This window comes from Fomitopsis serialis, assembly GCF_022376445.1.
Source record: "Fomitopsis serialis strain Sig1Antser10 chromosome Unknown B0H18scaffold_108, whole genome shotgun sequence".
Classification (NCBI taxonomy): domain Eukaryota; kingdom Fungi; phylum Basidiomycota; class Agaricomycetes; order Polyporales; family Fomitopsidaceae; genus Fomitopsis; species Fomitopsis serialis.
Genome location: NW_025955068.1, coordinates 1 through 126,330, shown reverse-complemented (window position 1 = coordinate 126,330; position 126,330 = coordinate 1). Strand labels below are relative to the sequence as shown.

Below are 126,330 nucleotides of genomic sequence, written 5' to 3'. Positions count from 1 at the left end.
TATTGTGACCTTCTACCACCTTCATCCCCCGCACCTCTGGACCCCTCTACGGACAATGAAATGCGTAAATGTGTCTAAAAATGAACCTGACCCGATTTGAACGGATGACCTTGAGGACGCAATAACCTATCAGAGCGCTGGAATCTCACGCGCTAGCCACTGCGCCACAGGTCCATGAGTACGTAATTTCTTTGTGCATAGAGTAGAGTCATGGAGACTCAGTGTAACATGATCAGTCAGTGTACCACTTCCTCAAACGGATGACCTTGAGGACGCGATAACCAATCGGACGTCCCTCGCGTGCGGGAGGGGCGGGTAGGGACCGCTTTTTTTGCATGGATTCTGATGCAGCACAAGACCTCTCCAACTACTGATTGTGCCCTATTTTAAGGAGAGTCACAGATTATGAGCGAGGGAGGTGCAAATATGCTTTAGGCGTCTAGGGGAGTGACACCCACTGCAATACTCATTTTTCGGGTGTATCGAGCTCCTCACTTGAGTTTCTATGTTACTGTCAATTTTAAATACGGAGCCAGTTGGCACCAATGGTTTGAGTACACAAACTCGAGAAACAGCTTAAACTCGAAATGAGTGTTACAGTGACGCGTCTGTGACAGCAGTTACTCGGTCCTAGATTAACACGTGCGACAAGTTACTGCCCAATAACAACCGTGCATACCGAAGTGTGAAGCCATGCAATCTGGCAAACATGATTTGGACGTCGGTGATAAATGTGTATACGCGAAGTGGTGGTGAGTTGCCCGATGGTAGCAGTGTGTAACATAACAGTTTGAGTACACGGCGTAGTCATGAGAACAGGTTGAGCGGGGTTGAACTCCCAACAAGTGAGTCGCTGTTGAAGCCCAGTGAGAACCTGCAATTTCTCCAGCGATTTGGAGCCGTTTGCGTCTGACTCCTGTCAGCGACCTGTCAGAGAATCCGTTCAGAACGATCTGTGTCAGTTACTTACTTGAATCTATGTTAAGGCTGTCTTAAATGCTATCGTTTGGCGGCTTAAATCACCTTAAGCCCATACAAGGTGCCTAACACGTTAAGCTGTGGCCGAGTTCGTCGAGAGTCGCGCGAGTCGGAGCGCTTGAAGGGAGAATGCGTAGAGTCATTAGATATTAGGAGCGGATCCTGCATGTCCATGTCATAGTTGTGCACAATATACGAGGCGGGTTCCGTCTAAGGCCTGTGTTCCGCGGGTTCGCCATCGTTGCTGATCATTTGCCATAGCTCGGGCCCGTCGCGGACGAGGCACTAACGAGACAGATCAGCCACTTTTCCTGAATAAGTAACACTGCACTTACAATGACCACCTCGACTGCGATGAGCGCAATGATGATGAGCTCCATCCTGTGCGCCGAAGTCTGTAGGGTGGGTGAGCTGCCGCTCATCTCGCAGCGATAGGTTCATTCAAAATTACTCACCTCTGTGAGGAGTTCCCGAAGTACGGATTGCATCTTTACTTGCGGTGAGCGCGGTTGCGGGGTACAACGGGGTATTGGCAGCCACTCACCTCAGCGGCGTATGTGATCTTTTCGTTAACCGATTGCGTACGCAACTTCATCTCCAGTGCTGCACTGAGAGAATGGAAGTAGTCTAACCGCGCCCGTCAGACTGTACGCGTTGAGCGAGATGATTGATGTGCTCACTCTCTAGGACTGGTTCAGCCCAATAGAAGTCCGGAGTATCGGAGAAGTTTTCCCTGTTCAAGTTGAGTCCTTGCCTGAACTTCAGCAACTCCCCTAGCTTCATGACCAGTTGCTGCCGGGTCAATCCCGGTTTGCCCGTGCGCTGCAACGTGTCCGGAAGTAAAGCCATCGAGGATAGGTATCTTTCCAGCGATACTTCGAGCGCAGAGAGCGCCGTGGAGCGGGACAGAGCCTGGGAGTATGCATAACGAGCAAGGACGGTCTCTTGAGGAAGACATGACTCGGGCAAATCCTTCGGTACTGCATCGTCCGTGTCTAATTTAGGTGTGCGGCCAAGAATGATGAGATCGCCTTGTAGTCGTGTGTCTCTACAAGCTGCTTGTGAGGGACTTGAACCCAGTATAATGCGCGTACTCACTCTTCGGGATCAGTCACGAACTCGAGATCCTCCGTCTCCGGTTCACGCAGTGGTGCAACCTCTACGACGGGCTTGCGCAAGAACTCCGAAGCAAATTTTCTTGCCTGCGCTTCTTCGAGCCCCCAGCAAACAAAGCTCCCGTTACCGAAAATGAATACCTCGCCCTGCTTCCCATCCTCTCCCCATTTCGGGATCCACCATGACTCGTGTAGGAGCTTGGCTGAAGGTGGAAGGCGTCCAGCGATGCCATGAAGGTTGTAGCGCTCGGCAGTTGCGAGAGTAATGATGGGTTGAATGTCACTACGGGTTGGTGTCCGATTCGAACGAATGGGCAAGGAGGCAGCAGCGGTTCTACGCAGGGATGTTGAAGCTTTTGGTTTAGGTTTCGGTGAATCTTGAGCTGCGTCTTGTTTCGCTGCTTGAGCAACGCCTCTACATTGGAAAAATAGGACGGACGGAGGCGGGGTTCGCCAGCACTGTGACCGACCCAACGGGCTACGCCGCAATTGAGCGCGAGCAATACCTAGGCTACTCATCTGACCAGCTTTAGCTTGAAGACGCATTTGATATGTGAACACTCACCATCGAAAATCGTCTGCAAAGACCTGGGGAGACCGTCAGAGCAAGTGAGGGCAGTTACGGACCTGGGTACAGAAGCGCCCAGGATAATTCTCAGCCACACCCAAGCCACACCCGCGTAACGCGCGTTCACTCGGCCGAGTGAACCGGGCAGTGCCGTTCCCCGAAGCCCTACCGTGACGGCGCTCTCGACTTGCTCGAGACTACTAAATGTCATCCCCTCCTCCTCCTGGCCTGAAGGCCGCATCGTACTTAACTTAGGACTGTGACACGTTTGCAGCAGCGTAATCAAGCAGATAGATATCCTTGCAGTGTTTGTAAGTTACTTTTGTCCACTGTACGAGAGCGAGCTAGTAGCACGTAGGGACGATGAGTTAGAGATCCGAGTGACAAACACAATAATCCGTCATGACTGTTATGACATCTCCACGTCTTCGTCGCTGTCTTCAGCCCCCTCTACATCCTGCCAGCCATCCGCATCGCCATCGTCTCCATCATCATCTGACAACGGTTGTACGCCCAACGCCTCCAATTTGCCAATCAGCTCGCGTACATGCTGCAAGAGTGGTTTGTCTGGGTGTTCTTGGTTTACATGCCACTGCATCATAGACATGGATCGTGAGTACGACAACAACAGACTGGGACATCGTGCACGTACCATCTGGCAAGTCTCCAGGCAGTCACGCGAATCCCTTGCCAGTTCTTCCCAGGTGAGTTCATCGAGCTTCCCTCCGCTCTCTTGTGCTTGCTCAGCCATGAGGAAGAAGCACCAGCCTTCGAGGTACCATGCCTCTACTTCCTGATCGTCGACGGTCATGATGCCTTGCAACACGAGAAGGGCTGGAGTAAAGAGCGATAGTTCCAGGAATAGTCTTACGAGCGAGAGACGCGAAGGGACTGGCGGCAGGCGCACGTCATCTAGGCAGCATGAGAAGTCTGAGGTGTGTGCACATTGATCCGCAACGGTTGGCAAACGCACCTGGCTCCAGGTTCTTCCACTGTGTCCAAGCTTCCTCCAGGCATGCTTTTGCATCGTCTGGTCTCTGCTGGGACAGTCGCACAGATGCCAACATCTGCAACGCTTCTGTGTTGCCGGGATCAGTTTGCAACGCCAGGTTAAGGAGGTCTTCGCAGTTCTTCTCGGCTGCAGGATCGAAGCTACTCCAAAAATGAGAAGATGAGACTAATTGCCAAACTCAAGACGTACCAGAGATCATATGAGGGATCCATCCATATCTCCACCATGCCAATCAGTGCTCGCACGATATTCTGCTTGAGCTCCTTCTCGTCGTCATTCGTTCCGAGGGGATCCGTGGCACGTTCCTTCCCCTTTAGTTGGCCATTCAGGATGTCGACTGCTGCCTGGTAATGTTCCAGTGCTGCGTGTGGATCGTCGCCCAATTGGGCCAAGTAGAGATGCGCGGATGGCGGTGGTGTTGACGGCGCGCCTGCTCGCGGAGGCAGTAATGATTCGAAAGTCTGCGATCAGTCATAGAGTTCGTGATCCCAGCTCGATCCACAGTGAAGTAGAAATGTACCGTTTTGGCGGCATCCAGGTCTCCCGTCTCGAGCTGAACCACACCAAGCAGCTCCTTGCCCTGCACGCTGTTTGGTTCTCGATCTAATATCCGTCGTGCGAAGCGACCTGCAAGATCGTAGTCGCATTCGACGACTAGAGCCTGGGCCTTCTCGAGCAGAGAGGCAATAGACGGTTCACTTGTACTTTCCTCAGCGGTTGAGGCTTTCGTAGACACGGCAATCGCCTTCTTAGATTTTGTACGCGTACGGCCCATGGTGAAAAGAAGTCCCTGGAGATATTGGTGCCGGAAGGATAGAACAGAAAGCCGCGTGAAGACGAAGTACTTGCCTTTCCGCGCGGCTCGGAGGGAAATTGACACAGATCTTGATCTCGGGGATGCCCGATTGGATCTCCTTTCGGCCACCTCAATGAATGCTTTGTTAATTGTCGGTGCGGCTACGAGCTAGGTGACGTCCCCGTGGTAGCTCATTCGGCACACATCCTCAGTCGTGTTCCAGCTATTGTGATATGCACTCCGAGACTAGCATTGATACGAAGGGGAAAGGCATAGACATGCAAGGCGATTACGACTCACAGCTCTTCCTCGAGAGGCTACAGACATTGTTCGACAAGAGCTTAGCGGACCTTCGCGCCTTTGCCGAACGCGAGTCACGTCCATTTGAAGAGGTTGGTTTCAACCGTTGCCGTAGCTCTAGTTGGTGCATACTTGTTTGTGAGCAGATCAGAGACCAGGTGGCGAAATGGCACTGCAAGGAGCTCTTCAGTCCAAGCACAGTACCGCAAGGTAGCCTGGCCGAACAGGGTGAGTCGCCCGATTACACGTCTTGACTGTACGAGGCTTAATATCAGGCAGTGTCATCTATCTTACGAACGACATCCCGGACCCTTGAATCCCTTGAAGAGATCGCGGGTCTACAATCCTTCTTCCTTGTGGTCAATCCCAATGACCCATCGGACGAGGGCTTTCTCGGAGGCACCGTCTTGGGCCGCGAGTTCTGGAGGTGCCATAGAGGCTGTGGCGCAGCTGGGGCAAGGCTCTCTCAAGAGCAATGCACGAAAGTCAAACAAGCGAATACGTCCGGAGAGCCGGCTCTCTCGGATGCTCCGCTCGTGAATGCGCCACCGAGACGGAAGGGCCCTGCAAGCTCTCTCAAGTCGGACGTCTATTCCTCTGTGCGGGATGCTGTCAGGTACGCTTTTCGTTTGAATTTGGTGACCGCTAGCGTTCATTGATCTTATGTGTGCACCACCCAGGGCGGCGTCTGGCATCCGCAACGCCGAGATGAAGTGGACAGACCACTCCAAGCTTGACACGTACGGCATCCGAATCGTAGGATGGCCTTCCTCCGTACCTCTTCAGAACCCTTCGACCCTCTCCGTCGCACAAAATAAGGCGGTGCTCGAGGCATTACGCAACGGGATGTTGTACTTTGAACGCTTAGGGGCACCATCGGAAACACATCCTGGCACTTCGACTGAGAAGCCGCAGAACGATCCTTCCAGGGTAGCAACCGACCAAGCTATGGATATCTCCTGGGCATACCAAGATCCAGACGAGCCGGTCCCCACGGTGAGTGTCGATCGCAGTGACTGCCTGATGTCTGCGCGAGCGCAGTCGATGATCAGTCATGGTAACGAACAATTTGTTGTCTGCCTATGACCCCAATAGGAGCCGTGTTCTGCGAGTACAAGCCGTTCAAGTCGGGAAATGGACGTGATCGAGGAGCGGCATTACTTTGCACCCACTCAAGTAGACCCGTCTGCCATATCCGACACCAGAACCGCGGCAGATCACGAATTGCCCCGGAAAAGGCCGCGGTCGAGGTAGTTATTCTAATAAATACCCTTGTAGCGACCGATCACATATAGCAAGTCACGAACTTGGGACTATTCGATGGGGCTAGTATTTGTGAATGTAATGGCACGCGTATAGAATGATAGTTGGCGCAGTAAAACGGGTGGTTAGAGTACCTATGTGGCCGAAGTTAGCGCCATCCGGTCGGCTACAAGAGGCTACAAGTTACCACTGAGACCTACTCAGAACCCATTGGCATCAGTTCCAACGACCACGAAACGCAGAAGCCCTCTTCTCCACACGGCGACCATCCGCGTGCTAACCCGCGAGATTTGAGACCTGTCCATAGGTTGTTTCTGGAAGTCGATTTCGAATATGACGCGCTCCAGGCCGCCATAGCGTACATGAGAGAGTACGACGTCAAGGCCTTCCATGTTCAGTGCGCACAGATCAGATGCGCTGATAGAGATCGTCAGCTCTTTGAGCAGTGACGAGTTCGCGGTGGCGAGTAAGATTACGATCCATGACAGAGAGGGTCGGTATGAAGACTGTAGTAGTGTGGAACTGGCGGTAGAGCATTGGATACGGAGGCTACGCAATCCGGTCGAATGGGTCAGTTCCAGCGCGCTCTTTCGCAGGACGTCTGGGAGTTCCTTGTCAATAATGGGAATCTGGACGGACGAATGTATACCCACCTGCACCATCGCCCGTCTCGCGGAATCCTACCACGAAGCGTCGCAGCGTAGGACCCAAAGCCTTTAGTAGCTGACTGATGGCTGATGCGCATTTCTGCCCGGATACGGAGCAATTGAGCGACGTGACCTCGCTGTGCGCCTCTTCGTCGATCAACCACGAGACAAATGGTGCCGCATCCACTTTGTGAGACAGTTCTAGAGAGCGCATTCGAGGGAGGGACTTGGCACACTCTTCACTCTGATGGCTCCTTCCAGGCAGCCACTGTATAGCGAGTAGATGAAGCGACTCGAGATGAGGGAACGCGCGAAGGAACGTAATAAAGTCGCCGAACGCAAGGGCCTTGCATCCGTCGACGGACAGCACCTTGACGTTCTCGAAATGAGGTTGCAGAGCGACGGTAAGGGTTCCGCCCAAGGGCAAAGCCGAAATTCGCAGCGATTTGACTTTCGCCAGAAGATGTGTGTCCTCGGGGAGAATACGTCGGAGCCAGGTATCCGCCTCTGTCAGATCGGTCTCTGTGTGTCCACGGGTAGGCGGACCGAGAGTGGGCCAGGGGAACATGCCCTTGCGGTGGTCGGTGGTCCACCAGTTGGATTGACTCTGACTACCATTGATCTCGACGTCCTGGATGTGAGTGGATATGGTGGGCGACGATCGTAGTAGGTGTGCAAACGCGTCCCCGGTGCGGCCTCTATCTATGGAAATGGTGCGGAAGAGGTGGTAGCGTGCGCGTGGGAGCCATGCCCGACATGTCAAGCTGCAGGCTTTCAAAGATCCATGGTCTGTATGCAGTAGGTCTATGACCGTGTCTCGTAGTTCGCAGGGTAGGTTGCAGACTGGTGAAGGCGGGACCCTGTGCTCACGGAGGAGTCTCTGAGAGACCGGTAGACGTGTCAGTCCGCGATGTTCCCATGAGCTAACTCTGCGCTCTACTCACTCTCTCAGAGAGTCTCTCGTGACCGTCGGACATCCGTTTAGACATCGGTCTGTGGGGGAAGTGAGATTGTGCGAAATAAGCACTCCACAGACAGCGAGCACACAGCGGTGAATGTGAGTGACTCTATGGCGGCTGTGAGTAAACCTTCAGTCTGCGCGTTCGGCGTACTGCGACTCACGTCTTCACCGGGCTTAGGCAAGCTCCGTTATATACTGACGGGTCAGTGAGACCTCGGGTTCGACGGAGACAAACGATCACTTGCGGTGAGCGTCATGTTCACGAGTCAATTGCCAACTCGGCACGGATTCTATACATTTGTAAGTTACATCTTCGAAGGCGCGATGATAGCAGCTGGCGGTTGGCTTGCGGTCATGAGCACTCTGACGGACGTAAGCATATGCATGTGCCGGGTGGACGCAAGGCGGGCGTCGCCTGCCACGGTCTCCGAGACTCCAGAGCACCACTTATGGACGACGCTGGGAGGTCCCCGCCGGGCCGGTATCTTTCCTGAAAAGGCGCCTTGCGGGACCAGCCGAATGCATGCTCCTCACTCGAGTGTGTACCGGCGTCCGGCTTGGTGCACTCCCTCGACGCACCCATCATGTTCTCCTCGTTCTTCTCGTAAGTGCGATATGTCTCATACAATTCGATTGTGCTGAGGTGCTTGTCTGCACAGCACATCCGCACCAGTCGACCCGAAGGCGCCCAATTTCCACCCTGTCAGTACAGGGAAGAGCGCATCGGAGCTCTTCGGTGAACTTGAGCCAAAGGACACGGAGTGGACGTGCCCGGGAGGCTTTTCTGTCGAGACGCAAATATGGTACCAGATCCTGGATGATGGGTCGCACTTGATGTGTCAAATTATTCACTCTGCGGTTGGGTGAGTCTCCATGGCGCCAGGCTTTCGCGCGAACGTTGACGCCATGCCAGCGTGTGGTACCCTACTGTCCAGTTCACCTGCAAGCTGTACAATCCGAAGACGAAGCAGCGCATCTGGAAGTCCATAAATGTCGGCAACTTCGTCACCCCACCGCCGGGGCTCGACAAACGCTCAAGCAAAGCCGATCAATTCAGCATTACGCACAAAGACCACCCAGGAGACGAATTCGCAGAGTCCTATGCCGTTCGGGTCAACCTCTCAGACGACCTACAGATCTCCCTCGACGTTCGTCGTCCTGCGTCTGCTCCAGGCTGGAAGGTTGGCAAGGGCCCCAAGGGCGGCTTCTCGTACTTCGGGCATGACGTCGCGAATCCTGAGGGATACGTTATCCATAAGATCTGGCCGCTGACCGCCACCACGGGGACCATCATCCGCAGCGGGCGCGCAGAATCTGTGAAAGGCCCCGGTATGTTCGTGCACGCGATCCAGGGCATGCGTCCCAACCTCGTAGCCGCGCGCTGGAACTTCGGCCACTTCGTCAGCGAGGCGCACGGCGGGTGCAGCGCCATCCAAATGGAGTTCACCACCATCGACACGTACGGGCGCCAGGGGGCGGGCTCCGGCTTCGTCGCGGTCAACGTCGGCTCGCTCGTGCTCGGAGGCAAGCTTGTAGCCGTCACGGCGGAGACCAAATACCCCGACGAGCCTCTGTCAGAGACAGCGGAGGTAAAGTCGCGTGCAGTCCATACGAAGACGGCGCACGATGCGGACACTGGCTACAACGCACCGACGGAGCTGACCTTCCGATGGGCAGCGCCATCCATCCTGCCCGATGTACAGGGCAACATCGACGCTACGCTCGTCCTCGATGTCGGCCAACCCAGTGCATACAATGGCCTCGTGGAGAAGGTGGACGTGCTGGCGGAGATCCCAGCCGTAATCAAGACGATGATTGCCTACGCCGCGGGCACCAAGCCATACATTTACCAGGTCGGTGCCGCGATCTACTTGCTCTGTCTCGCTTGTGCTGATCCGTTGCCACAGTGGTTCAACCCTGGCAAGCTCTCTGTTACTGTCCCTAGTGGACTGATCCCAGACGTGTCTGGCGCGGTAGAGATCGAAGGTGTTTTCTACGCTGAGGCGACCTTCATCTCTTAGACACGACGAAAGGCTACGATTGCATGTATTGGCGGCCGTGAACGACAGTATCTCACCAGACGTAGATTGTGACACCCATGTATCATATCCGTTATAACGAAGTACTCAAGGAATGGATCGTCTGAATCAAGATTCTGTATTATACAGTCTACTGATGAGCCTGCGATTAGTGTTACATATGTCCTCCCGCAAAGCAGAACTCGATGAATTTCCAGTGGGCGACTGTCCTTTGCTTGCCTTCCGACTCCAACAAATTCGGAAGGAAATGCTTCACTCATGGGCGGAGCTTTACAAGCATCCGGATCATGTACAGCGAGCCAACGTGGCGGGCATTCCAGACCCGTCCATTGTTGCGCGACCTAATGCCTATTTAGGCAAGAAATTTTGGTGGCACAAGGAATTGACGCCCACCAATGTTCGCAACCCTACCTTTATTTTCAAAAAGGGGTTGTCCGAATGGGGAAACAACGCAGACGCTGCTCGCTTTTGTCGTGTTATCACCAATCATTTCCCTTGCGGGGAGTTCAGAGAGCGATTCAATCTCCTCGGAGATGGGAACGCATATTGCATATGCGGTCAGGGTGGACATAAGGAAACCCGTGACCATATGCTCTTCGAGTGTCCTCTTTGGCTTCGCGTCAAAAAGCACTCCCATAGTCCCTTCATTGGTCCCTTCAGGTGGCACCAAACAAAGAAGGACACTTATTACTCACGGTTCCAACGCACTTGGAAGCCGTCTGATGTTCTCGACTTCTTGAAGTTGAACCCATGGGTCGGGTCCTTCGAATGGACCGAAATTCTTGCGAAATGCAAGGACGACCATGCTGCCGGATCCAAGCGCACCATGGCTTGGGCCAGGCTTAATGCACACACCGTTTGGAAACAACGGAAGTGGAAAGAAGTGCTGAACCGTATGGGTAAACCCCCGCAATACGTCAGCGTATCAGACAAAGAGGTTGAAAAGTTCATTGAGACCATCGATGCCAAATGCGAGTGCTTTGCGCTCGAGCTATTCAACACGTGGGAGGCCTTCAACGCTGAGGGTGGTCTCTTGCGTGAAGATTCGGAAGAGCTTGAGCTCTCCCTTGCCGGTGATGTTCCCGGTGACCGACACGGGATGCGTGCCCTGCCACGCATCCCCACGCCGGACTTAGACGCGCTGCTAGACCCCGAGCTTGTATTAGTTGCAGACTCGGCGAGTCAGTTGTTAGACGCGTCACAAGATACGTTGGAACGGCAAGTGGCACGCGATCGCATTACTGTGATTGGTGCCCGACCCGACGCCCGACGTAACCCGCTGTACCTCACTCCGTCGCCACAGGGCGGGTGAACAAGTATGGCTCAGACTATATATGGCTCCACATGTACGTAGCGTACGGAGGGTAAACATGGAGAATTAAAAAAAAAAAAAAAGACTGTCCTTTGCTTGCCCAGGTCCTTGCCGACAGTGACACGCCCCCGATAGGCGCTGACTTCGCGCGGGCTGAACAAAATGCGAAACTCGGTTGTATGAGGTCGTTCTAACGCATACTGTAATGTCGGCTGGGGTTAGTACAATCAGACAATCCCCTCGCCTTTTACTAGGGGATTCCGTGTACTGACCCTGCTCAAAGCCGCACTACGAATTTTTCAGATGTATGCTTCGTTCGAAGCCTCCCTTGTCATTTCCTTTTTGCTCCTCAAGTATTCCGAGCACATTGTGGGCGCAATACGCTTACTGCGTAGCCATCGTCTGGACAATACCGGTCGCGCCTCTGGTGTTGGGATTCAGAGTGGAGTTGTTAGGATTACTACCACAAGGGTACTTTACAGTGAGGGTGTACAGCAAGCAGCCCCATAGCAATGTTCGCTCGAATACGACTACAAATACACTGACGGACCCGGTGAGTGAACTGTCTACTGAAGACCTACACGAACCATGACACAGGAGAGATGAGCCAAGCAACGATAACACCGACCAATAAATACTCGTAGCAATGTGTCGTATCACTCTGCCGCAGCGCTAGCATCCGCAGCCTTCCCCCTCTCCTTCTCGCGCTTCTCTCTCGCGGCGAACCTCGCCTTCTCCCAGCGGTCGAGCTCGTCCCTGAGCCTCTGCACACGGACAAGGTTGATCGGGTGCGACGAGCCGATCCACCGGCGGGGGAGGTAGAGCAGCGACGTCTCCTCCGCCCGCTGCATCTCCTCCGCGAGCCCGGGCGTGCACTCTGCCGTCTTGGGCGTCTCGTTGCGGCCCTCCCAGAAGTGGATGGCGTGCCGCGGGTCGAAGCCGGCGTGTGCAAGGAGTCTGGGAGCAGTTGGTTAGGAGTTGTTGTTAAGACCGCGAGGGAAGGCATACCTTGCGGAGACGATGTCGGCCTCGACCTCTTGTGACTGCGAGGTGCAGTACTCGGTGATGCGAGAGATCTCGCCCGAGCTTGCTTTGCCGACGCTGGCGAGGGCATCGTTGATGAACGGCCCAACTACACGTATCCTGGTTAGCTGAATGTGCTGGCGAATGGCGCGAGGGACGTACAGAGCATAGTAACGGGAAATAGCAAGGAGCGGACGATGTCAGTGAAGATGGTGATGACCCCGGGCCAGATGATGGTGCCCGTGGAGAGCGTCTCGATGTGATGTGTGAGAACGAGATGTGCGAGCTCGTGCGCGAGGAGAATCGCAAGTTCCGAGGTCTGCTCCTCGGTGGGTACGGGGTGCGCAGGCGGGCGCGGGCTGAGCCCGAAGAAGTTGCCGAAGATGTACGACCACCAGGACGTCGGCTGCGGCTCTTCGACGAACGCGTGCGGGTACTTGCGCAGGACGTCCTCGAGGAAGCCGGAGAACACGACGACCCCGCCCCCACCATCCGGGCCAAAGCCATACGAGAACGCGTTGGACGAGTCCGGGTCGTCAACTACCAGCAAAGAGTAAGGTGGGCCGGGTATGGAGTGCGCTGGGGTCTGCGCGGTCCGATGTCGTGCGGCCTCTGCGAATCGACGGAAGTAGTCGGACGCACGCGGGCGAGGACGCAAAGGATACTGCGCTGGCGGAGGCTGGGGAATATCATTTGGCCCGCCGTCCATCCAGTCTGGCCGGAGCCCTTCCTCGTACTGCAGCACGGGGATCACGCTCTCGAGGCGGCGGAGGGTGCTGAGGACCCACTGGTAGCGCCAGTCGCCCGGATCGACGAGTCGAGTAGTGCCGTTTTGCGTGAGGATCTCGCCGATGGCGCGGTACCAGCCCGGCCCCGCGAGCTGAGCGGCGATGTCCTCTTCTTCGTCGGGAGATAGGAGGATGAGTCGCAAGCGACCGGTGAGCGGCGTCCTTTCGAGGCTGGCGACGATGGTGAGCCAGAAGAGGACGATGGGGGTGAAGAGGACAAGTTGGAAGAGTCGTGTACTGTTGCGCAACCGCTCGGTGACCGTCTCCCGTCGCTTCTGCAGTTCGTCCGAGTCGCTGGCCTTGCCGTCCTTGATCCTCGCGTCAATCCTCTGAAGCTTCCTGCGGCTCTTGAGCCTGTTGAGGAGGGCAATGGGCATGAACGTCAGAGCGATTCGAGAGACGGTGCTCGCTAGTTGAATAGCACTGGAAGTCTGCGGATAACATGGTTATCCCGATGGGAACTATCGTCAGTCGGTCTGGTCGACTCGAATGTCTGCGTTATGAATACCTTGAGGAACGAGAGAAACAACGGTATCACTGGCAAGCCATTCCTCGGAGGCGTTGAGTGGAACGCTCGAGCACGTCTCGGTACATTCATCAAAACGGACGGGGGAAGTTGCTGCACCCCGGCCTCAACCCTCGGGACGAGATGGAACATACACTCTCTTCCTCCTCTCCACGCGAGTCCTCCGCGAGCTGGGACATGTCGAAACGTGAAAGCTTGGAGAGGCGGCGCACTGCGGCCAAGCAGTGGGCGCAACATAGCACATTGTTGAGATGGACGGAGTCGGGATGCTAGTAATATCACTCATGCACACGCAGTCGATCCCTGACTCCAGCGCCGGCCCCGCCACTTGCGTTCGTCGGCGCTCGCATCTACATCAATCCTCGCAAGACTCGGCCGAATCATTTTTATGTATCTCTTCGTGGTCTCTCATTAGAAGGCTGTCTGTCACGGCCAGAGTTGAAGGACCTATAACCCTCACATCTCGAACTGGCTCGGGGCGTAAATTCACAGCTGGCGACTATTACCGTAACAGGAAACCAACCTCCTGAACCGTGGGAGACTCGATCGCATACACGAAAACTCGGAGCTCGGAATGAGTGGCTGAAGTGAACATCCCCTTCAGAACATAACTTAACACCATGATGCGTAATAATCGATCCCTCTGTGGGTGTCCCCTCTCCTCCATCACTCGGAATAAGTACGATACATTGTGCCCAGTTTCGTCCTTAGTCCCTGTCTCGAAAGCGTTGTCACGGTCAATGTATGACAGGAAAGCGTGATCGCTTGATACAGTCCTGATGGCGATCTGGGTCCAGAGTGCGGAGCAGTGCAGCGGCGGAGCCTCCTCAAGTAGACGCCCGTAGCGACTCCCCGCAGTATGCGCCAATCTCAGGGTCTCCTCCTCCTTCCGCTTATGACGGTCCACGATGATGGCTTCAGTCCTGGGTAGCTCTTCTTCCACATTTCTAGGAGTCAGCCGCTGGTCGGGCTATGCCATTCGCTCTCTACCCTCACGCAGCTGGTCGGCAAATGGCAGACCTCTTCATGTCCTTGCGTCACCCGCCCTTCACCAGTCTCGGTCCCGCTTGCCCCCGAAAAGCCCTACGACGGTTCCCTCGAAGAGACATTTCCATGCTTCAAGTCCCCGGCAGTTGATGTTCATCCCCCTTGGATCTGGTGTTTCAAGGTATGAGGCATCTACATGTGCCGAAGTGGATTGATAGGCCCCTAGAATGAGTACAGAGCATGCATCGAGCAGAGGCAGCGCACAATGCCATCACCATCACCGTTCGAAAACAAGAAGTGCACTCTATGTCCTCTGCTGGGTTCATGTATGACATTTCGTCTTGCCGTGCTCAGTTTGAAGGGCCTATTGTCCCCCACGGCGAAGACGCCGTGTAGCTGATATATAACCATGCTTGCTTACAGACATCCACCGCACTTACTGTCGCAGAGACTGTCTTCCGCGTCGCTCTGACCTTCATCCCTCTCGCATCCCTTTCGAAATTCCGCTCACGCAAAGTGCTGGAAAAGATCGAGAAGATGCGACAAGCTGGTCGCGGCAAAGATATGGACCTCGATGGCAAAGCACGCAGGGCCATCACATATTTGAAGAGAGCTCGGAAGATCACCCGAATACTGCTCCTTATCCCAGGCGTGGTTGTAGCATTTACTCTCCTCGCAGGTATTGAACGAACGCCGTTGACTGGCAGGTATGTCTCTGGCTCTACTATGGTGCTTCTGATATAGCTCGGCGCTGTCTCGGCGCTGGAGCCATTTGATATTGATCGCGGTGACTGCGTGAGACATGACACGGAACGCAATCGTCCACGTACAGCGGTCTTACCTATGCCTTGCACCTGAAAGCAGATGTTGACATTCCTTCTGTCACCTGCGACACCAGTGGCTTCCCCCCTCTTCTCATTATTGCACAATCAGCCGGTAGTCTCCTTACACTATTTCGTAGCACTGCTCATCATTTCAGAGCTGCGTCAGAGCTATATCCGAAGCACACAACTGATCGGTTTGTAAGTCACACTCTAACGACTGACCTTTCAGATGGAGATTCATTCTACTCTCCCCTTGGGAAGAGGATGACATAGCCTTCCAACTGGCCGGCACTGGGTGGTATGCCGCCGTCGGCGAGATTCTCGCCTCTGGCGGGGACACGCCCAAGCTCATCGACCCCTCCGACTGGCGTTACCGCTGGGTCCAACAGACGCTACGCCGCCTCGAGGGTGTCATCCCCGTCCTCCAGGCCGAGAAAGAGCTCCGGCCAGACTGGATCGAAGGCGCGACTGAGGTGCCCCTTCCGCCGCCGTCCGACTATCCACTCCGGCCGCGCCTCCGAGAGTCAGACTATATTGGAAGGATGGCGGAGGCGACAAATTTGCGTTCGGCTGAGGAGGTTGTGCTGGGGCCGCCGTATTCGCTGCTGGTCGTCGACAGGCCCGAGTCGTCCAACGCGTTTTCGTATGGGTTCGGCCCCGACGGCGCCGCGGGCATCGTGGTGTACTCTGGCTTCCTCGACGACATCATGGCGAAGTGTCCTGCGGAGAGCGTTGTCTCCCCGGAATTAACATCTACGGAAGAGGTTTCTTGGTGGTCTGCCATTTTTGGCGGCCTCCTCAATGCCCAACCTTTACCATCACGGCCTACTCCTTCGGAGGAACAGACGTCCGAGCTCGCCATCCTCCTCGCGCACGAGGTTGCACACCTGCTGCTCTCACACCACATCGAGACACTTTCGATCGGGTCCATCGTCGGGCCGAGCCTCGTGACTATCACTACGGACGTCATCAGGACGTTCATGTTCCCTTTCACCATGCTCTGTATGTCCCCCACCGACTCTAGCATTTGATCGCGGCGCTCATTTACTCACAGTCGGTCCTTTTATCAATGACGCCATCTCCGGCGTATGGAAAACAAGCAGCGTCGAGTTCGCCAAATTCTCTGGGATATGCACAAGCCACGAGCAAGAGATCGAGGCGGACATCGTCTCCGCCCGGTAAGCACGCCGCCCGCCCTCACCCCAATGCTGTCACCGCTAACCTCCCCCCGCACAGACTGCTCGCACACGCGGGCTTCGACCCGCGGCACGCCGTGCGCTTCTGGGAGAACCGCTCGGAGAGCGCACACAACGCCGAGTGCGCGCACGCGCCGAAGGACGAGGTGGTCGAGGAACGCACGGGCATCGGCAAGGTCCTCCCGCACCGCTGGGCGGGGTCGGCGCACCCGCTCAACGTCGAGCGCGTGCGGAAGCTGAAGCAGGAGCTGGAGCGGTGGGAGGAGGAGCGGCGCCGCGCGCGGGAGGCAAGCGCTGCACCCGCGCCGGGGTGGCGGAGGCCGTGGGCGTTGCTGCTGTAGATGGGTTGCGTGCCGGTTGCGTGTGTGCTTGCGTGTTTCGTTCTGTGGGTGGATAGTTACGGTTGGGTCTGTTCTGGCCCTGGGTCTGTTATATATTGTCACGGTCGTTCGCTTTAACTTGTACGTAGGTAGTCCGCTCGCTCTGCTAGTATTTTATCCGTCTACATGTATACAGCTATATGGTATATTCTGCTATTCGTCTTGGGGCGACACGACGCTCCCTGGCGCGTACCCCTCTCCCGCTAGCTGCCCAGCGCTCCAAATCGGACTGACTCGCGCTTTTGTATAATGTGCAGTCTATTACTGTAAGGCACCGGCCCCCAAACAGTACTCCTTCGGATGTTTTTGCGACCTACTCGGTGCACACAGGTTCGTTGAACTGAGCTTTTTTTTCGAGCGAAGTAGAGATTCGCCCCCTGATGCAGTTACTTCATTGGAGGGACAGGGATCAACAGTCCGATCGTTTAGGCAGCGAGCTTGAGTGAGGTCTGCGCAGGGAGACAAACACTCGTTGTTCACTCCACTGACCGCGAACTGTGCTCAGCGGGGGTCAACACTGATACCAGATGAGGAGACATCTGTCGACATCTGAAGTCGTCTGGTAATCCGTCTATGGCGGAGGAGTCAAGTACATCGATGGGGCACACACAGTACGCACATACTCTATTAGAGGCCTCGAGCTCGCGCTCGCGACTCACCTGCGCCTGGACGTCCGCCTTCTCGCTCAAGTCGCGACTTGGCTGCTGCTGAAACGAGCGACTGCATCCCGCGAACATGTACATATATGACCACACACGAGATAAGTGAGAGGGAACGAACGGCAACCATTAAGTCGGGCCCGGCCAGGTCTATCCCGCGAGCGAGTATAATTAATACAACAGCACGGCCGCGCAGCCTCCCATAAATCCGCGAAAGTCCCTCAGGTGCCCGCGCGCGGCCGCGCCGCGGCGTCGATCTAAGTCCCCCGGACGCCCCATCTCAGCCCGCGGTACGGCCCACGATCATACCGGGAGGATGCTGCCCTGGCTGGAGTAGTCCGCCTTCTTCATGCCGCCAAAGTCGTCCTCCTGGTTGACGACGCGGGTGATGTTCACCGCGAGCGGGCGCATCGCGAAGCCCTGTTCCGCGGTGGACGCGTACGAGCGTGCCTGCGAGACGGCGGTCACGCGCGGGACGCCGGACGACGCGGACTGGTGCGCCTTCTGCGCCCAGCCGAGCGCGACGCGCAGGTTGATCAGCGTGAGCGAGATCCCGCAGATCGGCGCCCAGAGGTCGCACGTCGTGAACTGGATGTTGCTCTTCGCTTGGTAGGTCACGAAGAAGATAAGGTTCCAGCTCCTGTGTGCGGGGAATCAGGGGGGCGGGGAAGTGAGGTCAGTGCGCGGGCGCTCCGGGCGAGATTGCGGCACGCACGATTGGAGGGCGGCGGACTCGATGATGATCGCGAGTGCACCCATGATGTTTGCGCCGCCATAGGCCTGAGAGGTGATTCGCGTACGCCAGACGCGGTATGCGATCAGCACTAGCAAGAGGTGGGGTGATCAGCGGAGTGTGCCATGATACGGAGCAGGATCTATGCCTCACAGGAGCAGTAGACGTTCGTGCTATTTGTTCGCATCAGGACGGACATCGCGTCATTAACGTTTCGAACCAGGTTAGCACATGGGAGATACGCACGTGAAGGTGAAGACGCAGTCGCTTGTGATCCACCGGCCAGCTGATGTCTCAAAAACGTCCTCCCCCAGGGTATACACTGCGAATTGCCAACATACACCAGTGCCGCAGGCTGCAGGGCGGGCGGGATGTCAGCGCAATGGTCGATGAATCGCGTGGTGCGACGCGAAGCGGAACTTACCAATCAACCCGCACCATGTCATCAGAGGGAAGATGATGATAAACTTGTTGTAGCTCCAGACAATGTACAACCGGTAAATCTAAGAATCGTCAGTCGGAGCTTCCAGGATGATCGTGGAAGGGGCTCACGATCATCGCGTCGGAAACGAGAATGGTCATGACCAGGAAGGCAGTTTTGACGACCTCCGACATCCTCGAAAGGTCCGCAAAAGCAATGAGCGGCTCTGTGCCGCCCAGATAGTTGACGAACGCGTCAAAGACGCGCACAACGGTCAATATCCAGTGCTTGCGAAGCGAACGCATTAGACTTGTTGACATGCGTGGAAAGGCCGCGGGCCACTCACACCTGTGACTGTTACAGCTATCAAACACCCAGCTATAAACATGGGTGTCCGCCACATTGGCCGGTGGCTCACGCCTGCACTCATCTGGCTTTGCTCATGTCCACGGCGGAGAAGGAGGTAGGTGGAGGTGCCGGAGAGGATGCAGAAGATGCCATAGAGGAAGCTCTCCATGCACGCAGTGGCCAGGTTGACGGAGATGACACTCAGTTCTGCAACCATGGTGGAGGGGAAGTCGACGGTAGCCCAGGAGAGCGGGGGGGTTACGCATGGCGGGTGTGTGTGCGATGTCGACCATATAAAGTTATGGAGAGGGTAACCGTGCGCCTGGGAATCTGCAGATGCCCTGGTCTCCTCAAGATTGACGAGATCCGCGAATGTGCAGGATCAGAGAGGGAGACGCGGTTCTGTCAGGGCATATCGCCCAAAACGGCGCCGCAAAGAAACTGCGGCACGAGAAGGCGTTGACGCGGCTAAGCGCAACGGGTAATCAGATAGACTCGGCCGGTGCGCGCATTTTCACGCACTTGGGCCATCAATAATAGCAGACCAGAAGCGGCCCCTGCCGTTCGACAGACGGCCAGTATGAAGGCAGGTTTTCCTGGGCACCATACACCTAACGGTGAGACACTGTAGATGCATGATGGTAATAGATGAGACTTGCCACTGCACCGCCACCTGGTGTAAAGAGCAGACTGGCTCGAATAGGACAAGGTGCAGCACGCTGATAGAGCACACGATCGCTGCAGCGCGTCATGCGCGCCAAGTCCGAGCCCGCCACTGCCAGATCTCGACCGATCGCTCGTGCGACCGCCCGCGCTGTCTCCTGCCAGCCGTCTCTCCTCCGCGAGGCCACTCTTTGGCGGTGCGACACATGCAGTCACCCGTATGGCGGCGTGGACGCTGCTGCAGTTAAGTCTCTTGCGAACCGTGCGAACTGGCTGGACGGCACCTTGTGGAACGCAGTCAGTCCGGTCCACAGGCGAGGATGAACCGGAGTGCCGGAGCCGTTGACGACGTCCAGGTCACAGAGGGTGCGCGGCATGCGCCCCGTCCACCCCAGAATCAGTATGGGTCTACCGCTCTGCCAGAATGGGCGGTGGTAACCGTCTCCAATCCTCAAAGGGCCGCACAAGGGCCGCATGGGAACGATAGCACCGGGGACCTCAGCAGAAGGGCATCGCTGTCTTGACACTGGCAGGACCTTCAATTCGGACTGACCTTCAACTCTGACTTGACTTGAACGCGCCACAGCCAACTCGCACTGGCAGGACATTGTTGGACCACAGTCCCGGCTCGAAGACACCCGTACGCGGAGTCCGCAGCGCTGCAGGCCCAGGCCCAGTGTGCGCCGCAGACGTAACAAAGCTCAAATGGCGAGCGCCGCCGCCAGCAGAGCGTGTGCGGGTGGAATCATCGATCATGCGGTCCGGGACGGTTTAGCCAGACGTTCGTCGCACGAGCCGTGCGCAGGAGCAACCATACTGCTGGTGGCGCAGTGCCGCAAAGGTCAGCATTCCTCCTGTCTACACGGTGTTGTTGTAAGGGGCGAGCGTTGCAAGCCGCAACGACTCCACTAAGATCGGACTTGCCGAAAGAAAGGGAGAAAGGCTTGCCCTGGCAGGAGCAGGCAAGATAACGATCTGCTCGAGCCGACGTCAAGGAAAACCTTCAGCAGCTGCCGCCGTCCTGCCGCGGGACCCCCAGCCCACGGCAGACGGGGCAGCCTGGACGAAATCAATCGCGGCATGGAAAAGAGGGTGAGGGCTGCAGGGCCTTCGTAGGGACACTCGACCTCGCCAGCCGAAAGTCGCAACCAAAGCTCGCAGCCAGTCCGTCAGAATAATCAGACAACTACGGCTGCTCGAACCCCTCCGAACTACCCGCCAGGCTGGCTAGAAGTCCTGGTCGATCTGGCTCCGCGGCGGTCGCCCGTGGGTAGAGAACGGAAATAGGTGCAGAGTGTGAGGCAAAAAAGTGAAGCGCCGCACTCGCCACCGCGCATGAATGATGAACATCTCCACTTCTCGGTATAGCTTTTACCATAGTCGTCCGTCGGTACTCGGCGACCTAGAACGCCAAGATGGCCCGCGATAGGATCGTATATTGCCCCGACTCGTCGACGAGAGAGCTGTCCTTGATGTAACTTACTAACAAGGCAGCTGCCAGTGGAGGTGGCGGCGAGTCCGAGTCGCACGCCGACACAAGCGCGTTTGAGTTCAGCTCCATAGAGGCAATCGACGCAGCTTGGTGGCAGTTAAGTTACGTAGAACATAAGGGTATGCTGTATAGTATGTAGTATTTTGCGATGGTAGTATCACGTCGACTACGAACTCCGAGCCATTGGCGTGTATGGCGTGCTCCTTGAGCCATGATAACTTGAGCCCGACGAGAACGGAACACTCACCAACAAGCCAGTAGACTGTCGGTCAATATTCCACTTGTCTAGCTGAGGGGATAAGGGGATCCACGCACAAATTTGACGGTGTGGGCTCGGTCCTTTCAAAGCCGAACTCGAATAGACATTTAGAGAGGAAAGAAGTGATGGATTGCAATATATGCAAAGAGGATGCAGAGTACATGGCCTACCGATGCCCGCGGAGATGACCATCGTGGAGACGTCCCCGAGATCGTGTTCGCTCGAAGGACGAGAGGTGTTGTAGTCGCGGATAGAGAGCGGCTGGCAGGACAGAGGCTGGCCGGTCTGGTGGCGAGCACCGCCGGCACCAAACGTTGCGAGGTCTGTCGTCGGTTACTGAGGTGTAATATCTTCAATATGTCAGAGCGCACGTGTATAGCCAGTCCGTCTCCAGAGCTGCTCGAACGACGCACGAGTGGCAAGCTTGACCGTACGAGCATATTGTTCAAACCTTGGAATGACCACCGTTGGCCGTCGATGCCTGTCAGGCTGAATCAGCGTATCTCATCGTAGCAAAGATACAGTTTTGAGCGCAAGGGGAACCGCGGCATTGAATGGGTTGGCCGCGCAGGACCAAACTGACTACCATAATCACGACGGTCGGTGAAATACGGTGGGAGCACATCTTCGTGGCACGAACGACATGGTTGACTCGGACTCACCTTTACACCCCACAAGAACCACAATCCGGTCTACTCGCCCGTGTAGAATAATGTGGAAGTGCCGCCTGTCTACGGGTGACGCAGACAGTCTTGATGTACTAGGGATCTTTCAGAATCCCTACGGGCACAAATAAGGGACATCGACCGGTCATCGTTCGACCATGATCACTTCGTATCCCAGCCCATCATGCAGCGCCTTACGCACTTCTGATTCACCGACGGTCGCTCATATGCGCGATCAGTTGTGTGATTCTGTGCATCTCTACATGAGGTGGGAGATGCAGAGCTCCAGCTGTGGAGTGCACGGTACGTACGCAGATTATTGACGCCGCATCGTTCACATATCTAGACGTGATGTTGATCAATTGAGACTACCCTCTTGGGCCGCGACGATTGTCCTATTCAAGCATATTGTTCTCATTCGCTCCACCAAGGGTAACCTGTGCAGGAGTACGTACCGAGCATACCTCAAACTTGAGAGCACATGGATCGATGCAATGTCACGGTGCGCTTGGACGTTGTACTGTACGTCTGACACTGTCCTGGTTTGCAAATGCGGGACGGAGCGTCTGGACGGAGTGACGATGGGACAAACAGTGCCCTGTCGATGAGTATACTACTCAGCCCAGGATAAGTATCCCCGGTGACACCAGGGTCCGATTGGAGGTTGGGTAGGGTCAAATGTCCGCGCAAAAATTACGTAAAGATACATACTTACCGTGTAGCAAGTACAAGCCGTGACAAAACGTCGAACGGTCACTATAGTCACTGGACAGTCGCGTCCAATGGACCCGGCACTTGCCGACAGCTGATTCCCGAGCCGCCCGAAACCAACCACTACTTGTCACGCATAGTAAGTATGGCGTATAGACAAGTAAGTAGGCTTCGATGCCTTTGATACTGTCCATACTTGCGTTCCGACTAGACATCGAGGTCGTCGGTCTAGACGGTAAAGGCTCAGCCTAGATCCAGACGAGCTACTTGTCGGGCAGGTCTGGACGGGCGTAGGTGAACGCCAGACCTGCGTAGGCTCCGACTCTCGCGAGAGCACGGAATCATTCGGGGACGCACCGAGAAGCGATGTGCTGGCGACAAGGATGTGGTGAAGCAATGCAAGCACGATGCCATTGCTGCGAACTCACGAACAGTGCGGATGGAGCGAACTCATGCTCTACAGCAATTGCATTGATTACTAGTGTGTTACAGAGTGGAACCATTGGCGCATCTGTAGTTCTAGTGCAGCTCGTGGAGGACGACTTCGCTGTCACCCTGGTAGTCGAGCTCGTACACTGGGAACGCCTCAGAACTGGGCTAGAGACACGAAGACGGTGCAACTGACCGGAGCCACATTCAGGGCAGCGCCTCTTCTTCTGCTGGGTGAGGTTCATCCAGAGGAGCTCATGCGATTCTGCGGGGCTGCCGGTGCACCCGACAAGACGGCTGTGCTCCTACAGACAGTGAAGGTGGTCAGTTTCTGTAGCAGGGAGACGGCGAATTGTTGTGACATACATACGAGAGGACCTTGATAGGGTCAGCGAGGGTGCCAATCCTGCTCGAGTCCAGCGGGTTCTCATCGAAGAGCTCGACACCCTCCCGCTCCGCAAGAACCTGCGCGCGCTCGAGACCAGTGGCTTGGTTCTCGTCGGTGGGGACCTCACCGGCCTTCGCGCCAGGACCGAAGAGTTCAGGCTTCGGGCCCTCGGAGAGACGGGCGGGGGTTGTGGAGAGGGCACGGAGGGCGACGGAGGGCTTGGGCCTGGCGGCCGTGCGGGCGACGACGCCAGCTGAACGGACGGCGGCGCGGAACATGGTTTTCGGGGGCGAGGACGGGTGCAACAGCGACAGCGCACGGCGTTGGCGGGACTCGGAAGAATGCGACGCGCGCGTCACGGTGTGACTTCGTCTTGATGGAATTGCTATTTATGGAAGCTGATAGGCGACGGCACGCGCGGCCGGAAATGGCAGGTGTATTGGAATCGGCAAAGTGGAGAAAGTGTCAGAAGCGAGGTTCATGTTTCGTTCTAACTCGGGCTGACCTTCTTGTCTCTTACCCGCCTCTCCTCCATGCGCAGCCCGGGTCGTTTTGCCGAGCACGCATACATACTCTACTCTGTCTCTCCCTAAGCCCCCACCCCGCTGCACTGTCCATTCATCTACATTCTTTCAACTTCTACACCGTGTTTAATACTAGACGCTCAATGTTGACCTCTTCTCAGACGGCCGAGCCGCTGGCTGGGTCCCACGAACGCGCATATACCTCACGCACAGGGCAGAAATACCCCGCAGACCTGCACCCCATACCACTCCCTACCTTGACGCGTACCGCGACCCAGACCTCCGCCGCGTCGTTTTCATCCACGTCCGACCTGCTTCCGCATCACCACTCGCCCCAGCACGACAACAGGACGAGTTTGAAGGACAGGATCACGTCCTGGTATGGGCGACCAAGAAACTTCCCGGATTCGAACACGGACGATCGAGACGCGTCCCAAGCCGCTCCTGTCAAGAAGTCTCGCCGCCTGAAGGCTTGGCACGGGTGGCGATATGTGCTCTTCGGTTCATGTAAGTACTATTGTTTTGTTACAAGGCCCCTACCGATCTCTAATATCGTGTTGAAGGGCTCAACGTCTTCCTCTTACTTCTCCCTGTATCAGTGAGTTCCCCGGACGCATGCATGCTGCTTAGATTCAGCACTGCTCACGCGTGTTGCAGTGGATATTAAAGCTCGCTACCGAGGAAACAGACACGCTCATCTTCTCTGGTGAATTTCACGAACTCACCTGTGTCTGTGCCTCGCCTGCCGTACCGCTAACGTCTAAGTCATCCAGCTTGTATGATCTCTATGATTCCTCTGGTCAAGGTAATAGCGTTGATTTTTCAAAATGCTGGCACGGTGACGAATGAATGCTGCGTTTACAGCTCCACGACATGGCCATCAATGTGTTGTCGCGGCGTATGGGCGGTACCAAGACGGGACTCATCAACGCTAGCTTTGTACGTGCGCCCACCAGTCCACTGATAGCTTTCTCTGAGTACACCTTTCTAGAGCAACCTGTGAGTGGAATCGTATGGGCTGATTTAGTAGTCAGCTGAACGTCTGTATTCTCGTCTTGTTATGCGTGCATAGGATTGAGCTGATCGTAGCAGTGAGTGACACTTGGAGTGTATGCGCTCGGACGAGGCTGATCCCGCCTCGTAATAGATCACAGCACTGCGTAAATGCGAACTGCACGTCGTCCAGTCTTCCTGTGCGACCCACCCATCATGCATAGATTGATGTTCTGCTAATCCACTTCAACGACTTTCTAGTGATTGGTGCGATCCTTAGCAAACAGTGTAAGTCCTATTGGTGCCGGTTTTTGAATACGCTAACGACAATTACTCGAATAGTGCTCATTCTTGGAATGTGTTTCCTCGCCGGTGGCCTGCGATTCTATCAGCAGGATTATGACCCGAGTTCGTGCTCGACCGCGTAGTTTGTTACTTTTTTTGACTCACGCGACTACTGGGGGTAGCTGCTACGATCATCCACTCGTCGCTCCTGAGCATTGGCGTTGGTGCCGTCTGCCTCCCCGCCGCATTCCATTTTGCGTTGTCGTACAATGTTGCCGATCTGGCTTCAGCAGGGACGACTCTGCAGCAACAGAAGGCCGACTTGTTGACGATGAGCCACGGCGTCAGTCACATTTACCCTCCTGTTTTGACATGCTGACATGCTAACAACGCTCTATCGTAGGTCTCCTTTCTTCTGTTGATCAGTATGTCTTATCGCGGACTGCCTGATTTCCCGTGTCACTAATGCTCTGATGTCATGCAGTTTACTTCGCGTACCTGGTCTTTCAGCTTTGTTCTCATACTCATTTGTACCAAGACAACACCAAGCCCAGCGAGAAGATTCCTGGTGTTCCCCTCTCGCTATCGGTCCGATCCTTGACACAGCGTGTGCGGACGAATAGTGGTACCCTTTTTCGAATGAACTCGAACTCTCAGGCAGGCAAGCGGGACTCCCCGCGATCCAAGGGCTCCCCCGCCGAGATGAAGGGACGCCGTGTGCAGCACACAGAGAGGGAGAAGACCAGCCCCGTGGAGGAGGTCCCCGAGACGTCGTTCGATTCCTCCGACGTAACCGGCGCGCAGTACGCTAGCAACCCCGACAACGCGCGCCAACGCCGCACGGCCTACCTCCTCTCGCCGTACGGTGCGACCTCGCAGGTGACCCTGTCCGTGGACGAGTTCGGCAACCGCACGGAGGACCCGACCGTGCGCCTCGTGCACGACAAGCAGAAGCGCGGGCGCAGTGCGAGCGTCAGCGACGACGGCATCCTCGGCCGTCCGCGGCGGTACTCTGACTCGTCGGAGGGGAGCAGGCGGAGCTCTTTTGAGAGCGGCCAGGTCAAGCACATCAGCGTGAACGAAGTCCTTTCGGCATACTCGGAGCAGCGCAAGGACGGGGCCCGCTCAGTGCAAATTGGTGTGGGTGCGAACGGGCAAGGCGGGGATGGACAGAGCCCTTCTGTGTCGGGGGAGAAAGCGGGCGAAGACGAGGGTCCGGAGTTGAGCTGGACGATGACGTTCATACTTCTGATCACCGTCATTGTCGTGCGTGTCGTTTCGACCTTCGTTGACATGGTCTTGTGCGCTGATCACCGAGTTTGCTTCGGTCGACAGCTCGTCACGATCAACTCGGAGTGGCTCGTCGACTCGATGGACAATCTGTCGCCGACGCTTAGCAAGGAGTGGATTGGGCTGATCCTGCTGCCGACTATTAGTTCCATCGCTGGTGAGTCCAACTTGGTCTCGGGATATCCGTACACGGCTCAACTCTGAACTCCATAGAATGCGTGACGGCCGTCAACGTCTCTGTCAGGGACCAGTTGACATTGAGCATCAGTGTCGCTGTCGGTTCATCCATCGTAAGTTGTCTCTTTCTAACGCCTGTGCCTCTTCACTGAGTGCTGCATGAATGATCTCCAGCAAACCACTCTGTTCGTCATCCCGTTCATGGTGCTCTTGGGTTGGATCCTGGACAAACCGCTCCCTCTCTTATTCGATCCGTTCGAAACAGTGGTATGTGCGCTTGTATGTATCGAAGGAACACTTCTCATTCATGTTCCCGCCCCAGGTCCTGTATATCTCTGGTCGGTAGCCACATGGACTGGTTCTGCGGGTTCGACTGATATAATGTCTCTGTAGTTCATATCATGGGATATGTCATGGCAGATGGCAAGTCCAACTGGCTGGAGGGTGTCATCCTTATCAGTAAGTACCCGCTGGGCTCGCGGGCCTCACAGTGCGTTGACATCCTCGACAGGCCTCTATCTTGTCATTGCGGTCACTTTCTGGTTCTACCCAGGTGAGTCCTCACTGATTACACCCATTGATATGGCCACTCACGAATTCGCATATCCGCAGGCTCCAGCTTCTCCAGCAATCTGGCGGTCTGTGTCGACGCCGTATCCCCATGAGCTTCGATTATTCGCACATACACATCTAGATTCCATGGACCATATCATTCCCGCCTTCTCCGGCACCCAGCACTCAGCACCTCATCAAGACAACGTATGAACTACACCTAATTCCTCGTCCAGCATTCTATCGTAGATTCTAGATTCGGAGCCAGTCGGATACATCGCGGACGTTCGGATTATACCTGGGCACGGACTTGGCATTAGAGCCCCGTTTGTATTACATTAGTAACATATCCTATCGTTTTGTAGAGCTTGTAGCATTAGCCATTCTTGTAGATAGTCTTTCGTTTAGCATATGCAATGGACAATGGACTGATGACGTTGAACTCTAGGACGTCCGTGACTCCGAGGTGAATACTTATGAGACTCAAGAGCTTGAGGGATTGAACCGGGCCTATGATGGTCTGAGTGACACTGATCGTATTCATACATAAGTACTTGCTGTACCATGGGCTCTCTAGCGCTCCACTCACCTCAGGAGTATTGTCACGTACAACCGACTTTGAGTCGGGCGTTCGAGAGCGATGTAAGGTGGCAGCTAGACGTACTCGCTGTACAAGTCCGAACTCGTCGGCCACCCTTCGGGCAAGCCCGATAGCACCTCTACCACCACCAGCCACCACCGTAGCACGATTTGCCAGTGGCCACGCAGGGAGGCAGTCATCTGTCTCAGTACACAGTCAAAGCCCCTTTTCAGCACTCCTGCTCGGACTGCAAACTTCACCGTCTTGGAATCAGGCGTGGTGGGCTTCGTACCGCGACTGACCTCAACCATTGCTTACGGCAGCAAGACGAGTGTTGACCTCTTACCATGCGCGCGACCCTGGTACAACTAGCAAAGTCGGTCTCGGAGAGCCCTTTGAGCTGGCGAGGAGCTAGTGCGACTCTTCTACCCCCGATACCGTGAGCTTCGGCGTGAACAGTTTTGGGAACGCTGTACTAACACTTGATGCTAGATTGTATAGGCGAATCCTACGAGCGCACTGCCATCTGCCCCGTGAGATGCGCTCACTCGGTGACGACTACGTCAAAGCGGGTGCGACAGTTTCATTGCTATATGTGCGTAGTGTCTGAAATCAATTCACGTAGAGTTCCGCCGGCACAAAGAGATCACGAACAAAGTGCACATATTCGGCTTCCTCACTCAATGGAAGATATATCTGGACGGGCTACCATCCGGTAAAGATGCGGAGCGATTTTCGGGCAAGAAGCTGGATCCCACGTTGTTGGAAAAGGTAGCATATTTTCCCTTGTCACCTTCGTGTTGCTAACTAGACCGTGATCTAAGATGTCTGCAGAGCAACTCGGACAGCTATATGAGTTGATGGACGCGACGAAGGCCGTCTGGAACGCCCGCGCTCAGGATGAAAACGACGGGATGGAACATCCAAAGTCGTCGTCATAGGCCTCTCAGTACGTAGTGTTGTACTTGTGCGATACTCGTTTCCTTCGGCACCCATCTCATCTGACTCTGTCTCTCCGTAGCATGCTGTTTTAAGAACTTCTATTAACACGCTGCACGTTGAGTTTCGCGTTCTATCCATCGTTCGCCGGGCATCCCGCATGCGTTGTGCCCGGATAGGTACATTTCGGCTTCGCGAGGGCAGTGGGTGCTCAGGAGTAGCAAAACAGCCGCGCTTCTGCCGCCAACATTCCCCTATTGTCCGCTCACGCCCGTACTCCCACCAGTCCAGAAGGGCTAGCACCGGTGCTTCGCATTCTCCATGACGCCTCGATACTTTCACTCGCGCCTGTGGAAGCATTTTCGCCATTGGGGTGCGGAGCATGCCCACGCCCAGGTACCTACTGACTGTCAAACCGTACAAGCCCGTTTATCATTCATCGCATCACGTGTGACTGCTACCGCGCTTCCGACTCCCGTTATATAGTTAGCAGACACGTCCAGCTGCTCTCACCGACACCCATTATACGGACAGCACCCTCTACGGCCCTCCAGACATGTCCCAAAGCTTGGTAAGTCGAGGGTCGTGTGGATTCGGAACTTACCAGTGACCGCGATCGCTGCGCAACGTTCGCAGACAGTGAACGCTAACAGCGAGCCGTACGCTGATCTCCCGCCGATGTGCGTTGCCCTTTTCGAGGCAAAGGCGAAGAAGGGTGAGGTCTTATGCCTTCCCCACCGTGCTTCACTTATTGCGACGTAGGTGCTACCTTCGACCAGATCGCCAAGGCTATCGGTCGGGATGAAGTCTGGGTCGCGGCGATGTTCTACGGACAGGTAGAGCACATGACACGTCCCGGGACTGCACGGTTGTGACCCCCTATCTCAGGCAAAGCTTTCAGAGGAGGAACTGGCAAAGCTATCACAGTTCCTCGAGATTCCGCACTCGGACTTGGCGGCTGAACTTGGGGCGAACTGGTGGCCGCGCCGCGGTCTCGGGCCGATGCCTCCCACTGACCCTGTTCTGTATCGTCTGTACGAGGTACGTTTCCCACCATGTTTGTCAGGTATGTCACGTCCCAGACTACTTACCAGCACTACTTTCAGGGCGTCCTTGTGTATGGCAATGCCATCAAGGTGAGCTTTCCTGTATGTCATACATCAGCTTGTAGAATCTCACGGGACACGATGATACCAGGCTGTCGTCCACGAGAAGGTCAGTCAGAATATCTTTGGGCGCGAACCACTAAATTGAAATGTTTTGCGTGTCAGTTCGGCGACGGTATCATGTCCATGATCGACTGCAAGGTCAACGTGGAACGCAAGCCGGATCCGAAGGGTGATCGTGTGCTGCTGATTTTTGAGTGCGTCTCAACTCTCATTCAGCCTACCTGTGCATCATATCAATGATGCTTCTTACAGCGGCAAGTTCTTGCCGTACCTCAAATGGTGAACGATCTGTACCGAAGGCGATTAGGACCCAAGTGTACCTGTATGCATGTAACAATGAGCATCAAATGATCAGCGCAATGTGTAATCCTAGTTCGTCGTCGCGATGCGCAATAGATCTGTATGAGCAGCAAACAACGAGCAGTTATTGCTAAAGAATCCCATATATTCGATGCATAGCATATACCCGACCGCATATACACTCACGGGCATAAATCAAGCATATCTCCACTCATGAATACCTACACGTAAGTTCCGAGAAGGACAAGGCTCTTCAAACCACCTCGATTGCAAGACCCATCGCACGCTTGCCGATCGGGCTCTCGATGTCCTCCGGCCTGCCCACGCCTACGTGCTTGCTCTCGCCGTTGCTAGGCGGGAAGTCCGGCGGCGGGACACCCTGAAGGAAGCTCTCCTTCTGCCGGCGCACGTAGTCCGCGTTCATGGGTGTCAGCGGTAAGGCAGGGATGTATAGAACTACATGACACAGCGCAGGTGATTAGTCTGCTATTGGCGGCTACAGAGGATGTGGAAGGGCCGTGCTTACCAGCAGAGTCGCCCGTTCCAACATGTTCCTTCTCAACTGCATGCACAACGTCCTGAGGGAATCCATGATGTCAGGGCGGACGATATATGAAGAGGAGTGCAAGTGTTGCGTACACAGTGCCAGAATACCATGTCGCCAGGGTAGACCTTGGGCACGGATACCATCGTCCGCTCGAGCTTCATGTGCGGGTGTGTCTCCGTGTTCGGCCGGGGCCCACGGAATCCAGAGTCGGTGGAGTAAATGCCAGGGAAGTCGGACGACGAGATGTCTGGTGCTCAGATGAGCGCCCTACAACTTGACGGAAGGCAGAGAAGAATACCTACCATACTCCCAGTTGTTGGGATCGAGAGGGTCATTGGTGCCAGGAATCTGCCGGAAGAACGGACGCAGGATGGTGTAGGCATTCGAGAGATAGACATTCGGGAAGACCTGCAGGGTTCCTTCGTGAGGAGCGGTCTCGCTGTTACGTCTGTCAGCTGTGCTGCAATGTGCTGTGTAGCATGATACGCACCTCACGGCGAGCCAGCCCTGATACGTCCTGAACACAGTAGCCTGATTGGCTTATCAGGTGTGGCTGGTCCAAATCGCCGAGCAGGAACATACCTGGCCGACTCGGCCGTACAGGGAGCTGCGAGCGTTGATGCGGTTCTCGAGGTCATAAGGATCGTGGTCGCGCCAGTTACCAGTCAAAATATCCTCGAAACACTTCCTGAACGTGGGATCTTCCCATCGTTCAATTGCACCACCTGTTCAGTCTCCTCAATGAGCAATGTCCGCTCTAGCGCCGCTCAACACTGACCATCTACATGCGGAGGATGAACGTCCCACTGCACGCCTGGGTGCCGGATGCGGAAGCGGTCGGCGTAGGTCAATGGCGTGGAAAGGTCGACGCTTTCGATCTTCGCCCCGGACTTGACGTGGTACAAGTTGTTCAGGAAGCTGGTCGCTGCGAGGACATTCGGGTGCCCACGAGCACGGACTTGGGACTTCGTCCAGCTACTCTGATGTTAGTGAAAAGCTGCCTTGGGGCCGCAGATAACGTACTAGAGCTGGAAGAACTGTTTGTCATCCACGGGGAAGCCTGCAGGACGAGAGGTGAGAATGACTGCATGCACCTATCGCAGCCATAGTCTGACCATCGATTCCGGGGTTCGTCGAAACGTACTCCTTGAGCCATTCCTTCCAGGAAGTTGCCTCGGCGTCATCTACGACATTGCGAATGACGACGCTGCCTTTCCTGCGAACCTCCTCGACCTTCTCAGGACTGAGGGAGCTGAGTTCAGAGAAGTCGACTTGAGGAACATACTATGATCCCATGAGCGGACGTGGTAGAGTGCAGAAAGAGTCAACTCTACCTCTGTGCCCTGCTTGGCAACATCGGCCGTGAAGACTTCGAGTTCAGCTAGGAGCTCATTCCATGCCTTCGTGACGCGTGCCTGAAAGTCGGGATAGGAGGCGGCAATCTCCTTCTTGAGCTCGATGAAGCGAGGAGGGCACGGACCGAATTCAGGCTGGGACATTCTGGCAAGAGGTTGTCTGCGGAGTGCCTGAGGGCGAGTCTTCCGACCTCTGTCGTGTTATATATGTAAGAGACGGACGCATGTCACAACAGTTACTCAATACGGCCCGTATTCCGTGAGCACGCAAGATCACAAGGTGCAGAACAGATACCTGACCAGAGTACTGCGCTGGATAGCACGTTACTGGGTTTGTTTCCACTTCTAAAGTCCCCTGCAGCAAGTTTGGCGAAGAATCCAGGTACGCCACTTGCTACATGACGGTCGCTGTGAACAGCAATCCTGCGAGTCCGTTGTATGCACCGTAATTGAGAACGGTGAATGCTGACGCCGTTGGGCGAGACGAGCGGGTGGAGAGTCAGGACACGGAGGAACCTCGGGGCGACTGTCATGACAAGGTTAGCGGACAACGGAGTGACTGCACTCACTGCGGCTCAGAAGACCATACACATCTAGATTCTTCCCCGCGGGGCCCCAGAATGGCCGCTGGGACACGTCCGATTGGCGACCTAACTGCATACTTGCCCTAGCTATGGATCCCATGTGGATCGCATCCCGGGTCGGAAGGCCGTCTCGGGCGTAGCTGTCATCATACAAGAAGCACTGGATTAACCAACACGACAGCAAGCTATATTAGTAGGATAGATGCTAGAAATGTGAAGTTTTTTGCTAGATAGACGCATAGTAAATCGCGAGTGCCGACACCGGACCACTCGAAGGCAAAAGCAGCAAGGAACTCCAGACTCGACCTTATTCTTCTTCAACGGGAAGCTCTTCTTCGTACTCTTCGTCGACGTATTCCTCTTCGACTGATGCTTCTTGATACTAAGTGAAAGAGTGAGCGACACGACCACCAAGTAGTATGGAGCGTGCATACCTGCTGGTACTCAGAACTGCGGGGATATCAGCGGACTGATCAGACTTGTTGTAGCTGGGAGGGGACTTACACGAGGTCGTGAGCATTGCTTTCAGCCTCCGAGAATTCCATAGCGTCCATGCCCTCTCCGGTATACCAGTGGAGGAAAGCCTGACGTTTGTACATCGCGACGAACTAGATCCTTATTTGAGTTATCTGCCGGAAGTGCTAGTGCTAAATACGAACCTGGCTCAGCGTTCGCTGGAAAAGCTCTTGCACAGCAGTCGAGTTGGAGAGACATGTTGCAGCCTAGCAATAGAATGAGTCTGACAAGCAGTGGCTACATCGGTGGTTGTCTTACCGCAGTTGTACCAACAGGTGGCACCGAGATCAGAGAAACAGAGACATTATCGGGAATCCATCTGAACGATCAAGGATGAGATGTCAGCGCTAAGAAATGCGTGTCCTCTACGCACTCCACAAATTGGGCGGAGTTCCTGCGCTGAAGATCCATAACAGAGTTCTGTAGAGCGTTATTGGCCGACGTTCGAGCCACCGGAATGACAACATGTCCAACTTACTTCAGCCTGAATGCATATCATGTCAACAGTGAGTCACGCAAGGGCTCGATGACACGCACCTCTTGCGAAGATATCTTTCCTCGGAAGATCGTCGCAGCAGTGAGGTACCGGCTGCCGAAAACGCATTACTACGATCCGCGTACATTCCTTCTCTGAAACACAAAGTATCACTCACCCGAACCTAGGGTCGCAGGCGACGAGCAGGTTTTTCCGGTCGAAGAGCCTGTGCGGATCAGGAACGACACTCAGTCCGCTGTAGCAACACGCGACGATAATAGCACTCACGCCGATGTGAGATCGGGCACGGTCATGCGAACAAACGCCTTGGAGCGAGGGTCGAAGAACGGCGCGTAGCTCGGCATGAGGAAATGCAGACGAGGGAAGGGGACGAGGTTCAGCGCCAGCTTGCGGAGGTCGCTGCCGATGCGTACTATTAGCACGTCGCTGAGACTCTGTCAGTACAGGCACTCACCCGTTCAGCTGTCCAGGGAACCGCAGACTGGTACTGACTCCGCACATCACTTGCGAGACCAACTACGGACACGTCGGGGTTATATCGGGCGTCAGAAATGTGAACAATCTCTGGGACTTACAACGTTCAGGTCAGCGAACTCGGGGGCCTTGTTTCCAAGAGTTCGCACAGTGATGTCATATCTAACAAGTGTTTAACGGTTCGGCGTAATCATGTCAGCGACATACACTCACAGGGCCTCGTTGTCGATGCACATAGTCATGTCACTGTTCTCAACCAGCTGGTGGATCGACAGGAGCGCATTGTATGGCTACGACTCTCGTCAGTGGTGCACCTAGGTTAGTCTCACCACACATACCTCGACGACAGTCTCAGACACCTTTCATAGCGTAGGTCAGTGGCGCGTGAGATAACGAAGGCAGTAGAACATGCCTTGGGAGACGGCAGGATCGAGAACGTTGATAGCATCCTGTCAGGGTATTCCTACAGTATTCGCATCAGGGAGCAGATTAGGTGAATAATAGCGAACACAACTTCTCGGAACTTAGACAGGAGGAGGGAGCCAAGACCAGAGCCCGTCCCTCCACCCAGAGAATGGATCATCTGGAATCCTTGCATGGCATCACAACCTTCGGCCTGCACGCGGACAACGTCCTGAAGAGGTACCGCAGCATACTCAGCAACGCGGAACACCGTGAGCTGAAGAGCAATACCCACCATGATACCATCCACAAGCTCGGCACCTAGAAGCTTAGTTCAAGACAAAAAGGTCGAGGTATCGACAGCGGTCAAACGCACCCTCAGTGTAGTCTAAGTGAGGTTCAGTAGTTGTACCTGGTTTCGCGAAGAAAAATCAACTTACATCCTTTAGCCCAGTTGTTTCCGGCGCCAGTATCGCCGGTGATGAAGCTGTCTGGCCGGAAAAGCTTCCCTAGCTTGCCAGAACGGATCTGACACACAAAGATCAGCTTCGTAGCCAATTGACGTTGAGGGAACGCGCATACGTGGTTGCAAACGCCACCCTCCAGGTCAACTTGCACGCTACGCGGAACATACTTGCTACCGCCTTGTTGCTGTACTTCGGTGAAGAACACGTCAACCTAGATGGAGCGCCGTTAGCTGGCAGCAAAACATCAATGCACAGTGTCACGTACCTTGGGGAGCTGCAGAGGGTCGTTTCCCGTGTAGAACTAACGCGTAGCTTGGTTAGCGAACTCTTTCAATACTGGAGGCAAAGGACTCACCCCTTCCTCATTCAGACCGTGCTCCGCCAGCACCATCTCCCAAAAACTCGCCCCGACCTGGTTTCCGGCCTACACAACCAAGACGCCATCGTGAGCCACCACACCTCGCAAAGGAGCTCCCGCGCTGCCCTACCTGGCCGACCTGCACGACATCCACGGATCAGCACCGATCCCGCACGCTCTGAATACGCGTCATTCACCTGTACGTTCACAATTTCGCGTGGCATGTCGTGAAGGGGGTATACGTTGTGCGTGCAAACTGAATGTCAGAGAACAAGTCAAGATGCACGGCGTGCCCTCGCGCGCGGACCACGCTGCTCTGACGCACTTCGGCGGATGCCGAGTCATCCGGGAGACTGGTCCGCTGCCATTGCGCTACCGTAGGCTACCGTGGACCGGTGAAGCACCTCCGGAGTGACTAGGAATCCGACCAGTGAACGCATCAGTGACTCGGTGCCGCGACTCTAACCACCGAGAATGCTGCGCTCCGCGAGTCGATGAGCCGCGCCGTAACGGCGGCATCGAACATGGATGCTCGCATCGCTTCGCAGATCCTCGCGCACATGGAGAATGAGCTTCCTGCTGCGGTCGAAGCGGTGCTCGACGATCGCCTGGACACCCTGACTCGGGACATGACCATGGCAGCCCATGACCTCGAGCAGCTGCGGGACGCACACAACACGATAGTGTCCACGACGGCCGCTTCCGACTTACGCCTCGACAACCTGACCCGCTCGGTGAACCATGTGGACGGCACGGTCAACGATGTAGCGACGCAGATCGCTAGGGTCGCTCATACTCTCACTGGGGTGGAGGACACGGTTGCAACCCTCCTCGGGAACTGGCACGCGGATAACGGATACACGTACGCCCCTCGCGACCCTCCCGCAGCGCTTCGTCCTCCTCAGCAACAGGACGTGCCGATGCCTGGTCCTGCAAGTGCAGCGGTGCGGGTGCAGCGTGCTACCCTGGCTCCGCTGCCGGAGCCTCCAAACATACGCTCCCGGGGATCGGACACCAGAGACGATGATGCCACGAACGCCAGGCCTCCTAAGCGTCCGAAGCGTGGACCTCGCAACCCGGCCAGCCAGCAGCGGGAGCCTCCGAACCAATACCGTGATCCCCCCAACCAGCGTCGCGATCCTTCAGTGCAGGCCCAACCAACGGCTTCTTCGTCCCGAGTTCGCCTCCCGATGCCGGTCCTGCCTGTTCCTGCGCAGAGGCCGTCCCCACAGGCTTCGTACTCCCACGCGCGCAATACGCATGTCCTCTTTGGCGCCATGGCGTGGACCGCGACGGTTGTTCGGGAGCAATTCCTGTCAGTCACGAGGATCGTGCGGAGCGACATCGAGATGGATGCGTCCCCCGTCCTGAACGTTTCCCTGGATAACGACATCACGTATGTACGCGTCCTGTTCAGGTCCTGGGAGGAAGCCAGGGACTTCACCAATGCCTGGAACTCGGCGGCGGAGTCGAGGTACCCGACCGTCCGGGCTAAAATTGTACAGTAGTCAGTGTTCGATACTACTGTACACAACAAAATGAGAATGCTGAAATGTGCGCCTTCCAGTGCGCCCGAGTCTCCCCCGATTCGCGTGGCAAGCTGGAACGTACACGGCAATATGGCTCTCAAAATGAAGAGTGACTCGTTCCGTGCCGCACTGGTGAACTTTGACGTGGTTCTCCTCCAGGAGACTCATCTACGGCCGGAGCAGGAAGCCCAACTCCTCCTGCCACCATGCTACGACCTTTTCGTGTGTGGCCGGCCGAACACCCCGTCCATGGGTGCTCCAGGAGGCGGTCTGGCGGCGCTAGTACGCTGTGACCTGCGTTGTGTACACCACGAAGACTTAGGCGGGTCCGAGATCATGCTCCTCCGCTTTCCCGGACTATGGCTCCTGAACGTGTATGTGCCCCCTCAGCAGTCGCACTGGTACGCTCTTTCTGCCCTCGGCCCAATGCAGAAGCTCGCCGAGGTCCTTGCAGTGACAACTTCGGATAACGTCCCACTGGTGATGGCAGGCGACTTCAATGCGCGCACCGCGTCCTGTACACCACACGTCGACTGGATGAGACGTTCGCCCGATGGAGCAGCGGTCTCGCAACACGGGCGCACACTGCTGCAGGTATGCAGTGATTACGGGCTCTGCATATTGAATGGGACTACACTACAGGAACCAGACTCCATACCCCGATTCACGTCCTTCCAGGCGCTCGGATCGTCTGTCATTGACTATGCCGTGGCCTCGCCGTCCCTACTCCGTACACCCGGCGTCCGCTTGCGCATCCTCCCGCAATGGCCGACGTGGTCGGATCATGCCGCACTGTGCATCACCCTCCCGAGAGATAAGTGCGTCGACGATGTAGACACACCTAGTGGTCCTGCCCAGCCTACGGACAATGGTACATCGCCTCGTGTTCCAGCCCCTCGCGTGGAATACACGTCACACCTGGATGTCATGCTAAACACTGCGCTTGCGAGATCGCTATCTCTTAGTGATGCCTTACTGGCGCTGTACGGACCGGCGACGCATTCTTCCCGGGCCGTCGTCCATGTCTACACGGATGGCTCGGCAGACCGACCACCGGGGGCGCGCACGGGCGGAGCTATACGAGCAGGGTCAGGGATATACTGGGGGCGTGGAAGCGAAAGTAATCGAGCCCTGCTGGCTCCCTTGCCACCGACGAACAATCGGGCAGAGCTATTCGCGATCCTAGTCGCTATCGCAGAGGCGCCTGCATGGAAGACCCTTCGAGTGTATACCGACTCGGAATACTCCATCCGATGCATATGCCACTGGGCTCCTCGCTTTGCGGCGGCGGGATGGCGGTGTGCGAATGCAGACCTCCTTGTAAACATCATGGAGATACTCAAGGCACGTCCCACTCAAGTGACGTTCTGCTGGGTGAAAGGCCACGCAAAGAATGCTGCGAATGAGGCTGCTGATGAGCTCGCAAGAGAGGGGTGTAGACAGCTAGGCCCAATGGCGCCTCTCGTGCCCCTCAAGCCAGTACATACCCCTATGGATGCACATGCTGACGACCTCGTCAAGATGGCGGACGGAACATGCAAGGTGCATACCGACCTGCCACCGCATACGGTGCCTCGGAGCGCGGCTACGCTGACTGTGGAACGCACCTTGCGCGTACGTGATGAGCCCGAGTCGGGACGCTCTGCGGAAGCGAATAACCTCCGCCTAATGCGCGAGCGGTTCGTTCGCGAGCTCCTGGAGCCAGGAAAACCAGTCGCTGCGTTCTGGACAGCATTCCGCGGACTTGTCGACCCGGCGCCACGAGCGGCGAGAGTATCGGTGACTGACCTTCGCGCCGCATTTATGCCCCGGATGAACGCCCCGGTCGTGCTACCGTCCAATTTCGATGCGGTGCGTTACTCAGCCAATCGCATGTGGTCACAGATGCTCCCCGAACGCACGACCCCGAACCCTGACCAGCTGTTCTTCGCGCGCCCCTGGACCCTGGATGAGATCGCGGACGCCAAGGAACACATCCGCAAGCATAACCGACGGTCAGCAATGGGAGAGGATAGGATCCCTTACGACCGTGTGCTCGGGCTGGATAACGAAGATCTGCTCTGCCTCTTCCAGGAGTGTGTGGACTCCCTCGACGCGCCTACCACCTGGCTCACCGCTATTCTGACCGGAATTGCGAAGCGAGGAAAGGACACTGCACAGGCAGCGAACTACAGGGCGGTAGGACTCGAGAGCTGCCTGCTGAAAATGCTCACACTGATGATTGAACGTCGCATGAGGGCGTGGGCGGAGGCAACAGCCAAGATTCCCCCCTCGCAGAACGGCTTCCGCACAGGTTGCCGTACAAACAACAACGCGTTTGTCCTCAGGGCTGCGATCGAGAAGGCGCGATCGAGTGGCCGTACGCTGTATGTTGCGTTCGTAGACCTATCGAATGCGTTCCCCTCGGTGGACCAACCGACACTGTGGGCGAAGCTGCAGGACGCGGGTTTCAGTGGCCCTCTGTTCGACTGGTTGAGGATGCTCTATGCTCGGCTGAGCTACGTGGTGCGGCAGGACGGCAATGAGTCCGACTCGTTCCGTGCGACGGCAGGGATCCTCATAGGCGACCCCGCTTCCCCTATCCTGTGGATCCTGTTCCTCGCTGACCTCATCATTTCAGACCACCCGGACGACACTGACCTTGGCGGTATCCTCATGTCACATCTGGAGCAGGCAGATGATATCGTGCTATGGTCAATGTCGCAGGAGGGTCTGCAACGCAAGCTCGACGACCTGGCGCGCTGGTGCTCACTCAACTTCGCGGTGATCAATGTGTCCAAGACGCAGCTCATGATCTTCGGGCCTCTCCCTGCGCAAATGCCATGCCTGTCTGTGAATGGTGTACGGATTGTTCTCGTAGATCGCTACACATACGTGGGCATCCTCTTCCAGTCTACGGCGCGGGACATCTTCGCGGCACACATCGAACATCGAGTAGCGGTGGCTCGCAGGACAGCGAATGCCTGCCTCTCGGTGGAGTCGTACGTGGCCGACCTACCACCTTGGGCGTCGCTCACCCTCTACAACACTCATATCGACTCGCACCTAATCTCGGGGTGCGAGGTCACGATTGACGTACGCCTCGCGGCGCTTACGTCCCTGGCGTCGGTACAGATGACATACCTGCGCCGATCGCTGGGCCTTAACCCACGAACAGTCACCTCGGTGCTGTATACGGAAACCGGCCTATGGCCAATACGATACCGCCGGCTATCGCTGGCGTTGCGTTACCTCCTCTATGTGGTAACGCAGCGCCCGCAACTACCTTTGGCCGCGCTGGCCGAGTCTCGCAGTATGGCTTTGACTGGTTCGGCTTCATGGATTAGTGACCTCCAGTACGCCCTGCAACAGTTACCAGTTCCAGTCAAGTTCCCCATCGCAGACGCCCTGACACCGGACACCGTGAAGAAATGTGCGCAACAAGTCTTGCAGTCGCTACGCTCCTACCTGAGGAACGAAGTGCGTGGCTCAGAACGTCTACGTCTGCTTAGTGCCCGCAGTCACAACCTCGGTATCATTGCCCGACGCAAGTACCTTTCGTTGGACTCCCGAGCGCTTCGACAAGCGATCTGCCGCCTGCTTGCTTCCGATCACCCTTTCGCAATTGAGGGACTGCGCCGGCGGTCCCCACCGATCCCGCGGGAGTGGCGAATTTGTCGCTTCTGCCAAGGGCGGAACATGGTGGAGGATGAGGCGCATGTTTTAATGTGCTGCCAAGCAGATATCCTTCGGTCCCTGCGAGCGCACTTCATGCGCCGAGTGCACAATGCGCTCACGGCCCATGGTCGTGCGATCTCCATGTCATCCCCGAATCGGTTCCTTATGGCGGTAATTGCGGATGAATGCACACAACACATTGTCGCGCAATTCATCTCGGATGTCTTTGGATGCTGTGACGCCGTCCCCCTACTGGTGGTCACAACAATGGAACAGTACCAGTCTTATGCGATATTGTGAGCGGGCCACTGTGGTCCCCGCGTGCGACTATATCACCGCCGCCGCCTGCTCAACGCCCGTGTTCCAAAGTCGGCGGCAACGTCGACCGAGGACACTACGCGCCTATACCCGGATTGCTCGCGTCCGGCTCCTACTATGCCCCTGGAGGCCCCTGGACCTTCCGCATGATGGCGGACGGCAGTAGCGCTGCCACGTGGTTCCACCTGGACCATGGTGAGTTATGTCAGTATGGTGGAGAACCACCGCTGACACCTGGAGGTTTTTTCATTTTTTCCTCCCAGGTTTTAGCCATGTATCCTGCTGTGCTTAACGCACGACGCCGGGGTGTTTATGTTTGAACTGGTGGACAGTATTGTAATTATGCGATAGTGGGAGTCGGATTAGGTAGTTTAGGATTAGGTAGTAGGGGTATGTTGGGTTTGGAGGTAGTCATGTACCTAGTGAGCGCTGTCACACATCGAAAACGCCGAGGCGTCTAGATGTCGTGACTAAATGGAATACCCTCCTCCTCCTGAGTCAAGTAATTAGACTGGCACTAGGCCTCTCTCAACTTTCAACCGAAGAGGGTGCGTATCTCAGGCGAGTGATGATACAGATTCGCGTTTTTTTCAGCTGCTCTATGAGGTACATGTACACATTCACAATTTTCGACTGCTACTACCCAACTCGCCGCTCATTAGAATACATGACCGAAGACATCCCACGCATTGCACAGCAGCAAACCCTTTAGTTCGACAGCTGCCTAATCTTGAGGATGATCGCTATAGCATGATAAGTTAGCCAGCATCCCGCAAGAACTGATCTGGATACGCACACTGCGGGTCGAGGCCCTGGTGAGGGATCTGCTCGGTCAGACCACCGCAGCCCTCCTTGTTCGCACCCATGTAGCCATACTTCGGCGTGAGCTGGCGCTCAAGCAGCCAAGTACCGAACTTCGAGCCAAGCTACCACGTATAGAACGTCAGCAATCATGCTCTGATATCCCCACAACGATCGCGCTCACCCCAGTCTTCTGGTTCAACGACTCGACGACGAGCACGAACGGACTCGAGCCGACCTTGCGGATCACCTGCTCGTCGACGAGGTTCAGCGTCGGCTTGTTGATCAAACCGACGTCGAGGCCCTCCTGCCTGCAACGGAGGACGGCATCCCACGAGCGGTAGAGCATGTCACCGAACGAGACGACGTAGCCGGCTTGCCCTCAGCGATGACCTCGTCCTTACCAGGCACGAACTCGTAGTCATCGCCGAAGAATCGCGTCTTGCCATCCTCCTTGAGGAGGTACGGCACCTTGGACCGCGTCGAAAAGATGAACCGAAGGCCGCGGTCAAAGAACACGCGCTCGATGACCTTCGTCATCTGCGTGGCGTCGGCGGGGAAGTAAAGCCACGACTGTGTATCTGCAAGGCCGTTGTCCGCGAAGAACGAGTTGATGCCGAAGTGGCAGGTGTTGTCGGCCATCTAGAGGGCATCAATTAGAGTCATTCTAACAAGACGCGCGCACGCGACGTACCTCGTCGACACCAGAGTGAGAGAAGTGGCAGAGGACGTTGCAGAAGTTCAGGCGCGCCATGGTTACCTCGGAGATGACCATCTCCAAGAAGGCAGAGAACGTAGAGAAGACACCGAACTTGTTCGCGTCGAATCCGAAACCAGCAGCTGCGCTGAAGTTTCCACGCTCCATGATACCTGAGGGGACGAAGACCTCAGGGTGCTTCTGGTGGATGGACTTAAGACCAGTTGAGCCCTCAAGATCACCTATCCAACATATGAACATCCACCAATATTCCCGCACGCAGGCACTCACTGTCAATGACCATGACCTTCTCGGCCGCCTCCTTCTTCGAAGCTTGTCAAGCACCTTGTTCACGGCCTCACCGAACACGACACGGTTCGCCCAACCTCCTTGGATGAACCAATATAGAGGTAAGGCACCGCGTGGGGAGTAATTTGTTCAGAATATCCGTCGCCATCGTCTCGGGGTAGCCGCGCGAGGTGAGGTACTTGATCGCCGCCTTGACGGGGATAACGTCGTGGCCATGCGTGCTGCCCTCAATGTCCGCGACACCGGGCGCCATGACACGCTTGCAGACAACCGCGGCGGGTCCGTCATACGCGATGATCTCGCACAGGGCAGCCCAGAGCGCATCGAGGTCCTCGCCCTGTACGGTGAGCACCTTCAGGCCGTGGCCCGAGAGCGTCTTCTGGAGCTCGTAGCCCTTGAGGTACTCCGACGGATGGCCGGCGATGGTGACGTCATTGTCGTCGATGAGCAGCTTGACGTTGAGGTTCTGCGCGACGGCGAGGCGCGCCGCCTCGGCGTCGTTGCCCTCCTGCTGCGAGCCGTCGGACCCGAGCAAGAACACGGTCTTGGAGCGGTTCGCGAGCGCGACGCCGTTCACCCAGGGCCAGACGTGCCCCAGACGGCCGGACGAGAACTTAACGCCGGGAGTGAGACCGAGCTCGGGATGGCCGGGAAGCTTGGAGTTGGCCTCGCGGTAGTGCAGGAGGTGCTCTGGCGGGATGTGTCCCTCGATCGCAGAGAGCAGGTACTGCGTCGCAACGCGATGACCTGAAAGTTTGAATGTGAGCCATGGCCGAGATGCACTACATGCGTGATGAACAGAACAATGGCGTGTTTATGGACGAAATTGATGGCGAAATTGATGCAGCCCCGACAATGTCGGACCACCGCGCTGCGCTTTGTGCGTCATAGCCCTGATCGGGCGCATCACAGCGCCCGCCTCTGAGTCGACGGCTTGCGAATGTACGGGGTCGCGTGGACGCACAAGGCGACACACCCGCTTGCGCCTACGATGCCCCGCGAGCCACACAAACTGGGAATATCTCATCGAACGATGTACTCACCGGCTTCGTCGAAGAGGATAGGAACATACTTGTCCGCAGAAGCGTTGAAGAGGGCAAGGAGGAGGCAGACCTCCGGGACGGTATCATATGCACCACCTGTGAGAGCAGATCATCGTACCAAATCGAGCAGAGTGCAGCGCCATCATCGCACGCACCAGTGTGTCCGCTCACTCCGCGAGCAGCGCCAGTCGCGGTGAAGAGCACGATCGCATCGCGCATAATCTGGATGTTGTGCAACAACGCCGAGCGCTGCTCACCCGTGAGCTGCGGCTTGGTCGGGTCCAGCGACACCCTGCATAACGACGTATGTCATCGACCGTGAGCAAGCCAACCTAGAGGAAGCGCGAGCAGCGGTCCTCACTTCTTCAGTGCGCTGAGGTCGATGGGGAACTTGCTCTCTGTGCCGGGCATTTTGGAGGATGTGCGGCGTGAGGAGGGCGGTGGAGGGAGAGTGGAAGAGAGTTGTGGTGCGGCCTCAGCCTGCGCGCGATTTATCGTCCCCAATCAGCCGTTGGCCGAGGGTGGCGGATCCATGGGCCAAGACGGACCGGGGTCACCGGCGCTGCTCCTCTCCAATGACATGAGAATCCGGTCACCCTCTCCTCTCCCACTCCTTCAGCTCAAATTTACAGAAAAAATTTCGCTGCATTGTATCAAGTACATCCTTATGAGTAACGTTCGTCGTATGCGGCCCAGTGTCCCGGTGAAGTCATTGTCTGCGGTGTGTCTATACCATCTCAGAGTCGCTGGGGGTACGGGTCCGACTGGGAAGTAAAGTCGTAAAAGACGCACATGCGAGGCGCGAACGGGAAGGGTTGGCTCCGATGCGGAAGAAGACTATGATACCAGCGGTACAGACCGACAGCGTCGATGCCCGTGTGATTCAGTGTGAAGCAACGTGAGATGACGGGCTGCGCAAAGCGATCAGCAACGTGAGCCTGCAAAGATTTGTGCGACAACTCTCACCTCCTTAGATTGTGTTAGTCCAAACTGGCCATGGGCGAAGCTACTCGTCCGCGACGACTCCATGGGGACAGGGCATCCGCGTCAAACATATAGAAGACTCCGCAGACGCAGACACGACTAACGCAGACTCCGCGCATTGCCCTGGACCTTGCCCGGGGTCGTCGTCGCCCATTGAAACGTTGATTGTAGCACGCAGGTCTGATCCTCGTTGCAGCCGATCTCCTCTTTTCGACCCCGGATTTACGTCTCCACGGGTACAAAGGTCTCAACACCGCGTCCGAAGCAGGCGTTCGTACTATCCCGATATGAACCTCTTCTATGGCCGATCCAGCTGCGTCGTGTCATGACAGACGACGGAACGACCGTAGTCCCCAATGGTAAGTAAGTACAGGGTGACCATCCATGACCAATCGCTTGACAGATAGCTGTTGTCAAATCACAACAAAACATGTACCCACGTTCGTGACACCGGAGTGCGTCTCATGAACCATTCAGGCCCACTGTGCTCGCATAGTCCTCCACTGCCAGGACTCGGGGCGATGAGGACCAAGAGCTATCGGCTTCCCACGGAGCGCGCGCGAACGCTCACAAACCTGCTGAGTGTTGTGCGACTAGTCACCTCAGAGAGCCCAGACGTAGTGCCAGGTAATGACCGCGGCAGGAAGGATAGACCATATAGGGCACATGTTTGTCCGACTGATGGACCAAATCCAGCGGGTAGGGCAACTCTGGGCATGTCGTGTGAGTGAGTTGGACTGAATGGAGATTGTGGTCAGGACGGGCAGGATGGTCACAAACCCGAGCGCAGGCACATTGAACTAGACTTATGTAAGACTGATGTTGGCGCACGCCGTCTTGCTGAACCCACGGCGTACGGCACGTCCAACGATGCTCAGGTAACATACTTATAGCACTCACCCTTCTGTCCAGATCCGCCCGGTTCTCAGTGTCCTTCATCCACGACCTTCCATAGGAGGAGAGCTTTGCACCTCTATGGTGTAAGCGAAATGACGCGCACTGGCACCAAGCTCGTGCGCCCTGAACCACGTTGAATGCGCTGCGTCGGCCCTCAGAAGACGTCCTCGTGTAATACCCCAAGTGGCAATGCACAGTCCAAGTAGAGAACAGTAGCAGATGCATGTGCATTGTAGAGAAGTTTGCTGACTGCCAGGCTGCCTGAAGATACAGACTTCGTCGCCCAGGTGAGGTTCAAGACACGATCCGGCTCAAAGCACGAAGCGCTCGCACAAGACTTGGGCGCTCAAGACGCGACGCGTGGCACATGGAGCGCGTTATTTGGCTTGCTTTGGCTTCGAGCCCTAGACGCGTGCGTGGAGGGCGCGCATCCGGCCATTGTTGTACGTACTCGGAGCCATCACTGCCCGCTACAGCCGCAACTTGTTGTCCACAACTCCGGCCAAAATAGCACAATGGGCGATGTGCCGATAGCGTTGCCGTGCTGTCGTCGGCGTCGTCGAGATCCAAATCAAACAATAAGGCCTGTCGGTGTGCGCGCCTCCTTGTCCGCTATTCATCTGCTGCGCCTATAAGACACCCCGCCACCGCGGTCTCCCCGCTGCCAAGCTCATACCGCGCTCACACCCTCTTCGCCTGGTGCGGACTCAGACTCGGTTCCGGACTTCTTCGCGAGACTGGTGCTCGGACTCGGACTGTGTTGCGATCGTGCCCTGACTGCTCCTTCCTTTACCTTACGTCCTAGCTAGACGATAGAATGGCTCGTGTGACCTTACCCCTACTGACCGCCATTTCAGGCTTAATTCCGTTGGTGGCTGGCCATGCTGGTATGTCTCCTGTCATTTCTTCTGCTACGAGTCTTTCCTCATCACCGTCATAGCGTTCTTCCACCCTTCCATGTGGGGGTTCAACGTGACAATGCAGACTTTCCCTTATGACAACCGGCCCGTCGCCCCGTTGACAGAGTACACCTTCGACCAATGGTGGTTCCACGGGCATCTCGACTACCCGCCAAACGACGGTGACATCTTCGAGTTGCCCGCAGGCCAGCCTGTGACGACGCAGGTTGCCTGCGACAAGGGCGCCACCACATTCTTCGCCTCCGACCCCGGAGGAAACATCCAGAATGGCGACGACCCGTGCCCCGGCTCGCCACCGTCGGAGTACCACACGACCGGTTTTGACGATCTCAAGGGATGTGCGCTCGCGATCACATACAAGTCCAATGTCTCCGACGTCCAGCCAGAGGACTTCACCGTCTTCAGTGTCAACCAGACCTGCGTGTGGTATCGCTTCACGGACTTCCAGGTCCCTGCTAGGATGCCTGCCTGCCCGGCGGGCGGTTGCATCTGCGCGTGGATGTGGATTCATTCGGTAGGCTTCTCACCAAGTTCTCATGCATTATTCACTCAGTATGTGTTTTAGCCTGACAGTGGCGGCGAACAGAGTAAGTACAACTCGGCACGTAAACCGAACTCGCACTGACAATCGCCCCTCAGACTACATGAACGGCTTCCGCTGCAACGTGACCGGCGCAACATCCGACGTCGCTCTCGCTCAACCACAAGTCCCCCGCCGCTGCGGCTCCGACCCGGACAACGATCGGCCCGAGGCCAACTTCGGTAATTGCACCTGGGGTGCGAAGCAGCCGTTCTACTGGCTCCAGCAGGAGCGGAACAACGTGCGTCTCCCTTTTCTGTCTTCGTTGCATAGACTGACTTGCACGTACAGATGTTTGAGGGCTATTACTCTCCACCCTTTTACACGAACCTCTACAACTTCCTCGACGGCGCGCAGCAAGACATCTTCGAGGACTCGTATCCTGGTGGGCTCCCCACGCCTGTCGTGAATGGCACCATCCCTGTCGCGAACTTCGCGGGCGTGCAGCCTACTGCGACGCCTAGCGCGCCGAGTGGGCTGCCCATGGCGATCGTGGGGACGCCAGCGCCGGCGGCTACGGGCACGTCGGGATCGGGATCAGGGGGTGGGACTACTACTTCAGGTACTGCAAGCTCTTCTTCGTCAGCGGCTTTCAATTCCACGTCGGCTACGTCGGCGTCGGCGTCAGTGCCGGTGTCCTCGTCTTCGTCTTCCGTGACAAATGCGACAGACGCGGTAAGCGTGTCAATTGTCGTATCGACCGCCACTGTTGTCAGTACACAGTTGGTCACGATCACCGCCCCGCCTGTCTCCGCGTCGAGCATCTCGCTCTCGCTTGCCTCTGGGGGCAATGCGCCTTTTTCGACGCTCGCTTCATCGTCAGCGTCTTCAGCGGTTTCTGCGATATCTGCGACTTCGTCGATCCTGTCACCCACAACGCCTTCGACGTCTGTTGCCTCACTTTTAACGGCGCCGCTGTCATCTTCGTCTTCAAATTTAGCTGCCTCCGTAACGTCGGCTGCGTTCTCGACGCTCTCATCTTCCTCCGCTGTTTCCGTTCTCCCCGCGACCTCGACGCTCTTGCTCAACACCCCTTCTCCCTCCTCCCTCCACGCAGATGTCAACCTCGCATCTCCCACGGCTTCTTCATCTTCTGGCTCGTCCTCAAGCCCCACGGGCCTTACCTGGTACGTTGAACGCTCACTTTATCCTTTCGGGCGTATGCTGACGGACTCTTCGCTTCCTTCTGCAGTGCGAAGGGCGGGGGCCAAGCCATCCTGGGCAAACGCCGTCTCACGCGCCGCTCGACGGAGAGCGGACTCCAAGACTTCTGGGAGGCGATGAAGCCGGGCCCGCGTCGCCGCGACATCAGCCCGGATGACTCCGACTTGGATGACCAGTCGCAACTTGACGGGGGGAGGGATTATAGGCCCGCACAGAGGAGTAGGCTGTGGCGTATCTTCTGAATTGACTCCTGATGTTTCTTGAGTGGTGTGCTACGAACGAGATCGAGAGGTGCGCGCGGGCGTGTGCGTTGTATCAGTGTCCTGAGATCTTGGTGATACCCTCTTGTCGTACTTAAGGGTGAAAATTGTAGCGATAGTGTCTGGCTTTGGTCGTATCGTGTTTGAGTAGTTGTAACTTTAGCTTTCTTGAAATCACACTCGTCTTCGTGGCGCGTTGTGTTTCGTAGAAACCTTCCATTGATGATGAATAAGCAAAATGATACAGCAGACTACAGCTAAAGCACAGCAATAAAACATACAAGGAAGATGTGTACACACAACACGGATGACGAGACTAGTATGCAGGGGTATGTAACAGTTGCAGAAGAAATTCGAAAAAAGCGTAGAGAGATGATGCGGGATAAGTATAGACTACTGAAGAGCGCGTGCAGTTCATGCAGGCCTAGCCTCGAGCGTGATGCACCAGCCGTAGGGAGGAGCAGGTATTTTTGTCAACCAAGCTGGTACCCATCTAATATTCAGACATGGCATGGTGGTCCGAGCGCGTGGGGGACAACCCAGCGGCGCGCACGCCGAGCGGGAGGTTGAGGTGAGTGTAGCCCGTCGGTGCGTCATCGTCGTCGAACGTGATCGACGGCGTACGTCGGAACTGGCGCCTCGAAGGGCCAGCAACGGGCGCGGAGACGGGGGGCGGGAAGATGTTCCCGAAACTCGCGGACGCGCCAAGGATTGGTGCGGACGCCGCCGGGGCAGGCTCATCATCATCCCCAGTCAAGTCAATGACCTCCGGCGCAGGGTCAGCTCCATCAGTCCTGCGTGCGTGGCTGACCGTGTCAAGCGCACGGGGGAAGCCCTACTCGGAGACGGCGCAGAGACGGGCTTGGGCGGGGACGCCAGCGAGGCTGGCTTTTGAGGGATCGCGAATGTGAAGGGCCCCGATGGCGCGGCCTTCTTTGGAGACGGCATCGAGGCGGCTTCGCGGACGACGTCGGCTTCCTGGGGATGCGCCGGAGGCAGGCTTGCGGGGAGAGGCGGCTCTCTTCGTGGGCAACCGCGCGGAGACAGGCTTCTTTGGGGAGACGGCGCGTCCGCGACCAGAAGGTGGCTTGACGAGCGCAGCGGCCAGCACCTCTGCCTTCGCCCTGTTCCCGGCGCTGATCGCCCTAGCAGTCAGCTTCTTCACCGCCTTCGTCTGAGCGGCCTTGCGAGCTCCCTGGGGATCATTGTGCCCCGGGGGTCGATGGCATCCGCGTCTCTCGCGTTTGCGTCGTACCAGTCGTCGTCGGCGTCATACAACGAGATGCAGTGTCCGAGCCGGATCCTGTCGAACCGGACGGGCTTTTCAAAGCGCAGGAGCGGGCCGGAAGCTGGGCATGGGCACAGGAAGCCGTCTGGCCTGAGGATGTAGCCCATTCGCCTGTCATGGGCGCGGGCCACGTTCTGCGGAGCGACGGGTCACGCGAATAAGACGACGATAGGACCTGAGAAAGGCGACAGTACTCACACCCCACAGCCCCAAGTCCACCGGAGGCTCATAATCCCTCGCGAAGGTTTCGTAGTCCTGGAAGTGTATGTCGTAATCGCTCATCTGGAGCTGCTTTGCGTCGATCGGCTTCAGGGGATCCTCCTTTGGGTCGATGTAGGGATTAGGAATAGGATCAGCAGGTTGCAATGCATAAATCCCGTCCTTCGAGGTCAGTACCGCGGGCACAAGCCTCCCATGTGCCGGGATCCATCGCTCTGTCAGCAGGCTATTGAAAAAGTCCCGCCCGTAGTCGGGATATCCACCATTGCTCGGAGGTTCGATGAGGTATTGGGCAGGATCGACCTTGTAGCCATTTGTGTCGAGAACGGTTATGGGAGCGTACACGCTGAAGGGGTCCATGGCTGGGGCCACGGGAAAAGCAGACAATAAGCTGGTGCAGGAGTCAACAGGGGCGAGGAGTTACGGAGCGTCCGCAGGCCACGCGAGCCATTTATGCGGTGCCACCGACGCGTCGCATCACCACCGATCGGGCGAAGTACAAGGGGATTGCCAAAGCGGGCGCATGGCAACGACGCCGGGGGGCGGCATGCCTCGTGTCTGCCACAAAACCCACAGCGACAATGGGGAGACGTGCGTGGCCTCGTCCCGATTTGGGCGAGCAAAGCGTACGTGCCACACACCCCGGTTCTGCCGAAGTCCGCGACGCGGAGTTTTTGGGGAGGGAACAATCGCTGGGCTGATTTGGGCAGGTCCACGGGTGTACGGGGCGGTGCGTGCGGGTCCCGGGTTACTAAACGCGCCTTGGATTGTCTGGAGGATGATGTTGAATGCCGGGACTTGTCCCACGGGTGGCGAGTGGCGGCCACTCGCTTTGTTACGAGCCGCTGGGGCCAGGTAAGCAGACGGCATGAGCTGAAGCGAAGGGACTGACCTCGACCATAGCTCCTCCATCCATTTACCGCCTTGTGGCAGTGTCCACGCCACCCGCACCGCTCGCTCCCAGAGGTCGCTGACACCCCTCGAGTGTCGATAGGTTTGCCGAAACACCTTGCCTACAAAAGTCCAACGCTTTGATTATGCACGCGTTGAACCCCCTATGCCTTGGCCCCTTGTCCCAGCATCGACCCGAAAGCCAACGCCCTGGAGACAACCATCCGTGGACGGGCTAGGTCTCGAGCACTGAACCTGTAGGGGGCGGTCAAAGCCACGCTGTTCAGCTAAGTACAGACTCCCTGCACAGTCTCCCTGTCAGGGACATATGTGCTTATTGAACGGACGTACGTTCAGTGTGGCGCGGTGGAACCCCTTGCTCGGCGGCGGTCAAAGCGACGTGCATCCCCCCTGCTGGCGCGTATTAATGGGCGACAGGAGCGCACGACGCCGTTCAGCTACCGCTCGATTTAACCAGATGCTTCCACTAGCCTTGCAGAGCGTCTCGCGCGCGAAACATTGAAGAGATGGGCAAACCCGTTGCAAACAGGCACGTACGCAGACCTTCCTGTCAGATTTCACCGTCAGCGACGCACTGTATGCTGACTCGATGAACGTACAGATCCGTTGATATCTTTGTTCCACGGAGCGGCGCCCTTCCTTTGCCCGATGGTCCAAGCGACCAGCGCTCTTGCCTCTGCCCCTGTGGCGAAGTGCCGGGGGAGGCGCGGTGCTGTTCACTCGCCATTTAGGCAAGGGACGGATTTGCTAGTTCCACTCGAGGTCCGTCGCACATCTCGCCTCCCCCCATCCTTGCTAACGATCAACTCTGACCGTACGGCAATGGTTTGGGCAGACATACTTACAGCCCAGGACACGACGACTTCGCTGTGCGTCCTGCGCCGCGCAAAAAACGCGCATATCCTCCTTTCCACCAAACAGAACGCTCACTTCTACCGGGCAAAAACGGTCTCAGACGGCGGACCGTCAACCGTCCACAAATCGAGACTTGCCTTCGTCAAATTGACCGTCAAATTGCTGAGCGCCCTCGGAGCGCCAGCGGACCTCCTCGGTGCCGCTCGTGCAGCGCCGGGCGCCCGACCACGCTGTACACATCCGCGCTGGTACGTCTGCCCACTGCTCAGATCTCAGTACTGCCATGTCCCGTCTTGTCGCGCATCACCACGGTGGTGCCTCCGAGCTTCACAGTGAAGTCGGATTCCAGCAAATCCGCCGGTCCGGACTCGAAGGAACGGTACGCCATGGAGACCCGAATACGGTAGCGTTGCGGTCGACACACGGCGGGGATGTCGTGCAGCCCGTCTCGGAGGAAGGTTATTGTGATGTGCGTGTCGTGCACGCAGGGCTGTCTCGTACGTGCTGTGTGCTGAGAGTCAGCGTGGGTCGCCCTTGCTCACGAGGAGCACAAGGTAAGCAACCCCCCTAACCTGGACGAATGTATGCGCGCGGAGATGGAACGTACCCGGGATTGGCATGCTGGTGTTCCACCTTGTTGCTATGCAACCTCGCTTCGTGACATTGACAACCACTTCCCCAATCGGTGCTGGGAGTACCACAAATGCGCCTCTTGCAGACCAGCGGTAGCGTGGAGGAAGCGACTCCAAGTCGCAGAGCTGTCGCAGCGCGCAGAGCAAACGAACAACACGCCATCTTTCCAGGGGTGGGCATTCCCTGCCGTGTTTGCGGATCAACACATGGTCTCGTACGATCGTGTACCGACGTGTTCGTCAACCGAGCAGCGCTGGCGCGGCTTGTCCGGGCAGCTCCAAGGCAGCTCATGGCCATTCTGGGACTCGATCGGGTGCGGCGGCATACCATCGCCTCGCCGCCCAGACGCAATTTGAGATGCGAGATGCCTGGACTGGTTCCGAAGTGGTTGAGACATTTCTGGAACTCATCTTTCTTGACTTGGTGTCGGGCTGTGTTCGACTGAGATGGGTGGGCATGATACTTAGCTTTGTGATGGACAGGACTTGTTCATCATGATGCCATTTTGGTGGTGCGTCGTGATGTGGTACTGCGAGAGATGGTAAAGACCCTGACTACAACACCAGGAAAGTGTTACAAAGTAAGTACAATGTGGGCCATCTCAACTTGTACGCGGTCACGGCTCTGGGTTGGAATTCCTAGTCTATTTCGGGGGCGAAACGCGCTTCTCGCGCATGATGCGTCTGATGCCCACCTGGTGGCCAATTTATGCAATGCATACGCCCGACGTGCCTGTTTCGGGCCATCGACCACCTCAGCAGTCGTTCGGCACTTACTCCGAGCAGGCACACATCCTAATGTGACGGACGGTGGAGCGGTGTTGGCACAACCCCAGTTGTGGAGGAAAAGTAATTAGTAGGGGCAAAGTCCGCGACGATATGATGCTCACGCCAGAATTGCAATCCAGATAAGGCGGCGGAGGAGTTTTCAGTGGCGGCTATCATCCGGCGGCTCGGCAGGGAAGAACTCCCGGCACCGCCGCCATATGCGACCGTCAAGAGGCTGGCGATCTGCAAGACACCCAGCGCTGCAGCAGCATGACGGGCGACGCAGGACGCAGCGTGGGGAGGCCAGGAAAGGCAGATGTGGCCCAGTGCGCCCAGAGCGGAGATGTGCAGCTCAGACAGGCAACGGTTGACGTGGGATCTCCGAGCCGAGGAGGAGGACGGAGTCGCCAGGGCGACAGAAGACTTGTGGGGCCCGCGGCGCGGCGCTGGCTTCCACGCGGCGCTGTCATCGCTGGGAACTCAAAATGCATACGCGCTTCGTATTTGAACCACCCTGCCCGCCTCCCGCCTCCCCCACCTTCGCGGCTCTCCTCCCAGCCAGGCTGTCTCGCCCCCAGGGCACCACATTCTTTACGAACTTGCGCTCGTTTCACAGCCTCTCACCCCGACATGCTCTCCTCCATCCCCGTCCTCCTCCCGCTCGCGGCCCTCGCGCCGCTGGCCTCAGCCCACATCGGTGAGTCTTCCCCTCCCCCCACCAGCACGCCCTCATGTCCCTCCTGCCAGCCATGTGGACTCCCTCCATGTACGGCTTCAACGTGACACAACAGACGTTCTCCTACGACAACCGCCCTGTCACCCCTTGGTCAACCAGCCCTTCGACCAGTGGTGGTTCGTGAGTACCCAGTTCATCCCCCTCGTCGACACGTCGTCGAGTTTTACTGATGCGTTCCCACAGCATGGCTTCCTTGACTACCCACCCAACGCCGGCGATGTTTTCGAGCTGCCTGCTGGCGGCTCTATCAACGCCGAGCTGACCTGCGACAAGGGCGCGTCTTCGTCCTACGCCTCCTCCGAGGGGTACGTCCGCCTTGCCTCTTGGCTTCCACATTCTCACCTGACTTGACGCGTCTCGCCCAGAGGTAACGCAGGATTCCCCACCAACTGGCCGTGCCCCGGCCAGGACTCATCGCAGTTCCACACAACCGGCATCGACGACACCAAGGGCTGTGCCATCGCTATTGCAGACAAGACTGACGGGAAGGACGTGCAACCGAACGACTTCACCATCATCAGCGTCAACCAGACTTGCGTGTGGTATGCCAACACGGAGTTCCAGATCCCTGCCCAGATGCCGGCGTGCTCTGGCCCGAACTGCGTCTGTGCGTGGTTCTGGATTCACTCTGTGAGTGAGGCCGTGTCGTGCTGTGCTTTGGTCGAGTGAGGGCTGACAGATTCCCGCCCATATCAGGATGACAGCGGTTCGGAGCAGCGTAAGTGTCAGCCTTGCCTGGAAGAGACTCAGGTTGTAACTGTTTGCATAGTATACATGAACGGCTTCAACTGCAATGTTACTGGCGCGACCAGCACGACGCCGATTGGCCAGCAAATGCTGCCCCGGCAGTAAGTCTTGTCGCTCTGCACCTCGGGGATGCCTATACTCACTCCCGATCACAGGTGCGGTGACGACCCAGCACGGGTCTGTTGCGAACCCGGGCAACTGCACGATCGGTCCCAAGTACCCCATGTACTGGATGCAGGCCGAAGGCAACAACGTGCGTCCTCCCTCCGATCCTCGCGACATCTCCTTTCTGGACATTACAATGCTAACTGGCCGTGTGCAGATGTTCGAAGGCTACTATGACGTGCCGGTCTACGGCGACAAGATGGGCTTCCACGACGGCGCGCAGAACGACATCTTCCAGGACGCGTACGTCTCCTCGCTCGGGCCCGGCAGCGCGCCGACGTCCTCCGCGAACGCGCGCCGCGACGTGCCCGTCGCACAGGCGACGCCGGCGCCCGAGGCGCGCGGGATGCTCAAGAGGCACAAGCGCATGCTGGACCTCGCCGGGCACGGCTCGCTCTGAGCAGCCCGGCCCGCCCACGCGTGCCCGTGTAGACACTGCGCACGCTCCCGATACCCGTAAGATCTGCAGGCTCGACGCGCTGCAGCTCTCCGCGCGGCCTTGCAGGTCGCGCCCCTCCTATTCGTCTCTCGTTTGCCCTGGTCTTATCGTCCATCTTCGTACGCACCTTAGCCATTCCGGTTCGTTGCCCATACGTGCGCGTGCGCGCGCTGGACCCCTGCCCTCGCGTCCCCGAGACTCGTGCTATCGTTATTCTCGTCCGTTCGTCGTCCGTCCGCTCCAACCGTTGTCGACCAACTACATACCACTACCGCACTGAACCCGCTCGAGTCTCCGACTCCGAATTGCATCCACGTTGCCTGTCTGTCTCTCGTCTGCTGCGTGCGGCGGGCCCCTAGGCCCGCGCGCACTGCGTACGTCGTCGTTTTGAATCGCCGCGGCGCTTGTTGTTGTTGTTGGCGTCGCGGCGCTGGTGTGTATGGGCTGCGGTTTGTCAGGTCTTGTTGAGAGGCTACGTGTTGTTGTAGTCTCCTGTGGATATAATGATGCGTGGGGAGTGTGTTGGCGTGGTGGTGCGTCTTTGAAGTGCAGATTTTACATATATAGGTTCATTGTGCGGGCACCGCTGAGTTCTGCATTTGATTGATCACGTGCTGTCTACTCGAAGGCCAGCGGCCCATTATTATCAGGGTAAGACACTATACTTGTCCTGGCGCTTCCCAAGCTTGACCTTAATTCGCAACAACACAGGTAATTGCTACCGCGCGTCCGATCAGAACAGTGTGTCTGGCCGAATTGTTTACATTTACAGAAGGTGCACACACATCGCGCAAGTCGGAGGCTTCCAGGGAAACGTTCTTGTTGTTCTCTCCTGATGGGGAGGCAGAAAGCGGGTCGGACGACACGCCGATCGTCCTGCCGTACGACGGTGCTTGAAATCGTACGTCTGTGGCCCTCTACCACTCCATCCCGTTCTCGGGTACGCCTGAAGCTCTCATGAATCATACGCTGGTTCTACTCCCCGCACACCACGGGATGGCGCATCAGGCCTAAATTTGCACGAACGACATACGGCTATGACGTTACCGACTTGAGTGAAGTTTCGGGAACAACTTAGCCAGGCTGCATGGCCGAGGAAACCATTGGAGAGCAAGGACTTGCAGGTGAACGCTAGGTGCGTCTAACCTGAACTTCTGCCCGAGCGGCCGAGGGACACGCCCGACCGCAGGACGAATGGTGGTGGAGGCGTTTCACAGCCAATGCCACATAATCGCTACAGCCCGGGCGCGAAGGTTCTGACAGGTGGAGCGTGTCCGTACGTCTTGGTGTCTGGGGCATGCTCATCAGGATTTTATCATATTAGGGGATGTCGAGGGTCGCGACCAGCGAAGTTCCGGGTCACTCGACGACTCTCGCCCGTGCAGGCGTTTTCGGGAAGGGGTCTAGCATTAATGAGCTACGACCCGCGTCGCCGAACTCGAGGTGAATTACATCTTACACATTTCGCACGGGTCGGATTTGGGATTGGGCTATAAATGTAGAGCATCTGACCGTATTGGAAGACCTCAGAACTTTTCACCCTACGAATCCATTCCCGCAGCTCGACGTAGTTCTCCGCCATGCCTACGTCGCGCCTTCTCCCTACTGTATCTCAGACTCAAGGCCGTTCATGCACTACTTTCCATATTCCACCGCTAGATGGCTCATTGACCTACCCTCAGCTGCTTGATTACCACGGGAAACACTCTGCCGATCATCGCTTGTTCATCTATCCGGAGGACGATGGTACCTCCAAAACTATTACCTGGTCCCGTGCCAGCCAGGCCATCCGTAAAAGTGCGCTGCTGGTGAGAGAACGTCTAGGCTGGAAGGCCAATGAGGGTGACCACCCGGTCGTCGCGATACTGTCCGCCTCAGGTATGTGGTCACTGAGTATACGGCTAGGCACAATCTAATCATCTGTACGTTGCAGACTCGATACCCTATGCGACGACGATCATGGGGATCATGCGTGCGGGCTATACCCCGTTTCCTCTCTCGACGCGGAACTCGCCTGCAGCCGTCGTGCATCTACTCGAGAAGACTAACGTCAAGCATGTGATCGTTGGGCTTGACGAGGCCATGCAGGAGCTGGTCGCAGATGCGTTCGAGATCCTCAAATCGCAGTATAACTCCACGAACATACCAGAAACGTCGCCAATGCCTGTCTTCAGCGATCTATATGGGGCCGGGCCTGCGGACATCTCCGCGGACGATGTTCTCTATGAACATCCGGGGTTAGACGAGCGCGCATTTCTTCTGCACTCATCGGGTAAGTAGGGGCTTTTGTTACGGAGCGGCTCGTCTCTTATGGAAGAATACCAGGGTCAACCGCCTTCCCGAAGCCGATTCCCTGGACCCACCGATCATTGCTACAAATCGCTAGAACTCCGTTCTACGGAGAGCGCGACCTAACAGGCCGTTCTATGTCTATGCATGGCCTGCCGATGTTCCATGCAATGGGCATGATCCTCACATCGAATGCTGTACGTGACGGGTGCAGCACAGCTCGTGTGCCAAATCTGAGCGCTGAAGGACGTGCACCATCGACTTTCCAGGTAACTTGCGGCATGGTGCTCGCTGTACCCGCGCCGAAGACGCCGCCCGTTACTCCTACTCATGACTCGGTCATCCAAGGCGCAATGGCAACCGACGCAGAAATAGTCGTGACTGTGCCATCAATGATCGAGGTTCGTCCTGAACTCCGTGCGGTCCTTTCCCGCCCGTGCTGAATGCTTTTGACTAATAGGCTTGGTCGCAAAACCCCGAGTATGTGAAATGGCTCGCTACGCGGGACGGTGTCGTACGTAACTTCTAGCATTATTGGTGACCGCCATCCTAGGATGTGTTGTCTAGATATGTGGCGGTGGCCCGCTCAGCAAGGAGCGTGGCGATCAGCTGGTTTCTCAAGGCGTCAGAGTCCTCGTCGGCTATGGGTCGTACGTGCGGCACGATCCAGAATCCGTGCACCACTAACAGAAACTTCAGCACTGAGTGTGGGTCTGTCAACATGTTCATAGCTGGTAGGCGTCAGCTTTGTTTCTGCACCCGATGCCGAGTGAGATTGAAGCCCGCTCTAGCTGACCCAGGGGTAGACTGGGAGTATTTCCACTTTGGGACCTACCTACAGGTGAAGCTGGGACCTTACGGAAACAATGAATACGAAGTCACCGTAGTGGTGAATAGGGGTTTTGTCACTTTCCTTCATGCATGCTTAAGATGCGCTCACGTTCTAGGCAAACGAGTTTTTGCGCCCGAACGTGATCAACACCAAGGTCGATGGGGTGGACGCCTACTCGACTTCCGATCTTGTTGCGCCTCATCCGACAAAGAAGGGTCTGTACAAGGTCGTGGGTCGCACTGATGATCAGATCATGCATAGTACCGGTGAGAAGGTGAGCAGCGAACGGGGCCTCTGGTTAAGTTCTGCGGAGCTGACGTACTTCAGACGAATCCAGGTCCTTTGGGTAAGCTGATAGGTATAAGACGGGCAATACAGGACTGACCTGGGACCGTAGAAACCATGATGAACCAGGACCCACATGTGCAGGCGAGCGTCATGTTCGGTCGTGGGAAACTCCAGACAGGGATTCTTGTCGAGCCTAAGCGGGAATACAGCTTTGATCCCTCTGACGAGGTTAACGTTGCTGAGTTTCGCATAAGATATGGTGCGTACAGAAGACGGAAGTGTGCGTCAGCATGTTGTCTCACTGCCCTGCTTAGGCCGACTGTCATAAGATGAACGGATTCGCGCCGCAGCACTCGCGGCTCTTCAAGGAGGTACGCCTCACATTGTGTGATGAACTGGTCTACGAGTTGACGTCTGCGTTCGTCATACCCGTAGATGATATTGGTAGCCAAGCCGAGCAAACCCTTCTTATACACGGCTAAGCATACCGTGCGCCGTGGAGCTGTGATCAAGGAATACGAGGACGAGATCGACGCACTGTACGAATCGGTCGAAAGCAGCTCGCAGTCCGCTGTTTCACCCCCTTCAAGCTGGGACATTCCCGCCGCGACTGGATTCGTTCGTGCGGTAGTTAGTCAAGTCATGAGCCGCAGCATACCCGACGACGGCGATCTCTTCCAGCACGGTTGCGACAGGTGATGATCTATGGCACGCGTCGTCTGCAAAGTCCGCTGACTGCGTCCACGTTAGTCTTCAAGCCACATATATCCGAAACATCCTGCTACGCGCCGTCCGCGAGACAACGAAGGTCGACACGCGCCCCGTACCGGAGAGCTTCGTCTATGACCACCCGAGCATCACGCAACTGGCCGCGTTCACTCCTCCATCGCGCTCGGCAATCCCGACTGTTCGGAGAGCTCGACCGCTTCCGCCGCCGCCCGCATCGAGCCATGCACGCGATGGTGGTCAAGTACACCACGGTTCCCGACACAGAGCCACCCGGGTAACTGCCCACGGGCGATGTTGTCCTTGTCACGGGGACCACGGGAAGCTTGGGCTGTCACTTGCTCGTTCAGCTCGTGGATAACAGGAGATAGAGCGGATCTACGCGCTGAACCGGCCTTCGAGGGACCAGTCCCGCTCGCGAGAGGCAGAAGTCGGCGCTGACGACCACGGGCTCGACGCGAGCGTGCTGGACTCGGACAAGGTCGTACTACTCGAGGGCGACCTGACGAAGGCGGACTTCGGCATGGGCGAGAAGGTGTATGAGGAGCTTCGTCGTTCGGTGACGCACATCATTCACAATGGTATGCATGAGGGTGGCGTGGCTGTTGAACGGTTGCTGACATTTTGTAACCTTCAGCTTGGCGTGTGGACTTCGTGATCAACCTCACGTCCTTCGAGCCGCAGGTGGAAGGTGTCCGGGCCCTGGTTGACTTCGCACTCAGCTCCCCCCTACCTGAACCACCGAGGCTGGTGTTCGAGAGCTCGATGGGGACGCTCCAGAGTGAGTTCGAAATCCTAAGTTATGTCATGTCTGTCCAAGCACTCATCGCCTCCCAAAATAGATGCCCCATCGGAGGAGTTGATCTTGGAGTCTTCCAGCAAACCCGAGTACGCCATCGGCACGGGCTACGCCGAGTCGAAGTGGGTCTCTGAGCAGATCCTGTTCACTGCCACCGAGAAGACAGCGCTCGACCCGCTCGTCGCGAGACTGGGTCAGATCTGTGCTGGCCGTGATGGTGTGTGGAACGCCCACGAGTGGTTCCCGTCCATGGTCCAGAGTGCGCCTACACTGGGCTGCTTCCCCGACGACCACAAGGTGAGTACACCTGACTTCACCGAACGACGAGTCTGATCCTCTACCAGCCGTCGACTGGATCCAACTGGACCTCGCCACCGCCGCGCTCGTCGATTTCCGCAAGGCGTCCAGCCCGACACAGCTCGTGCACCTCGTCACCCCGCCCCGTCTCTGGCACATCCTCGCGTCGCCGTCTCCGCCGAGTTCTCCGTCCCGCTGTGCCGTTCGCGACGTGGCTCGCCAAGCTCGAGCAGCACTCCGGCGGCAGCGCGGACGGGTCGGCGTACAGAGCCTGCGCGCGCTGCACCTGCTGCCGATGTTCCGCGGGATGGCGGAGAACGTGGGCAGGGACGCGGGCGTGGGTATGGCGGATATGGACGTGAGTAGGGCGAAGGAGGCGTCAGGGACGATGGCGGACCCGGGATGAGGCAGCTGGGTGTGGAGGACGTGCAAGGTGGTTGGCGTATTGGCGGAGAGTTGGGCTCTTTGCTAGGGAGTGAGCCGGTTCACGCCGGCAGGTTGTTGTGTGCATGGGCGCGTAGAAGGCAGGAAACGTGCAGACACGCGTATGTCTGGGTGTAGGATAGAAACGCGGTCATTATGGACGTGCAGGATATAGGTTTGTTTGTTCCTTTGGTGTCACTGGGGTCTGAGGGCACCGGCGGAGCCTGGGAAAATAGTGAGTATGGAACATTGAGAGCAAGTCGCGTGTGTATGCATATAGGCTTCAGTCACGAAAGAATTGATTAATCCGAGCGGCTCAGCACAGGTTCACCAAACACATCTGCCAAGCTCCAGTACGCGCGGTCAGAGACCTTGGCAAGATCACTCCGCCGACATTACACAGTCCACCCACCCACATGTCCTCTCGACACGGAGAAGCTCCGCGCGTACTCCAGACGCAATTCCACGGATCGCGCCAGGTGCTCGTCTCGCAGCGCATCTCAGGCGGTCTATCCTCGCCTGCCGCACACGCGGGCGAATGCACGACGTCACGGAAAGCGTGCGGGAGCTCGAGCCCCGCCGGATCACAGCAATCGCGGCGCAAACTCGACAACTGCAGCGGGACGCCCCCCACTGATGTGTGTAGTCAGCCCGACTCTCCAGACCCGCACGCCTTTGTTGTAGAAACGTCGGCTTTGTCCAATACGTGATCGATTTCGCCGTGACCTCCAAGTGACAAAACGGCACCTCGATGGCGGAGTTTGCATGAGCTTTGGCCCATGTGCTAGTTGACAGCGCCGAGATGGAAGGCGCGGTGACAGATGTATTGCGCGGGGCGTGCCGCGGTCATCCTAGCGGATGCGAGTCGCAACCAATGGACGTGCAACTTTACAACGGAGACCTGATCACGGCACTGGCATCCGTGACCGACTCACCGCCGGCGGGTCAGTGGCGGTACGACTCACTGGCACACGCCGCTGTTCCGAATCAAACCCACAGTTCGCGATTGCTCCGGTGCCGCGTACGAAGGCTCGTCCGAGTTGGTGGGGCCGAAGGAAGGTAATCGACTCCGCGCTGGGATTAGGCATGCCGGAATTAATGGCAGCGCTCGTTCATCGCCACATTCCTCGGGAGATAGGAACGGGGTTTGAGCCTCGAGACGGGTGCTTTGCTGGGGCCGTTTTGAAGCTAGATACTCACAGTGCTGAGGCCCAAGATAGCACCGCGTCGCACTGGCACGACCACTAGCAGAAGAGTCTGAGCCTCCAGTGCGACACCTGCGCCCAACGTCACTGTACGACTGGGACACTAGTGTGTTGAACAATCCGAAGGCCTTCTGCGGGTCGCGGTTACCGGTAGCCTGAGCGTTGAACAGTTCGACAGTCACAGCGGGACTGCATGAGGCTGAGGGAATCCATAGCCACGAGTACTTGCGAAGTACTGCCGCGATCACCGTGACGGACGTGGCAGTTGGGTCGCGAGGGGAGTTTGGCAGATTGACGCGAGCACCGTGACGCACTGGCATGCGTCACTTGGCGTAGGCCAGCGAACTCTATACTCTATCGGGATTACTGAATCTTAACGGCTTTGAGTAAGTTATGTCAGATTTGATAAAGCCCGATGCGGGGCGACTCGGAGGAGACTACTTACCACTACACCAGGTTGGCGTAGAGCAGAGATGGATGATATGCTGTGGGCGGGAAAGAAGAAGAGCACCTAGGCTGCACGCCAGAGCGTGTTGGCGGGATGCAGGACTGTGTTGGATGGCACCATGGAGGATGGGCACGCGGGTGGATGGGTATTACTACTGGGTTGATCGAGGCGTCCGAATATGGCAGGTTTGATGTACGCTTTGAGAAGGCCTAGATCTGTAGCTGCATCTACATCCAAGGAAGCGAGATACTCCTTGCTTTGGAAGAGGCGTCAACAACACAGCTCTACGTTGATACTTTCATCGCGGGACGAGGACGACGGTGGCAAGTGGAGTCAAAACATTGCATAGCGCCCAAATGAGATGCAGCGAGGACAGCGTCTATTCGGTCCCGCTCCTGGAACCTCCCCCCATGAGGAAGACGGAACACAAGAGGAGCTGCGTCGTGGTGTTAACTGCAGGGTCTATCCGATGCACCGGTAGTCTCCATTGCCAACCAAACAAACCAGCAAGCGTCTCGTAATGCACCGGCTGACATTGGGCGCAGACCCAGCGTGACGAACAGTGAGTTGCGACACAGCCTCTCATGCGAATGCCTTGGCTACCCGCTAGGTGCTACCAGTCTGCTTATTTATCAGGAAGGCCGCTGGATGCCGAGTCTCATGCAATAGACTCAACGTCGGCGGATAGCATCGAACGGACGAGGCATCTTCGCTGACAGTTGGTTGAAGTAGAGTTTGAACTCTGTATGTCTGGGTATTTGTCGGGCGACATCGCTGACGGATAGTTCTGCGCCAGGTCAGAGCGGACAGAATGCGTGCTGCGAGCGGGAGAAGCGGGATGCGGCGGATGAGTGGATGGAAGAGACACGCCCCAGTCGCGGCGCATGCTCCTCGCCCGATCGGGCTGTCCAACTGGCATCCCGGGCGGGCTCCATGACAGGCCCCCAGCTATGCTCGACGCGGTTCAGTGCACCGTCATCGCTGTCAGCAGGCCAGATACGCTGCACCACGCGCTGCCTGCAATGCGAATGCACGGCTGCGCGCCCAACCACGCAGCCAGACGGCACCCTTCTCAACAACATCAACCTGGTCAGTTGTGATAGTTTGTTGCCTCCGGGAACCCAACAACAATCTGCTCACGCTGCGAACAGAAGCCGCCCCGGCCGCCTCCTCCAGCGACCGCTCGCCGCAGCAATGTGCACAACCACACGGGGGCCATCCTGCCGCGCCTCCAACTCGCGGTACTGCCACCCGGCCACCGGCGGCTCTCGCCCCTACTTAACCAGATGCCCACCAGCGCGGCGCGCCCCACCTCGGTCAGACTGCGCGGCACCCTCGTCTTTATCTCGTCCTCAGGCTGGTTCCCCGCGCCCTCCGCACCCGGTCACCCATGTCTAGCCTCTTCACCAGCTCCCGTAGCTCCTCCAAGACGCGCTGGGTCCCCGGTCATGCCCCGTCCGACTCCGAGGCCGACCTCCTCCCAAAGGTGAACGGCGTGCCCGCCAGGAGCGGCCTCTGGTTCACGCGTCGATACACGAAGCTCGCCGTCGCGTTCCTCATTGGCCTCGCGCTCTTCTGGGCAGTCATCTCGCTGGGCACGAACTACTGGCGGTGGCGCGATGCACCCGTCGTTTCTGCTGTACTCCCGGACCCCATAGTACGGATGCCGCCGGATTATGCCAGGTTCCACGAATACGAGCTCCAGACATCGGAGCAGAATGGAGACTTCGCTGACACGAAATATATGTTCTTTGCCAATCATGCACGAAGTGAGTGCATAATTATTAATTACGCCGTCTGTCCTCGTGCACAAAGCTACATGTATGGCAGGAGTCGCGCATACATGCTGCATTCATGCTTGCGACAGTCCGCCTGGCGATCGTCGTCAGCCTGTAGCCGATATCGGGATGCATGCCATCTGTCTGGGTTCCATTGATGAGTGTGGAACAGGTTGATCTTCCGCAAGTCCACAAAGGTCTACGCGATATGCCTTACCACTTCAATTCCCCATCGCAAGGCCCAATCATTATGACTCTCACAGCTGATCGCGTGTGCTGAGACCAAGGCTGACGAATTGCTGATAGACAGTGGCTGGGGTAATGTCATGCAAGAACTACTTCTGCAGGCATTGCTGGCACATCGCATGGGTAGAACGTACGTTTCACCGTATCTTTGGTGTCCGTCGTCTAACAACCCGCCCGCAGATTTGTGTACTATAATTATACATGGCGGGACGACGGCTCACAAATCTCCTACTTCGACGACAAACCCATACCCTCGACGATTCCCCTCTCAGCGCTCCTGCAGGGTGCGTCACTCTATATACGCGCCCCGCCTTGCCCGACTGACACCAAGCCTTAGGACCGATGCTCGGTGCCCCGTCAGTAACCGACCCTTCCGCGGCACGACCGTTCGCCGTCACGGAAGACTACTACCGCAGAGTCTGCCCGGAAGGCGAGCGCAAGTACATTCGCACGGAAGAGGTCTCGTCGCGCCTCGGCGGCAAGGTCCCCACCGCCGCGAACATGATCGAGAAGTGGGTGGAGGTCTTCGGCGACCTCCCCGACAAATGCGTCGAAATCCCGCACGACGCGCCGTCCAACTTTGACATCTTGTGCGTAACGTCCGCCGTCGCACCCGTGCTCAAATCTGAGTCGCCGGCTGACCGTCACACAGCATCTTCGGCGACGCGAGCCGACTGCTCGACGTCTGGCCCGTGCTCTCCACGTCGCCGATCCTCCAAGAATTCGCCTGGTCCCCGCTCGTCGAGCTCGCCTTCGACCAGAACCGCGAAGCCTTCGCGCCCACGCACGTCTACGTCCCGCCGCTCGGCACGCAGCCCCTGGTGGCCCCCGCGCGCGGCTCCGGCGCGCCCTCGCCGAGCGCGGCGCGGTACGCGGCGATCCCGGGCCTGCTCGCGTTCCACATCCGGCGCGGCGACTTCGCGGAGCACTGCGCGAACCTCGCGCGCTGGGGCTCCGCGTACGTCGGGCACAACGCGTTCCCCGCGCTGCCGGACCGGTTCGGCTACCCCCCAGACACGACGGACGACGAGCGCGTCGCGCTGCAGCGCCCGCACTGCTTCCCGAACATGGCGAGATCGTGCGGCGGCGGTGGAGGAGCGCGCGGGGGCACGGGCGGCGGGCCGGCCGGAGCTGGTGGACATGTATTTATGACGAACGCGCCGGGGGAGTGGGTGGACGAGCTCCGGGAGGCGGTGAGGGCGACGGGCGGGTGGAGGACGGTCGCGAGCAGTAGGGAGCTGGAGGTGAATTGGGAGCAGAGGTTCGTGAAGCAGGCGGTGGATATGCTGATCGGGCAGCGGGCAGAGGTGTTCGTGGGCAACGGGGTGGGTAGAGCTTCTGTTGTTGTTGTTTTTTTCCGCCTTGGGCCGCGCTGATGGTGTCGGATGCTTTCTAGTATTCGAGCTTGTCGGGGCTCGTCACGATGTTCAGGATGGCGAACGGCATCCCGCCCGCGCAAAATCGACTCCTCTGAAGAACATGAACATGAAACCGTCATGCCACTTATTTACCCCGCGGATGGAAATCTGGAACGAGGATCCACAGTAAGTTATTGGTGCTATCGTTGGGTATACTTTGGCTGTTGTCTGTTGTCTGCTGTCGGTCTCTTGCTGCATACCTGTAATCTCACACTATCACGACTATTGCGCGCACCGCTGTTCTCTATTATCAGGCCCTCAGGAGCAAGATCCGCGTACGCCGCTGCGACGTCCTTTCCATTGAATCTGTATCATTCTTGATATAGGTAGCAATCGAAGCGTGTGTAGATACTGGATGCGAAGTCGTTGTGGGTATCCGTATGTAGTGTCCATCAACTCATCGGGTGAGTGCACAACTTTGCAAAGTAAACGAGATCCTCATCTATCAAAGTAGTCATCGAGATCATTGAAATGCAGTGAGTGCATCTGGATATAAGTTCCACTGAGCTCCTGTGCTGATCGGACCTAGGCTCCCAGCAAGCCAACCTTGCGCCAGTACGCCGCCCATCGCGTCACGTCCTCCGCGCCCAACTGCCTCACGTCCGGATCCGCGAGCGTCGGCGACGCCCCCTTCGCAAGGCTCACGTCCATATCCGCCAGGCCGAGCGCCATCCGCCTCTCCTGGCCCTCATTCTGAGCCATCCCCCGGAACATCGGCAGCAGGTGCAGCGCGCGCAGGCCGCGGATCGTGTCCGCCTGCGCCGCGGCGCTCTGGGACGCGTACACGGCGGCCTGCGCCTCGAGCCGCTCGAGCCACGCGCGGTAGGGGACGAGCGGCACGGCGAGCGTCGCGCAGACGGCGAGGGCGAGGGCGTGCCACGGGACGGGCCGCGGGTGCGCGAGGTGGACGACGCGCGTCGCGGGGCCGCCCTGCGGAAGTCGATGAGCGCGTCGGTCGCGATGTCGAGCGGGATCCACTGCACGTCCTGCGGGTCGGCGTGTCAGCTCCGTCGCGGGTATTCGGACGGGGGTGCGCAGCGCACCTTGTCGTCGTCCGGGAAGCACCCGAGCTTGGGGGCGCTCTGGACGAGGGAGGGGAACCACTCTGATGCGTTCCAGACGCCGTCGGGCCCCCCGCAGACCTGCCGACTCGCGCGACGAGGGTGTCTGCTTTGGTCTGCGCCGCTGCGGCGTATAGGATCTGCTCTGAGACCCACTTGGACTCGGCGTAGCCGCTCCCGACGGCCCACAGTGGGTCAGTGGACGATTCTGGGCAGCGCTGGTCCAGCGGGGCATCTGGGCGATAGAACGAAGGTGCGTGCTCAGTGAATTGCCGTTGCCGTCGCGGAGGTCACTCACTTTGGAGGACGGCCATTGAGCTTGTGAATAGCAGCCGCGGGGGCGAGGGCAGGCGAGAGGTGAGCACGAAGTCGATGAGACTGCGGACGCCATGTACTTGCGGCTCGAATGAGGGTAGATTGATGGCGAAATCCACCTTCCATGCTACGAGATGTCAGTTGTCGCACCCTTTCACAGAACTCGGAGACTGTCCCGTACCATTGTGGATGATATGCGTCACTGAGTGATGGATCTATCAAAATGAATGAGTGCCCCCCAATGCCTGCTTCAAGTGCTGACCAACAGACCTCTTTGTAGGTCTCCTCGGAGAGCCCGAAATTCTGCTGTGTCAGGTCGCCTTCTACAAGGACAACCTTGTCCGTGTCCAGCACGCTGGCATCGAGGCCACGCTCGACCAAGACCTTCGCCTGTCTCTCGCGGATCGGGACTTGATCGCGCGACGCCCTGTTCAATGCATACACCCTCTTTACCTCTGGGTTGCGCGCAAGCTTGACGAGCAACTGGCTTCCCAGAGCACCAGTCGTCCCCGTAACGATGACGACATCCTTCACCGGCTGAGCTGCTTTCAGGAGGATCGTCTTGTGCACGGGGAAGTCAGCAGTATACTTCGCCACCATGGCCTGCATGGCGTCGACCCGCGCTGTCAGAGACGCTGTCACGTTCGCTGTCCCGAGTGCAGTAGAGGATACGAAGGCGCCGAGAGCGGCGATTGTCGGATGCTCGTATACGAAGGCACTGGACAAGTTGCGTGTCTCGACTTTCGCGTCCTCGCGCAGCGCGTGCAGGACGGTGTTGCGGATGTACGTTGCTTGAAGACTGGGGGTCTGGTCAGATATTGCCATCCATCAGGAGTGGTGATGCGGTCACCTGTCGCATCCGTGCTGGAAGACGTCATCGTCGTCCGCCACCTTGTGTGTCATAACCGCCCAGACGACGCGGCGGACGAACTCCGTAGACGCCGACACATCCCACTGCGAGGGAGAAGGGATGTTGGCCTGTGCGCCGGATGCCTCTACCGTTTTGTACAGGGCGTCGATCTCCTCTTCGTAGAGGTTGATGACGGCGCCTCTGCGCACTGTGCGCTTTGGGGTGTAGACGAACGGCTTCGAGGGTCTGACCACCAGGATCATCTGGGGAACAAGTGGTGTTCAGACGACACTAATGAGACTGCTTCCACCATTCCGCGCACCTCCTTGAACAGTCTTGAATGTTGCGGGGCGTACGCGTTCATCTTCTCGATCGTTGGCCTGTGATTACATGAGAGGCAATCGACAATAGGAATATCGACTGAGCGCGTACCAAATCTTGTTCCTGAACTCAGCTAGCTTCGCTTCATCAGATACGTCGAAGACGTATTGAGGTTTGGGGTCGACGATGATGCCCGCTTGGAACCGTCCGCGGCCGAACATGACACCGGATACCACATGCGGATCGTGGCTCATCATGGCCTCTGAAGTTTATGTAAATGACGGAGACAATATCGTCTGTTGTCCATGTAACTTACCAAGTGGTCCGGGGTTTGTCTGCAGTGCACGGATGAGCTCAAAGTGCACTTCCACAGACGGCCAATCTTACCTTCTCTCCAGTACTGTGCATGATCTGGTCATCCGTACGACCATAGATCTTCCAGAAGCCCTTCTTCGTAGGATGGGGAACGAGAAGATCTGAGGTAGCGTAAGCGTCCGCCCCATCGACCTTGGTGTTGATGATGTTCGGGACCATGGTCTCGTTAGCCTAAGCATCACGTCAGGCTTGACCATGCGCTGCTGACGTCCGTAGACAAGGACAACTTACGACGTGGATGAATTCATACTCGTTGTTCGCGAAGTGCTGCATCTTGTGTCCGATTTGGGAGCTTATCTGGAAATATTCCCACTCCTTCGGCGTCCCCGCTGCGATTCGCTGCGTATGAGAGGTAAACAGCTAAAGCTGCGATCAGGCTTACCTGGTAATACGACACTAGTTGGGCCGACTCGGTCTGTCGCTCGCATTAGTGGACTGCAGAGTATTGGAGACGGGAGCGACGCACGATCCGTAAAGAGAGAAGATCGTGACGCCTTCGGAGACCATGAAGTCACCAGCCTCCTTGTTCAGAGGGCCACCACTATATATCTGAACGAGTATGCCTCAGCATCGCAGCACTCGCGGAGGGAGGGGATAGACCCACGACAGCGGTGCGTGTCTTGAGCCAGTTGACGTAATCCGGATTGTGCGACCACGCCTGCGTGTGATCAAAGTTTGAGTGTCGTGGAGAAACTCATCCGGACGACGTGCGCACCTCAATCATGGCAGGGACCGCGACGATGATGTCGCTGTCCGATGCGATAGCGCCTTGGATCGCCATGTCTGTTGTTGGCGTCACCGGGGGAGAGCGCGGGGCGAAGATGCTGAACACAATTCCGCTAGACATCTAGGTATCCGACGACGATGGTCGATATACTGATGCGAGGCATGAGGAGTCGTGATGGACGTACCGCGAGCATGGTGTGAATGATACCCAATGCGTGGAACATGGGTACAGTGTGCAGCGAGTAGATTTTGTTCGTCAAGTCACGCTGCCCGTAGAAGGGGGCCCGGGCAATCTGGAGCAGCCGCTGGTGGCTGAAGGTGACGGCTTTCGGGAAGGCAGTCGATCCTACGACATGCAGTGTTAGCACATGAGTTCCGCGAGTGATGTGCGATCCGCATCCTTGACGCACCTGAAGAATGCAGAATGATCGCTGGGGCATCGGCCCCTCTCGATTTGTACGGCAGAGCACTGAGTTCAAGGGCGGCATCATCCTCGGATGACGGCTTGAAGAGTTCCTCGAACACTGGCATCGACGAGGTCGAAGGGACGGACGCGTCCGCGCTCTGTTCCTTGAGAATAGCAAACGCCTCCTCAGCAAGATCATGCATGGCCTGCTCCCGGCCGATGAGAAGGTGCTTCACGTCCACCTTGCTGAGCAGGTGCGCGACCGCAGCGGCGGAGTTCCGGGACGAGATCGTGAAGGGGACGTAGTTCGCCCGCATGATACCCATGGCGAAGGTGACATAAGGGATGGAGTCTGAAAGACGCGTCGTTAGCTTCACAGACGAATTGCGTGCATGGACGTGAGGTACCTGAGCCTGACAGAATCCCGACAACGCTGCCTTCCGGCAGACCAGCCACACGCTCGCGGATGAGATGGTAGCTCCGCGCGATGGCTACCGCAGCTTCGGACCAGGGAATGGTACGGATAGGACCACGGTCGTCCTCCGCATACACGAAGAGGCGATGCGTGGACGACTGTTGCTGGTGCCAGTCATAGATCTGAGGAATCACCAGGACCCGTCGAGGGGGGGAGTTTGAAGGCTGCGTGCGAGAGGCCTGCGTCTGAGGCAGCGGAGGGAGAGACATTGTTGCGCTACAGTTCAGCGGGCTTGACGACGAGACAGAGCACTAATAGCGGCGAAGTGACGAGGGCCCAAGCCTCTTTTATGGGACCCGGTAACTGAGCATATCCGGCGTATGTCAGAGACATCGAATCTGAGGCGATTTGTCTGCATGTGTCGTGTGTAAGCATAGGCTGCATAGCGTCCGCGTGGTCCGGAGTCCTGTCGTCGAACGCGCTACATACGTTTCTCCGATCCGGCAGCGCCACCACCCGGTACATTCTGTATCCAGGCTGCGGGTGTCCATCCAAATGACCCGATCCGGACATTTACGTTCAAATCAAGATTCGAGATGTTTAACGGTGTATCTCAGGAACTTCACGATAGTGGCCGACACGTCACCACACTATCCCAACGCATTAGCTGAATGGGTACGTTCGTGCTTCCGACTCGGAGTCATGGCTGACGCGGGGCGCTATCGTTGACTGTCAGTAACATTCAGTCATCTTGCGCATGAGAATGAAAATGAGGCTAACCAGTCCATGAAAGAAGCCTTCCTCGCGGAACCGCAACGGATCCGGGTGAGCAGAGGCCGTTACCAGGCCGTTACTGTGTGCATACGTCAGGTAGGAACATTCATCCAGATCGCGATCACACATACCATCAGATCTGCATGCAAGCGCTGTAAAATGCATTATTTAATGTCTACGATCAGAACGTGTCCTCCGAGGGTTCGACAACTATGTAGCAGAAAAGGCTGCTTCACATCCTGCAATATATGATCAGCGTCCCTGTGCGTTACTTCGACCTGCAATGCGGGACCCCCTGCAGTAACTCTTTGAAAAAGAGAAAGCCGCTCAGGCTGTCAAAGCACCAGTTATCGAAGAGCTACTGCGTCGGCATCGGGTTGAACTATACTTACATGCCTGATAGATCAAGCCCTGGCTCAGAGCGTTACTCCATGTCTCCACGCACTGCGGTGCCGCGCCGGACGTGAATTGCGAAAAAGAACGAGCGTGAAGATATCGCTAACGTCGACGTGGTGTTCAAGTTTACCCAACGACGGCACGTAGCAACTTGCGGCCTCGATGACCGATGCCCGAGCTTGCGATACCGACCCAATCAGTCCGATGAGTGCATCGACGAGTTCCCCATCTGAATCTTCAAGGCGGCTATTAGCAAGCTCTCGGAGATACATACAAGGATGCCGCGTTCGTGGGGACCATGGCAGTCGGATTCCGGATGATCCCTGCCCGGATATCATGAGCAGCCTGGATGTCGAAGGTTCTGCGTCCTGAAGGCTGCCAATTCGTCATCAAAATGACAAGAGAGCACCGTATCTACTCGAATGCCAGATATCAGGCGAAGAGAGCATTGACAGAGGATGTGGGCAGTCACTGGCAACACAAAGTCAACAAGCGCCCCGGACGGCTTGGCACAGCCACCTCCGCTTGGTATCATCCTTATCTAGATCCGTGGCCCAGACCGTGACTTCTCCACTTACATATCCGTAATCCTCGGAAACAAACCAGAAACCTGCATCCGCATTGTCGGTCGATCGTGTTCTATATGCAATGACTCACTAGTGTCGTGTGGCAAGATGCTTTGGTAAAATCCTGCACTTGACGCGACTTTTCAACCTCTAACTCTGTAACTTGAACAGTGCTACATGCTCGGCTTAATTAGGTGCGAGCCAAAGCCGCTTTTGATTAAGTTAACATCTTTCACTAGTAGGAGTTGGCATAGGAGTTTCTACCTGAAAGCGGATTTCGATGCTGACTGGTGCGTCTCCAGTGCTGAATCCAGACGGATATGCAGACCTCGGATTCGGACATCCAGTGGCTTCCTACATCCGCTCCGGATGGCTTCCGTGCTTGCACAATCAGTATCCGAACCCGTTGGCAGAAATGCATAAAAGGAGGGACGGGTCCTCCGTTCAAACCATCGAATCCAACCACACCAGAGTCACACATCTACTAAACCCGCATATCGCACTACTATGTCTGCTCCTTTGTTCACTCGCACCATCTCCCTGGCGGGCCAGGGAAGCGTCGCACGGTCTTTCACCAGGACCAAGTGCCATGGTTCGGACACATCTACGACTGGTTCGCATCGTCCGAACAGGCTCGAACTGCAGGCAGTCTTGGCCCATGCGCAGGCACGCAAGGGCTCTGAGTCCCAAACAAACACCAATGATGGTAAGCTCCGTCACACATTTGCACTGAACGCGATGGCTGACCAGCCGCATCACAGCATCTATCGTCGGACTGGGCCTCCCATCCGAGCTGTTCCCTCCTTCCCTCCGCGACACGCCTCCGCGAATGGCGCCGATGGGCGTGAGGTCCACCAGCTACGCACAGACGCTCTTCAGCGCTCCTCCGACGCCCCCGCCGACACCGCCCGCTTCGCCCGAAATGCAGCAGGGGAAGGCATGGCCTATCGACTACGACGAGGGCGACCTCAGTCTTCCGTCGACGCCTGTAAGCATGCCGTCCCAGCCGACGCTCCGGAAGCCGCTGGAACGTCCGTTGCTGTATGTCATGCCGCCGTTCGCCCACGAACAGCCGCAGTCGCAGTCGTTGATCGGGCTGGGAATCATGATCCCAGTGGGTTCGTTCGTCGGCTCGCCAGTCGAGCCCACGGCGAGCGCATTCCTTGGCCCGCGTATCGATCCTCGTCGCATCATCGTAAGTCACCTGAGTTCACAATCTTACTAGCCTCGTGAAAGTGACCGTTTGTCTGTCATACAGGAGGACTCCGCCGCAGACCCAATCGTCACTCCCGGCGAGTTGATGAGACGCAACTTCCCCCTGACGCCTGGCGCGCCCATTCACTCCGCAGCCCGCGTCGCTCCTAGCGAGTCGACGGAGCGGTACTTCCCTCTGACCCCCGGTCTACCGCTCCATCTTGCCGTCACCCCGGCTCAAGAGGCGGGTCCTCGCGACTTCCATCGCACGCCTGGCGCGCCGCTCTACCGCCAGACCACCATCCCGCCAGTGACGTCGCTCGATGTGCCGCAACGGCAGGGCACTGTCGCGTTCCAGAGTCTATTCGAGGGGTTATTGGGGAACTGGGGAAGTTCGAACCCGGCTTCGCGGTGCTCGTCGTTCGGCGGGCTGAGCGTCACCGAGGACCAGATGTCGGGTCCGACACCATTGCCTACGCCGGCGGGAATCGCAGACATGTATTTTGTGTAGAGTACGACAGTATGATATCCTCTGCTGGCATGAGGACTTTCAGCTGAGAGCAATAACGACGTGCGGGTCAACGCTTAGGAGTGACAGTCATAATCCCAACCTTCAAAGCCTCAAATTGGTGAGCTTCGACTATGAAGAGTGTAAGCGAGACCACGCAATTTATGGGTATGCAGTAGCAAGGTGCTCCACTGAGAGCAGATGAGAAATATCTATGGGAAAACGAAAACGAAAAAGAAAACGGAGAGTAGACACGATACCGTATCAAGCGGAACACCAGCCGCATTCGAAGCAATCCGCCCATTAAGGATCGGATCGGAATTGGAATGAGATTGGCATAACAAGAGCTATATCTTAAGTATGAGAAAAAGAAATACAGAACTTGGCCCAGTGGCATAGAAAAATACACAGCCTACACATCATAACCTCATGGATGACAGCGCAAGAACCAACATACGATACTTACACAGGTCGTCGTCCGACACCGACACTTCCACCTTCTCTCCTCACCAGCCATCACGGCCACGCATCCGAGCACGTCCTATCCGGTCGCTTGCTGTTCCGCCCTTACACGAGAGCTTCCGCAGTCCTGGCACGGGTTCGTGCAGAACGCGCGCCCGCCCTTGCCCTTGCACTCATTCGAACCGCACTTGCAGCAGTGCCGGATGCGCTTCTGCATCGGCTCCGAGAGACCCTGGTCCGGCGAGCCATCCACGATCGAAACGTGCGCTTCAGCAGGTTCGGATTAGGGTTTGGGTTTGGGTTCGCCGCGTTTGGGTCCGGCGGCGGCGGCGGCGGCTGGAAGTACGGGTACGGCGGGTACGGGTATGGCCCGTACGACTGCACATAGCCGGGGTACTGTGGCGGGGGCGGGGGGGGGCGGAGGCGGGGCCGCCCCATTCGTGGGTGCAGGCGGGCCCTGGCTGATAGAAGGCGCAGCAGCCGGCTGGCCGTTGGTGTCTGGCGCATTGCTAGGCCCCGCCTGCGGCTGCGCGGCCTCCGCTTCCGCCGTGCCGTTGTTGGCATTCCAAGCCTCGTTGTATTCCTCCGCGGGCTGTGGCTGAGATGAGTGGTCGGTCAGTAAAGTGCACCAAGTGTGCATACTCACATCCTTTGGGTACTCGAGGTCACCCTCGACGCGTGTGGCGTCTTCGTTCTCCTCCTCTTCCTCTGGCTCATCCGGTTGCTCAAGAACAGGAGGCGCGGAGATGGAGGCTTGCGGGGGAGGCGCAGGCGGCGGCATCTGCATCTGGAGCTGCATCTGCATCTGCCGAACGTTCTCGTCCTTGACAGGGTCCTGCACTGCGTGTATGATATCAACGATGGGCTCCTTCCTCAGCCCTGCTCGCAAACACGCGTGCACCATGTTCCACAGAGCGATCGACACGCCCATGCCCTGCCAGTTCCATATCTCTGGGCCAGTGCCGAGGTCCGGCGCGCCCTGCAGGAGGTACGCGGGGAACTCGTCCTGGAGTTTCGATGGAAGCGAGCGCAGGATGGATGCATCCGTGCTCGCGAACTTCCTGCCGTCCGGCGACGTCTGCTGGACGCACGTCTGACCGTTGCACACGTACTCGCAGCCGATGATGAAAAACGGCTTGCCCAGGTCGTGTACCTTCATAGGGCCCGAGCTAATGCGGCCGCGATTGATGAGCGGGGTACTACAGGCGGGACAGGCGATGCCATTGAAGACGAGTGGCTGCGGGTCCCAGTATAGAAACCGATGGTCCGATGGTGTGCGCGCAGTGGACGCAGAGGCCGTCAGGGAGAAGTACACGGGGGAAGATGGCAGCCAGAATGTCTTGAGCACGGAGTACAGCGTAGGGATCGACGGCGTGTTCTTGCTGGCAGGCGCTAGGGATGCAAGATGCGAACGGAAGGCGTCCTCTACGCTCGGACCAGCGTGCGACACTGGGTTGGGCGCCGAGAGAGCAGCCACCAGCGCAGAGAGGAATACGTCCGGCCGGGTGCGGGAAAGCTCAGTCCAGTTGTCTCTATCCAGGTTGGGGTCAATGTGGAATGCCAACTGAGCCGCGGGAGGAGGCGGAGGCGGAGGCGGCCCCGCAGGAAGTGAGCCCATAGGCGGCACAGAGGCTCTCCACTGCGCTTGGACAGGATACGGGTACGGCGGCTACAAGAGAACTGCAGTCTCAGTAGACGGTTCACTTGCGAATAGAAGGATACACACTGCATAGCTAGGAAAAGCGGCAGAAACAGACTGCCCTCCGCTCGCAAAGGAGCCAGGTGGCCGTTTGCGAGGCCGTCCTGGTCGCTTGGGGCCTACCGAGCCCGCAGGGAGTCCATCCTTCCTCGGACGTCCCACTGGCCGCTTGGGTTTCGGCTCTGCGTTTGGATCGAGCTGCTTTTTCCCGCTGCCTTTCGGGCGGCCAGGCTTGCGTTTCACAGGAACTTCCGGAATAATGGTGTCTGGGCCCAGCACGAGTGGTGCACCGTTGAGCTGGGGAGGTGGAGGCGCAACCGGAGCGGCTGGAGCGCGGTTAAGAGATTAGATGGGTTGAGAAATGTGAGACTCACTACCTGCCGGTTGCTGCGAGGGTTCAGGTGCAGCAAGAGATTGTTGAGTAGCCAACGTGCTGGTGAGGCTGTGGAGTGATCCGTCGGCCATGGTGAAGGTACTATACATCGCTTCAGTGACATCATTCAAGGTCAGGAGCAGAGAGACTGAAGTGGCAGAGAACGAAGAGATCTCTTGCACATCGCTCCAAGAGGCCACGCAGGACGCTTGTGATAGACAGCTCCATGGGTGGTAGCTAGCAGCACGCAGTCAATGATGTTCGAGTGTGAGCAGGTTACGAGGGCTCCCCGCCGTGCACGGTGCGCTACCGAGATTCCATGTTTCCAAGCCACTCCTGCGCACTGCCATGAAGTCTATCCACATTTCATTTTGCTGGAATACAGGATGGAACTATGGGCGGGTAAGGCCCAGTAAAGACAAAACGATGTGCGGCCACTCGACTGATAGGACGGAAGGGAGAAGGAAAGGACTTTCTCACCAGTTTTGTAAACGACAAGTCTGCTTGAAGCCTGTAGGTAATTGTGGGCGCGCTGCCCGTGATGGCTATTTTCCGGGGGGAGGCAGCAAGTGGCTTTCCGAGACGATATGATGGTGGATAAGTGCAAGGTAACATAAGCCACGGCCGCGGCAGGTCGCGTCCCGCAGCGGAGTTGCTGCGGGGTCTATTTTTTCTTCCCTTTCTGGGCTCGCAGGCCCGCCACGTGCTGAACTGAGGAATTCCGATGTATTTTTGGCAGCTGAATTATTATCATGGCCATTGCTGCGCCCTGGACAGCACTCGCCCGAACAGGCCTCCACCAAGCCTCCACTCTATGCCTATATACTGATTGTGTCCCAAACTCTATACGACCCGGATCTAGGTCTGCGCACGTAGGGCTCGAGCCAATGAGACCGCGGAAATGACACGGCCGACAATCACCTGCCTGACGTCACAGCCTGTAGCCACCCAGGAGCTCGCTCACCACAAACACGGCCTTCATACAAAACCGCCTCCCACTAATCGCTCTCTACCATACCCCCACCCCCACCATCATGGAAAACTTCATTCTCGGCAGAGGACGAAAGCTCTTCGCTGAGCAACTGAAGGACCTTGAGGCTAAGGATCCGTTGTACGAGACATACACCGACAACAGAGGTCGTCAGAAAAGGCGAAAGGTGAGTTGGCTCTCTCAATCACTGCTGGCTTTCGCGCAATTGACATAACGTCGGTAGAGAGCATTGCCGTCGGGCCTCACACCTCGTGACGCGAAGATTCTGAAGTCGGTCAATCGTCGCGCACATTACCTCGATAAGGGCTTCCGCATCTTGGGCATGCGCTTCGGATGGACGTTTGTCGTCGGTAAGTGCAGGTCTGCCTCCTTCGCACTGTCTTCTCATTGAGTTTGTGGTGCAGGCATCATCCCTGGAGCAGGTGACATCGCTGACGTATGTCTTAACTACTTCCTCGTTATACGCAAGGCAAAGCAAGCAGAGTACGTCTTCCTTGTTCGCGGCGAACTGCCTAGCTCATGTGCCGCCAGGATACCCGACCACCTATACCACCAAATGCTTGCCAACAACCTCATCTCCGCCACTATCGGCTTCGTCCCCGTCCTAGGCGACATCCTCCTCGCCGTCTATAAAGCCAACTCGCGCAACGCCGCCATACTCGAGAAGTTCCTACGCGAACGCGCGGAGCAGGTGCAGAAGGAGATCGATGAGGCACAACAGGTGGCTCAGGAGATATCCGTGGCACAGGGCAGCGCAAGGGACGAGAAACGGCCGGCGCAGAAGAGGGAAGGCAGTCGGTGGTTTAGCCGCAAGGGGAAGAGCACGAACGGCGCTTCGGCTGCGAACCCCCCTGCGCGTGTTTCGCGCGGCTCGGGGGACAGCCGGTTCGTGGAGGCTGTCTCGTCGTGAAGGGGAGGCCAACCTTCTTCACTCTGCAGCGGAGATACGTATGCGAGCAGAAAGGCCATTCTAGCCCTTGGCTGTGCATTTCAGATGACCGGACATTGTTGTACTTTACTACTTACCATACCACCAGCCTCGTGTAATACTCACTTTTGGACCTGGATTCGCACTTCGGCCTGCAGCTATGTCGACCACCACGCCATCTGGTTACTTGTGCTTGGCCTACTCACGACACAATCCATGGACTTGATGGTCGCCACTTCTATAGTGACGTTAGCGTGCTCGTTTGTCCAGAAAGGTGGTGATCATGAATGCTCCTCAGGTTCATCTCACCCCTGTAGTGTAGCACTCTTCTACAGTCTTCTCAGCGGTGCACTGTACCACAGGCACATGTGTCATTGTTTCCATTCTGGCTCGCAATGTTTGGATCATGAGAATTCATGACACCGCACGTATGAGAGAGTTGTACGTTTGTACCAGTCATATTGACACAGCCCTCGTCATCCCCAAGTGCAACCCCAATGCTTCTCCACGACACACAATAACTTGTTAGATTGTTGACTACATAAGCTACACAAGGTGTAGTTTCTCTGTCATGATGCCCCTCACAGGCCTCGCTCCTGCTCCGGAGGAAACACTCCCGTAGCCTCCTTGATCTCCTCCTTGATGCTCTTCTTGTCCTCCTCCACATCCGACGTCCGGCCAGAGTCGCTCTCCGGCTCGTCCGCCAAGATGGCCTCGGGGATGTACGTCTCCTTCGCCGGAAACAACGCGGACGTGACGTAGTACACCGTCGATGCCACGACGAACTGCGGCTCCGTCAGTTCAGCGCCGCGCGACACAGGGGAAAGACGTACGCCGAATATCCACGCAAAGTCGAAGATGTCGACGGCGCCGCCGACTTTGACTTTGGGGTTGATGGAGTTGATCCAGCCGGGGAAGAGCGGCGGCACGGTGCAGAGGATCGCAAGGACGGCTCGCCAGTTCTATCATGTAGTCGTTAGCCAGCCAAGCTCGTCTGCAGTTGTTCCTGAACACCTACGAAGCCGTACGTATAGCGGTAACGTCCGTGTGGGCGATACATGGATGGCACGTCTACCTTGCATTTATGCAGGAACCAGTACTAGAGCTGCGCGATTAGTTGGTATCGGAGCTTATAAATGGTCCGCTCACGTCAGTGACCATGATACCGGCGAAGGGGCCAAGGAAGACGGTATAGCCGTTAATGAAGGATAAGAAGCCCTCGGCGCTGCAGGAACCTCAGTCGGACGTTCTGTACAGAGGGGTTATACAACATACCTGGCCAGGATCTCCCAGGGGCACAGCGCCCACCCACCAAGCAGCGCACACAGCACCTGCCCCCTCTTGATATTGATATACCTCGGGAACAGCACTGTCATGTCGTTCGCCGCCGAGAGGGAGTTCGCGGATATGTTCGTGCCAAGCGTGGTGAGCACCCACGCGAGGGACGCGAAGAACGCCGCGGCGCGGTTGTCCCACTGGTTGATGAGCTTGAGCGGGTCCCAGAGCGTCTGGCCGTAGAGGACCATGCCCGAGCTCGTGACCGCCATGCCGATGAACCCGCACAGGGTGAACGCTATGGGGATGATGGCGATCTGGACGTATTGCCTGTGAGCTGTGTGTCAACATGGCGTGCGGTACTGAGGGAGGGGGGACACTCACGCTCGCTCGTTCTTCGCGTATCTGGTGAAGTCGGGGATGTTGACGGCCAGCGTGGAGTAGATGCCTAGCGCGCTGTTCAGTGCGCTCAGCCACGCCCACGACATGTCGCTTCCTTGGATCGTTGCGTGCTGCACGAAGAGCCCGTCTCTTGGAGGCACCTTGACCATCGCCCAGATGAGCATGGCGAGCCACGTCGGGGGACTATTATGGCCTTCGCCATGAATAACCACCGGATCCTCTGAGGCGAGATTAGCATGAACGGGAACTGGAGAAACCTAGTTAGCACTGCTTCTGTGAACTACTGCCGGGAGGAGGTGCGTACCTGGATGAGCCAGTACAGGAAGTAGCACATGATACCGGAGGTGGTGATGTTCGCGTGAACTGGTAGATGATTGGGCATTCTATCCAGTGATGGCCAGATGGCTTTCAGCATCTGCGGCGAGTCAGACACCCAGACCTATTTACGAACTCGCTTGAAGACTGCACACCTGGTACACGCATTCCGACCCTGTAAATGTCTGGATGCCAAACCAGAACATGGACAGGAGCACTCGGCTGACGACGCTGAAGTAGCTGAACCAGAATCCGAAGGAAGACCTGTTCAGCACGGGGAATGCTACATGCAGGCGGGCACCGGCGGTTCCGTTGAGAACCATCACAACGGAGATGATGATATGCCCCACTGCGATCGCAGGGAGAGCCTGCCGCCTAAACACAGCGTATCAGGCTAATATGCGTGGTGGCACGAGCTATCAGACGCACCATGATAGACCGACGGCTAACATGCTCGACGCGAGCTCCCACACTGCAGCGTTCGTCGCGTCCGAAATCCAGTACGCGATGTAGTTCACGGTCGTCCATGTCCGCTACGCGCGAGAAGTACGCATCTTTAGCATTGTTCCATCGCAGAATTGGCTGAGTGCTCACAGCATGTGGAGGCACCGGATCCATGTCCTTGTTCGACCACTTGCTGCTCGGCGCAAACGTCGAGGGCTCTGGCTCCAAAGCCCATGCTGACGGGTTCAGGTAGGCTGAAAGACGGGCGCGCGTCTTCGCCATTGCGTCTGCGTTCAGAGGGAGTGGGAGGACGTCCGCCAGGGTCCGAGTCGGAACCGGACATCATATGGGACTGGGAGGTTTTATATCGCAGGGAAAGACAATTTGACGACAAGCTCATTGATGGAGATAACAGCAATGACATCCTGTGCTCCGCTGAAGTTCTTCCCGAAGATAAGGGCCCACCATAAAAGGCTTCGCGTGTGTGGACGCGTCCAGAGGAGCGCGGCAGGAGCGCGGTGCCCCGCCCAGACCTGTGGAAGCGAGGGGCGCGCGCCAGAATAGGCAGGCGGGCTTTCCGCGTTTGGCAAGCGCAGTGGTTGACCGCCTTCCCGCTATCAAGCTCCCCGGGTCTTCGTAGTGTCGAGGCGATGTGACCTGAAAAGGCTGGACAACGTGAATTCGGCCCCTGGGAGATTGGCCCAACGCAGTGCCGTATCTTCGAGGACTCGGAGAAAGTTCATCGGCGAGGGCGGGGCCCCGCCCCCGCACTGTAGACGCTCACAACGTAAACACTTCGACGCCGAGCGATCGCACGGATGAGCCGGGGAACTGGAATTGTAAGCAAGCATTGTTTCGTGATGTCCATTCAACATCGTACGTACTATACAGCAGTAAATGCAGCAAAGCGAAACCCGTCTACCCCTGGTCTACCCCACTTCTATCCCAAATCTAGCTGGTATATGACTCACGAGCGCGACACGTAACTTGGCCGATAACGTAGCAATTACAACGAGGCACCACCACACGTCTTGATAGTCTGTCCGGTAATGTATTCCGCTTCCTCCGACGCGAGGAAGGAGACGAGTTTCGCGACGTCCTCGGGCTCTTGGATGCGGCCGAGCAGGATGTCGTTCTTCACACGTTTAGCCTTGGCCTCGCCAGGACTGATACCCTCCTACGTATGATTCGGTCAAACCAAAGGGAAATCGGAGTACGCAAGTGTGGACTCACAATCTCTGCAAGCACCCTGTCGATGTGATCCCACATAGGCGTATCGACGATGCCAGGGGCGTAGGCTACAGAGATGGGCGCAGTTTAGACGAGGGACTTGAACGACAGACAATTACGCACCATTGACACGGATACCATACTTCGCCCACTCCTTAGCTGAAGCTTCCGTGAAGCCACGAGCCGCGAACTTGGTCGCGCCGTATGGTGCAAGGTTCTCTGACCCGTATATGAGCCATCTGGCAGGTGGAACATGGTAGATGAGGGCTCACCCGCTGTACGGTACGACGCTATTGAGCCTGCACCGATGATACGTCCACCGGACCCTTGCTTCACCATCTGCTTCGCTGAAGCGATGTACGTGTTCATCAGGCCGAGAACGTTGAGGCGGACTTCGTTCTCAATGAACCTGACGCGATGGTCAGACACTGAACTAAGGCCCTCGCTGTGGAAAGCGACTTACTCGGGCGTGCATTCTAGCAGAGGCTTGACCTGCGTCACACCAGCGTTGGCGACACTGACGAAGAGGTTCGGCCCCAGCTTCTCTACGGTCTCCTCGACGGCAGCATAGATCTGCTTCGGCTCCCTCATGTCTGACACGATCGCGGATGTGGTCAGCGTACACCAAGGACTAGAGTGGGCCGTTCTACTCACCAGCGTACACGCCGACTGCCTTCCGGCCATAGGATTGGATCTCCTTGATCACATCGTCCACCTTCGCCTTCGCGGGAGGGATGTCTGCGATGGAGATGTCGTAACCGTCCCGAGCAAGTCGACACGCAATGGCGCGCCCGATGCCCTGGCCTGCACCTGTCACGAGCGCGATGCGACCAAGGGCGGCCTTCACAGGTGAAGCCAACGACATGACGGGGCAGTGGAAGAGTCAGGGGTGGGTCGAGAGCACCGGGAGAGTGGGGGCGAGGAGGGAGGGGCTGCGGTTGGCGATGATGTGTCGGGCATTTTATACGACTGCGAGTCGGAAGCACTGGCCAGGTCCTCCGGTCCTGGTTTCCCCAGGTCCCCGCGCATCACCCACATGAGCACGGCGAGGACGCGGAGAAGCGTCCGGTCCGTCGCTCGCCGTCGACGCGTCCGGTAGCTTGATCGTTGGACTCAACTGTTGTGCCGAGGAATGCGGTCCGGGGTAACGCGCGCTCAGCGCCCTTTCCCGCTTCAAGTTCTTGCCTCCGACGCTCATCGTCTCGCCCGCTCTGGGCGGCCGCGCATCTCTGCATTCGTCGCAGCTCAGTATCCTTGAACGTGGCGCGGAGCAATTGCAGGCAGCGCGAGGACTTCTCGTTCACACTCGTATCAGCCGACCCAGTGGAAACGTAACCTTTCGACTTACAATGTCAGTGACACTTTGGCGACAATGTTGACGCGTTTCGAACGGCTGGTATGTGTTCGGTTATATGTGTTTGCCTATTGCTCCCGTGCCTGTTCGTGGAAAGCGAATGCGGGGAGAACTGGAGTCTGGGGGATGAGACCATAAGCGACGGGAAGAGCGAATGTGCAACGGCTTCCGCCACAACCGGGCGGGCTCATACTTGTATCATACTGCCTTATAGCTGACTCAGCCTGAATAGCTTTGTCCTGCAGCGATGGGTTGCCAGTACTATCAAGATACTGTTCGCGTGCCATTGAGTGCCTGTTATGAGAGATCGCAACGCAATCGAGGAATGAGTAAACGCTCGGTCACTTACAGTGTGTTCTAAGGTGAGTACTTGAGTCTTCCAACTCATTGTCCATCCTTACGTATTTGAAATTGGGTTTCAGGGTATAGGTGTAGGGCTGCCAGCACATGATACCTGTGCTGTACTAAATGCCACTCAGCCCGAACGCGCATTTGTAACTCAAACGTGAACGGCGCTAGCTAGCATCTCACGGCAGTGTTATCATTGGCATTGCGGTCATAGAGTTTTCGAGCTGTTCTCAGGGAGCACGATTCTCGGCTCGTGACAAGTGAGTCGTTCCTATCGGTGCTTATCCAGGTTGCCCGATTCCTAACGCAATACCCGCAGCATGAATAGGGCGATTCTTGAGTACGTGAAAAGAGGTCACATTGGAGGTGCGTCGGCCTTCTATGCTGTCTGCGAGCTACATCGCTGCCGTACATGTCTGTCTCTACTCGCGTTGCGGCTGTCTCTAGCCCACGCTGTCATCTTGTCCAATCGTGGGCTGTCCACGCCCTTACGAGCTGGGCCGTGACGATAATGGTGGACTAACTTGACGTCATGGCATGTCCTGGAACGGCCGTCGTTATCGAAATGGACGGGCCAGATGAATCAACATGACAGCTCACGAACTCGGATCCTTGTGGCTTGCTTGTCACGTCCGAAGGCCGGTCTGACTATATACATCAGCACGACAGTCGCCACCGCTTGACCCCATGTCTCCGCCTCAGCGACTCCTACCTGCTCCTCCCTCGACCCATGGGCTTTCCAGCACAACGTTTAGACCTCCGCCATTAGATGGCTCCTTGACTCTCCCAGAGCTTTGTGATTGGCACGGCGAACACTCTGCTAACCATAGACTGTTTGTCTACGCTGAAGACGATGGCACTGTCAAGAACATTTTGTGGTCTAGCGCAAGCCAGGCGATCCGCCGAGCTGCTGAACTCGTCAAGCAACGCCTAGGAGACAAACAAGGCAAGAACGGGGATCGGGTGGTCGCCATTCTGTCGTCTTCAGGTGCGCTACTACGCCCTCAGATTGATTCTCGACGTGAGGCTAATCCAACGTCTATGTGCGTGAACTCCGCCAGATTCCATTCCATACATGACGATGATCTTGGGAATCATCCGCGCGAATTGTGTCGCCTTCCCGATATCCACGCGGAACTCTCCTGCGGCGGTAGCACACCTCATTGAGAAAACGGGTGTGAAGCACATCCTAGTTGGGCGTGAACAGGCCATGCGGGAGCTGGTCGCGCAATCCCTGGAAGTCTTGAGAACGCAATACCCAGCGTTTCCGCAGCCGGAGCTCTCACCAATGCCGGTTTTTGCTGAGTTATACACTAGCGACGACAGCGATGAGGCACTTTCCTCGGTAGACGCCCCTTATGAACGACAAGACTCGGACACACTTGCGCTCATTCTGCATTCGTCGGGTGAGTGACAGTCTAGGGGACGTTGAGCATCCGACCGATGACTGCGAGATCATCCTAGGATCGACTGCATTCCCGAAGCCTATTCCCGCGACTCTCCAACGTCTGTTGCAATTCGCCAGAGCCCCATGCTACGGCGAGCGCGATCTCGTCGATAAGATCATGTCTCTGCATGGTAACCCGATGTATCACGCTATGGGTTGCACCATCACCAGTTTTGCTGTACGTCTCGTATCTTTTATGTGTTCATCGTGTGTTCAATCCCTTGCGTGCAGATTTCATCGGGCTTGTGCATTGGCTTGCCCGCACCGAAGTATCCTCCTCCGAGTCTGACAGCGGGCTTGACGATCCGCGGGGCAATGGCTACTCACTCGGACTACATTCTTGCAGCCCCATCAATGATCGAGGTTCGTATCTTGGATGACCCGATGTGATCGACTCATGCCCACACGCGAATGGTCTTGTAGAAGTGGTCGCGCGACCCAGACTACGTGAAATGGCTGAGCGGGTGTAGTGGTGTTGTAGGTGTCTCCCAGGGCGTTGATGGAACGAACTGACGCTGCCACCTTGTAGCTATACGGAGGAGGCCCTATCAACAAGGAGGTAGGAGATTACTTGGTTTCGTGCGGTGTACCTCTATTCACCGAATATGGGTGGTGAGTTGACAGGCACTCGCTATGTAGCCATTGTGCTTCGCTGACGTTCCTTCATGATCAGCACTGAATGTGGCGCTGTCAGCACATTCTTAGAGGGTCGGTATCTGCGTCTCAGTTCTCTGCCGAAAGGCTGATGAACTTCTGCACAGCTGAGCTCCCTGGTGAAGATTGGCAGTATTTCCGGTTTGCATATTCCCTCAATGTCAGGTTCGAATCCCATGGCAAAGATCAATATGAATGTATCATCATGGTGAGTCATCTCCATGACACAATCAGTGGCACTCAACATGTGTATCTTTGAGGCAAATGAAGTCCTCTATCCGCATGTCGTCAACACGAGGGTCGATGGACTGGATGGGTATGCTACCTCTGACGTTGTCGAGCAGCATCCGACAAAAGAGGGTTATTGGCGGGTTCTCGGCCGCACAGACGACCAGATCATGCATAGTACGGGCGAGAAGGTAATCAAAATGTCATTTCGTTTCGCCAGATTTACTCATGATATGGACACGGTATAGACAAACCCAGGACCCCTGGGTAAATTGTCGCTCTCACTGTCTGTCCCCTTGCTGATCGTTCCTCGACGAAGAGAGTACGACGAATCAAGACCTACATGTCGCGGCATCTGTTATGTTCGGCCGCGGTCGCTTGCAAACGGGCCTACTGGTAGAACCCAAGGCTGAGTATAGCTTTGACCCGGCGGATGAGAACAAGCTGGCGGAATTCAGGAACCGCATATGGTACACGCTCTTGATCATCTCGTTCTCCACGAGGATCGCTGATGCCAGGCTAGGCCAACTGTAGAGAGAATCAACGCTTATGCTCCACAGCATTCACGTCTATTCAAAGAGGTGAGCTGAATGTCATCGGCGCCTCCCAGTATGTGCTCACGGGCTACGTCAAAGATGATATTAGTTGCGAAGCCAAGCAAACCCTTTGCGTACACCGCGAAGCATACTGTACGGCGCGGTGTCGTGCTCAAAGCTTACGAAGACGAGATCAACGCTCTCTATGACACGGTCGATGCCAGTGCGCAAGTTGAAGTCGCTCTCCCGAAGCAATGGCACCTCGACGAAGCTACGGACTTTGTCCGGAGCGTCGTTAAGAAGGTCATGGGTCGCGAAGTGCCAGATGATGACGACATTTTCCAGAGCGGATGTGACAGGTCAGTACTTCAGTGTCGGTACTCGTGTATGCTGAAAAGAGGTGACACTACGTTTCCATAAGCCTGCAGGCCACTTACATCCGCAACGTACTGCTCCGCGCCATTCGTGAGTCGACCAAGGTCAACATCAATACGATCCCCGATGGCTTTGTATATGATAACCCAACCATTTCGCGCATCGGTTCTTTCATGTCCACGGTTGCGCGCAGTACCAACGGAAAGGAACATCTTGGATCGTCCACACCCCGCATTGATTCAATGCACGCGATGGTTGCCAAATACACAGCCGACTATCCGACTTTCCTCTCGGACCACAATGTTCCCTCGTCAAATCCTGCAGATGTCGTACTAGTAACCGGTACCACCGGCAGCCTGGGTTGTCATCTTCTTGCTCAACTAGCCGCAAATCCCGATATCCGGCGCATCTACGCCTTCAACAGGCCGTCTAGCAATGGTGACACGATCAGGCTCCGCCAGGAAAGAGCGTTGCGCGAGCGGGGATTGGACACAAGCGCGTTAGACTCCAGCCGAGTGGTGATGCTGGAAGGTGACCTGACGCGCCCAAAACTTGGATTGACGGACGATATCTATCAAGAGGTTCGTTAGTCTCCAGGTCCTAATTTGTTCTTCATGAGAGCATTCACCGAACGCTTGACAGATGCACACTTCGGTGACACACATCATACACAATGGTGCGAAGCGAGAATTTGTATATGTAAGCCGTTGGCCTCACAATGGCTGTTCACAGCGTGGCCCGTCGATTTCGCCCTGAAGTTGGCATCATTCGAACCTCAAGTCCACGGGATTCGTGCTCTGATCGACTTCGCGCTCACCGCACCGATGCATGCACAACCACCTCACGTCCAGTTCACAAGTTCCGTTGGAGTCGTTCAAAGTAGGCGCCGATTGTGTGTAGCGTCAGAGTGCGTAATTGACCATACTTCAATGTCAGATATGCCTCCAGACAAGCTCTGCGCTGAGACAACGTCTGAGCCTCACGACGTAGTTCCCACTGGCTATGCCGAGTCGAAGTGGGTATCCGAACAAATCCTGTACCATGCAGCAGCACATACAGCTCTACGACCGCTGGTTGTTCGGGCGGGCCAGATATGCGGGGGGCCCGATGGTGTGTGGAACGCTCATGAATGGTTCCCTTCCATGGTACAAAGCGCGCGAATAGTGGGATGCTTCCCAGATGACACGAGGGTGCGTCGTCTCGTTCTACGGCATGTCTGTAACTCACCCAGCGGTAAGTAGGCTGTTGATTGGATACCTGCTGACCTCGCGGCCGCGGCAATTATCGATTTTCGAAAATCCTCGAATCGCACAGGCACCGTACATCTTGTGCATCCACGTCCGGTCTCTTGGCGGTCACTTGCGACTTTCGTCGCTGGTGAATTCTCGGTACCCCTCGTACCGTATTCGACGTGGCTCGGCAAGCTCGAGAATTCGGTTTCCAAGTACAACTCTCGCCTGGCCGTAGCGTCTTCGGTACCTCGTGGCCTACACGCGTCGCGCCTACTGTCGTTCTACAGAAGCCTAGCAAATCGGGTCGACGCAGGACCAATGGCGCTAGGAATGGTGAATCTTGACTTGAAAGAGGCTCTCAGCGCATCACCTACCCTGGCGGACCCTGGATTGAGACGCTTGCGGATGGAAGACATGCAGAGATGGATGGCGTATTGGCGGAGAACGAGTGTCTTCTCTTGACAAAGTGCCGTGCCAACATTGTCAGTTTCTCATTGTCTTCTCGATATATCAATTGAGAAGCCTTTTGCCAGCGTACCGCCGAGGGTCACCGGTCACCGGTCAACCGGTCATGTATCAGTCAGGTGCTGTTTTTACGTTGGTACAGGTGTTGCCCGTGCCAGTGTCCTTCGGCGTGTAAATGAGGCTGTTATCTTGGATAGTAAGGCTTACTTATCGGCACTTCGACAGGTTTCGACATGGTACCTCTGATCGGGCGCTCTCCACTTGGGAGACTCGTGTTACGTCACCGATCTGGCGGTCCTCGGGCGTGACGCTAAAAAACCACACTGGTCGCTGCGTATATATAAGTTAGCTCTAGTACGGCTACGATGGTAGCTTACCGGTACCTACGACGCCCACCCCGACCATCACAAGGTTGGTTTTTGTGAGCGCTACAGCGAGATAATGTCTCGACTGAGAACCGAGGATGATGATCCTACGGAGGACACGCCTTTACTGCAGACGGATGTCAATGCCGGGGATGGTCGTTACAAAGGGAAGGAGTCTACTCTGATAACACCTCTTCCAAAAGCGCAGATCAGTATTCTGTTCGTTCTCCTACTCGTAGAACCCATCTTTTCGCAATGCATATATCCCTTCATCAACCAGGTCAGTATTCATCTCTGAAGGGAGTCTCTATCATTGCAAGCTGACCGGTATTGGTTTCTGGGACAGCTTGTGAGGGAACTAGATATCACAGGTGGCGACGAAAAGAAGATCGGGTATTATGCCGGATTGATTGTGAGTAGTGTCGGTATGAAACCTCGTCGGCGTGGACTGACTTGTCTGGAGAGTATTAGGAATCCATCTTCTACCTCACGGAAGTCGTATTCGTGATACAATGGTCACGACTGTCTGACTACATTGGCCGCAAACCGGTATTGCTCATCGGCACGGCGGGCGCAACCGTGTCGATGGTTTGTTTCGGCCTCTCGAAGAAGTTCTGGCAGCTAGTCCTCAGGTCGGTATCTAATACTCCCATAGGCGGTGCTACACGATGTACTCATGAGCTGCCAAACCGTAGCCGGTGTATACTGGGTGCCCTGAATGGTAATGTTGGCGCAATGCAAAGCGTAGTCGGAGGTATGTGGTTTGGGCGGCCTTCCTTTACGTTCGCATACTCACATGGGCATTGTAGAACTGACTGATTCGACCAACATGGCCCAGGTTTTTGCGCTGATGCCTGTCGTGTGGTCTGTCGGTGCGACTACTGCGTATGGAACTCTCTCTTCCCTGTCCCGCACTGGGGTCTCTCACATCCATTTATCTTGTCAGACCACTGATCGGAGGACAGCTGGCAAAGCCGCATGACAGATGGCCAAACGTCTTTTCGGTCCATTTCTGGGTACAGTACCCATACTTCCTTCCCTGCGCCGCCTCGGCTTCGTGTTCAGCGTTCGCGTTCCTGATCGCTGCCCTCTTCATGAAGGAGGTTCGTACAACCCGTCAGCCAACCTCTCGGGCACTCATGAACGTCCTGCTCTAGACTCTTAAACGCAAGAAATCCGCTAGCTTCGCCCCATCATCCTCTGAAGACCCCGGCGAACAAGCCTTCGAGACCCCCATCCCCTTGCTCACTCTCCTCAAACACCCGCGCGTGCTCCTGTCCGTCGCCAACTACGGCGCACTCGCTCTGCTGGACATCGCGTACCGCGCCGTCCAGCCCCTCTTCTTTGCAACCCCGCGCTCACTAGGCGGGCTCGGCCTTCCACCCTCGACGATCGGGCTGATCCTGGGGAGCTTCGGCATCTTCAACGGGATTCTCCAGGCACTGTGGTTCGCCCCGCTCGTCAGGCGGTTCGGGCCGAAGCATGTGTATATGGCGGGCATGGGCGCGTTCATCCCGCTGTGGCTGCTATTTCCTGTGATTGGGGCGCTCGCGCAACGAGGAGGGATGACGCCTGCGGTGTGGGCGGCTGTGATGCTGCAGCAGGTCGTCAGCGTCGTGATGGACACGGCGTATGGTGAGTCGTCGAGTTCTCGCACCTCTGAACGGGGGGAAGAACGAGCAACTGAGCCGCGTGTCACAGGCTGTGTATTCATGTACATCACGTCCTCCGCGCCGAACAAGAGCTCACTCGGGGGCACGAACGGTATAGGACAGCTCGTCGCGGCGTTCGTGCGTGCTGTGGGGCCTGCCTCGGCTACCTCGCTGTTCGCGGTGTCGCTCCAGAGAAACTGGCTGGGCGGAGGTGCTGTTTGGCTCATTCTGATCGTCGTCTCGTGCGCGCTGTGGACCGTGTCGCTCCGCCTACCGAAGGAGACCTGGCCAAGAGAAAGCGATCGACCGACTGACGGTGTCGCCTGTGAAAGCAATAGTAGTCCCGATAGCTGAGTTACTAGCCATTCATTATGCGTGATTGTCGTTACGCTGGACTCCTGGCAGCAAAAGTGTGTCGCTTGTATCTACTTGGTCCCAAAAGACATTAAAAGCGGATTATCATGTGCTGGCGGGATAGAAAGACAGCGTTCCCGACGCCCGCCAGAGATTCGATCTCTCAGCGCGACGCGAAAATACCTGGACCGCGGCGAGCAAGTTGACCCTCACGACGATGCGGCAGCGAGACGTTCGTACTCCAATGATGCAAGCACGAATGCAGCCGAACCTAGAACACTGTTGTAGAGGATTGGCTGGCCGACATAATACTAGAAGTAGTGTTTAACAATAATCAAACGGAAACAGAAGACTGCGGCTCACATCGTACGACGCGGTCGAGTTCAGGCTGCACACAGACACCGTCCCATTGTACCCCAGCGTCCCGTTGCCATCGTTGACGACGAACGTCTCCGCAACGTACTGGTAAGCCCGGCTCGCGACGTCCACGTACGACGCGTTCCCAACCGACTCGGAGCCAGACGTGTTCCCCGCGCCGCCTGTGCTGAAGCCCCCGCCGAGGAAGCCGAGCCGGACACCCTTGAGCAGCGCGTACGCGAGCATCGCGCTCCCGCTGCTCTCGACGTAGTTGCCCTCTCGCCCCGGCGCGTCGAGCACCTGCCACCACCCTCCCGTCGCGGGGTCCGCCGCGCGCGCTATCGCACCCGCCAGCGTCCCGAACCTGTCGTGCAGATGCCGCCACGCCCCTGCATCGACGCCAGCGCCCACGAGCGGGCCCTGGAGGGTCTCCAGCGTATCGACGAGGGCCATGGCGTACCACCCGAGGCTCCGGCCCCAGACGTGCGGGCTCGCGCCCGTGACGGGATCCGCCCAGACGGCCGTCTTGGCGTCGTCGTATCCGTGCACCAGCAGGCCCGTCGCGGCGTCGTAGCAGTGCGCCCAGAGGAGGTCGAGCTGGTGTGTGATGTTCGCAGCGGCGGGTCGCAGGGCCCCGCCGTGCTGCGTCGCGTACGCCGCGCTGAAGGGCGCGTAGGAGTACATCCCGTCGAGGTACGACCAGTTCGGGTACACGTAGTACCACAGCCCGCCCGCCGCGTTCCGAGGCTGGAGGCCGACGGAGGTTTGGAGCGCGGCGAGCGCGGCGCCGTAGGACGCGTTCCCGGTGTCCGCGTACGCGCGGAGGAGCGCGTCGCCGCTGGAGAGCCGGTCGAGCGGGTAGGCCGTGTCGTGCGAGGCGTTCGCGAGGACGCTCGTGACGGAGTCCACGGATCGCTGGACGTACGCTGCGAGCGAGTCGGACAGCGCGTCGTTACGTGCGGAAGTGGAGAGCAGCTGGTGGAAGGCCTTCTGGGTGAAGCCTGCCTGGAGGAGCTGTGAGGCGTCGCCGGGGCCACCGAGGACGCCCTGACTGCGCGACATGATGCTGGTGGCCATCCATGTCGAATAGTTCCCGGGCAAGTCTCCTGCACGGGTGGCGGGTAGTGCCCCCGAGAGGAGGGAGAGCAGGAGAGGGAAGGTCGTTGGTGCGTGCCCGAGTCTCTGTAGCGGGCGCATTGTTGACTGTCAGCTCAACACGAAGGGAGAACGGGCTCTGGACTCTGCACAGGATACTATGGGCGACGTCAACGATGCGTACCGACCATCACCAGTACCGTGACTCTCGTAGTTATACTCCCAGCGTTGGATGAGGCGCGCCGTACGACTCGGAGCTGCATCTGAAACCAACACCTCGGTGCAATCAAAGGTGCTGTCGAGGATCGAGCGTTTGACCAATGGCCGAACGTCCGTCCTGGAAAATTAGATCCCCATAAGTACTCATCCCACCATCAGCCGGCCGGCGGGGCGACGAGTGCCAGTACTAGTAAGTATGGTGATACAGTATGATTGCCAGTGCGCTAGCGATGACTGTCAGCTGAGACTCAGAGCTCAAGTAAATTGAGTCCGAGTCGGGGCGCGCACGGGTGTGTATTCCGAGCCTCGCTGCTACATAGTCACGTACGCATCCATTCAGTAGCAGTCAAAGCCTGCGCACGCCTCAGGAAGTGGTCCTCAGATCGGCAGCACCAGCCCACTGACAATCACTGCCACCGCCGCCGATCATCCTCGCTGAGGAATCTCGCCTCAAGGCGATCGCCCGGAGCTACCCCGGACCCGCGCGCATCCGCCGCAGCGACAATCCCCAATCCAACCGACGATCATCCAAATCCGTCAACGTCGCGCTCACCCGTTCGCCATCAGGTCAGCTGTGAGGTCCGCGTACACAAGTCAGTCAGAAGGTGTGCACCGGGGCGCGGGTGCCGGATCCGGTGGACGCGTTAGGAGATACTGCTATCCATTCGTGTACGGGATAACCAGCAGCAGGAGACGGACGATGCGACGTGCGGGTACAATATGCAGGGGGCGGAAAGCGACTGTGGGCAAAGGACGGGGGGGGGGATGCGGGAGGGTGGGGAGGATGGGGAGGACGAGGGGATGCAGGTGTAAGATGCGGAATGACGGAGACAGAGACGGAGACGAATACGTGTATGCGTGCGAGGAGAGGAGACGAGGACGAGGACGAGGTGTAGGCATAAGCGGACGGACGGACGGAATACTGTCCGAGCGACATAAAGTAAAGCCAACGAGATACGCGCAAAACACGCACAGGCACGCCAACTAGATCAGAGCGACGACAGCGGAAAGGGGGGAGACGAAAGAAAGACGGACGGCGTATCGTGCGCGGGTGAGAGGGGGCGAACGCGGAATGAGCTATGTAAGGGGCGCGGTGTGAGGCGAGCCAAGTCGCACCGCGACCGTCCGCGCCAAGTACCGAACCACCACAAAACAAAAGAGACCCAAACGGCCACGGGAACCCAAAAGACGACTGGCATATACGCATCGACGATAGGCTGTGCGCGAGATACAGATACAACGGAGACGCGAGCACGACCAGCGAGCCGGGTCCGTCACGGCCCCGCTGCGTGCATCACATAGTCGGGAGCAAGATCAGCGGGGAGGAGAGGCAGAGCGGGAGGGTCCGCGTCGCGGAGCAGGAGAGGCCGGGCGCCGTCATGTATGGGCGCAGCGACCTCCTCCACCTCCGCTTCTGTTTTGTAGGCGTGGTCGTGGTCATGATCGGAGTCGTGTGTGTCGCGATCGTTATGGGCGTGTGTAGGGAGGGGGGTGTCGTCGCTGGTATCGTGAGACTCGTGTGTGTGCTCGTGAGGCGGCGTTGAGGCGGCGGTGTCGAGGGGCATGAGTGCGTGAATGTCGGTGTCAGAGATGTCAGAAGGTGGTAGGGCGTCAGACATTGGAAGGACGGCTGTGAAGGAGTCGGGGGCGCCGACGGCGACGAAAGCGGGCGCCGAGGAAGGGGCAGAGGGTGGTGAGTGAGGGGGTCGGTCGTGATCGTCTCCGTCGACGCCCACTGCGTTCTCCCCAATATGCAGCACCGCTCCAGATGCGCGAACACCGCCCTCACCAGAGCTGTCGTCGAGGATAGGCTCGACCTCGACCTCCCTCTCAACGACAAGTGTCAGCTCCATGGACTCCAACGGCGCGAATTTCACGTCCCCTTCATCTCGCTCGCTGGCACTGCCGACGACCGTGTCGTCGCTCTCGCTCCTGTCCAGACTCAGCTTCCGGGAGACGTCCATGACCAAGGTGGGACTCCGAGCAGCAAGGGGCGAAGGTGGCAGAACGGACAGCGGTCGGGGTCCGTCCACCGCCTGCGACACAGCCGACCCAAGCACGCCAGGAAGCCCGCTCGAGCGACCGCCCCCATCCGCGCCCGCGTCCCTTCCCCTCTCGCGTTCGCGGAACAGCCTCCGCTTCTTCGCCAGGCCCGGCGGCACGGGCGGCTCGCGCACGCGCATCTTCGGGTGCGCCCGCGTCGGGCTGTGCGCCCTCTGCCCGGCGTGACCCCACGGATGGCCCCCCGCGGCCCCGCCGGCGAGGTGCAGCTGCAGGTTCGGGAGGCTCGTGCTCCCGGGGAAGCCCGCCCAGCCGGGGAGGTGGCCGTGGTCGTACGCGGCGTAGCCGGGCGGCGCGGGGTGGTGCGGGTAGTGCAGGTGGGGGTGGGCGCCGGGGTCGAAGGCGGGCGCGGACGGGAAGGGGTACTCGAAGCGCGGGGAGAGGTCGAAGGGCGTGCCGATGATCGCGGCGGAGGGCGAGTGGAGGGCGAGCGCGCCGAGGGAGAGGCGGGGCTTGCGGGAGGCGGAGGGCGCGGGCGAGGGTGGGGTGGTGGGCGGAGAGAGGACGGGGGGACGCGCGGGCCGGTCTGTGGGCAGATGGAGGTGTGTCAGTACGGTGTGAGGGGCGCTGGCGCGATCAGATGGGTGGACGTGGACGGGGCCGCCGTTGACGGCCATCGAGGATCCCGACAACAGAAGACGAGGCGCCAGGCGCACGTCGAAAGGCGAAGGGGAAAAAGAGACTCACCTCCGTCACGGCATTGCCGCTCTCCGACGCCACGAGCGAAAAGTCGTCGAGGTCCGGGTCGGGGGTGGGCCCTGCGGCGGCGTCGTCGCGCTCGCGGTCGAGGAAGGCAGGGATCGCAAACGCAGCGGAGCCATGATCACCATAGGCGGCGTTGGGGACGCATGAGGGCGGGACGGTGGGCATGGCGGGCGCGTTGTATCTGGCCCAGAGACGTGACAGGGAGGAGGCTCTCGTCGACGGCTGCCTTGTACTCGCAGTCGCGCTGCTCGCAGCTGCCTTTGAAGTCGCGCTGGGATGATCGGGCGGTCCTGATCGTAATCCTGATCCTGGCGCGGACGGCGGTGGCGGCGGACGGGGGCGGGCGGTGGCGGGTGGGGGGGCCAGCACGGTGGTCTGAGGGGAGGCCAGCTGGCTAAATCAGGCAGGGCGACGCCTGCTGCGAGGGGCGGGACGAGGAGAGGGCGCAGCAGTGGGATGTGTGGAGTGCCGCTGACGGCTGTTTCCGCAGCCACGGCGCGTCAGTCCCCCAGTTCCCCGCCGTCCCGCCGGCAAGCCGAACCCTTCTCCCGGTCCCTATCTCTCGCCTCGCATTCTCCAGCTGTCCCGCCGCCCCTCCTTTTCTCACTCCTCGCTTACTGTAAGTAGCGCACGATGTCCCCGCTGATCAACTGAACTTGGAGGCCCCGGACGCTCGCGGGCGTGAATTCGAATGCTCTGCACCAACTCATGACGGGGCGCGCGCGTCTCGAGTCCCGGGGGACCCAGGCCCCGGAGCGTCGATCGACAGTCCCCACATGGCCGTCACGCTCCCGCACAACCAACTTGCAGCCCACAACCTTTACACGGTCGTCCCGGTCCAGGCCCGCCCGCGTGCAGCGGTGACTTTCGTTCAGCTTACACACACCGCACAGCTGCAGGTCTCTCCTCCCAGATGCTGGTCAGCATTGGGCCAGCGTTGGGCCGGGGGACATCGTCGGAACGGATGGTGCACCGATAGACTCGTTTTTTTTTTACTCTGATGGGATTCGGTATCCCGGCCGACCGAATATTGCGGCTGAGAGGCGGCACGAAACCCGGGTGTCGCCGGAGCCTAGCTGCGGAGGAGGGCAAAGGGGAGGACCTGGGAGGACTCGGAGAGGTACATACTGAAGGCTCAGATTAGGATTCGCTGATTTGAAGTTGTCAGGATGTTCGCAGGTTTACCATATGCGGCAGCCGCGCTACCATATGGGGAAAACGAGGGTTCCCGCGCATACATACCACTTCTGCAGAGTTTCTGCGACGCGAGCGACAGCATCCTCAAAACCTCTTCACGGGTGTCATTTATCGTCACAACCGCCTTGCAGCGGATGATGGAATGCACGGTGTGGATGGGATGGCCGATGTGGCGTGGTAAGTTCAAGTTGGACCCGACTCGGAAGCCACAGTCTTGAAACGCTGTACGACTCGGAGGCCACACGCCTAGTCTCCCCAAGCAGACGTAGACAATTCCTTCAACCTTCGTGCCTCAGGATATCCTTGTCTGACCACACGCCGTCAACCTACATAAACTTTGACTTGCCGCAATGTCACCGACTCTGGTTTTTCCGTCGCAAGTGTGCATGCCTCCCTCACTGAGACGGTGACCGGTGACCGCGCTCATCTGCATCGAGCAACGCTGCCTTGCGGCCTCTCGAACTCGAGATCCGTTGGCATGAGCATAAGAGCGGTACGTCCCATACATCCCCACCCCTTGCCTCGCCCGTCTCTGACCACCCAAAATAACTTCTTGCCCGGTGCTGCAGAGAGCCTTCGTGGTGCAGCTACGATTCAACAATGAACATCGCCGAAACTCCCCGTATACCCGGGTTGCCAGCGCATAGTCTAAATCCTACACTGCGCATCCAGCCCGACCGGCGACGGGGTGCGCTGTCCCTCCGCACTCTCGAACAGCACTGCAAGCGATGCAGTATCATGTCTGGATGACGATGTTGCGGCACATATGTGCTAGCTGTGCCCGCTTCGGCCAGCGTGCGGCGGCTCTGGGGTCCGCTGCCCGTTCTGGACCAGTTTCTTGATCTCTGTCGCGGTGGACAGATTTCCGCGCCTGGCTGCAGACACTGCGATGCGACAGGCTGAAGGCACGCAGCGCTACTGCGAGCCTTCTCACCTAAACCTTCACTTGCGATTTCATGGAGGGGACTCCGAGGAAACTGGACGCCTATGGCGTCCTTCAACATTGACAGGCAGCTCTCGCCGAAGTCGGATCATGACAAACATTGGGCTGAGGGACAGGCCCTCGTCCCCAGGACCCAGGGGTCTTGAGTGACGCCGCTCCGGTGGCCATCAACAACGCAGTGCAACTCCGACGAGATGGACTGTTACAGAAGTAGACATGTGGCGAGCTCAAGTATAGCTCATGCATGCCGCATTGTCCAACGGATAGAGCATTGTGCGCAGGCGACGAATTCACCATGATGGCTCAGAGCTAGGATCCGCAGGAAAACGTTGGATTGTCGAGCAGTGCGAGGGGCATGAAAGACCGCAGGTAAGTGCAGCTCGCCTTGGAATCGACACGCATACTTACCGTTCGTCAGCTCGACATCGCTGTCTGCGCGCATGCATCTGCACATCGTGCACTGTAGGCGCATATTGACTGTACTTCACACACACATCTCCAGTGCATGGCTGCTGGGTGCTGCTCGCCCGCATGTCTAAGTTGGGTGTCCCTCCATCCGGTCGCTGCAAACTGCAGGTATTGTGAGGCTCAAGGGACGGCTTTGCAGGGGCGTGCTGCCGTGTATACACTCGTGTAACACAAAGGACTCAAGACCGATGTGCGCGTCTTCGGACGTAAGGATATATCGCACGACGGGGTTGATGCCAGGGCCTCTCAGCAATGGTGTTGCAGCGTGCTCAGCGATGTACCCTGCGCTCAGGTGTGCTACACCACTACTACAGGGGTTGCTTCGCGCATGCGAGCCAAGTCAGCGGTTCGTATCTCTTGTGGTCTCCGCGTCGTTCCACTCGCTGAATAACCAGAGCCCTAGTAATGCGACGCTGAATCCCCATTCCACCTCGGACGTGCATTCCGAGATCCGGATGTTCAGCACAGGTTATCCCTGATCGGCGTTTTGCGTGGTGAATATTCTTTGCAGGCCTTCGCTCCTGCCCTCTCTCCGTTTCGCCGCCGCCTGGAATTTCATCGCTACGTGTGATTGAGTCGGCGACCCAATCGACTCCGTCGCGTTACAAGCGTGACTGTCTCAAATTCCACTTCCTCAGGGTTCGTGTATTTCCTCCCCTGATGCGTTGGACACTATCGAAAACCGCACCGTACGTAGGAAAGAACGAAGCTGGCGGAGTCGACGACGTTCTGCCAGTGTAACTCGAACATCGCACTCCTCGCAGAATGATCGTCCACAGATCGTTTCTCACGGACAGCGACACCTCCGCCTTCGCGAAGGAAGGTTCGTTGACAATGTGAAGTGTCTAATAGCTAGGATCAAGCTCATACGACCGTCGACTCGGACGCGATTAGATACCTCAGGCTGTGCGATCCCTCAGTGGTACTGTCCCACCTACCGCCGGCATTCGCATATTCACATCTGGTTTAAACTCGTACAGATAGAACGCGAAGACATCAGGATTGCCGTTATCCTCCAGGGGCGGGGGGACACAGAAGGACGAAGGCAAGCCCCAATGCGAGCATGTACGGCCTGCTAACACACCGTCTCACTCGTTCCGCCGTCGCAAGATCACAAACAAGCTCCCGCCGTGCCTGGTTCCCCGACCTTCGCGGCCGGCCCGCAATGACAACGTTACGACGCAGGCGGTTTGGAGTAGCCTCTACTTGGCCTCCACACGGTTTGGAACGACGTGCCGTACATACCAGGACCGCGACATGCGCACCGCATCGCATAGTGTTTGTCCGCGGATCGGTGTGCCGTTACGTCGTCATCAGCATGACCGAAGCACTGACGACAGCGCAGACATCTGGGAGACAAGATGCATTCCAGGGGTCGGCGGGATCTGAGCGCTGAGCGCTGAGTTATTGCAGGGCCGCGGGACCCCTTTCGAAGGATCGCGGGGTCACAACGCTCCTACAGTGGGCCTCTCAAGGTCTCTCATCGTTAGTCCGCCCCACCCCGCTAATGTCCCGGTGGCTGAGCTAGCCATTCTACTAACCAAAGGCGTTTGGCAGGGCGGGGAAGAGATCGAGCTCCGAGTCCGAGTCGGCGTGGCCGCGCCAGGCACGTTGGAATGAACTCACACTGGCTTCCATGCGCGACGTTCCAGTGTCAAGATTCAGTTTTCAAGAAGCGCGGCTTGCGAGGGAAGCCGATGACATCGAGATCACCGTTGGAGGAGTGCTACATGCATGGAATCGCCGCCACGGCCGGATGCAAGTATCATCAGCGTGAGCGCGATTGTTGGCCTGCCGAAGATGGTCTCATATGGTCCCTGTGTTCGCCGAGCTTGAATGCTGTTCTGCTGGTAAGCCTTCCCTTCGTTTGAACGTACCTAAGTCGCACCCTATTCACGACCAACCGCCTGGTGCTGCAAACCATAACAGGTCGATAAGGCGCAAGTTCCCGACAGACATGCCGATCTTCGCGCACCCGATTCCATCGTGGTTGCTCTCGCACGTTCGTCGGCGAGGAAGGCAGAGCAGACTGTGCACAAAAATTCAATTGATGAGCGGGGCTAGTCAAGCTAACCTCGTCTGCGCGGTGGGCAGGCATTCGGTTGGTGACCGACTGGAGACCCCTGCTACCGGTGTACCACCCACTTCAGCTAGGGCAGAAATCCATCCCCTACAGCCAATGCCTCGAAGAAGTCAGTGGAGGGGCTCTGCTGTGCCAATCAGCATGTCGCTCACGAGGTCGCATCCATGCCGCCGGTGCTGGCTAACACCATCTCCAACCTTGGTCTCCTCACGGTCGCTGCGCTCTGCTGCAATACGTATTTCAAACTCATCGTCATAGTTGGTCCGCCTATGGCAGAGCAGCGTACAATCCTTGCAACACGTATCAAACCGAGTCAATTCCTAGTGATGCAGTCTAGTATAATACACGTATGGACCAGTGTTCGTGAAATCTATAAGTCATCGATAGCTGCGGCAAGGAAACAACAGACGTGAAAACGACGTTAGCTCATCGTGGGCGCCAGACCACCCCGTCATCATCCAACCCTCCTGAGTTTTGAACCGATTCTCCCTCCCCCCCACCCATCACACACACACGCGTCCGCAGCAACCTCCTACACCCAATCACCAGTCCTTCGACCAGGACTCATATGGCAGCGGAAGCGCCACAAGCCACAACAAACACGACAGCAACATGAGCACGGCGTACACTGCGCCGCCGCCAAGCCAGTTGTGCTCGAGGGAGAGCGCGAAGAGCGACGTCGCAGGCGCGGGGCCTGCTGCACGCAGGAGCGCCGCGACGACCTGCGCGACGCCGTTCGTCGCGCCCAGCGACCGTCTGTTCGGGGCGGAAGTCGTCACGAACATGAAGGAGCAGCCTAGGCCGCGGCAGAGTGTCAATTTCCGAGAATGTCGTGAGACAGTGGAACAGGACGCACCGAAGGACATGTCCATGAGCACCGAGATCGCGAGCTGCAGGACGATTGCGGCCCACACGATACCCGTCACGCCGTTCGCCCGCGCGAGCGCGTTGATCACGGGGAACATCCCAAACAGCGGCACGAAACACGCCATGCCCGCCATGAAGACGCGTTTGGGGCCCCACCGCCGGACGACGCGCGCGAAGAACATGGCCTGCAGGGAGCCGTTCATAAGCCCGTAGATTCCAAGCACGAGTCCGATTGTGGCGGGCGTGAAGCCGAGACCGCCGAGAGCGATGGGCGTGCTGAGGAAGAGCGGCTGGATCGCGCGGTAGGCGATGTCGAGCAGGCAGAGCGTGCCATAGTTCGCGACCGAGAGAAGCACGGGGCGGACCATGAGCGAGCGCAATGTGGCGGGGTTTTCGAGTGACTCTTCACGCAAGAGAGGGTCTTCTTCGGCTTGTACAAGGATGCGGACGGATTTCTTTTTGATTTGCCTCCGCTGCACTGTCTGAAAGTCAAAATTAGTACTGAGGATCGACGCATAGAGGATGTGAAAACAAAACTCACTTCCTTCAGGAATACAGAGACAATCACGAACGTGAATGCGGAAAAGGCAGAGGAGACGGCACAAGGGAGCAGGTAGGGATACTGCGACCATATGCGAGCCGTGAAGACGTTCGGCCATCTGTCGTGGGGTTTTGCAAGTTGCCCACCGATCATGGGACTGAGGGATGGAGCGTCAGCGAGGAAGTAACACCGTGTAGATTTCGCGTACCCCAAGGTTGACCCAGCGGACCACACAACGGGCATGAGGGAGAAGCCCTGCGCCATGTTGGTCGAATCGGTCAATTCTATGCAGGAGTGAGTTTCCGCTACATAGCGCTGGAGTGCTATGACGTACCTCCCATCATGCTCTTCATGACACCGATGTTGCCATTGAGTGCTCCGACCAAGCAACGACTAAGATGCGGAAATTCAGCGCTGAATGCACATGAAGGTAGCACAGATGCATATACCTGAGGATCAAGTGCAGGAACGTTCTGGAAAGCCCGAAGCATATCATCGAGACGCAGAGGCCGGCCATGCCTGTCAGAAGGACAGGCTTGCGCCCAATGTAGTCTGAGATGCGCGACCATTGAAGGACGAACATTGCCTCGGTCAGGAAGAAGACGGATTCCTACACCCCAAAAGTCCATGAGCACACATAGCTTTCCCGATTGCAAAGGCGAACTCACAATTAACCCGGCATAGTATCCAACCTTCCTCTCATCCCCACCCGTAATGTCCAGTTCGCTCACAAGCTACCACACATGGTGTTGGTTTAGACGTGCATAGTTGGCGCTGTTCACGGTCAATACTCACCTGGTTGATGAACGGGTATATGCATTGGGATGTGATGGGCTCCGCGAGCTGGACGAGGAGGAGGATCCCGATCTGCAGCTTGGGGAGCGGCGTCATGGGCTTGGGCTCCTTCGCGGGCAGGAGCACCGTGGTCTCATCGAGTCTCTCATCGTCGTTTCGGGGCATACGCACTACGAGCAGTACACGCCGTGGGCAAGGTGGGTGTCGCGAGGAGGAGGGTGGGCGAAACTGGGAGGCAGGCCATCCGCACTCCCGCTTTATCTTGTCTCGGCTCCTCCGCACGCACGGGGATTCCGAGGACAGTCGCTCCCAATCTCGAGATTGTGCAGAGAAAATTGGTGCAGACCGGTCGCTTTCGACCGCGCACCTGTGATCTCCGGGAACAGAAATGTACTCTGAGTAGACGTAACGGGAGGATGATGTGTCGCCTTTCCATCTGCGCAATGGTCATGCTCACTGCGCTGCCCCGCTCCGAGAGTGTCCGAGTCCTCCTTACGGCTCTAGTCTCTGCTGATATGCCGTCCGATAAGGAAAGTCTTTCGTCATTGGAAGCAGAGAGACTGAGATGCAGACGCCAATGTACGGCGAATCTTGGGTGAATCCGAGACGATCATGAAGGCATGCGCTCGAGGATGTTCGAGATGGGTTTTGGATGATGGCCTTAGGCCCGCATCTTTAGCGTTACCAGAGCGCTAAGTACTGTGTCGCCCCGCCACAACTGTTGGCGAGCATCGCTCAACCGTCACTCACCATCCAGCGGGATGCTGCTCGCCACGGTGAGCGTCGCGGTCGTCGGCCTCGACCCACTCGCATTCGACTCGCATATCGCATCAATCAGCATTTCGCAAGCAGCCTGATCAAACGTACAAAAAGACGATATTACGTTCAGGCTGTCTACCCAGCATCGTCCGCCCTTCTCACTGGAACGTTCAGCAGAAACCATCCCCAAGGTCGGTCTCAGAGTGCGCATTCTTGTCTTCCGTTTGTGCGGAGATGAACTTGAGCGGCATGAGGTGACGTTAGACAAGTCACTTGGGCTAGACGTCTCTAAGACCACATTCAGTACGTCTCAGAAACAGCAGGAGCATGTTAGGTTCGACATAACCCCCTCCACACCAGCGCCGTGTGGAGGGTCTTGGTATGAGACTAAGGAGCATGTTGTCTCCATCGTTCTCAATTTCGTGGAGGCTGTTGACAAATTGTCAGCTGCAACGCAGACGCTGGATCCGTTCCACGCTCGTTGTCGGAAGCAGAAGGTGCGATGATTGATGGCGAACAAAAGTGAACGACAGCTGATAGGAGCGTCTAGGAGGCACTTCGACAAGAACAGCAGAGAACAGAACCTACCCCGAGTGGGGGACACATGACAAGTCGGGGTGACTGCCAGCCATAGAGCGACATCTGCGCGCCATCCCGGCCGCCGCAACCATGGATGTCTACATCGCTCCCTGCGCTGGTATGGTGCTGCGAGTACGTAGGATCTCTGCGCTCTGAAGAGGAACACAAAGGAGCGTTGTGGGCTTCGCAGAGGCCAGACGCCCAAGAACGAGAGACTGAGGCAACTGAATGACTGGAAGAGCACTTACCGCATACACGAGATACCCAAATAGACGTGACGACATGCATACCAGCTCAACCCAGACAATCCTACGTACCTATGCATTTAGAGCGCGCCCCGGTTCCTCGAGCACGCAATCGTGGTTGGCGAGATAGCAGGAATAAGCAGGTGCATTACTAGGATGGGGGAGCATGTATACGTGGGACGTCATAAGCAAGAATATCTAGGTCCGGCCACAGGGGCCGACTGTTCTCTTCGTGCAGTCGTGATTGGTATATTGGTCATTGCGAGGGTATGCATATGGCATAGACACGGCACCAGAGGCTTTGTGGCGTTACAGCGGGCTTCAACGGGTCGCGGTGGCTGAGGGTAGCATATCCTCCGGAACTAGCTGAGTGATCCCGCGAAGGCCTCGAAGACTACCACCGCACCGTGCGATCGTCGAAGACGAACAGCGAAAATGGATGACGTAGGGAGCTTCTGGGTGAATGCGGCTGCATCAGTGAAAGGCGAACAATGACAGGAAGATCCGGCACACACTTCATGGAGCACACATGGGTCATGGCTGAAAACGCGCAGTCATGCTCGCTTCAACAAGAGTTCTCTCAGTCCCTTCCCCAGATTCTTGACCTTCTCCCTGACCACGCCTCCTAAGTTCGCCTCGCGCGGCCTCTGCAATACAACCTCTGCAGAGCGGCACCGCGCGAGGTCCATACGCAGCTCCGTTTCCCCCGTGATAGAGCACCCAGCCGTCCAGTCTGACGCCGGGATAGGTGGGCGAAGTCGATGCGAGCGCCCGAGGGTCGCGGGCCGGCGAGGGATGTCGAGGGATTTCGCGCCGCGCTCCAGCAAGACGGCGTGCAGAGACGCGTGCTCTACGTCAGACCCGGGTGTGGGTGGGAGTCCGGGGGGACACATGTTCCTCCGGATCGCGGTGTAGAGGGGACGCTCTGGGTGGCCCAGTGGTACAAAGGGGACCGGCGAAGGCGAGGGGGACCGAGAGGGCAGCACCGCCTGCACCGTGACCACCGCCGAATCGCAGTCGTCCATACGCTTCGAGGATGTCTTGGAGAGCAACGGCATGGACCGCTTTCGCAGCGAGCGCGACGAGCGTCTGCGCAGCATGGCCATCCTTTGTTTCCTGCGCAGCGTCCGCTGAGACGAAGTCGACGTTGACGATGCATCGACGCTCCTGGTGCCCCCTCCCTTGGTGTCTCGTCGAGCTTCCGTAGAGGGCTTGGTGCTTGCATTGAGCATAGAGGGATTCGTGAGATCGTCGTCATACATGTTGATGAGTTCTTTCAAGAACGGCTTTAACTCTACTTCAACATCCTGGACGTGCATCAGTACACGATTCACGGATTCGAATGAACAGCTTCCTCACATATGTTATCGTGGCCATTATATCGGCGGTCGAGTGAACGCCCGCCTTGCGATGCTTCTGTCGACGCGTCGTCTGCGTCGGTGCGCGAGGTCTGGCGCGAACACGTGTCGTCTCACATCCCGGGCGTACGCTCAGGTTGGACACTGCACAGGTCGATCTGGTCGCCATGGTAGGGTGCGTTTCCATCCTCCTCATATGGACCCGTTGCGCATCGCTTAGGAGCTGGGGGCAACTGATGCGCCGCCGGGTGGTAGTGACGGCTGGAGGTCTAGACTTGCACGCACTCAGACACCACGGGCATGTATGGCCAAGTGTATTCGTGAAGCCACAAAGCAAGCAGTCGAACCGGTCGCGATGAGGTTCCAGCCGAAGGCGGGGGAGCGATTCCCATTTGGTCAGCTACATAGCAACACATGTATAACCTTCTTCGTCAGAAGAGCACAGCGGACAGTACGTACGAGCTTGTTCCATTTGTATTCTCGGCAGAGTATGCGAGCGCGTTCGTCCGGAGAGCCAGCCATGTCTGTTTACTACGCCACCCGAGCAGTCGCAGGAGAGCGAGGGGAAGCCAGGAACGAGGAGGCAGTTATGTGGATCGCAGCTGCGCCCGCCCCAAACAACGCGACTTTCATTAAGGGATCGACAGCCTCGTTTGCAATGCGGAGGACGGAGAAGGCTCAAATTTCGAGCGGTTTGAGCCGCCACGATAAGTCACGAATGTAATCAGTGGGCAATGGGGACCAATAACCTAGCCCGGCAACACGAGCCCCATGCGTTGTGACCATGAGTCCGTGTGCGCGCATCGTTCGCTGATAAGTGAGGATACACCGTGCCGAGGTCGTGGTCGAGATCGTGGTTACAACGAGGATGGTGTAGCTGCCATTCGTGGAAGTCGCTTCACGGTGGCCGAACTGACGCGCGCTTAACTCACGACGGGGTCGTTCTGGTTGCAGTGCAGGCGGACTCGCCACGGGCACTTGTACTGGCACACCAAGACTACGAGACGAGAGCGAAATATCTGTATGCTCGCGAACACTGTCTTCCGGCTGGAGAAAAGGCCGATCGATCCAGAGCATATGCGAACGTGGTTTCAGCCAGTATCAGCACTCCGCGCTACGTCACCCGCAAGAAACTTGTAGAGTATGTACAGTAGCCAGTCATATCCAAACCGTGCGCACTAGGCCTTCGGAGTCCGACCAACCGATTGCGAGATCCATTGAAGTGGTCGGTATTTCGTGCCTGCTTTCTAACTCACGATAGAGACGTCAAGACACTCATGCACGATGTACACAGAGGACATAAAATAACCAACTTCGCGCGCCGTAGTCTCCCCCAGGCACACCTTAAAGAAGACCTCTTTGACGGAAGGGATGATACGCGCGCCGCGCCGGGAGCAAATAAGACCAGATGGCAGTCGCAATTACCGTAAACTCTATCCAGATGGAACAAGGACGTTGCCCGTTATCAACAGAACCATAGAACAGGCAAGGCAGTTGCGGCTTTCGAGGCGTGCCATTCAAGGGGACGTGAAACCCATTCATGAGTGGCTAGCCACACGGTTGTCACTGGATGTCAGTGGCCATCCAGGTGGCATGCGATATGTCCCGCGGGCATGGGAGACAGCACCTCGTGCGAGAAACAATCCAGGATGTCGGGAGACTTAAGCCTGAGGATCGAGGGTCGAAACATCCGAAGCAAGCCTCGATGCTTAAGCCAGGCAGGCCTTTCCTACCTTTATCGTTGAACTGAGAACGACTTCTCGTCAACACGTTTCGCGGGCTTCGAACGGCTTGAGAAGCGTTCAGCCATGCGCTTTGAGACGGAGCTCTCTCGACCTCTTGGCAGAGCGTGCATATGGGGCAGAACGACGGCGGTCCAGAGGGCTTCAAGTAAAATCCAGACGGACGTACCACGGTACCCCTTCGGGTGAGAGCAAGACAATATTCATTGTGTCAAAATGATGCGTCGAGTGTCAAACTGATCCCAACCACTGTCGTCCATGATACATCCTAGGAGACAGAGGATGCGTCGCATCAGTACGCACGACAGCTAGGAACAACCGTGCTCACCTACAAACTAGATGAACAAACTGATCGCTCCTTCCTGCGGATTCATCTTCCACTCTCCATCTACACGAATGCTGGCGTGTACGTGACCGCAACCGGCCACGGGGCAGGTCCACTGGTGTACAGCTTCAATAGTTGGTTTGGCCTTCCCCTTCCCCTTCCCGCGAACGCGCGTTGTGGATGAAGATCCACGACCTCGCCGCCGGGGCGAGGCACCGACGAGACGTGCAGGAGATAGCGGCGAAGGGACACTTTCCGCAATAGGTTCGTGTGCCACGGCGTGCGAAGCCTGGCGGGGATGTCGAGGGCGTAGACGAGAACGTATTGAGTTGTCTTCGGGTGGAACATCTGCGCTAACCGGCCCCGGTGCGTCTGCTAGGGGCGGATCCGATTCTGGGTGGAGCATCTCTGCCGCCTTCCGCTTGCCCTTCCTGGACGTGGTCGCCTCTTTCCCTGCCCCTCGTCTCTTGCCTGTACTAGATACTGGCAGGTCCGGCTCGCCGATGTCCATGGCGATATCGGCATGAGAGACGTCCCGCGCCTTACCCTTGCCCTTGGGATCATCCATCGCCTCCTGGACATCTGCTGGGGGAGGAGGAGGAGGAGGAGGAGGAGGAGGCGCAGGTGGGCTCATGAGCTCTTGTACGCACTTGCCATCCAGCATATGGCCACACCGAAGCCCCCAGATCCTCCTCCTCGCAATCTCCTCTTCCGGGGCTGCACTCTCGGCTGTCAGAGAGAGGGGGTCATTGCAACGTGCGCAGACCAGACTGGCAGACGCCTCGACCACGCTCGAGTTTGCCGACGTCCTGCTCGGACCTTCGGTGATCTCGCCATCGTCATTCAGAACGATAATGGAGGACGATGTCGCAGAAGTAGACGGCACTTCCGACGGGGCGAAGTCGAATGTAAACCCAGGCACAGGTTTGTCTGGATGGGTGTAGCTTGGCTTGTAATGTTGCTCTCTTGGCCGTTCGACCACTGCAAGAGGACCACGAGGGACTCCAAATCGGTCGTCGTCTAGTATATCTCGGATAAATTCGAGGTCTTCGAGATCGTTAATGGGTTCATTGAGCATTAGACCACCGGGATAGATCTCGGCTTGTCCTGGAAGACGGCGTTGTGGCGCTGGTTCTGGACCGTCCCACCAGTTATTGACAATGTCCGGAAGGAGTCGGCGCCAACCTCGCTCTGGGAGCCGCATCTCTTCAAGTTGCACGGCCTCCTCGCGCTGTCTGTTCACTTCCGCTATGAAATTTTGCCTGTTGAAAGCGATCAGGGCACCACCCAATCCCATAACCGGTTGGTGATGAGACCGAGCCGCTGGGGCAGGATGTGGCACATCAACAGGTGGGGTGTGGCCGCGCGCAAGCGGCTGGCCCAGACGGGCCTCAAAAGGAAAGGGGCGCGCAATTGGACGGATAGCGGGAGGCGGCGCACCCTCTCGTCTTCCAAGGCGAGCGGGGAATGAGCTGTGGCCGGCGAGGTTGCGTGGAATAGGAGGAACAGGCGGGATGTATAGAGGTTGGATAGGCCTCGGTGGAGGAGACAAGAATCGGCGGCGTGCTACTGACCATAGTTGTTGCAACAGGATAAAACAAGCGAGATGAATATCCATACCGTGCGCATTCTCTACCCGTGTAACCTCTACTTCATCATCACTCTCCACGAAGATGGCTGATGCGGAGCTCGACCCTGAGGGCCCTCTGGCGCCAGTGATATGAGGAACTGAGCCTGTACTGTGCCGGTACGGGAGTGGGCCATCCAAGATTGTGACCTCGTCGTCGTCAAACGAATCGACATCAATGACCTCGCGTGCAGCGCTAGCCTGCTGCCTGCTGTCGGAGGATACGCGCGAAGGCACGTCGACGGTCGCCATAAGAGATGAAGCAAGCGTAGAATTCTTCCGCACAATGCAGCAATGTTGTGGATATGCAGTGCCTCAGGTTGTGGAAGAGGTCAAGTAGAGGCAGGACGGCGTTCGTTGCAGAGTTGAAGAACAATGCCTTGCGTTGTGTCCGCAACAGGTTCCTGCTCGCCGAAACCGGCATATTCTCTCACGCCACTGAATGGTTGATGACAGAGTCAGCGCTGCTTTCGGCAACTAAAGTCAATTCAGACTAAGGTCGGCCGGAAGGCCACGGTTCGAATACGGACGCGGTTCGGCCTCCGGGCCATGCCCGAGGCCCGAGCGCCGTCCACCTCCTTGCGTCGTTTCAAAGTAGTACTGTCCTGACTCCTCCACTGTTAGAACGTACTCTGGCATGTACATACACTCGCTGCGCTCTTCGACCTAGCCGAATCCTCTAAGTTTGGAAGCATGCTTGATCCTGTGCGGGCCGTCGAATCGCTCGCGGCGTTGCCTCATGCCAATCTGCCACTGCCACTCTCTCCCTCTCTCGCCGTGGGCACCACCCCCTCAATATTCATCCACGACGGCCTGGCTCGGGCTCGGGTGTGTAAGAGCACCACCACGAGCGCAACAACAATGGCACTGTGAAGCTCATCGAAGGCCCGAGACGGAACGATGGGCACGCAGGGTAAGTGCCCAGCATGCGTACGCGACCGACGAGTGCGTGAGCAACAGACGCGAAGGTGAGTACCATTATTGCACGCGAGCGAGCTGGCTAAGAACGGGCGTGGGCTATGGTCGGCAAGGCCGGGGCACGCAGAACACACGTTGATCGTGAACGCGCAGGGCATAAGCCCAGCACATAAACACGGCCGACGACCGGACCGCGGGTGCATCAGCGAAGGAATCGGACGGATGGGAGAATGTGGCAGGCGCAGGGCGCAGTCGCCGTGGCGCCATGAAGCGCGATGCGCACGCCGACCGCGAGCGCACCGGGCGAATGCCCAGCACGCAGACACGGCCGACGAACGCACGCGGAGCCAGTGGGCAGGCGGGCGAGATGGTGGGCAAGTGGGCACGCGTGGACGGGCAATCGGATGTGCAAGCAAGTGGATGGGCGGGAGAGCGAGCGGGCGGGAGAGCGAGCGGGCGGGAGAGCGAGCGGGCGGGAGAGCGAGCGGGCGGGAGAGCGAGCGGGCGGGAGAGCGAGCGGGCGGGAGAGCGGGCAGGCGGGAGAGCGGGCAGGCGGCAGGCAACAGCGCACACGTCCACCGCCGCCCGTGAGCGCGGTGGGCGAACACCCTGTGCACGCAGACGCGGCCGACGAACGCGTACGCAGGCATGCGAGCGGGCAGACAAGTGGGCCACGACATGCACAACGACGGTCAGGGGCTCGCGGGCATGACGTGCAGCAATACAAACTTGAACAGCACGGGCACAAGACGCACGACGACCACGAGCATGCAGGCCAATGCTCTGTGTGCAAACGTGGCCGACGAACGGACTGTGTTCACGAGAGGTAAGGATAGACATCGGGGAAAGGTGAGTGCAGACGCACGCGAGCGAGCGCACTGACTACACTCACAGGGCACGGCGATGTGAAGCACGATGCGTACATTGACCGCGAGCGGCGCACCGGGCGAATGCACTGCACGCAAACGCGACCGACGAACGGACTACTCATATGTGAGGGAAGAACGCGCGAGGGCGAGTAGACGGTGAACCCACGGCAACGTGCAGCACAACACCCGCCGACCGCTAGCACGCAGGGCAAGGGTCCCCTATGCAAGCCCAGCCAAAGAGCAGACCATGGGCGCGAGCATAGCGGCGAGCAAGAAAGAGGACGGGTGGAGGGTGAGTGCGGACGGGAGCGAACGGATGGCGGGGAAGAACTGCCCGGCACGCACGCATGGCCAACGAATTCGGACCCCATGCGCTGAGAAAAAAAGACCAGCGACGGCGACTTAGGAAGGCTGGGACGCGAGCAACACACACCGACCGCGCCTCGCAGCAACGGTGAACGATCTCACGTTCGGGATCGAGCCCGACGCGGGTGGTGGCAGTGCGAAGAACACACAGAATGGCACGCAATACACGAGAAAGCGCCCGACGATGGTGCCCTTCGACCTGGCGATGTTCTCGGACCCTGCGTTCAGCCTCGCAATGGAACAAGTGGCGGCGAATGGACTTCATCCACTCGGGAATGGCGATGCGCTCTCACCGACGAATGTCGTGTTGCTGAACGAGTATGCCGGGAGGGATAGGCGGAGGAGGAGGAGCTCAACGAATTCCATGATGCAGAGGATAAGGATGATGAAGATGGGCGCATTGCGGCGACGAGGGCGCACAACGAGGCGCCATTGACCAGCTGCCGCACAAAGCTCTACGAGCACCGGGTAAGTATTTTCATACAGAGGAATCCATGAATATGGCCACGAAGCCGACTCCCGGAGGGAGGCGGCTGAGTGGCCTTCAAGTTCTACGTTAGCGAGCTACTCGAGCAACAATTCCGCATTTCTGCGAACTCATACTATATGTATAGCACGATTGGATTTGCAAGCACACGCTCCCGTAGCGTAGCACGGGCTTCTGCTAGTACGAAAACAGAGGGCTAAGATATTCATTAGCTCTATAATCTATTACGGCTACGTTCGAACTTGATGGGCGCTTATTCTCCGTTTGCGCCACCGTACTCAGAGTGACGATTTTCGATTTTCTTGCAAGGCCACTTGATGCCTCAAAATATCATCTCAATAGGAGTTGCAGTTGTAGCGAGTCCCTCCGGATCACGGAAAGAGTATGTGAACTGTAGCTTTGTTGAACTCGTCGGTGGGTGGCCGGCGTCTATCCCGGTGCGGATAGCGCCGAGCCGCGTCCAAAATCGAACTGTGGCCTTCCGGCGTACCATATTCAGACTGTACCATTGCACAAGTGTATGTTGCCAGCCTTGTTTACGCTGAGCTGATTCCAATTGCACCGAGTCCCGACAGCCTTTCGTCAAGCGGTCCCCGCGCAAATTCCCGACGGTAAGTTCTATGTGATGGTCCGCACTGGTCGACCTATATTATGTCTGGGTTCCATCAAGGTGGGGCGCCGGGCGTGTCACGTCTTGTCGGGGACGAGCAGAGTTCTTCAAGAGTCGGACGTCACTGCACCGGCGACTCTCGTACTTTACTTGTACATAGCGGCATGGCAATTGTCTCTACAGAGTGGTGCCCCAAAGCCCGGACTATCTATCCACCTGCTGCATAAGCTCACGCTGGGCACGGGTGCCGGAATGGTCATCCGCTCCGCTTGCCATCGTCCTTACTCACACCGTCACTCCAGATTCCATTGTTAACCGCGAAGCTGAGGGTATCGTCAGTGTATTCCCGCACTCTTCAGCGTTGGCGGAGCGCAATCCACGAACCGTCGAAACGTTTCATCATGACATTGACTCTGCATTCGAAAATGAAGGTACGTATTCTAGAGACATGCTGTCCAGGGGACACCCTGCTAATCATCGCCTATAGCTGCGGGACGGGAAAGAAATACCCATCATGGGCTTCGGTCTGCAATGATCCTTCATATCGGGTGGGAACTCAGGAGGGGCTCATTCGCATTGTTAGGCACGTACGAAATGGATGGCAGGGAGGCCTACACTGCTGTGAAGCATGCTTTAGAGGTCAGTGGATGTGTTGCTTTCTGTGTCTCCCGTGCTTATCGTAGTCCAGGCCGGATATCGTCACATCGTATGCCGAGTTACCTGCTGCACCATCACTGCGTCTAATACGACGTTTGCCTCTGATCCCCGATGACTCTCGCAGGACTCCGCGGAGTGGTACTACAACGAAGCTGAATGTGGCCGGGCTATCCGTGATTTCTGCGCTGCCTCTGGCGTTCCTCGCTCTGAGGTCTTTTTCACTACGAAGTTGCAGAACAACTCCGGGTATACAACCTCGAAAAGGACCATTTCACGCTCCCTTCAAGAGTGCGGACTGGGATACATCGACTTGTACCTGATGCACTCTGCCATCGGCGGCCCGAAGAAGCGCGCGGAGAGTTGGAGGGCGATTCTCGAAGCTAAGAAGGACGGGTTCGTCCGCAGCGTGGGTGTCAGCAACTTCGGCGTCAGACACTTGCAAGAGATGGTGGATGCAACCGTAGAACTCCCTGTGATTAATCAGGTCAGCGAAACCGTAATCTTAACATCGTGTGCGCTGACATAGCGCATCAGGTCGACCTTCACCCTTTCATGACCCGTACGGATATTGTGGCCATGTGTAGGAAACACGACATCGCATTGGAGGTAAGTGGTCTTACATGACATACACCGAATCATCACATAACACGATAATAGGCTTGGGCACCCCTCGTACGCGGATATCGCTTCAAGCATCCGTCGATTGTCCGCCTGGCACAGAAATATGAAAAGGAGCCTGCGCAAATACTCTTGCGTTACTCTTTGCAGAAGGCACGCCTTTGAAGTCTCCATTTAGTCAGATAACCTCTATGTTAACTGTCTACATCCATCCAGGGATACATACCGTTACCTAAATCTTCGTCCGCGCACCGGATCAAGTCAAACCTGAATGTCTATGATTTCGAGCTGACATCGGAGGAAGTGGCTCACCTGGACAGCCTTGATGAAAGTGCGTTTCAGCTTCTCGGTTATAGCGTCTGTTTACGAATACAATTTGGGCTCACATAAACTCTTAGGGCTCGTGACGGACTGGGACCCAACGGACACGCCATAGACTGTCCAGAGCATCCACTGTCCGCCTTGTATGAATAATTGGATTGTTGGCTCCGCTCTAAGTATATGTACCCATATCCAGGCATCGTGTGGTGACCATCTCGAGATTTCATGTGACAGTTATTAGACCATTTGACCAGAACATGCCACAGAGACGACGGGCCTTGTCACGGTCGCCGACCCCAAGTGTTGACCCCAGACCGTGGAGCACCTATGTCCGAGGATTTGTCCTGGGGGAAAGTGTCACCGGCCCTGTAGGTCTGGTCCAGGGTAAGACAAGAGCACTGCCTGATTCAAATGCCACGGAGAACTTTGTGAACTAACAGTACCCAAGAGACTGACATCCAGTCGATGGTCGATGATACAGTGACAGACCCAGGGCAGAGGGGCTCAAAATCTCCATTCCAGGAGCCGCGTAGCTCGGGTGAACACGATCAATATGACTGAGAAGAGTCCCATGCATGCGCTCAGGACCGTGACTGCACCCGTACTGTTCCACCAGCATGGGGCGGCGTAATTCTTTCCCTTTTGGCCGGGAAATCCACAGCTGTCTACAGCCGTTACTGTCGGCGAGTCGCGTCATCGCAATCTGCATTGGGAGGAGTAAGTTTGATTCATCGGGTACAGCACACCAACGCCGGACGTCTTTGGTGGGGTAAGCAGTAATGATAGCGAGTCCAGCGCTGGGTACAGCCGCGGCGAGCAGGGGACGAGTTTGGGACTTCGTCCCGCGGCTTTAGCGTACGACTTGTTCAAAGTACCTTCCGGCAACGACTGGTTGCAATGCACTCGAGCAAGGAACAACGATATAGTGTATATCTTATCCAAATGGCGGTCGATCGCGTAAACCTATACAGCTACATAGTAAGCGTGTTTCGAAGTCATGTCACATATCGCATACTAATCGTGTACGTTTGAATGGCACAGATTGAGGACTCAACATCGTCCCTAATAGCGATGGGTCAGACCAGCAGTGACCGGACTGTAAGTAAGCCGGAAGAAAGTCACTAGAAGATCATTTACGTGGTGCGCCTCAGACTGACCGGGCGACTCGACGCGATCGGAACGCGCCCCGCCTACCCAAGTTTTTGTCATCTCTAGGTCTCCATTGCAGTCGAAAAGGCTTACCTGACATTCCACGCGAACATGACTCCATGATGTGTTATCTAGCACCATCTCACACCTACTAGTACGAGAAAAGCACTTGAATCGCCAGTACTGCGACTGTCCGTTGGTCCAACTCAGGCTGCGTCCGCATTTGTTGCAACTGAGCTGCCGCGACCACGCGCGCGCGCTTGATAGTTGTAACGGTGCCGGGCACGTTATGGAGTAAATTCTTCGATGCTTCAATCTGCACTCGGCCGCCAACTACTACAATATTCGGAAGTAACGAAGGCATGTATCTCGTCTAGATCTGGAAAGCGGTGTGTAAGATACTGACACGCAGTTTTCGTACTGGGGTTGTAGTCGCACAATACTTATGATATCGGTAAAGGATTGACAGTATAGTGGAGCCCTTCCGAATCGGTTCTGAGGATCCCTACTGGCGCAGCCTGAGTAAGCCTCAGTACGCACTCCGAGTCGGTGGCACTGTGGCAGGTGCCCGTCACGGCCACATACAAGACGCCACGCTCAAACCAGCGCTGTCGCTGCTTTGAACATATCGACTCCAAGTCGGAGGCGCGGTGGTGAAGTCGAACGCGTTGGTGCATGATTCATTGAAGCTTGACTTTTCATACTAACCATGATCCTTCAGGCCTTTGAAGCCGTGTGAGTCCTCTTGAGGATAATATGGCTCTGGGGTGAATGCTACGTGACCAGGGTTCGCTTCAGTCGCAGAAGTAAAGCACGGACCATGTGCTTGACCGTCCCGCTTGTGAGCCATTTGCCTCAATACCTCCATTGTTGCACGCTGCTGAACGCGAAGCTGGAGCTACCGCCTCTTGCCGACGAGTAGGGTTTACCGCTGAAGGCACTAGTGATATTTCAATTGCCAACTGCTGACCCGAGATGGCCGCAGGGAGACCCATGTCCAGGAAGGCAGGGTTAGGCTTCTTGTGAGTGACGTCGGCAAACTGCAGCATCCGAGTCAGCAGGGCGCAACGTTTATATCATGGGGTTTCTTATATTGAGGCGATTCCCAGACATTCACAGCTGTCTAATAATGGACTGGGGTTGTGTCTGCACAACCTTCATCTCTTTGTTTCGCGAACCTGACATAACTGTCAAGTGACGTCGTAGAAGAGATGGAGGTATCCTTGCATGTGGGACAACCTGATACGGAGAGGCCCCCGTTCATTCTGTCCCTGAAGTTGAAGCGAAGCCGTAAGCTGTCGGCTGCTCGGAGCCCCGAGTGACGATGAAGGACATCCAGTGGGCACCCGGTGACCCATGACGAATCGCTCGGCTTCTGAGTCCCAAGAGGTTCGCTTAAGAAGAGGAATAGAGATAAGGTGTGGCCCGGGACCGCTGAGGGTGAGGTGTGTCTAGGTTCGCCGCGGTCGAAGATGTGACTGACAAGTGGCAGGTCTCAGCTATTCAATGCTGAGAAGCGGCGGGACCATCTTTTCCATTTGGTACCAAACCTTGCGCCACGGCAGTTGGCATACGCGAACGTAGCGCGTTGCGCAATGCTCGCTTACATACTAATTCTCTGCGACTCAGCGTGACATGTTGATACGCGAAAACGCTATCCTAGACGCGATGCAAGGTGTAATTTCGGATCGGGTATGACATGCCCATCTTGTCCCAAAAAACTTACGTTTTACTACAGTGCGGTCAGACGAGACCAATGATAGGCTTCAAGTTGTCAGCGATCCGCAACGACAACGTCCAGCTCGACATCGTCTCGAAGCCCGACCCCTCCCAATATCCATTGGCACTTAATTGTTGTCAGGTTTCCAATCCACTTCGTATGTGATTATGATCCAGTTCTCCGTAGAGCCTGAGGCTGCGATGATGATACCCCACGTTTGAGCTCCCAAGTCGCAGCTGGTGCCCCGACTCGGATCGGAGGAACTACGTGATTTATATGACGTTGCAAGTTTTGACGTGGCCGGTGCTAACGAGGCGGCCCTGGAGGCCCTGGAGAATGGATAGATGAGCCCACACATTTGATGCCGCAATCATGTCCTGGACTTCCGCAAGGAAGTCGATCTGAGGTCGTGTAGAATTGTAAACGATGGACAACGCGCACAGGCGTTTCAATCGTGGCTGTACCGTAATCGTCTCGCCCTTATGCGACACAGAATGATCGATGACCACGGTTCTATGTACCGAACCAATGTACCTCAAATCAGCAACATATAGGCTTCACACGACGGATACAGTGATGCATCTGCGCACGCCACCGTTAAACTCGTCTAAGTGCTCAAGGTGTGATTCAGCACGACTATGGAGCGAACAGATGTCTTCATATATTCGAGTAGGGTCACAAAATCGGGAAGGTGTTCAAGTTGTCAAAGCAGAAGTCCGGGCAGTGCTCAGTAAGTGCACAGCAGCAGTGTAACACGCGGCAATGCTACGGGGCGCGCTGTGATTCGCGACCAAGCTGTTGTCTCTTCGCTCATTCACGCCGGTTGGTTCATGCGACCCTGTGTGTGAGAGGCTTCTCTGCGATTAGCGGAAATAAAGCATATCAAGGGGTTATAATAAAGGCCTGAGGCCTGAGGAACCCGTCCCCCAACCATAACTTCCCTCTGCGGATTAATGCAAGGTACGCGCTTGGACCACGTTCGCTACTTTTCAAGTCTTGTTCTGAGGCGCGCAATCGATAGCCACTTGCCCTTAATGAAGCGCTTCGCTCGTCACCGGCACAGCAGGAGTAACGTAGGCCATCTCGCTTGGATATGGACAGTCACGCTCCCATTTGGGAATGAACATACAACGTCGAGCAAGGTTGCGAGCGATGTGATCTGGCGGAAGCCTGGGACGTGGAGTTGGACCCTACTCTCCGAGACATGACCGTCCCAGACAGGTAAGGCTCCATTGTCGATCTATGCATGAACAGACCGATAAATCCCCATGGGACGGAACTGGGCGATCGCACCTTTTACTCCATCGGCGCCTGAGTTTAACTGACTCATCGGCGTCGACCGTCCCGACAGCTCGCATCACGGTGCAGGCGCGAAGAGAATAAATATTACTGCATTTGAATCTCGGGTGTCATGTTTCAGACTCTGAGCATGCGGTCGAGATATCTCTGCATTATATCGCTGGGCTGTAGTGGGCCCGGGAGTAGCGCCTCCGTCTCTGAGGATGGTCCGTCAGTCCTTCTAGCTTTTACGACATGAAGTGATGCTCGCCAGTTCTCCACGAAGCCCTGTGGCTCCCACCGCCATGTTTGCACCAATACCGCGCTTTGGTTACGTCAAAAGATAAATCAGTTCGTGACTCCGCATGAGTGCCACGTTGCTGTACGCGACCATGAGATCGAGTGCAAGTCCAATTCTAGGCCACTACTTGTCCTCCCAGTGTCCATGTGTAGTCACATTATTCATGACACGGACAGTGAGTATTGTTGCCGCCCTGTGAATGACGTCGATAAGAGACAACAACCAGGGGTGCAGACTAGCCTGGTTCAGGGACTGCGGTGGCGATGGTCTGATAAACTGACACACACCATGGCATATATTGCGACGACCGCAAGGGACAATGGCGTATTGTACGTCGTGAAATATTGGTTCAATCTGACAATAAAATACAACTCACAGGCTGATCTAGCAAGATGCCCGTTGCCTTCGCGAGGTGTTTAGCTCGGCAGCAACGAGCCATTACCGTCCCGGTGAATACTCTACCTGATGGCTATTTATGCAACTGCAATTCCCGGTTCTTGCGCTGGTCTTCGTGTAGGACAATGAAGGTTAGCATCGATTCGAGCGTCAGATAATTAGGAGCAGCTATTGGACCAGTATACAGCACGCAGGGAAGGCCTGAGGTACTAGTAGAGCGCTTCATCCATGGGAATTTCGGCGCTGTCGATTTATGACGGCTTGCTCGCACTGTGCATCTGATCCCACTAAGCGCAGGAGTGCCGCGGTCATGAAGACATCGCGGAGTTCTATGAGGGTAGCCATTATTTAATGTTCCGACTGAAGTCCGTGTGAAGGTCAGACGTAGCCATGTTTTGCGTTAATAATGACGGCAATACGACTGTTGCTACGTTGCTGCGTATGAGCCGGTCAGACGCGGGATTGTATCGTGGAGAATACTCACCCTTGTAGCATCAGTGCCAGGGTGTGCAGGCGCAGTCGGGAATTCTAGTTAGGGGGCGATGAGCTAGTATCTAAAAGCGCAGGCCGATCTATGAAATGCACGTACCATTCGCCACTCGGATCCCTCAGTGATGCGCACAATGTCAAGCATACGCCTTGCGCCTTTGAGTAAGGCAATCGTTGTTCTGTCACCTGGTAGGCAGTTCGCCCACTCCTATGTGGTTTGTTTCCACTAGTCATGCTGAGTGATTGGCATCCGTGATTGACAGCCAATCATGATCAGTAGTTTGCATGCCCCTAGTCGTGCCTGCTTTATGAAAGCTGCTCTCGGAGTGGCCAGAAGGCACATCCTGTATGTTCATTTTGATGCCAGCCATCGGGCTAGGTCAGTTACGGAATCATATAGATACCGACAGATTCTTCTCCGCCACCGAGTTACTTGATTCTGCCGCCGCAACTTCTTCCGCGCGATTGCATGTAAGACATCCTGCAGATTACATAGCCCAATTGCACAACTTCTTCCCAGAGTCGATTTGCTGCCGTGGACGTCTTATGACCGCTTCCCGCAGCGCTCAATGACATAATCCTTTGCCCGTCTCTGTTCCTGTCCGCCCACACCTTCGAGATCTTCCGGCATTTCGCCATCGAGGTTCTCCTGTCAGGAGCGATAGTTGTGTCGTCTCAGCACCGTGAGGATCGCACAGACTGACTTCATACTACTTACGCGAGTGCGATCCGCGCCGGCCTCAATGAGGAGGCAGGCCGCTTCCGCGTATGCTGACTCCATGGCCAGGTGAAGAGGCGTGTTACCTAGCACCATTTAAACGAGATCGAGGGCGAACTCTCGCGGCAAGCTGCACAAGAGACGCACCCACACGGTCAGCGGTGTTTAGCCGGGGTTTGGGAGACTCCTCGGGAGGCTTAAGCAGAAGACTGATGAATCCAGTCGACCCTGTGGTAGCAGCACGGTGGCTTCGGATCTCATGATAGATATACAGTTCTACGATAGCAAGATGAGGACGCACAGTGGTAGCTGGTTTGCCTTGTCTCGCGCATTGATCTATGAGCATTGTCGGGCCTCATCCCAAGACAGAGAGGAACGAAGCTGGACTCACATCAGCTCCTCGGGAAATGAGTAGTTTGCCTATCTGAAGAGGCAGGGTAAAACACAATACTAGCTCGGTAAAACGAGCTGTCATACGTCAACTCGGGACTTGGAAGCCGCATAGTGCCTGCCAATAACCAATGTCAGTGACACTGTAAGACGCGGTGTGCAATTCATACAGCGGTGTGATGCCCTTGTCATTCTTTCGGTTGATATTCGCGCCGGCGCCCAATAGTTCACGTACAACCTCTTCATGCCCTGCGCTAGCTACTCCTGTCATGAGTGGACAGAATCAGCGACACTAACAGAAACGTTACACGCGATGTGTAGGGGAGTCCACCCGCTATTGTCCGCACGATCGACATCTGCTCCTTGATCAATCAAATACCGTGCGATGTCGAGGGCCCCCGACGAGGCTGCCCAGTGCAGTGGCGTTCGACCATCCTAAAACACTCAAGTCAGGGGGGGCTCAATACATACGTGCAGCACCATGGGCCTTTACCACGTCGGGCGAGTTAACGAGGGTAGGGTCCTGAGAGACCAGAGACCGAAGCAATCCGGTCTGGCCTGTCAAGATCCGTGAACCACTGATATAAGCACAGAATTAAATATACTTGCGGTTTAGTGCAGCGTTGTGCACTGAATTGTTTGACATCGTATAGAGAAGTGGATGGAGGAGGAAAGGATGAGAGCGAGACGACGCGTGTGCGGCAGACGCGTCTGTGGCATCATGCCGTGGGAACTTGGCGAGTGCTGGTGGCTGTAAATTGCCTATTTTGGGTGAGGAGCCTTGATCAAGCGCGGACCGGGGCCTCCTCCGTTCAGTCAGTTAGGCTCAACCGACCGCTCGACGTCAAGGACATCGAGGACGTTGGCAGGGTCGTGAGAGTATACCGGACACGCGGACAGTGAGCCAGACTCACTCAACACCCCCATCGCGAGAGACATGCCCTCCGTCGAACTCAGTGCGGACTCGGCCACACAGAGCGAATGGAGTCCCCATATTCTCTTAGCTTTTATGCACTCTCAGTCACAGAACGCGCTGACGAGGCTATATCAGAGGCCATCAGCGTGTCTCTCTATTTTCCGGTGCGCCAGTATTCCGTCCCACTGAGCCGCTCTTACTTACAGCGAGCTAGTCTTGTGCAACCGCTGGAACGCCAGCTAATCATGAACCTTCTATGGCTCGAATCTGCCATACCGATGTCGACAATGTCGGCGTGGGTTACACATGAGGGTAAAAAGTATGACTCGCATATCCTATCTCGCACTTTTATGAAGTGATCTTTTTATTAGGCCTTACAGTGACTCCCTTTCCACGTTAGCACGTCTCCATATAATCCCAAACTCAACAACGAAGCTTGCATTGAATCCCACATTCCGAGCATCGCTACGACAAGCTATCACTAGCGGGTGAGCGCGTGATCCCACGAGGACGATGAAGACGTCACCGATGCTGATCCTTTCAGAGGGACGACAGGAAGCTTTGGAGTACCGGCGGAACCCGACCCGCAACATCCGTCTCCTGACATCGCTACATTGGATGCGTATGCCCTCGAACGTTGGGAGGTGTGCCCTCGGTCACCCTAAGTTTCGCGAAGCCGTCTAACAGGCTCGACTTCAGACCATTCTCCACTACATGGTATCCTCCGGAACAGGACAACATCCTACGAAGCCTTCGCAGGAAGTTCTGTTTCTCTTGCAACGAAGCGGTCTAATGACGAAAATGCAGTGAGTTGTGCGTGTCAATGCCCAATGAGAGCCATAGAGGCTGAGATACGCAATAGCGGCGGCGTCCTGCAGATAACATCGTCTGGCTTCCAATTTCTGTTGCATGATCCTCACGCTCAACTGTGGGAGCTGTTGCTGCAATTTCTTCATATGGCAGAGGTAGGAGGTTCTCTGCGTAGAACCACGGTCCCATCACGTTCTGTTTGCCGGAATAGGAACGACAAATGGATCTGGTGGAGGTTTTGAGCTTCTTGTTAATGTTATCAACGATGGAGCTTGGCCGGGTGTGTCGATGGTCTCTTCTGTGTCCGAAAGGCTATCATTGATTATCTGAGCAGGAATATTCAACGGAGAATCTGAGTCCCACCCAGGGCGCTATGCTCGCGGACTTGCGTAATTACGGCTTGATCTGGCAGCACAATGTCCGTTAGCCTTCCATCTCAGCATTGGTACAATCTGTCGATTGACAGGATCTCATTTGGTCTAGACGTCCGCCCATCGCTTCTGTCCGTCCCGTCTAGCCACAACGCTAACATCGTCGTCGCCTCCTCTGCCGACCTCCCGTAGTACAGGAGGCGGCTCTCATGACCAAGGGTTCATTGTATTGGAGACAAATTACAGACTGTATGCATACACTGGTGCGTGTTATACATTCCCACCTGGAGCAACCGTCTCATTTGGATATAGACAATCCTCTGCAGATTGCCGTGCTGAACCTCTTCGTGAATATGAAATCTCGATTCCCGAATCTCGTCGTCGGTGCGATAACTCGTGAGAGTGTCAAGAAGGCCCTTGCGAATGGTATTACCGCGGATCAAGTGAGCAGAGAGTCTGTTACGTATTCCAAGGACGCCGTCAGTTATGCGGTATTGCAGATTATTAGCTATTTGACGACACACGCACACCCACAAATGCGCAAGAATGTACGTTCCTGGTATCCTGATTGCGCAGACCGCATCTCACGATAGTCGCATCATCCGCAGAAACCTCTCCTACCAGTAACAGTGCAGGATCAAATACGCCTATGGGAACTAGAGAAGAACAGACTGAAGTCGCAAGAAGGTTCCTCAAGTCATGTTGCTTATGTGCAGGCACTATTGCATGCGGACGCTGACCTTCTCGGTTACAGGATATTTATACACTGCGTTCGCTTCCCAGGCAGATTATGAATACGTGCTCAACTACGCCAAGCAGCTGGACGTCGTGTTATGGGAGAACCCGGCCAAGCGGTGTTTCTTCGGCACCCTGGATGGGCATGCTAACATACGGGGATTCATCGAGAGGCGGTCTGCGGGCATAGCGTAGCTTAGGTGTGGCTGACAAGATCAGATGGGAATGCATATCGCCATTCATTCTCTGTAACCCTTGCGGTTCCAGGGCTAGTCGCTCATGGTCGGCTATGACGTAGTACGTTTGGACACTGGGAACGCACACTTGGTGCTGGTTCATTCACAAAACCGAATCAGCATTGGTAGGATCGTGCGTGATGCTCATCAAAATAAAAACACTCAGGTCACGGTATACATGTGCAGCAAATAAACGGTGGAAAGTAGCAGAGACAAACGGTCTATGGCGGCCAACTCAACTCGGCGAGTGGCGCGCACCATGCGAAGCGTATATGGGGTGAGAGACTGGAGGGAGCTGGTAGAGCGAATGAGCCGAGTCTTGCCCCCATGACCATACGGGGGGGACCGATCGGGTGCGGACATGGTCTCGGCCACGTACAGCAGGATAATGGGCACTGATCGACACACTGGTCGGCGGGGCCGATGCGTAATGGGAACCCGACATCGCAGCCGCAGACCAAGCTGCCGACTCTGGGTGTTCCGCGATGTCGAGCCGGTGAATGTCGTGTTCGTATCCGCGCTCCATACGCATACTGCTGTGGGCGTGCTGTGTCCACGTTTCGTCCCTCGGCAGGTGGGCCGAATCGAAGTGGCCGACCGGCAGCTGTCCCTGGTACATCGCGGGTGCCCCGCCTGACATGGAGTACGTTTCGGGCGCGCAAGAGTAGGAAGGGGACCAGGACTGAGGTGCCAGGTCGTCCATGACGGGAGAGTCGACGGGGCTGTAGGGTGAATGGGCGGTGTGCGCGGAATCCGATGGCGATATGGGATGGCTAATGTCGGTGTGAAGCCGGGGATAGACTGCGTCGAATGGCGATGGTCTACTCTGTGCCAGATATGGGCTTGTAGGTGAACCAACTGGAGAGCGTGAGAAAGTCGAAATCTCCAGCGGTGAGGGACCCGCCCCTAGGTGCGGCGTCCGAGCCATCGTTCTGGACGGAAGAGAAGACAGGCCCAGCGCGTTCCTACGTTGATAATCAATGCTGTCCGCATCATCCCTGACCACAGTGCCCGAAGACGTCAGCATAAGATTGGCCGCACAACCAGACCAAACCACTTACAGATACGAAGGGACTGTAGTGTATTGCGTCTCCAGCTTCAATGGGTACCTGAAGTTGGCGGACTGTAAAAGCTCCATCGGTATCTTAAGCGCCATGAGATCGGGGCGACTCGTCGGTCTGTGCAACCGCCCAGAGCGCACGTCGTCCTGCGTGAAGTACGAGATAAGGTGGTGGTCAGAGCCGTTGATTTTGACCGTTATTGTCTTGTTAATTCATCGTCAGCCGACAAGGTTACACATGAGCGTACTCGTTGCCCACCTTCTTTACGAGTCCGTTGGGCTTCAACATGACATGGCCATCGACGGGATTACTCCCTTGAGTCATGTCAGTCACCTCGGACGACTGCTGGGAAGCACGAAGGCTGCTTCTGTCGGTGACTTCTCTATAGATCTGATGCCGGCGCTTTCGTGAGCACGCGCTGCGCTTCATTGTGCAAGAGTATAGACTTACCAAGAAATTACCAGAAATACGTGATTGTGACCACGCTAACCCCTCCGTCCAACGTTTGATCCCGCTCTCCTCGACACTGAAGACAAAGACAGCACCACTCCTGATCATTGATCGGCGTTCAAGCTCATTCAAGCGGCGAGTGACTCGAGGTAAGAATCCCCTTCTAGCGGCCTTATGGTGGCAGCATAGAACACGCAGGTACAGTCAAGAAACCAATGCATAGGGGAAGTGTGAGTCTGTTGAAATATGCAAGAGCCTGAGTGACACGTACCTCGATGAGTCGAAGAGCGTCTTCAGTGGTGTCTACGTAGCCATAGAATGGCTGGACGTCGGTTGCCGTCGTGGCGGATCGCTGAGGCAACGGCATACTATGCGGGCGTGGACGCGGGACAATGCACAAGGAAGATCCGGGATGTGGAGAGGGAATGGTGCTGGCGAGATTCCGAATTTATGCACGCCCACCATACCGTTCCAGGAACTCAGCCTTCTTAGGTGCCAGTGGCATCTTGCGCAAGAAGCACAGCGCAAGGATCGTTGCATCAAATGCGTCCGACGGAAGGACCCCCCGCGACGCCGGTACCCACCGTATTGCAGGGTCGCCACACACAAGGGCGTGTCAGAAGCGTGACACCGTGATTGTCCTAGGACATTACGAGGTGACACGCACGGGTTGCAGATACTGCAGAATCTCACGGCAGCGGTACTACTCGCCAACTCCGCGGCGTCAATCCGCGGGAGATCAAGAGGGGTGCCTGCACGTCCATTTCGTGGGTTATCGACGTATGCCGACTCGCGGCCAACTCGCGGCACTTCAGGCCAGGCAGCTGGAGGCGATGGTTATCGCATACTACTGCCTGCCCACGTCACATGAAGTGTCGTTCCATGTCTTCCCCGCAATTACCGCCAAACCGTGTTACAGCAGTGATTTGACATTGCGCAGCCGGCACTCGGCACTCCAGGGGAAGGTTGCTCCATTGTAAGGCGCGTATCGGCAACGCACTGTGCTGGGATGGATGTAGAAGGTATGTCCGCAGATTCTGGACACGCTTCGAGAGAAGACATCAGCTCTACTGCCACGAACCTCCGGTGGTAGGTGCCGAAAAGAACCCATGCCAGGGATATGTAGTCCACTGATTTTCCTAGTTTGGGTCGTCGTTCGTCAGAACGCATCATCGAATGATCGTACCCCGACACTTGCTTTCCAGACGCGCAAGCACGAGGACGAAGTACATGCTCACAAAAAGAAGGTATCTGCCAGTGGCCTGGCCGACTCAGGGAGTGTGCTACGATCGTCTTCGAGGT

At 56.8% G+C, this 126,330-nt stretch overlaps 42 protein-coding genes and 1 non-coding gene across 43 annotated transcripts in view; 18 read left to right on the top strand and 25 right to left on the bottom strand.

Moving 5' to 3' along the window:
• The window catches only part of B0H18DRAFT_1036358 (feruloyl esterase-like protein), a 2,598-nt gene extending 2,436 nt beyond the window's left edge, over positions 1–162 (top strand). Inside the window, exon 12 of the mRNA XM_048030358.1 lies at positions 1–162. This exon is cut by the window's left edge and continues 78 nt beyond it. The gene's annotated coding sequence lies outside the window, so the exon portion shown is untranslated.
• B0H18DRAFT_t137 lies at positions 82–174 on the bottom strand. The gene has a single exon. It is a non-coding gene; the product is annotated as a tRNA-Trp (tRNA).
• A 364-nt stretch (positions 175–538) lies between these two features.
• On the bottom strand, positions 539–1,336 carry B0H18DRAFT_1036357 (uncharacterized protein). The gene is made up of 2 exons (XM_048030357.1): positions 1,103–1,336; positions 539–862 (listed from the first exon to the last, which is right to left on the bottom strand). The coding sequence occupies exons 1-2, from the start codon at positions 1,119–1,121 to the stop codon at positions 636–638; spliced, it is 246 nt and encodes an 81-aa protein (XP_047888058.1). The 5' UTR covers positions 1,122–1,336; the 3' UTR covers positions 539–635.
• B0H18DRAFT_884224 (uncharacterized protein) lies at positions 1,189–2,612 on the bottom strand (the record flags this gene model as incomplete). Its single annotated transcript, XM_048041023.1, has 6 exons — positions 1,189–1,263; positions 1,314–1,373; positions 1,434–1,466; positions 1,523–1,605; positions 1,659–2,026; positions 2,077–2,612. 6 exons carry the CDS (start codon positions 2,610–2,612, stop codon positions 1,189–1,191), a joined length of 1,155 nt encoding a protein of 384 aa, XP_047888057.1.
• Positions 2,613–2,858: 246 nt separating this feature from the next.
• B0H18DRAFT_1036349 (uncharacterized protein) lies at positions 2,859–4,514 on the bottom strand. Its single transcript, XM_048030356.1, has 5 exons — positions 4,194–4,514; positions 3,863–4,134; positions 3,635–3,813; positions 3,314–3,573; positions 2,859–3,253 (listed from the first exon to the last, which is right to left on the bottom strand). The coding sequence occupies exons 1-5, from the start codon at positions 4,446–4,448 to the stop codon at positions 3,071–3,073; spliced, it is 1,149 nt and encodes a 382-aa protein (XP_047888056.1). The 5' UTR covers positions 4,449–4,514; the 3' UTR covers positions 2,859–3,070.
• A 233-nt stretch (positions 4,515–4,747) lies between these two features.
• Positions 4,748–5,855, top strand: B0H18DRAFT_884190 (uncharacterized protein; the record flags this gene model as incomplete). The annotated part of the gene is made up of 4 exons (XM_048041020.1): positions 4,748–4,861; positions 4,916–4,997; positions 5,049–5,385; positions 5,450–5,855. 4 exons carry the CDS (start codon positions 4,748–4,750, stop codon positions 5,853–5,855), a joined length of 939 nt encoding a protein of 312 aa, XP_047888055.1.
• A 188-nt stretch (positions 5,856–6,043) lies between these two features.
• Positions 6,044–7,668, bottom strand: B0H18DRAFT_1136832 (uncharacterized protein; the record flags this gene model as incomplete). Its single annotated transcript, XM_048035595.1, has 3 exons — positions 6,044–6,633; positions 6,686–7,522; positions 7,608–7,668. The coding sequence occupies 3 exons, from the start codon at positions 7,666–7,668 to the stop codon at positions 6,233–6,235; spliced, it is 1,299 nt and encodes a 432-aa protein (XP_047888054.1). The 3' UTR covers positions 6,044–6,232.
• Positions 7,669–8,117: 449 nt separating this feature from the next.
• B0H18DRAFT_1036336 (oxidative stress survival Svf1-like protein) lies at positions 8,118–9,875 on the top strand. Its single transcript, XM_048030355.1, has 4 exons — positions 8,118–8,244; positions 8,300–8,503; positions 8,554–9,493; positions 9,548–9,875. The coding sequence occupies exons 1-4, from the start codon at positions 8,225–8,227 to the stop codon at positions 9,659–9,661; spliced, it is 1,278 nt and encodes a 425-aa protein (XP_047888053.1). The 5' UTR covers positions 8,118–8,224; the 3' UTR covers positions 9,662–9,875.
• Positions 9,876–10,124: 249 nt separating this feature from the next.
• On the top strand, positions 10,125–10,628 carry B0H18DRAFT_823046 (uncharacterized protein; the record flags this gene model as incomplete). Its single annotated transcript, XM_048039316.1, has 1 exon — positions 10,125–10,628. A coding segment is annotated over one exon (504 nt), but the record flags the coding sequence as incomplete, so codon positions are not given.
• Positions 10,629–11,647: 1,019 nt separating this feature from the next.
• Positions 11,648–13,400, bottom strand: B0H18DRAFT_884173 (peptidase family M48-domain-containing protein; the record flags this gene model as incomplete). Its single annotated transcript, XM_048041018.1, has 4 exons — positions 11,648–11,948; positions 12,000–12,123; positions 12,177–13,233; positions 13,311–13,400. The coding sequence occupies 4 exons, from the start codon at positions 13,398–13,400 to the stop codon at positions 11,648–11,650; spliced, it is 1,572 nt and encodes a 523-aa protein (XP_047888051.1).
• A 1,221-nt stretch (positions 13,401–14,621) lies between these two features.
• On the top strand, positions 14,622–16,676 carry B0H18DRAFT_1123871 (peptidase family M48-domain-containing protein; the record flags this gene model as incomplete). The annotated part of the gene is made up of 5 exons (XM_048034763.1): positions 14,622–14,684; positions 14,739–15,022; positions 15,369–16,141; positions 16,194–16,317; positions 16,376–16,676. The coding sequence occupies 5 exons, from the start codon at positions 14,622–14,624 to the stop codon at positions 16,674–16,676; spliced, it is 1,545 nt and encodes a 514-aa protein (XP_047888050.1).
• Positions 16,677–17,422: 746 nt separating this feature from the next.
• On the bottom strand, positions 17,423–19,576 carry B0H18DRAFT_1036322 (uncharacterized protein). The gene is made up of 9 exons (XM_048030354.1): positions 19,536–19,576; positions 19,399–19,472; positions 18,875–19,344; positions 18,660–18,815; positions 18,532–18,610; positions 18,354–18,462; positions 18,261–18,280; positions 18,090–18,198; positions 17,423–18,014 (listed from the first exon to the last, which is right to left on the bottom strand). The coding sequence occupies exons 3-9, from the start codon at positions 19,091–19,093 to the stop codon at positions 17,678–17,680; spliced, it is 1,029 nt and encodes a 342-aa protein (XP_047888049.1). The 5' UTR covers positions 19,094–19,344; positions 19,399–19,472; positions 19,536–19,576; the 3' UTR covers positions 17,423–17,677.
• Positions 19,577–23,055: 3,479 nt separating this feature from the next.
• B0H18DRAFT_1036312 (cytochrome c oxidase polypeptide IV) lies at positions 23,056–23,831 on the bottom strand. Its single transcript, XM_048030353.1, has 3 exons — positions 23,462–23,831; positions 23,292–23,400; positions 23,056–23,241 (listed from the first exon to the last, which is right to left on the bottom strand). The coding sequence occupies exons 1-3, from the start codon at positions 23,759–23,761 to the stop codon at positions 23,186–23,188; spliced, it is 465 nt and encodes a 154-aa protein (XP_047888048.1). The 5' UTR covers positions 23,762–23,831; the 3' UTR covers positions 23,056–23,185.
• Positions 23,832–24,150: 319 nt separating this feature from the next.
• On the top strand, positions 24,151–27,417 carry B0H18DRAFT_1123868 (Sodium/calcium exchanger protein-domain-containing protein; the record flags this gene model as incomplete). The annotated part of the gene is made up of 20 exons (XM_048034762.1): positions 24,151–24,514; positions 24,571–24,605; positions 24,665–24,713; positions 24,781–24,812; positions 24,872–24,946; positions 24,999–25,006; positions 25,080–25,098; positions 25,155–25,200; positions 25,262–25,288; positions 25,343–25,408; positions 25,468–25,628; positions 25,689–25,710; positions 25,770–26,551; positions 26,621–26,732; positions 26,789–26,865; positions 26,927–27,019; positions 27,075–27,090; positions 27,146–27,211; positions 27,264–27,305; positions 27,365–27,417. 20 exons carry the CDS (start codon positions 24,151–24,153, stop codon positions 27,415–27,417), a joined length of 2,145 nt encoding a protein of 714 aa, XP_047888047.1.
• An 814-nt stretch (positions 27,418–28,231) lies between these two features.
• Positions 28,232–28,825, top strand: B0H18DRAFT_1087188 (ACN9-domain-containing protein; the record flags this gene model as incomplete). Its single annotated transcript, XM_048032145.1, has 4 exons — positions 28,232–28,323; positions 28,377–28,456; positions 28,510–28,655; positions 28,709–28,825. 4 exons carry the CDS (start codon positions 28,232–28,234, stop codon positions 28,823–28,825), a joined length of 435 nt encoding a protein of 144 aa, XP_047888046.1.
• A 500-nt stretch (positions 28,826–29,325) lies between these two features.
• Positions 29,326–30,448, top strand: B0H18DRAFT_1036303 (cyanate lyase C-terminal domain-containing protein). The gene is made up of 8 exons (XM_048030352.1): positions 29,326–29,394; positions 29,460–29,538; positions 29,586–29,659; positions 29,712–29,864; positions 29,930–29,959; positions 30,021–30,038; positions 30,095–30,186; positions 30,245–30,448. Exons 1-8 carry the CDS (start codon positions 29,380–29,382, stop codon positions 30,273–30,275), a joined length of 492 nt encoding a protein of 163 aa, XP_047888045.1. The 5' UTR covers positions 29,326–29,379; the 3' UTR covers positions 30,276–30,448.
• B0H18DRAFT_47152 (uncharacterized protein) lies at positions 30,417–32,497 on the bottom strand. The gene is made up of 10 exons (XM_048038213.1): positions 32,174–32,497; positions 31,955–32,123; positions 31,863–31,899; positions 31,618–31,814; positions 31,422–31,564; positions 31,330–31,370; positions 31,142–31,278; positions 30,932–31,086; positions 30,819–30,870; positions 30,417–30,748 (listed from the first exon to the last, which is right to left on the bottom strand). The coding sequence occupies exons 1-10, from the start codon at positions 32,336–32,338 to the stop codon at positions 30,546–30,548; spliced, it is 1,299 nt and encodes a 432-aa protein (XP_047888044.1). The 5' UTR covers positions 32,339–32,497; the 3' UTR covers positions 30,417–30,545.
• A 392-nt stretch (positions 32,498–32,889) lies between these two features.
• Positions 32,890–35,772, bottom strand: B0H18DRAFT_1036289 (beta-tubulin 2). Its single transcript, XM_048030351.1, has 24 exons — positions 35,689–35,772; positions 35,622–35,630; positions 35,489–35,557; positions 35,399–35,434; positions 35,249–35,344; positions 35,107–35,194; positions 35,043–35,054; positions 34,962–34,987; positions 34,779–34,898; positions 34,677–34,727; positions 34,603–34,623; positions 34,478–34,554; positions 34,366–34,426; positions 34,245–34,306; positions 34,058–34,189; positions 33,948–33,995; positions 33,832–33,883; positions 33,773–33,778; positions 33,668–33,714; positions 33,553–33,613; positions 33,438–33,500; positions 33,283–33,386; positions 33,213–33,228; positions 32,890–33,160 (listed from the first exon to the last, which is right to left on the bottom strand). Exons 1-24 carry the CDS (start codon positions 35,713–35,715, stop codon positions 33,086–33,088), a joined length of 1,359 nt encoding a protein of 452 aa, XP_047888043.1. The 5' UTR covers positions 35,716–35,772; the 3' UTR covers positions 32,890–33,085.
• Positions 35,773–41,539: 5,767 nt separating this feature from the next.
• On the bottom strand, positions 41,540–44,377 carry B0H18DRAFT_1036279 (thiamine diphosphate-binding protein). The gene is made up of 10 exons (XM_048030350.1): positions 44,207–44,377; positions 44,001–44,137; positions 43,846–43,941; positions 42,894–43,549; positions 42,785–42,818; positions 42,491–42,735; positions 42,201–42,438; positions 41,981–42,171; positions 41,792–41,921; positions 41,540–41,738 (listed from the first exon to the last, which is right to left on the bottom strand). Exons 1-10 carry the CDS (start codon positions 44,254–44,256, stop codon positions 41,704–41,706), a joined length of 1,812 nt encoding a protein of 603 aa, XP_047888042.1. The 5' UTR covers positions 44,257–44,377; the 3' UTR covers positions 41,540–41,703.
• A 1,808-nt stretch (positions 44,378–46,185) lies between these two features.
• Positions 46,186–48,897, top strand: B0H18DRAFT_1036276 (uncharacterized protein). The gene is made up of 7 exons (XM_048030349.1): positions 46,186–46,613; positions 46,667–47,160; positions 47,212–47,233; positions 47,286–47,467; positions 47,518–47,788; positions 48,284–48,353; positions 48,419–48,897. The coding sequence occupies exons 1-7, from the start codon at positions 46,544–46,546 to the stop codon at positions 48,630–48,632; spliced, it is 1,323 nt and encodes a 440-aa protein (XP_047888041.1). The 5' UTR covers positions 46,186–46,543; the 3' UTR covers positions 48,633–48,897.
• A 707-nt stretch (positions 48,898–49,604) lies between these two features.
• B0H18DRAFT_47106 (uncharacterized protein) lies at positions 49,605–50,731 on the bottom strand. The gene is made up of 2 exons (XM_048038212.1): positions 50,137–50,731; positions 49,605–50,072 (listed from the first exon to the last, which is right to left on the bottom strand). The coding sequence occupies exons 1-2, from the start codon at positions 50,515–50,517 to the stop codon at positions 49,812–49,814; spliced, it is 642 nt and encodes a 213-aa protein (XP_047888040.1). The 5' UTR covers positions 50,518–50,731; the 3' UTR covers positions 49,605–49,811.
• Positions 50,732–53,954: 3,223 nt separating this feature from the next.
• On the top strand, positions 53,955–55,372 carry B0H18DRAFT_1123859 (uncharacterized protein; the record flags this gene model as incomplete). The annotated part of the gene is made up of 6 exons (XM_048034761.1): positions 53,955–54,021; positions 54,072–54,103; positions 54,160–54,365; positions 54,426–54,690; positions 54,757–54,778; positions 54,963–55,372. The coding sequence occupies 6 exons, from the start codon at positions 53,955–53,957 to the stop codon at positions 55,370–55,372; spliced, it is 1,002 nt and encodes a 333-aa protein (XP_047888039.1).
• A 1,579-nt stretch (positions 55,373–56,951) lies between these two features.
• On the top strand, positions 56,952–61,387 carry B0H18DRAFT_1036256 (uncharacterized protein). Its single transcript, XM_048030348.1, has 17 exons — positions 56,952–57,289; positions 57,345–57,683; positions 57,737–57,897; positions 57,970–58,101; positions 58,161–58,214; positions 58,268–58,350; positions 58,400–58,434; positions 58,492–58,589; positions 58,648–58,798; positions 58,930–59,054; positions 59,150–59,191; positions 59,256–59,515; positions 59,571–59,727; positions 59,911–60,127; positions 60,184–60,327; positions 60,389–60,642; positions 60,674–61,387. Exons 1-17 carry the CDS (start codon positions 56,992–56,994, stop codon positions 61,046–61,048), a joined length of 2,925 nt encoding a protein of 974 aa, XP_047888038.1. The 5' UTR covers positions 56,952–56,991; the 3' UTR covers positions 61,049–61,387.
• Positions 61,388–64,108: 2,721 nt separating this feature from the next.
• Positions 64,109–66,216, top strand: B0H18DRAFT_884210 (uncharacterized protein; the record flags this gene model as incomplete). Its single annotated transcript, XM_048041021.1, has 6 exons — positions 64,109–64,487; positions 64,803–64,872; positions 64,923–65,026; positions 65,080–65,332; positions 65,395–66,067; positions 66,139–66,216. The coding sequence occupies 6 exons, from the start codon at positions 64,109–64,111 to the stop codon at positions 66,214–66,216; spliced, it is 1,557 nt and encodes a 518-aa protein (XP_047888037.1).
• A 469-nt stretch (positions 66,217–66,685) lies between these two features.
• Positions 66,686–70,898, bottom strand: B0H18DRAFT_1123857 (uncharacterized protein; the record flags this gene model as incomplete). Its single annotated transcript, XM_048034760.1, has 19 exons — positions 66,686–67,090; positions 67,204–67,327; positions 67,378–67,456; positions 67,520–67,663; positions 67,718–67,751; positions 67,807–68,335; positions 68,387–68,649; positions 68,709–68,766; positions 68,819–68,969; positions 69,024–69,042; positions 69,095–69,253; positions 69,314–69,411; positions 69,465–69,478; positions 69,549–69,631; positions 69,687–69,740; positions 69,798–69,929; positions 69,994–70,154; positions 70,219–70,566; positions 70,622–70,898. 19 exons carry the CDS (start codon positions 70,896–70,898, stop codon positions 66,686–66,688), a joined length of 3,132 nt encoding a protein of 1,043 aa, XP_047888036.1.
• Positions 70,899–72,536: 1,638 nt separating this feature from the next.
• Positions 72,537–74,134, top strand: B0H18DRAFT_1036211 (uncharacterized protein). Its single transcript, XM_048030347.1, has 4 exons — positions 72,537–72,559; positions 72,668–73,071; positions 73,127–73,560; positions 73,624–74,134. The coding sequence occupies exons 2-4, from the start codon at positions 72,873–72,875 to the stop codon at positions 74,068–74,070; spliced, it is 1,080 nt and encodes a 359-aa protein (XP_047888035.1). The 5' UTR covers positions 72,537–72,559; positions 72,668–72,872; the 3' UTR covers positions 74,071–74,134.
• A 1-nt stretch (position 74,135) lies between these two features.
• Positions 74,136–77,197, bottom strand: B0H18DRAFT_1036207 (uncharacterized protein). Its single transcript, XM_048030346.1, is given in 7 exon segments — positions 74,136–74,619; positions 74,639–74,740; positions 74,761–74,907; positions 74,927–76,168; positions 76,211–76,216; positions 76,283–76,554; positions 76,603–77,197. The coding sequence occupies 7 exon segments, from the start codon at positions 76,709–76,711 to the stop codon at positions 74,584–74,586; spliced, it is 1,914 nt and encodes a 637-aa protein (XP_047888034.1). The 5' UTR covers positions 76,712–77,197; the 3' UTR covers positions 74,136–74,583.
• Positions 77,198–77,635: 438 nt separating this feature from the next.
• Positions 77,636–78,502, top strand: B0H18DRAFT_884180 (uncharacterized protein; the record flags this gene model as incomplete). Its single annotated transcript, XM_048041019.1, has 4 exons — positions 77,636–77,758; positions 77,816–77,942; positions 77,997–78,075; positions 78,124–78,502. 4 exons carry the CDS (start codon positions 77,636–77,638, stop codon positions 78,500–78,502), a joined length of 708 nt encoding a protein of 235 aa, XP_047888033.1.
• A 510-nt stretch (positions 78,503–79,012) lies between these two features.
• Positions 79,013–81,475, bottom strand: B0H18DRAFT_1036198 (cytosine-purine permease). Its single transcript, XM_048030345.1, has 11 exons — positions 81,107–81,475; positions 80,942–81,045; positions 80,668–80,887; positions 80,502–80,612; positions 80,407–80,444; positions 80,180–80,380; positions 79,796–80,125; positions 79,670–79,745; positions 79,539–79,619; positions 79,354–79,482; positions 79,013–79,305 (listed from the first exon to the last, which is right to left on the bottom strand). The coding sequence occupies exons 1-11, from the start codon at positions 81,236–81,238 to the stop codon at positions 79,102–79,104; spliced, it is 1,626 nt and encodes a 541-aa protein (XP_047888032.1). The 5' UTR covers positions 81,239–81,475; the 3' UTR covers positions 79,013–79,101.
• Positions 81,476–81,962: 487 nt separating this feature from the next.
• On the bottom strand, positions 81,963–83,051 carry B0H18DRAFT_1087176 (uncharacterized protein; the record flags this gene model as incomplete). Its single annotated transcript, XM_048032144.1, has 6 exons — positions 81,963–82,133; positions 82,190–82,254; positions 82,310–82,405; positions 82,468–82,595; positions 82,650–82,779; positions 82,841–83,051. 6 exons carry the CDS (start codon positions 83,049–83,051, stop codon positions 81,963–81,965), a joined length of 801 nt encoding a protein of 266 aa, XP_047888031.1.
• Positions 83,052–84,575: 1,524 nt separating this feature from the next.
• Positions 84,576–88,822, top strand: B0H18DRAFT_884223 (uncharacterized protein; the record flags this gene model as incomplete). The annotated part of the gene is made up of 18 exons (XM_048041022.1): positions 84,576–84,876; positions 84,950–85,294; positions 85,353–85,513; positions 85,567–85,698; positions 85,759–85,812; positions 85,865–85,947; positions 86,009–86,043; positions 86,097–86,197; positions 86,250–86,408; positions 86,466–86,484; positions 86,537–86,687; positions 86,741–86,798; positions 86,853–87,112; positions 87,175–87,709; positions 87,771–87,804; positions 87,861–88,007; positions 88,065–88,318; positions 88,370–88,822. 18 exons carry the CDS (start codon positions 84,576–84,578, stop codon positions 88,820–88,822), a joined length of 3,282 nt encoding a protein of 1,093 aa, XP_047888030.1.
• A 444-nt stretch (positions 88,823–89,266) lies between these two features.
• B0H18DRAFT_1123850 (MFS general substrate transporter) lies at positions 89,267–91,196 on the top strand (the record flags this gene model as incomplete). The annotated part of the gene is made up of 8 exons (XM_048034759.1): positions 89,267–89,470; positions 89,537–89,602; positions 89,662–89,822; positions 89,886–89,944; positions 90,000–90,075; positions 90,137–90,293; positions 90,348–90,825; positions 90,892–91,196. 8 exons carry the CDS (start codon positions 89,267–89,269, stop codon positions 91,194–91,196), a joined length of 1,506 nt encoding a protein of 501 aa, XP_047888029.1.
• A 209-nt stretch (positions 91,197–91,405) lies between these two features.
• On the bottom strand, positions 91,406–92,881 carry B0H18DRAFT_1096593 (putative cell wall glycosyl hydrolase YteR; the record flags this gene model as incomplete). Its single annotated transcript, XM_048032459.1, has 2 exons — positions 91,560–92,881; positions 91,406–91,507 (listed from the first exon to the last, which is right to left on the bottom strand). The coding sequence occupies exons 1-2, from the start codon at positions 92,748–92,750 to the stop codon at positions 91,406–91,408; spliced, it is 1,293 nt and encodes a 430-aa protein (XP_047888028.1). The 5' UTR covers positions 92,751–92,881.
• A 1,045-nt stretch (positions 92,882–93,926) lies between these two features.
• B0H18DRAFT_1036175 (uncharacterized protein) lies at positions 93,927–95,242 on the bottom strand. The gene has a single exon (XM_048030344.1). The coding sequence runs from the start codon at positions 95,048–95,050 to the stop codon at positions 94,142–94,144; it is 909 nt and encodes a 302-aa protein (XP_047888027.1). The 5' UTR covers positions 95,051–95,242; the 3' UTR covers positions 93,927–94,141.
• A 5,624-nt stretch (positions 95,243–100,866) lies between these two features.
• B0H18DRAFT_938777 (MFS general substrate transporter) lies at positions 100,867–103,178 on the bottom strand (the record flags this gene model as incomplete). Its single annotated transcript, XM_048041845.1, has 8 exons — positions 102,528–103,178; positions 102,401–102,466; positions 102,182–102,342; positions 102,067–102,125; positions 101,941–102,016; positions 101,733–101,889; positions 101,181–101,673; positions 100,867–101,120 (listed from the first exon to the last, which is right to left on the bottom strand). Exons 1-8 carry the CDS (start codon positions 102,690–102,692, stop codon positions 100,867–100,869), a joined length of 1,431 nt encoding a protein of 476 aa, XP_047888026.1. The 5' UTR covers positions 102,693–103,178.
• A 171-nt stretch (positions 103,179–103,349) lies between these two features.
• On the bottom strand, positions 103,350–104,201 carry B0H18DRAFT_1036161 (uncharacterized protein; the record flags this gene model as incomplete). Its single annotated transcript, XM_048030343.1, has 5 exons — positions 104,082–104,201; positions 104,002–104,047; positions 103,844–103,928; positions 103,633–103,763; positions 103,350–103,573 (listed from the first exon to the last, which is right to left on the bottom strand). Coding segments are annotated over exons 1-4 (330 nt in total), but the record flags the coding sequence as incomplete, so codon positions are not given.
• B0H18DRAFT_1036154 (uncharacterized protein) lies at positions 104,202–106,332 on the bottom strand. The gene is made up of 4 exons (XM_048030342.1): positions 105,928–106,332; positions 105,470–105,868; positions 104,626–105,417; positions 104,202–104,565 (listed from the first exon to the last, which is right to left on the bottom strand). The coding sequence occupies exons 1-3, from the start codon at positions 105,988–105,990 to the stop codon at positions 104,665–104,667; spliced, it is 1,215 nt and encodes a 404-aa protein (XP_047888024.1). The 5' UTR covers positions 105,991–106,332; the 3' UTR covers positions 104,202–104,565; positions 104,626–104,664.
• A 1,005-nt stretch (positions 106,333–107,337) lies between these two features.
• Positions 107,338–109,522, bottom strand: B0H18DRAFT_1036150 (uncharacterized protein). The gene is made up of 3 exons (XM_048030341.1): positions 109,156–109,522; positions 107,539–109,101; positions 107,338–107,478 (listed from the first exon to the last, which is right to left on the bottom strand). The coding sequence occupies exons 1-2, from the start codon at positions 109,412–109,414 to the stop codon at positions 107,546–107,548; spliced, it is 1,815 nt and encodes a 604-aa protein (XP_047888023.1). The 5' UTR covers positions 109,415–109,522; the 3' UTR covers positions 107,338–107,478; positions 107,539–107,545.
• A 3,291-nt stretch (positions 109,523–112,813) lies between these two features.
• Positions 112,814–114,123, top strand: B0H18DRAFT_1087171 (Aldo/keto reductase; the record flags this gene model as incomplete). The annotated part of the gene is made up of 9 exons (XM_048032143.1): positions 112,814–112,843; positions 112,900–112,936; positions 112,996–113,051; positions 113,101–113,118; positions 113,194–113,553; positions 113,604–113,675; positions 113,727–113,840; positions 113,904–114,018; positions 114,086–114,123. 9 exons carry the CDS (start codon positions 112,814–112,816, stop codon positions 114,121–114,123), a joined length of 840 nt encoding a protein of 279 aa, XP_047888022.1.
• A 5,464-nt stretch (positions 114,124–119,587) lies between these two features.
• Positions 119,588–121,388, bottom strand: B0H18DRAFT_1136539 (ankyrin repeat-containing domain protein; the record flags this gene model as incomplete). The annotated part of the gene is made up of 8 exons (XM_048035594.1): positions 119,588–119,990; positions 120,060–120,145; positions 120,207–120,307; positions 120,361–120,395; positions 120,451–120,483; positions 120,685–120,713; positions 120,921–121,007; positions 121,364–121,388. The coding sequence occupies 8 exons, from the start codon at positions 121,386–121,388 to the stop codon at positions 119,886–119,888; spliced, it is 501 nt and encodes a 166-aa protein (XP_047888021.1). The 3' UTR covers positions 119,588–119,885.
• On the top strand, positions 121,387–123,476 carry B0H18DRAFT_1087169 (transcription factor Tfb2; the record flags this gene model as incomplete). Its single annotated transcript, XM_048032142.1, has 13 exons — positions 121,387–121,529; positions 121,580–121,684; positions 121,737–121,853; positions 121,910–122,009; positions 122,065–122,171; positions 122,228–122,330; positions 122,387–122,455; positions 122,510–122,593; positions 122,659–122,809; positions 122,859–122,989; positions 123,047–123,094; positions 123,155–123,233; positions 123,301–123,476. 13 exons carry the CDS (start codon positions 121,387–121,389, stop codon positions 123,474–123,476), a joined length of 1,413 nt encoding a protein of 470 aa, XP_047888020.1.
• A 152-nt stretch (positions 123,477–123,628) lies between these two features.
• B0H18DRAFT_46265 (uncharacterized protein) lies at positions 123,629–124,790 on the bottom strand. Its single transcript, XM_048038190.1, has one exon. The coding sequence runs from the start codon at positions 124,542–124,544 to the stop codon at positions 123,753–123,755; it is 792 nt and encodes a 263-aa protein (XP_047888019.1). The 5' UTR covers positions 124,545–124,790; the 3' UTR covers positions 123,629–123,752.
• B0H18DRAFT_884164 (Gti1/Pac2 family-domain-containing protein) lies at positions 124,575–125,395 on the bottom strand (the record flags this gene model as incomplete). Its single annotated transcript, XM_048041017.1, has 4 exons — positions 124,575–124,781; positions 124,837–124,968; positions 125,029–125,199; positions 125,300–125,395. The coding sequence occupies 4 exons, from the start codon at positions 125,393–125,395 to the stop codon at positions 124,575–124,577; spliced, it is 606 nt and encodes a 201-aa protein (XP_047888018.1).
• Between the last annotated feature and the right edge of the window lie 935 nt (positions 125,396–126,330).

Excerpts from the sequence above, each read along its gene's own strand:
- B0H18DRAFT_1036198 (XM_048030345.1), bottom strand. The coding sequence starts at position 81,238 with ATGGCGAAGACGCGCGCCCGTCTTTCAGCCTACCTGAACCCGTCAGCA. Across the intron at positions 80,445-80,501 it reads TCCTGTACTGGCTCATCCAG|TTCCCGTTCATGCTAATCTC; the intron begins GTACGCACCTCC and ends AGGTTTCTCCAG. Across the intron at positions 79,746-79,795 it reads CCCTGGGAGATCCTGGCCAG|CGCCGAGGGCTTCTTATCCT; the intron begins GTATGTTGTATA and ends AGGTTCCTGCAG.
- B0H18DRAFT_1036336 (XM_048030355.1), top strand. The coding sequence starts at position 8,225 with ATGTTCTCCTCGTTCTTCTC. Across the intron at positions 8,245-8,299 it reads ATGTTCTCCTCGTTCTTCTC|CACATCCGCACCAGTCGACC; the intron begins GTAAGTGCGATA and ends TTGTCTGCACAG. Across the intron at positions 9,494-9,547 it reads CCAAGCCATACATTTACCAG|TGGTTCAACCCTGGCAAGCT; the intron begins GTCGGTGCCGCG and ends CCGTTGCCACAG.
- B0H18DRAFT_1036279 (XM_048030350.1), bottom strand. The coding sequence starts at position 44,256 with ATGCCCGGCACAGAGAGCAAGTTCCCCATCGACCTCAGCGCACTGAAG. Across the intron at positions 42,736-42,784 it reads GAAGGTCATGGTCATTGACA|GTGATCTTGAGGGCTCAACT; the intron begins GTGAGTGCCTGC and ends TATGTTGGATAG. Across the intron at positions 41,739-41,791 it reads CCAGGGCCTCGACCCGCAGT|CGATCATCCTCAAGATTAGG; the intron begins GTGCGTATCCAG and ends ATCATGCTATAG.
- B0H18DRAFT_1036150 (XM_048030341.1), bottom strand. The coding sequence starts at position 109,414 with ATGGCGACCGTCGACGTGCCTTCGCGCGTATCCTCCGACAGCAGGCAG. Across the intron at positions 109,102-109,155 it reads ACGGGTAGAGAATGCGCACG|CACGCCGCCGATTCTTGTCT; the intron begins GTATGGATATTC and ends TATGGTCAGTAG.
- B0H18DRAFT_1036175 (XM_048030344.1), bottom strand. The coding sequence starts at position 95,050 with ATGCGCGTGCGCGAGCCGCCCGTGCCGCCGGGCCTGGCGAAGAAGCGG.
- B0H18DRAFT_47106 (XM_048038212.1), bottom strand. The coding sequence starts at position 50,517 with ATGGACCCCTTCAGCGTGTACGCTCCCATAACCGTTCTCGACACAAAT. Across the intron at positions 50,073-50,136 it reads TGGACTTGGGGCTGTGGGGT|AACGTGGCCCGCGCCCATGA; the intron begins GTGAGTACTGTC and ends GTCGCTCCGCAG.
- B0H18DRAFT_46265 (XM_048038190.1), bottom strand. The coding sequence starts at position 124,544 with ATGCTGACGTCTTCGGGCACTGTGGTCAGGGATGATGCGGACAGCATT.
- B0H18DRAFT_1036312 (XM_048030353.1), bottom strand. The coding sequence starts at position 23,761 with ATGTTCCGCGCCGCCGTCCGTTCAGCTGGCGTCGTCGCCCGCACGGCC. Across the intron at positions 23,401-23,461 it reads CTATCAAGGTCCTCTCGTAT|GAGCACAGCCGTCTTGTCGG; the intron begins GTATGTCACAAC and ends CACTGTCTGTAG. Across the intron at positions 23,242-23,291 it reads CTGCCCTGAATGTGGCTCCG|TGTACGAGCTCGACTACCAG; the intron begins GTCAGTTGCACC and ends AGGCGTTCCCAG.
- B0H18DRAFT_1036289 (XM_048030351.1), bottom strand. The coding sequence starts at position 35,715 with ATGCCACGCGAAATTGTGAACGTACAG. Across the intron at positions 34,899-34,961 it reads AGCTTGTGGATGGTATCATG|GACGTTGTCCGCGTGCAGGC; the intron begins GTGGGTATTGCT and ends GTACCTCTTCAG. Across the intron at positions 34,307-34,365 it reads AGTTCGCTGACCTGAACGTT|TTGGTCTCGCAAGTGATGTG; the intron begins GTAAGTCCCAGA and ends ACGTGTCCGTAG.
- B0H18DRAFT_1036256 (XM_048030348.1), top strand. The coding sequence starts at position 56,992 with ATGCCTACGTCGCGCCTTCTCCCTACTGTATCTCAGACTCAAGGCCGT. Across the intron at positions 58,799-58,929 it reads TCAGATCATGCATAGTACCG|AAACCATGATGAACCAGGAC; the intron begins GTGAGAAGGTGA and ends CTGGGACCGTAG. Across the intron at positions 60,643-60,673 it reads GCTTCCCCGACGACCACAAG|TCTGATCCTCTACCAGCCGT; the intron begins GTGAGTACACCT and ends CCGAACGACGAG.
- B0H18DRAFT_47152 (XM_048038213.1), bottom strand. The coding sequence starts at position 32,338 with ATGTCCCAGCCTGAATTCGGTCCGTGCCCTCCTCGCTTCATCGAGCTC. Across the intron at positions 31,565-31,617 it reads TCATCCTCCGCATGTAGATG|GTGGTGCAATTGAACGATGG; the intron begins GTCAGTGTTGAG and ends GAGACTGAACAG. Across the intron at positions 31,279-31,329 it reads CAGGGCTGGCTCGCCGTGAG|CGAGACCGCTCCTCACGAAG; the intron begins GTGCGTATCATG and ends CAGACGTAACAG.
- B0H18DRAFT_1036276 (XM_048030349.1), top strand. The coding sequence starts at position 46,544 with ATGGCTCGTGTGACCTTACCCCTACTGACCGCCATTTCAGGCTTAATT. Across the intron at positions 46,614-46,666 it reads GTTGGTGGCTGGCCATGCTG|CGTTCTTCCACCCTTCCATG; the intron begins GTATGTCTCCTG and ends TCACCGTCATAG. Across the intron at positions 47,468-47,517 it reads TCCAGCAGGAGCGGAACAAC|ATGTTTGAGGGCTATTACTC; the intron begins GTGCGTCTCCCT and ends TTGCACGTACAG.
- B0H18DRAFT_1036207 (XM_048030346.1), bottom strand. The coding sequence starts at position 76,711 with ATGTATAGTACCTTCACCATGGCCGACGGATCACTCCACAGCCTCACC. Across the intron at positions 76,555-76,602 it reads CTCGCAGCAACCGGCAGGTA|CCGCTCCGGTTGCGCCTCCA; the intron begins GTGAGTCTCACA and ends ACCGCGCTCCAG.
- B0H18DRAFT_1036322 (XM_048030354.1), bottom strand. The coding sequence starts at position 19,093 with ATGGTTGCAGAACTGAGTGTCATCTCCGTCAACCTGGCCACTGCGTGC. Across the intron at positions 18,611-18,659 it reads TCGTTTCCGACGCGATGATC|ATTTACCGGTTGTACATTGT; the intron begins GTGAGCCCCTTC and ends GACGATTCTTAG. Across the intron at positions 18,015-18,089 it reads GAGTCCGCCGCCCTCCAATC|GAGCTGGAACCTTATCTTCT; the intron begins GTGCGTGCCGCA and ends CCCCGCACACAG.
- B0H18DRAFT_1036349 (XM_048030356.1), bottom strand. The coding sequence starts at position 4,448 with ATGGGCCGTACGCGTACAAAATCTAAGAAGGCGATTGCCGTGTCTACG. Across the intron at positions 4,135-4,193 it reads ACCTGGATGCCGCCAAAACG|ACTTTCGAATCATTACTGCC; the intron begins GTACATTTCTAC and ends GACTGATCGCAG. Across the intron at positions 3,814-3,862 it reads GATCCCTCATATGATCTCTG|CTTCGATCCTGCAGCCGAGA; the intron begins GTACGTCTTGAG and ends TTTTTGGAGTAG.
- B0H18DRAFT_1036303 (XM_048030352.1), top strand. Across the intron at positions 29,539-29,585 it reads CGAGGCAAAGGCGAAGAAGG|GTGCTACCTTCGACCAGATC; the intron begins GTGAGGTCTTAT and ends ATTGCGACGTAG. Across the intron at positions 30,187-30,244 it reads CGTGTGCTGCTGATTTTTGA|CGGCAAGTTCTTGCCGTACC; the intron begins GTGCGTCTCAAC and ends TGCTTCTTACAG.
- B0H18DRAFT_1036154 (XM_048030342.1), bottom strand. The coding sequence starts at position 105,990 with ATGGCTGGCTCTCCGGACGAACGCGCTCGCATACTCTGCCGAGAATAC. Across the intron at positions 105,869-105,927 it reads AATACAAATGGAACAAGCTC|CTGACCAAATGGGAATCGCT; the intron begins GTACGTACTGTC and ends GTTGCTATGTAG. Across the intron at positions 105,418-105,469 it reads TAATGGCCACGATAACATAT|GATGTTGAAGTAGAGTTAAA; the intron begins GTGAGGAAGCTG and ends ATGCACGTCCAG.
- B0H18DRAFT_1036211 (XM_048030347.1), top strand. The coding sequence starts at position 72,873 with ATGTCTGCTCCTTTGTTCACTCGCACCATCTCCCTGGCGGGCCAGGGA. Across the intron at positions 73,072-73,126 it reads CCAAACAAACACCAATGATG|CATCTATCGTCGGACTGGGC; the intron begins GTAAGCTCCGTC and ends GCCGCATCACAG. Across the intron at positions 73,561-73,623 it reads TCGATCCTCGTCGCATCATC|GAGGACTCCGCCGCAGACCC; the intron begins GTAAGTCACCTG and ends TCTGTCATACAG.